Source organism: Cupressus sempervirens, chromosome 8 (assembly GCF_028749045.1).
Source record: "Cupressus sempervirens isolate cs-2001-9-10 chromosome 8, ASM2874904v1, whole genome shotgun sequence".
In the NCBI taxonomy this organism is placed as follows: domain Eukaryota; kingdom Viridiplantae; phylum Streptophyta; class Pinopsida; order Cupressales; family Cupressaceae; genus Cupressus; species Cupressus sempervirens.
The window spans coordinates 601733262-601877440 of record NC_143125.1 but is presented as its reverse complement, the minus strand read 5'-3'; the positions used below and the strand labels follow the sequence as shown (position 1 = coordinate 601877440).

The window sequence follows — 144179 nt, the reverse complement described above, 5'->3', positions numbered from 1 at the left end:
AGGTGATGGAGAGAGAAATGAGGCTCGATGGCTTCTTGAAAAGAAAAAGAAATTGAGACGAGCAGAGACACGGAGTGGCAAAGAGAAGGGGCTGAATTAGCTGAAACTCGCACTACGGGAGAATAATAAAGGGAGAATTAGAGGCACAAAAGGAAGCAAGCTTAAGACTTCAGGGAAGGTGGAGGATAAAGGAGCAGAGTGCTATAAAAAGGAATCTAGGATAGGGAGAAGGATGAGGGGATTATAAGGCTAATGCAATAGGATTTCAAAGAGTCAGATTGCCAGAAGATGGGTTTCGGAGATCCCTAGGACTAGGATTATGGATCTTGAAAAGATGAGGCTTGGTGGATTGATTGGATTGGTGGATCCCTAAGACTAGGATTGTGGATCCCTAAAGCTAAGAGTGAAGATTGATTCAAAGAGATACTGATGCATAAGCTGGGGTAGGAGAGACAGATGCTAGATATGGATGAGAGATAATGGAGATGAAGGAAATCCATTGAAGCTTATTAAGTAGGGGGATACTTCAAAGAGAAGTACCACCATGTAGTTGAGCACTAGATTTGCTATAGGACTATTGATTAATTGCCAAGGTTACCAAGAACATCAAGGCCTTTTCACCAACTATCTAGAGTACTAAAAAACTAACTCAAAACAAACATGCAAGGATTGCCCCAGCATCACACATGAGTCCCAGAGGAAGCAGCGTGGAACTAACACTGGGTAACCCACAAGCAAAAAAGAAAAAGAAACAAAAAACTTGATCAAGACCTTACGCTCAGATTGCTCCATTTGCAGTATACCATGATATGGAAGATCATGGAAATCTTGAGGAGGGAACAAAAAGATTTCTTGGAAAAGATATTTCAAGACCCAAAAGGGAAGATTCCAAATCAAAAGAAAGTGAAAATCCAAAAGAGAACCATTTGCTAATGAGATGGGTAGGACGAGGTACTAACAGAACAAGATCAGACATGAGGAAAGCTATATCCTACAAGGATCTATCAAAGAGCACCTAAGCTGGTGGATCTAGATGAGTGATGCATCTAGCAAGTTGAACTAAGAAGGATAACACTTTGGTGATAGGAGATCTAGCTAAAGTATGCATTGGAATAGCTAACCAAGGGTGGTGCGATGTGTGCAAGATACTGATCAAGGAGGAACTGACGCAAAAGCTGGATAGATACAATGGTACTAAGCTAAAGAGAATGTACAAGCTGACGGACCAAGATATGTTACAAATGTACAAGGTTGTTCATGTTTTGGTTTTGTGAGATGGAAATGTTTGTGAAGGGTGGGACATCTGCAATAGTTGATAGGCAGATAAGTAGATGGTTTGCGAAAAGCTTTAAGGAAAATGGGATTCTTTGTGTGCATGTGATAGGATACAAGATTATTTACAAGCTAGAATATGGTACAAGCTTTGGACAAGATTTGGATATACAAGCTATGATACAAGGGATGATACAAGATTTACAAGGTGGGGTACAAGATTTACAAGCTGAGGTACAAGATTTACAAGCTGTATAGGAGGTATTTACAAGCTTCATTAGATTTTGGATATTTGGTTGGAACACCAAGGGAACAAGCAGGTGTTTTATGGCATGGTGGATGGATGGATGAGGGATAGGATAGTGATAGATAAAGGATTAGTCTTAGTACACAAGGTGCCTGAATTACCAGGTTTTCACCAAGGTACCTACCCAAGGTGCTTGAATTGCCAAGTTTTCACCGTTGGACGCTTATTTCTCTTTACTATTGCTTTTGTATTTTTCAAAAGCTAGGTATACCAAGGATCTTCAAGCATAGAACTTCTTGAGATGAATGATGTTAGTAAGATCATTCAAGAGTTCTCCTTCTAGTGTAGATAGCTGATAGGCTCTAGAGCCAAAGGATGCAGTGACAACACAAGGACCAAGCCAGGTAGGTTCAAACTTGCCTTTCTTTTTGCGATCTGCTTGGACTTTTATGTTTTCTTTGAGGACCATGTCACTCAGCTAAAAGTGTTGTGGAAGTACCTTCTTGTTAAAATTCATTTTGAGACAAGTTTGATAGACTATGAGATGATCATAGGCTTGTTGTCGCTTCTTGTCTGAGAGATCTAGCTGGGTGAGTCTAGCTACTCTGTATTCTTCATCTGATATTTTCCCTTGCAAAGATATGCTCAAGGAGGGGAGTTCAACCTCTATGGGTAGTACTACTTCAGCACCATAGACTAGGGAGTATGGAGTTGTGCTTGTGGATGTATAGAAGGAAGTTCGATAAGCCCATAGGGCTGGATTTATTTGTAGATGCCAATCGCGGCCGAAATCATTGACAACTTTCTTTAGGATTTTGAGGAGGGTTTTGTTAGTTATCTCTACCTAGCCATTACCTTGTGGAAAATTTGGGCTAGAAAAGTGGTGATGGATGTGGAGGGGAGTGCATAATTCTTCCATGTTGAGATTTTCAAAGTTACCTTCATGGTCGATGAAGATGGTGGACGGGATGCTGAAGTGGCAAACAATGTGGTACAAGATGAACTTGGAGACTTGAACTCCTATAGCTAAGACTAGGGGGACTACTTCCACCCACTTAGTGAAATAGTTTGTAGTTGTTATTATCCATTTATGTCCATCAGATGAGAGAGGTGTGATAGTTACAACTACATCAAGGCCCCAACAAGTGAAAGGCCAAGGTGGTGCAATAGGCTGTAGATCTTGTGCTGGAGCGTGCACAAGATTGGCATGCTACTGACATGGTAGACACTTTCTGACAAAGTCACAAGAGTCTTCTTTAATGGTAGGCCAATAGTAGCCTACTCTAAGGATTTGTCATGCTAGGAAAATACCACTCGTGTGGGCATCGGAAAGTCCAAAGTGTACTTCTTTTAACACCATCACGACCTCATTTTGGTCTAAACACCTAGAGAGAGTATTGTGATAACCCCAACGATATAGGGTATTGGCTATGATCATATAGTGGGATGATTTTTGGATGAGGTTTTGGCATTGGGTAAGTGTGAGGTGAGGGGATATGATACCATTTTTAAGGTAAGCGTGAATCTCATGGTACCAAGGGGATTGGGGACCAACCAAGACACAAACACGATTTGAATCCTCATTCACATAGGCGAGCGTGAGGAGCTACTCTACTAAGAACTCATACTATGTAGCTGATTGGGGAATTTCTAAGAGCAAGCTAATGGTAGCCATAGCATCTGCTTCTTTGTTCTGTATTCAAGGCCCTTACGTAAACTAAATCTTTGTAAAATGCTGGGTTAGTTGATCAACTAGCTCTTTGTAGGGTAATAGCTTTTCATCTTTGGTTTGATATTCATTTAGGGCTTACTTGATGATGAGCTAAGAATTGCCAAAGATTCATAATGATGTTCCATTCTATGGCTATCTTTAATCCTGCTATGAGAGCCTCATATTCAGCTATATTGTTGGTGCTAGGAAATTGTAGCTTGAAGGCTTTTGGAATAAAATCTCCTTGAGGTGTGACCAACAATATTCCTGCCCCTGATCCATGAGATGTGTATGAATCATCAAAATAAAGCTTCCATGGGGGCTATTCTTCAATTAGATAGATATGCTCATCTGGAAATTCTATGATCAAAGGATATGCATCTATTAGAGGTACATTAGCTAGGTGATCTGCTATAGCTTGCCCTTTGATTTCTTTTCTATCCACATACTGGATGTCAAATTTGCTAAGGAGCATAACCCATTTGGCCAAACGACCTGTAAGTGTTGTTTTGGAGAGCATATACTTGAGAGGGTTTATCTTGAGGACTAGTTGGATGGTATGACTTAGCATGTAGTGGCGAAGCTTTTGAGTTGAGAAAACAACTGCCAAACAAGCTTTTTCCATAGGAGTGTAATTGAGTTCATAACAAACTAGGGTTTGACTGATGTAGTAGATGGCTCTTTCTCTGTCGTATTCATCAAGTTGTGCTAGAAGTACCCCTAGAGCAATAGGCATTTCTGATATGTACAAGATCAAGGGTTGACCAGGAACTGGTGGAACCAAGATAGGGGGATTGGCGAGACACTACTTGAGCTGATTGAAGCCGCATTGACATAAAGGATCCCACTTGAAGTTTTCATCCTTCTTTAGTAAATGTGTAAATGGCGTACACTTATCTGCAAGCTGGGAGACGAAGCACCGAATAGATTGGAGCTTTCCCTAAAGAGAGTGAAGCTGTCACAGTGTCTGGGGAGGAGGCATGTCTAAGATAGCCTTGACCTTCTTGGGGTCGATCTCTATACCTTGTTTAGAGACTATAAAGCCTAGAAGCTTGCCAGATGTGACCCCAAAAACACATTTCTTGGTATTCAGCATGAGATGATATTTGGCTAACCTATCAAAGACTTTCTCCAGGTCAGCAAGATGATCCATGAAGGTATGAGATTTGACCAAGATATCATCCACATAATCCTCCAAAATGCTATGGATGAGATCATGAAAAATGGTTGTCATAGCTCTTTGATAGGTAGCACCTACATTCTTTAGGCCAAAAGGCATCATGTTGTAGCAAAAGGTTCCCGAAGGGGTAGTAAATGTTGTCTTATGCTAATCCTCTTCTACAATCTTGATTTCATTATACCTAGAAAATCCATCCATGAGGGACAAAATTTCACATCCAGCTATAAGATCTACAATCATATCTATGTTGGGCAAGGGAAAATCATCTTTTGGACAAGCTTTGTTAAGATCTTTGAAATTAGTACAGATTCTAATGTCACCGAAAGGATTAGTGATGGGGACCATGTTGGAGATCCACTCTAAGTAGTCAATAGGTCAAATAACCTTAGCAGGTAACATTCTTTCTAATTCAGCTTTGACTAGTAATGCCACCTTGGGGTGCATTTTTCTAAGCTTTTGTCTGACAGGCTTGATCTTTGGATCGACTGCAAGATGATGAACTACAAGCTTTGGATCTAGCCCTAGCATGTCCTGATATGACCATGCAAATTGGCCAATGTTCTCTCTTAAGACCTCAAAGAGGAGATCAGCTTGGTCTTTTGATAGGGATGCAACAATGTGAACAAGTCTAGGGATCTTTAAAGAACCGATGTTGACTTCTCTAGTATCCTCAATTAGAATAGAAGACACCTCTAGTCGATTATCTTGAGGAGGAAATGCTAAATCTTCATGTTCTACTTGTGACTCTGGATTTTCTTACTGAGGGGTTCTTTTTGTTGCCTTAGCTAGTCCCAAATTCACCTTAGTTCCAGTTTTGGGTGTATCAGAACTAGGTTGGGGATTTTCTCCAAAATACCCCTTGGGATCTAGCTTATAGATATATGTAGAATTTGGCTTTTTTTGCTTGTGAGGTATTTCAGCTCCCATGAATCTTAGAAGTGCTTCCTTTGATGTGAACTCATCAATGTGTATGACGCTTGGTTGGTCCCAATCTATGAGTTGTGGATGGGCGAGTGGTAGGTCAATGAAATGGATGGATAGTTCTTGGAGAACGGAGTCTCTGAGGGAGATTTGGTCTTGGATATCGTTGTGGGCTCTCTTTTCAAATTCCTTAGGAATGTCTTCAATTTTGACAAGGTCGCGATGAATGTTCAAAAAAGCATGACCATTCTCATTGGTGCTCCTAGTTGTGGGTATGCCAAAGCTAAGACATGACTTTGTTTCCCACTTGTGTGCTTCGATGGGGCACTGCATGCCTCCTTCTTCTGGTCCTAGACCACCACCTTGATAGTTCCATTTTTCAGTGATGAGCTTATGTTCTTGGGGATACTTTTGGCTGAAGTGATCAAGGCATGCTTGATTTCTTAGAGGTGTATCCTTATGTAACCAATTATTGATATCTAGAGTGAGCTCCTCATGAAGAGGGATCTTTGAGGATAAAAAGTTTGTTGGACCAAACTATTTGTATCGAGGAGGTGGAATCTCCTTAGCTTTGTGATATGTCAATCATCCATGGGTGTGTGGATCAAGTGGGAGTGCCCTGACAGCAAATGCATCCGACAGACTATACTCTCCACAACCTTTTTTATTGATCTTCACAGTAGATAGGGTGGAGGTGAGGATGGTTTCTAGGTCATTAAAAGTGTGGGATGAACTATTTATGGCTATGCCAATATCAATTCTAGGGAAATGGTTTGTATATGAAGCTTCAATCACATTACAGTAAGCAAAGGGTTCTGGATCAGCATGGATGGTTACCTCAGTGCCTTGATGCAAAAATTTGATGCACTGATGGTAAGTGGATGGAATGACTTTCATGGCATGAATCCATGGGCAACCAAGGAGGATTTGAAATGGTAGGTTTAGATCAATAACATGGCAGAGTGTTTCTTGGATGACTAGCCCAACCTTGATTGGCAGCAAAATAGTTCCTTCTGTAGTTCTTTCCAAGTTGTCATAAGATTTGATGGTGATAACCTCACTGATGATATCTGCCTCAGTATACCCAGCTTGTTGTATGAATTTTAGGGTGCAAATATTCAAGGCTGATCCATTATCTATCATTACTCTTTTCACAGAAAAATTGGATACCATGATGGCTATGTGAAGTAGGAGGGTGTGATCTGGCTCGACCACGGGTATGTCAGTGGGTTTGAATGATAGGGCACATGAGGAGGAAAGTTGTCCAACGAGATTACAAAAATAAGTAGCATTTTTATTTGAAGGGACATGGGATTCTATGAGAGCAATGTCAAGGATGTTCTTGTACACAGGACTAGTGCGGAGAAGGTCTAAAATAGAAATTTGGACTAGCATGTTCCCAAGGTGTTCCAAGATATTGTAATGGCTTTTTGATTGAGCTGATGGTGCTAGTGAAATGGGTGGGCCTGGGATGTTAAACCGTGCTCTTTGAGTGGTGACTACACACTCATTGTTTAGGCCTTGGATATTGACAACATTGACAGAAGGCTCTTTCTCAGATATACAACTGATGAGGCTACCATAGTCTATGTAGGATGAAGTGTGGTCATTGTTCTTCCCATGTTGTTGGTTTGGCTGGCAATTGTTGGTGTTGTTGTTGTTGTTTTGGATAGGTGCTTTTCTAGGATTTTGGTTGTTGTGAGGAGGAAAAGCATTTTGATAGATCTGTAAGCCTACATTGGGAGAGGTTTGGGCACCAATGGTGATTTCTTTCTGATCAATAAGGTCTTGCACATAATCTTTTAGTTTCATGCATCTGAGGGTGGTGTGACCTTTTACCCTATGAAATTTGCAGTACTCATTGTCTTTGTACCATATAGCTTTGGATTGGCTTGGGTCAATTTGTTGGGTAGGAGGAAATTTGATGAGGTTTTCCTTGACTAATTTTTCAAAAATGACATCCAATGGCTCACCAAGGGGTGTATAGTTTCTAGGTGTAGGTTGGAATCTAAGCTTTTGCCTTGCAGCTACCTTGATGGCATTAGCTTGATTGCTAGATCCTTGGAAGTTGGGTCATGGATTGTGACTTTGATAGCTTTGGTGATTTTTTTGTTGGTAGTTGATAGCTTGTTGATTTTTTGGTTGATACGGTGGGTTGGGCTAGTTTTGAGAAGGACCAACAATATTCACATGTCTGGTATCAGTAACCCCATCTGTTGCAATGTGCTTGTTTTTGTTCCAATACCTAGACTTTTAATTGGAATGTGATTGATTTTGGTTGGCTTCCTTGTAAATCTTGACCACACCATCTTTAATGAGTCCTTGTTCAAGGATCATTCCTTTCTCTTTGATATATTTGTAGGTCTGCAAATAGTTCATGGTCATGTGGTGAGCCAAGCTAGGATGAGCATTATCAATAAACATTTTCACCAAATGGCACTGTGGGAAGGTGCAAGATATGTAGGTGGTAAGGTTTTGCCATCTTTGCAGATATTCAAGAAGGCTTTCTCCACCTTTTTTCTTAGTGTGGACAAGATCAACTACTGATAGCTCTGTTTCAACAAGATGGGCATATTGGGCTACAAATGCCTTAGACAATTCAGCAAAGTTTCTAATTGTGCCATATGGGATTCTATAAAACCATTCAAGAGCTGGTCTGACAAAGCTTTTGGGAAAAAGGTGCAAGAGGAAGACATCATTGTATGCCACTTCTTGGAAGTGCATGTAAAATTTTTTGATATGTGTGACAGGGTCTCCTTTTCCTCTGAATTTGTCAAAATTGGGTACCTCAAAGTGCTTGGGAAAGAGTGTCATGGTAATGGCTCTGTCAAATGGGTAAGGACACACATTCTCAAACTTGAAGGTTTTTGGATCATTTCCCTCCTGGATGTTCTTCAAAGCTATCTTCATGGCTTTCCATTCTGAATTAATGGGTGATGGCTGGGGTGCCCCCAATGTAGGAGTGCCCTTAGGTAGGTATGTGCTAGATGGGGAAATGGAATATGAATGGCTTTGAGGTATGGGGTGGTAGGGATTGTACATGGCTTGGGCAGCTGAATGGTGTATGATGGGTTGTTGAGGTGGAGGTGGCACATATTGCTGCATATGTTGTGAGGCTTGTTGCTGGTATTGGATTTGAGGTTGGGATTGAGGAACATAAGCTAGCTGTGGGATAAATGGCTTACTTTGTGGAGGTAAGGTATAAGATGGTTGTGAAGCTTGGGGAAAGGATTAGGGAGCTTGTGGAACTTGAATTTGGATTTGAGGAGTTTGACCAATATATGTGGGTTGTGCCCCCATTTGGGAAGGTATCTGCGTGGCAAAAGAGGCCAAGTAATTGGTGGTTGGTGGTGGTGGATTTTCTCCTAGAAGTGGCATAGAAAAATAGTTGCTGATAGGAGGTAATGGATTAGTTGGTGGTGGAGGTGGTGGTAATTAAAAGCTTGGGAATGGAACTGAGGGGGTTTGATAGTTTGGTGGCTAGATTTGAAAGCTTGGTAGAGTGGTGGCAGGAGCTTGCATCACTTGAGAGCTTGGCATAACATTGGTAGTAGCTTGTGGGGTTTGATAGCTTTGTGGAGTGAGGGTAGTAGCTTGTGGATTTGTGGCTGACGGCACTGAGCTCCAAGGACCTAGTGGAAGTGATGGAATTGTGTTCATAGCTGAGGTAAACAAGCTGGGGGTGATGAAGGGTTGATTACTTAGCCCCATGGGTGGCATCACTGTTGTATATTGTTGAGGTTGGCCAAAGATGCTAGCACTGATTTGGGAGATGGGTGGATTTGGAAGGCTGGGTTGGAGAGCAGCAGCAACAATAGTGAAGGGAGTGAATGATGAAGTGTTTTGGGCAAAGGGAGTTTGGGATGGAGTGGTATGGACCAATGGTGGAGTGGTGGTGGCTAGATTGGCTTATGGAAGGGAGATCTCAACTTGAGTGGAGGCTGGTATGTTTGGGTCTATTGGATCATATGAAGTGGGTTGAGGCTCTTCTTTTGGCATATATTGAGGATAATTTGAATCATAAGAGCCTATGGGTGGTGGGAGTTGCTCAAACAAGGGGTGAGATAGATTTGATAAGGGAGGAGGTCTTCGAAAGTCGAAGGCTCCAATGTTGTCCCTTCGAAAGTTAGCCATGATTGTTTCTTTATTTTTTTCTATAATGGCATTCACCAATACTGCATTTCCTAGTTGGTTCATGAAAGCTTCGATGTTAGTAGGTGATGGTATAGTGTTCTCTGGGCTGAAGGATGGTTGACTGCTCAAGGGGAGCGAAGCTGTTTGATCCAAATGATAGGGCTCCATTTTTTCCCTCTTCTTCTTGGCTAAGCAAGTGATGGGTGGCATGAAAATGCAAAATGTTTCCTAGGGATGAGATGCAACAATACTGATGGATGCAAAAAGGGGAAAAATTTTCTATGCAAATGGTTTTCTAGGTTGAGGCAAAGCTATATGAAAATACCTAAGGAGGATTGGGTTGAGGATTCTAACTTCAAAGATATGTTGCCAAAGCACGAAAGGTCTAGTTTCCTATGTGAAAGCTTGGTGGTGATTGTGTCAACTTAAGGATAGACTAATGATCCTTTAGGAAGAACATGAGATTGACCACTTGTTGATCCCAACCTTTAGTTCAAGGTGATGAGGGATAACAAGTGACAAAGCTAGATTACCCTAGACAAAGCTTTGTCAAAGGGATAACCTAGGTGAGATTGGTGGATTTGGAAGATGTTAGGAATGGAAAACTTTTGGCAAGGTGACAACAATTTTGAAAGCTTGGATGCAAAGTTTTTGGATTGCTAGCTAGATGGTTTGGTTCTAAATGATATGGATGAGCTAAAATGCTTAAGGGGAAGACTAAAGATGGTTGGCTTTCCTACAAAGATGACTCTAAAGTAAAGCTTTTGCAAGAAGATGTGGGGAAACAAGGGGTTCTAATCATAGAAGTCATGCCTAGTTGGTAAGGCATAAGCATTCTTAACTCCTGGATGTTGATTAAGTTGAATAGTGTGATCTAACCAAGCATCTTGAAAGGCTTCATCGGCAGCTTTGTCCTCTACTTTTTGGAGTTTTGCAATTCGAGGGCTTGGTGTTAGTTCCTTTCTCTTGGCTGAAAGTTCTTGGTATGCCTAAGATGGCTTGAGTTTAACTTTGTGAAACTTCTGTTTGGGTTTGGGTTGTTCTGACATAAATTCCTGAATCTTCTTGGCTTTGAGAGATCTCAATTATTTTGCTTCAACTCGTTCAACTTTTGGGATAGGCAGTGACTGCGCTAAGTATGGCCTAAGCTAGGATTGACCAAGTTTGGCAAATATTCATTCAACAAATAAAAACATCAAGCAATAGAGAGGAACAACCAGATAGAAGTTTGTGATTCTCAGAATATGATACTTGCACCAAGGAGCGTGTATGTTTTACAAATGTTTCAATCAGTCACTACAAACACATTAACACCCTAGATGGTTGTCTGCAAGGTTGACAATTGGTTTAGCTAGGGAGTCCTCAATATACCCAAGGTACCTGAGGCCCAAGTCTGTAGATGAAACTAAAAAGATGTCACACAGCCGAGAGGAGCGGTAACCCACTTCTCCTCTTTCACTTCTCAAGGGTATAAAGTTCCTTGAGGCTTAGCCCGAGTGACAAAATCTTGATTCCAAGAGAGGTGTCTTTGGATTCACCTTTCGATCTTTATAATCCATCGAAATGCTGGAGTTGAGGTCATCCCAAGGGGTGATGAAATCCCCAAGATGGCCTCGAAAGATAACAAGGGGAGAGAAGACTTGGATGACCTTGGGCTAAAAAACACGCTTGTTCTTTTACCAACTGACTCTTATGTGTGTTGATCTAGACTTTGCAAGAACGCATGCTTAAGAGACAATGTTCAATTCCAATTTGAAGTGTTTAACAAAAGTAAAATCGATCAAAGAATGAATACAAGAAGAAGAGTTAGGGTCAACAAAATAGTAAACCCGCTCGCTCGGAGGCCCTCCACGTCAAGTATTGATTTATTTTTCTTTAAGGCATTCAAGATTGAGTGTTTGTTTGTTTTAAGCCCAAAACAAAAGTGTGTGAAATTTGATTTCAAACGCATGCCCGGAGGCCCTCCACGTCAAGAGTTGTTCAATTTTAGTGCCCAAATGAAGTGTTAGAGAACCTAATGTGCATTCAAAGAATTTTCTAAGTTAGAAAAACTAATAAAAACACAAGTAAGTGAAGTTTGATCTTTTTGGAGCACTTAACACCATTTTAGGTGGACCCATCCCCATAGATGGCACTAGGATTGCAACCAATGGTTAAATTGATGGGTGATTAAAGAGGGTGAGTCCAACTACAAACTCACTTAAAGCGTCTTTATTTGGTTTTTATAATTTAGGAAGTTTCTAGAATGTAGATTTTTTTTTTGCCCAAAAATTGAAGTGTGAGATATTGCAATCGTTAATTGATCTTTTGCATTCAAGATTGAGTTGTTTGTTTTAAGCATGCATTCCAAAGAAAATTGATTTTAATCCATGGCATTCAAGAGTGTGATTTTAGCAACATTCATTCAATGGAAAATGTGTTTAAACATGAAAGTTCATTCCAAGAAAAAACTTTAAAAACATGATTAAGTTTGTTGCTCCAACCTGCAATGAGACAAAAAAGCAATTTGATTAGTCACCAAAAATCTTCCAAAATGAAAGCTTAACTATGGGGAAAAAATTTTAACTTTTTTTGCTATTTTTTCTAGATGTAAAAATTCTTAGAAAAATCTCTACTCTATGGAACCACCAAAAGTTAAAATTTGATTTATACTCTTTTTTTTTTAAAATAAAAAGTGCAAGAACTAAGATGCTAAAACAAAAATGCAACAATAACAGGCAGAGATGACAGTTCATTAGGCAGAGACACCAAATTGCAGAGACACTGAACTATGGAGATGCAAGTCTACAGAGACGATAGAGAAAAAAAGCAAAGATGACAGGTCAATTTTGCGATGCAAAAAATAGGAGACAAGCAGAGATGCTGATTTGCGGAGATGACAAGTTGGGTTGGCAGCAGCAGAGATGACAGAACAAGAGAGGTGATAGTGGAGACGATAGATAAGAAAAAGTAATGGTGAAGATGATGAAAAGCTAGGTGGAAATGCTGAACTATAGAGATGATAGATAAGAGTGTAGAGATGATAGTTTAGTGGCAGCCCCGACAACAGAAGACCAGGCGAAGATGCCAAACTATGGAGACATCAGTTTAGTTGTAGAGACGACAGAGTAAGAAGCGGAGACGATAGTTGGCAGGCGCAGACAATAATCTTCAGAGATGACACTACGTGAAAAGAACTAAAATGCGCAATTTTTTTTCAAATTTTTCTAATTTTTAAATTATTTTCAGATCTTAGAGGGTATTTATTCTTCCCAAGTGCATCCTTCAACCTGCAAAAATAAGTGAAACACCCTACAACTCACTCAAACAACAAAAAACGTTAGATTATTAGAAAAAATAACATATAGATAGAAATTGATGATTAAATGACCCATAGTGGGGTCCCACCAGGCATGCCAGAATGTATATGAGAAATATGTTAGTAAGTAATACTAATCTATCAAGAGAACAAAGAATTAACTAACAAAGATTAACATAACATATAAGAGAGACTAAAAGAGGAAACAACTCAAATGAGAATATGATCCATGGAAGGAGCTCTCTTAATGAGATTGTTCTCTTGATTTGGGGATGAGTCTATTTGATATGATTTGGGATGTATGCTCAAGCTTCTCAAACTAGCTTGAATGGTGATGGAAACTAGCAAATTGGTGTGGATGTATGTAAAAGCATGAATTTAGTCTTCTCAAAAGGGCATTATAACTTTAGCTCAAGGATTGTGATGAAATGGCTTGGGAGGGGATTCAATTTATAGGCTAAGGGCTTGAGGGATGGAGGGCTAAGATGGAAGGAGAGGAAAAAGCTTATGGAGGGCCTAGATTCACTCAAAGGGGAGTACATGGATTGTGCTTGTTTAGCACCAACCAGGGAGTGACACATGTCATAGGGTAAGTGGATGGAGGATAGGGCAAGGATGAGTCAAAAAAGGAGGCTCAAGGGACAATATCTTCATAAAGGCCCTTCATAAATGGCTTGTAAGAGCAATGAATGGGCTTGTAAGAGTCTTTATGGCTTTGTAAGAGCATTGAAGGCTTAGTGCTTAGGATATTTTGGAGGGAGTTGAGATTGTTGACTTTTCTTGGCTTAGGAAAGTCTTAAGCTTACTTAGGGAATGTGACAAGGTTGGGGGGGGATTAGATATGGTTTAGGATTAGATTAAGCTTGTTAGAGATTTTCAAGTGGATGGCATTTAATGAGGGTGGGTGAGTTAGTGACTAAGCTTGGTTAGTATGGGTGGATGGGGTGGATTAGGCTAAATGAAGGGTTAGGGATAGGTTAAGGGTTATTATATTTGAGGGATAGATTTTTTAAATAGATTTATTTAATAAATAGGGATTTGGAATTAGATAGGAGAATAGGATTTAATTGATAAATAATAGGTTATTTGATTTATCAATTAGGACTATACATGATTAATTAAATTAAATAGCTAGGTGATGGCAAAGGATTTAATTAAATAAGAATTTAATTAATGATGCCTTTAAAGATAGCTAAATAGGATTACCAAAGCGATGTAATCAAATTTAGGTGTATCTAGAATAACCACTGTATCTAGAATGAACTCAACTCGCTTCTTAGAGCTTGTGTGAGTGATTTGATAAATAGTTAGGAGATTAGTTGACAAAGATGGAACACAAAGAACATTATGAAATTTCCCTTTTCTTATGTCAACAGACCCTCTTCTGTGCACTTTAGAAGGAGTGGCATCACCCAAAAGAATGGATGGCATAGAACATGACTCTAATGAGGAAAAATACTCTTTTAATGAAGCCATGTGGTGTGATGCACCCAAACCAATAATCCAGGGATTTGGTTGTGAGGCAACAATTATCAGGGCCTTACCTTTTCCTTTTCCTTTACTTAATTCCTTTGAAGATTCTTGGGATGAATTTGTCTTGACTAAATTAGGTACTTTGATATTGTTCCTCTCAAGAAGATGAGACAATTGATCAATTTGTTTCTTTAGACATTTATGTTCATCATGACTAAATTCCTTACAATAGGAACATGTTGTTATCTCCTTCTTGGGCTTTTTTTTTTTTTGAAGATGCATCATTTACTACTTTTGGAGTAGAAAACTTATTTTCTTGAGTCTTTTCTACTTGGTACTTCTATTTCTTTTCTTACTTAGGAGGTCCTCTTTGGTCTCGTCTACCATGATTTGAAGTCAAGGCATGAGACTTAGATGGCTTGATTGTGCCTATAAGGATCAACTTATCCTACTCTTTTGTGAGTTCATTTGCAAACTAATCAAGAGAAGGCATTGTGTAGTTGTTTGCTAAGGCACTTTAAATAGCATAGAAGGTAGAAACAAACATAGAATATGTAGGACCAAGCTTGGAAAGAATACTTAGGATTAATTGTGAATATTTCTTCTCAATTTTACATTATTTTAATTGCAGTCTTAAAACATTCAACTTAGTGAAGAAGTCTTAAATAGTATCAAAGTTGTGTGGATTCAATCCTATCAATTCATTCTCTAATTGAAACCTACTCAATTCATCTTGCTTTCCAAATAATCCTCCTAATTTTTTCCATACATTATTAGGAGTTGTAGATGATTCCACATAAAAGAGAAGCTCTAGAGATATAGCCATGCACAAGGCACCATAAGCTTCATCACATTTGTTGTTCCATTTAGGCTTTTCTACAAGCAATTTTGGTTCAAATTCAAGACCCAAGTTACTCTATACAACTCTAACTTCTTAAGATAGATTGTTATTTTAGACATCCACTCATAGTAATCAATCTACTAATGAACATCATAAGAAGAATTGTTCTCAAGCTAAAGCTCATAATTATGCTATTCAAAAATCATTTAACTTATTTGGAAACAACTATACATGATATTTTAGAAGAATTTTTTGCTAATAATGATGTTAAGTTGCATGATTCTAATGATTCTATTTCTATCTTAGATCCTATATTGATTAATTTTGATGATGAAGATACTCTTGATGATTTTGATGATGTCAATGATGAATATGAAACTATTGACATTGACATTGATTTACCCAATATGCTTTCCTCACAATTGATACTTACACCTAGTATTGAACATTGTGATTCTCAAAAGGATCCTTGTTTGGAACTGGCTATCATTCCTACTATGTTGGATATAGTCCCTCTTGTGAGTTACCCACCTTCCCTAAATGATATACAACAAGATGGGAAGAGTAGGAAACACACTTGATTGGCTTGTTCTTCATGGTAGCTTTTGTTGTGTGTTTGTCTGTAGTATTGTATTTCTCTCATAATATGTATTTTTTAAATGTTGTTAGATTATTTTATATGATCTTTGTTTCTCTATTACTGCAAGGTGACAACAGAATTAAACCTATTGTACTATTCCTCTATATGTAATTCTATTCTTCCATATGTTGTTGCATGTTATATTGTACCTGTGCTATTGTTCGTACATGTTTCCTTTTGTAATTTTCTTGGATGCACAACTTGGTAGCACCGATTCTTTTTTGTCTCTAGGTCATGGTCGAAAAAGATTGTTGAGATACCCACTTGTGGTTTTCTTATTGATTCTACCTACTTAGTCAATGTTATTACACAAGAAAGTTTTTTTTATTAAAAGTTTAGAACATGATTTTTATGATAAATTGGATATGTGGATTTGAACTTGTAATCATTTTCTTTATCCATCATTTGGTTCTATTGATTCTTTGGAAAAGTTGTGAACACTACATTTGTTGTTGTTCCTACTTCTGATCAGTCTCAATTTAAGCTTTGTTTACCATGTTTAATTTCCATGCATGTTGTTGCTTCACCTATTCATAAATTTCTTAAGTTTTTTTTTTAAAAATGAAGAGAAGACAGTTAATCATAGTTTATATCATACCTCTAGGCCTAGGGATTCTTCTACCATTGACTTCTTTTCACTTTCATTAGCTAATTCATGTCCCTTTCAACCTGATCATGTTTTTTGCTCATATCAAGTCTATAAGCATCATAAGATTCTTGAGTTAAGTTTACCTCATATGGATCTTAACTGTGGTCTTTTGCCTAAACATTTTGTACCTCCTTTATCTATAGCTTCTACATCTATTAATTAAGCTCCTCATGTTTCTTATTATTCTATTGATAGTCCTCTTAATCCTCCTATAGAACCTATAAAGGATCCTATTATAGGATCCCATAGTTGTTTCTCCTAGTTCTCAACACATTTCAACCAAGAAAAAAATTAATTGATCTACTAATGAATGTCATAAGAAGAATTTTGATGAAGCTAAAGCTCATAATTATGCTATTCAAAAATCATTAACTTCTTTGGAAACAACTATACATGATATGTTAGACAAAGTTTTTGCTGATAATGATGTTAAGTTGCATGATTCTAATGATTCTATTTCTATCTTAGATCCTATTTTGATTAATCTTGATGATAAAGATACTCTTGATGATGTTGATGATGTCAATGATGAATATGAAACTATTGACATGTACATTGATTTACCCAATATGCTTTCCTCGCAATTGATACTTACACCTAGTATTGAACATTGTGATTCTCAAGAGGATCCTTGTTTGGAACTACCTATCATTCCTATTGTGTTTGATATAGTCCCTCTTGTGAGTTACCCACCTTCCCTAAATATATACAACAAGATGGGGAGAGTAGGAACATACTTGATTGGCTTGTTCTTCATGGTAGCTTTTGTTGTGTGTTTGTCTATTGTATTGTATTTCTCCTGTAATATGTATTTGCCAAATGGTTTTAGATTCTTTTATATGATCTTTGTTTCTCTATTAGTGCAAGGTGATAAAAGAATCAAGACTATTGTAATATTCCTCTATATGTAATTCTATTCTTCCATATGTTGCTGCATGTTATATTGTACATGTGCTATTGTTCGTACACGTTTCCTTGTGTAATCTACTTGGATCCACAACTTGGTAGCACCGATTCTTTTTTGTTTCTAGGTCATCATCTAAAAAGATTTTTGAGATATTCACTTTTGGTTGTCTTGTTGATTCTAACTCCTTAGTCAATGTTATTATAGAAGAATTTTTTTTATGAAAATTTTGCAATGTGATTTTTTTGATAAATTGATTGTATGGATTCAAACTTGTAATCATTTTCTTTATCCATCATTTGGTTCTATTGATTCTTTGTGGAAAAATTTTGAACACTACATTTGTTGTTGTTTCTACTTCTGATCAGTCTCAAGTTAAGCTTTATTTACCATGGTTAAATTCCATGCATGTTGGTGCTTCACCTATTCATAAATTTCTTAAGTTTTTTAATGAATATGAAGTGAAGATAGTTAATCATAGTTTATATCATACCTCTAGGCCCAAGGATTCTTCTACCATTGACTTCTTTTTTCCTTCATTACCTAATTCATGTCCTTTCCAACCTAATCATGTTTTTTGCTCATATCAAGTCTATAAGCATCATAAGATTCTTGAGTTAAGTTTACCTCCTAAGGATCTTAAATATGGTCTTTTACATAAACATTCAATACCTCCTTTATCTATAGCTTCTACATCTATTAATTAAGCTCCTCATGTTTCTTGTTAGTCTGTTGATAGTCCTATTAATCCTCCTATAGAACCTATGAAGGATCCCTTAGTTGTTCCTCCTAGTTCTCAACACATTTCAAGCAAGCATAAAATAATTGATCTACTAATGAATTTCATAAGAAGAATTGTGCTCAAGCTAAAGCTCATAATTATGTTATTAAAAAAATCATTAACTTCTTTGGAAACAACTATACATGATATGTTAGAAGAATTATTGCTAATAATGATGTTAAGTTGCATGATTGTAATGATTCTATTTGTATCTTAGATCCTATTTTGATTAATCTTGATGATGAAGATACTCTTGATGATGTTGATGATGTCAATGCTGAATATGAAACTATTGACATTGATATTGATTTACCTAATATGATTTCCTCACAATTTATACTTACACCTAATATTGAACATTGCAATTCTCAAGAGGATCCTTGTTTGGAACTGGCTATTATTCCTACTATGTTGGATATAGTCTCTCTTGCAAGTTACCCACCTTCCCTAAATGATATAGAACAAGATGGGGAGAGTAGGAAACACACTTGATTGGCTTGTTCTTCATGGTAGCTTTTGTTGTGTGTTTGTCTGTAGTATTGTATTTCTCCCGTAATATGTATTTGCCAAATGTTTTTAGATTCTTTTATATGATCTTTTTTTCTCTATTAGTACAAGGTGATAAAAGAATCAAACCTATTGTACTATTCCTCTATATTTAATTCTATTCTTCCATATTTTTTTTCCTATTATATTGTACCTATGCTATTGTTTTTACACATTTCCATGTGTAATCTACTTGGATCCACAACTTGCTAGCACCGATTCTTTTTGGTCTCTAGGTCATGGTTTGAAAAGATTGTTGAGATACCCACTCATGGTTGTCTTGTTGATTCTACCTCCTTAGTCAATGTTATTAAAAAAGAAAGATTTTTAATGAAAAGTTAGCAATGTGATTTTTATGATAAATTGGATGTATGGATTCAAACTTGTAATGGTTTTTTTTATCCATAATTTGGTTCTATTGATTCTTTGTGGAAAAATTTTGAACACTAGATTTTTTGTTGTTCCTACTTCTGATCAGTCTCAAGTTAAGCTTTTTTTACCATGTTTAAATGCCATGCATGTTGTTGCTTCACCTATTCATAAATTTCTTAAGTTTTTTTATGAAGATGAAGTGAAGAAAATTAATCGTAGTTTATATCATACCTCTAGGCCTAGGGATTCTTATACCATTGACTTCTTTTTTCCTTTATTACCTAATTCATGTCCTTTTCAACTTGATCATGTTTTTTGGTCATATCAAGTCTATAAGCATTGTAAGAATCTTGAGTTAATTTTACCTCCTATGGATCTTAATTGTGGTCTTTTTCCCACACATTCCATACCTCCTTTATCTATAGCTTCTACATCTATTAATTAAGCTATTGATGTTGCGTGTTAGTCTATTGATAGTCCTCTTCATCCTCCTATAGAACCTATGAAGGATCTCATAGTTATTCCTCCTAGTTCTCAACACATTTCAAGCAAGAAAAAAAGTAATCAATCTACTAAAGATCCACAACTTGGTAGCATCAATTCTTTTTGGTCTCTAAGTCATGGTTTGAAAAGATTCTTCTTCGAATCTCTGATGTGATCTTTCCTCCTTTATGATTTTAGTTCTACTTTCTTTGGGGAATTATGTCAATTCATCTACAATAATATCATATATATTATCTTATGATCATATTGACTCTACAGTAGGTAGATCGCTTCTATGTTCTTTATATATTTATGTATTATTTCCCTTGATTTATTTTCATCTGGAAGCATCTCATAGTGGAAATGTAATTAGTAGAGTTGCTTATGTTTTTGTCAAAGTCATTTCTCTATTAAAGTGTTAGCAATGACTTTAACATAGGGGCATATGCTCTACTCACCTATTGCACACATGCACTTTTTGATACATACATATATTATTTTTCAAGATACCTTTTCTCCCTTTTTGGATTAGTGACTAATCCTTAAAGAATGGATTTATATTTTAAGATCTCTTGATCCCTCTAGTTTCAAATATATTTTTGATCCCTTAAGGTCGAAGGTGTCCTTAAGATTGGATCTATTTTTACTTTTTGGTTTTACTCTTGTAGAATAGAATATTCTTAAGTGTAAATCCTTGATGGGTTGACTAGTGAGTAGCCAAATTCACTAGGTGGTTCAATTCTATCCTTCCAATTTTGCAATTTCCTTGTGTGGTTCACAATGGGACATAAATTCTCATTGGGCAAGATAATCACACTCTTTTTCCTTTTCTCTTTTTCTAGAGATGTCTTTCTTATTGTGATCTTATAGTTGACAAAGACTTAGGTCTCTAGGGGCTTAAGGATCTCTTTGCCTCTTTGATTTTAATAAGATTATCTTTTCATTATGATCTACTTTACCAAGAGTTTACATTGAGTCCATACTCTTGCTAAAGTTGGGGCTAAATTTATCATATTAAAATGGAAGAACTTCTATGTTAAGAGTGTTTAGCCCTCTGAGTAAGTGGTTTGGGGTCATGTCAAGTACCTTGAATGGGTCTTTTCATGGATCTAGTTGTTTTCCCCATATTCTACTTCTCTCTCTCTATTTCCAGCCTATTTCTGAAAACTTGCTTTGTGAAACTAAGGACTTTGACTTCTACATCAAGGAAAACCTTTTAGGTCAAGGTCAAACTTGATCCTAATCTAGGTCAAGGATGACCTCAACCTTGACCTAGGGTAGGGTAGACGTCATCCATAACCCCAGGTTCATTTTTCAATTTCTATTAGTTTTAAAATCTCGAGCTTCATAAGGTTTCCTTTCCTACTTCTGTGTTAGCTATTTTGGATTTCAAAATGGTAGACTATTAAATTAAATTTAATCTAGGTCCACTTCTAGTGGTTAGGGTTAAATGGAATTTAATTCTCTTATGTCGACCTTCTCTAGGAGTTAGTGCCCTAGATCTCTATATAAGGAAGGCTTCTTCCCTCATTTTGATATCTACTTTTTATACACTAGGATCTACCCTTTATGAAGTGAATTAATTATTCTATGAAGTGAATACATACTATCTACTAGCATTCAAGTGTTCAAGCATCCAATTCATCAAGGAGATCTGTTGTTAGCCATTGAAGGATTCAATCTCTATGGAGCCCTCTTTTTGAAGATTTCTCCATCCATATTCATCCAATCCTTTTCTTGTGTAAAGATACATCCAAGATTGGTGTTGAAGATCTAATTTCATTGATTTGAGACATCCTACATACATTTCTACATTCATTTAGAGCATCTGTGTTTGTGGATTCAAGGATTCAAATCCTCTAAAAGGATTTCAACATAAGCAAGGTGAATAGTTCCATTTACTTTATTTATACATATTATAATCTCAATTCAATTTCAAGGTTAATTCCAAACTAGGGTTTGACTAAGGCAAAACCCCTATCCAAAAAAAAGCTATTTTTCTTGCAAATATAGGTGTGGAACAACAAATTGGAGAGTAAATTTGGATACCCTTTTCATCGAACTTGTGAGATTTGTGAACAAAAATTTTGTCGAGGTAGTGCAGGACAAGGTCAACCTTTTTTGGTACAATTATGCCCCATGGTAATATTGTGCCCCACTATCAAGGTCAAGGTTGACGTCTCTTCAAAAGGACAAAATATTTTTGGGTTTTCTCTATCTAGACATTTCCAAATTGAAAAGGTTGCAAAATTCCCTGAAACTATGCATAGACACTAGAAATCAGATTTTTCTATATTCAAGGTTAGCATTGTTCTTTTATCTATTTCAATATTTAAGCACATACTCCTCAAAATAGAAAGACCATAGAACCTCTTTTCTCACTATTCTCCATTACATGATTCATTTTTACATTGATCACTTTCTTGTGCTTAATCAATTTGGATAATTCCTTTTGGAAATAAGGGTTAAGAAAGGAAAATCTCATTTTCTTTCTATTTAGTATGTATATATACATATACATATGTATATATATGCATACATACATACATATATACATATATACATACATGCATATATACATATATACATACATATACACATACATACATACATACATTTGTATCTCCATCTACCACATCAACAAAACTCCCATTTCATATTGATTACTTATTTGGACTATCCTTCTCCCAGTGATGAGTTTTGATAGTGGTAGAGAACTAATTATCTTAGTTGTTGATGAGAACCAATAGACATTATTGTCTGGCTTAGGGACATAATGAGAAGATATGGATACAATGAAGGAAATGTCACAATTTGTGTTTCATTATGCCTCTTCATTTTGATTTTTTCAAGGGAAGCTTGTCAATGCTAATTGGAAACAATAACACACTTTCTAAGAGTGTAAAATTGTTCAAAAAAATTAATGTTTGACAAGAAAATGCACTTGAAGAATTGTTAGCTTAGAAACAAGAACATGGTGTTGAAATAGTACAGAAAGTGCTTGAAAACTTGAATGCTGAAATGAAAGCTATCGAGGATCAAATGCCTATGCCAAAGTTACAACACAATGTGAAGTTTATTTTAGATATGATAGAGGAAGATATTCAAAAGTTTGATCAAAATTTAAGGCACAAGAGAGAGTCTGTGGCAATATACCAGATGGAGGAGAGACTTTAGAAAGAGATTACATGAAAGAAACAACAACTAAAAAACATAGAGGATATTATTGGAGCACTGAAAAAAATCCAAGAAATTTTTATGGTAGGTACTATGACATTGGAATCACTTGCAAGTGTCTTTGAGAATTTACAGCCCAAATATCGAGAGGACTACAAGTTGTGCAATTTGTCATGTATTGCATCTACATTTTCTTTTCCATTTCTTATAAGAGTCTTTCATGGTTGGGAATGGGTTCAACATCCTTTGCATGGTTTATAGGTAATGTCATTATGGTAGAGGATTCTACAAGGGAATGAGCCTCATAATTATGTCATTTACATAGAAGTAGAGCTTGCTTCTTCAACCCTTACACTGCACTATTCACTAAAGTTATTCTTCTAGCAGTGAGAATAGATGCTACAAATTCTTGGGAGCTGAGGGACCCTAAACCTATGCTACATTTTCTAGAGACATGGGAGAAGTTATTACTAGCTTTAGTACTTCATAACATTTTGGATCATATACTGATGCCCAAATTAACAATAGAAGTGGATACTTGGGATCCTCATAGAGAGACTATGCCAATACATGCATGATTACATCCTTGGATTCCATCATTGGGCCAATGTATGGAGCCTTTATATCCAACCATTCATTATAATTTTGGGAATGTGCTTCATGCTTGGCATGAAAGTGATGCATCTACATATGCAATTTTATCATCTTGGAAAACTATATTTGATCCTACTAGTTGGGAATAGCTGATTGTTCATTTTATTGTAGCTTATCTAATGATAGTTCTAAAGGAATTTTTAATCATCCCAACTAATTAGCAACTAGACCAATTTAACTGGGTTATGGCTTTTTTCTTTCTAAAAATATCTGCTATGATATGTTTTTGTAAAATTTCTTGCAAACTCTACCCATTTTTCCTAGTTTGCATTATTTTTGTGCAGGATCTAGAGTTAAGTCAATTAGCATGGGTTGAGTGAGTTTTATTGTTTTATTATTTTGATTATGGAATATGCATGTACTTGGATCAATTTTTCTATTGTGATAAGATGTATATATACATGAGATCTCTTTGTATATATACATACATGCATACATACATAGACACACACATATGTGTGTATGTATATATACAAATACATATACATACACATACATATACATCAAGAGAAGCTTCTATAATCAGTTGTTCGTGAAATATAAAGAGACACATCTTTAGAAGGAAAATTAAAGAATGTTTACATAGGTACTTCTTCCCCCTTTGAAGAAAATCATAGAGTAAGGGTACGAAGATCACAACAGCATGACATGACAACAAAAGCATAGACCAGGGACATGACAATGAAATAAAGAGATCAAAAGGGCACAACAAGGAAATTCAGTGATCAAGAGGGAAAACAAAATCCTAGATCTCCACTTATCTCCACCAAGGGCAGGACAACAAAATGCAAAGATCACAAGGGCATGACAATGAAATGCAGCAATCACAAGGGCACAAAAATGAAATCCTAGATCTCCACTAATATCCACCAACATTTTGAGCTCTCCACCATCATTTGGAGCTCTCCACCCTCTTTTGTGCACAACTCTCCACCCTCATTTGGATCTCTCCACCCTCTTTCATGTGCATCTCTCCACAATCGATCAAAATAAATGGGGAATTATTAATGTCATTTTTTTCTTCTTCTTTTATTTATAATCATGTCAATGTCACAATTATGATACCAACGTCAATAATGATGGCCTCGGGCACACTTGCAAAAAAAAAAAATCATAATGTCATTGCAAATTACCATCACAATTTGACCCCAAATGTTGTAGTGCTAAAATTTATCTGGATCAAACTTTAAATTTAAAACTTGAATAATATAGTGAGAATATTCATAAGATACTTGTGGATACCTATTCATACATGTCTATAATCATAGGTTGGTATGTTTATCTACAAGTATCCACCTAGATCTAAAACCTTGTATGTCTTAGCTACATTATGACGCTTCTCTCTACAAACATGTAACATTTCTATTGAACCTTCTCTTGTTTTATCAAATCAATGGTGACTAGGTTATGACACTTAGTGTTCCACATCTTCCTTCTTCTTTTTTCATGACTGGTATGCCATTCTACTAATGGTTTCACTTGCAATGCTTCATCACATGTTGTTGACCAGTTGTCAATCAATGACAACACTTCCTACTTTACTCAATACTTGAGTTCTATTCTCACCTTTTTCCTAGTCAATATAGCTTAATCCAACAATCTCCCCCTTTGGCATTGATAGAAAAACCTTTGTACTTTCATTTAAATTTTCTTAGGTTAAGAAGACTTATAATGTTTTATATTTTTCGGCTAACCTATCTCCTTTTTTCATGTTTGTGGCCTTAGACTTTACAAGTCTACTCCCACTCTTTTTATTGATGTGAGGCCTCAACTTGACCCATCATAGCTCAGTTTATTTTGACACATTATGATTCAATATTTTGAGACAATACATTCGATGGACTGGACATTTATGAGTATTATTTATGCCATGTGATGGTTACATTGGTAGGCTCAATTTTATTATTTTGAATTTTTATGTATATGCATGCATTATGATAGTTATTTCAGTAATTTGATTCAAATTGATTAATATTTTATGATATTTATATTATGCAAATAAGTTATGTTTAACCATGTGTAGAAATGTAAAAGTTTATTAAAATGAGATTTAGAATGTTCCAGTCAATTAATTATGCAATCTGGTTATTATATACATGTGATTTTATCAAACTATTGATATTCAAATTGAGTGTGCAAAGAGTTACAATGGAAATTTCTCAAAGAAAAAATAGCCATCTATATGTGCAAATTGTAAAACCAAGGTTGAATCTAATGAAGAGATTCAAACTTTATTGTAAAGTGATTTAATTTGTAACTATAACCAGAATGTATGTGTTAGGTTATTTCATTATGTATTTAGTGACATGTCAGATGTTATGTAATGTGATTTTTATAGTGTCACTTGACACTTGTCATGTTTATGTGTAAATGGCATGTTTACTAGGGCTGGCAATGAAACCCTTAACCTAACTAACTATTAGGAGCCTAATTAAATTCCCCTTGATTAGAGGTAACTTTTAAATTCCCACCAATTGGCTTATTTGAATTTAAATTTTTCTAGTCACTTCTAGAGAACAAAAAGTGGTTTGGAGGCCAGATTTAGTAAAATCTAAGTGCTTTAGTGTTAGGGGTATGGGATGGGGACCTTTTTAACACTACTAGAACCTCCTAGTGGCTTTGGTGACCCTCTAAAAATTCCACTTTCCTCATGTTTCGAAAATTGATTGAACTCTTGACCTTTCCCAAACCCACACTCCTTCTCAATCTTGCATTTATGATACGGGACATGATGATTTCCAAAGGACTTAGGGTCAATTCCAAATTTATTGCTTTGAGGTGGGTGGGATTTGAAGGCCTTTTTAGAAGCCATTGGATAATTTAGTGGGTTTTCACCCAATCTCTATCGTTAGAGAAATTAGGTTTTGGAATTGGAGATACAAGGGAAAAAGGGCTCTTCTCAAACATCATTTTACAATAACACATTATGAAGGTTGGTGATCCCCATTGCCATGGATACATATTCTTGTTTTTCAATAGATTAGTATGTTCTTGTAAATCTCTTGTGTACGTGTATTGCATATTTTGTGGTATTGTAATGTGTGTGATGGGATTTTGGGTTTGATTTCAATCTTATTATTGCTTATTTGTTGATTTTATTGAGGGATTTGTGAAAGGAGTGATGGAATTACTCTCCCTTGGATAGGGAAGAAGTGCCTATTTTTGGGGGAAGGGGTTAGTTGGACTCCATGGATGTGTAGAGTCTCTTCTCACAATGAGAAGAGGAATGTAGACAAGGTGTATGAGCCCTTTCTTGCCAATGCATAATGATCATGCTTGGGGGAGATAATGAGGAATTAGACTCAAAGTTGTATGTGGAATTTGGACTTAAAAGAGGCTTGTTTTTTTATGTTCTTCATTGGAATCTCCTACAAGGATGTTCCACCTTCACCCCTTATCATGGGTTTAAGGTCAAACCCATTTGTGAATACATTGAATGGGTTTTGTTCTTGTGTTTTTGTAATTGTGGATTAGATTTTACTATCACCCAATTGGCTATTATTTTTCCTATATTGGAGGGTGGCCTCCTTAAGGCCTAGGTTGGGAGGTGAGCTCTCAATGGTATATCTCATGTGTATTTGAAAATTTGCGATAGATTCAAAAGATGGAGAAAACTTGGATTGCTTGATGGTGTTCTTAAGTGACCTTGTTTTGGAGGTTTTTCCATTGTCACACCTTCTTTTTTGTATCATTGTATTTATGTGTTAAAGGAAAGAATACATAACTCGATGGTGATCCATTGAAATGTATTCAATTTTGTTGATTTCATTTTTAATAAGAAGAAAATAGATTATTTTATGTACAAGGTGTATAGTATTGTGATATGATTCAAATTTATTTCACTTCAATTCTTGCTTCTAAATGCATTTGAATAAGCATGGTATCAAAAGTTAGTTCATGCCATAATTTATCCTCTCATAATATTGGATTTCAATCATGAATAAAAAGAGATTTGATTATTGAAAAGTTATGGTATTGAATGAAGAAATGAGAATGAAACATGTATAGATTTTCTTAAGTTCTTGATTTAAGTTCAATGTGCAAATGGATATATTATTCTATAGTTACACCTAAATCTCACCAAGTACAGTAAATGATAAATCAATATATTAAATCCCATATTGAAATTCATGTAAACTAACTATACTCACCCCCTAACTTATTGCAAATAAACCTATTAACAACACTATTTAAATTGGAAAATACCCAAGTCAACTTTGTATTCATTAGGAAACTTCACTAAAATTCCCTCCCAAAGAAAACCTATAGGTCTTTGGAAATTGTATGGGAGGAAATCAAATCCCTCCTATACTAATTTTCATTTTTCCACAATCAATAAAATATCGGCATATAATACCAACTTGAAATATACCCTTTATTAAAACTCTTTATTAGTGGATTAGTGGGTCTCACACTACCCATCATCCTCAACTTCCCAAGGATCTGTGTTGATTTCTTTTATTGGAATGAAAAAATAATCGAATATATATAATATAAACCTACATTCCTAAGCTCCTAAACTACCCAATCATGTACCTCCACCTAACCCATCCCAACTATTGTACCTTCCTCCTAATGTTACCTCACCTCTTCCATGTGTAGTTCACTACATCTAGTACCCTACCATGTATGCATGGGCATTCCACTTGGATGTTGACTAAGGTTGGGGAATAGTTAGTGACCAAAGGACATCACTTATATCTTTTAAGTGTTTCCTTTCCACCTTTATTGCCAAGTCTCCCCATGCATACTCCTTGGTCAGTACACATTTCCCCACATGCAAGGATGTTTCAAACCATGGTTAAATGTGTCATATGCTCTGTAAATGCACATGGGAATTTGTGGAGGAACCTAGGCCAAGTGGCCAAGTGGACCTGGAAGAAGGCATAGGGGAAGGTTAGGGAGATGTTTAGGAAAGAATTTTCTAGTATTAGCATGGATAAATTCAGATTAGTGTTTTGTAATCATGATTAGGTTTCATGAGTTGTTATCATGTTTGAATATTTAGAATTTTTAAATTAGTAATTGGGTGGGTAGTGTTTGTTTTGTATTCATTAGAAATTTTATAATAGTTAGTAATTAGTAAGGTTGGGAATAGTTTAAGTTAGTATTTACTATTAGTGTTCTTATATTAGTGGATAATATATGTAATGTAGGTTGTAATAAGGATTTTTACTTTTAGTTTCTTTTGAATTTTAAATTTAACAAAGTTTAGTAAGGGATTATGTGGTTATTAATTATTTTGTTAAGGGATGAGATAGGGATAAATAATGTTACAAGGTTGAAGAGTAAATATGTCTTGAACTATGTTAGTGTTGAAAAATGGTTTATAGAATGAATTATATTGTTTTATTTTATCAAGATAATGTCCCTTAAATAATAATAATTAAGTATAAAGGACTTTAGTTGATACTTGTGGTCAATAGATGTTAGAGTGTGTTATAAGAAGGGTTGTCTAGATAGCTTAATAGTGGATTAGGCTTAATGTTAGAAGATGATTTTCATAGTATAATTAATATTTTTTTGGATTATAATTGGAATTAAGTATTATTAAATTGATAGGCTAACTTGTAGTGTAGAATTAGTTCCTCTAGCAAATTGATCTAGCATTGCAATAAGTATTTTTGGTACGTAACTTAATATAGTTAAGTAAGATCATTTAAATTATTAATAACGATCAAACCCATTCATGTGCTTTAACCATGCTTTACCACCCTTAACCTAATTGATGTTTAATCTAAAACCCTAAAACTCTAGTAAACTTTTTGTATGTATTAAACTTAATTGTTATTAAATTTAAAAAAATGTTGGTGTGTTTTTTTTCCTAATTTTGGGCATGAAATTTTGGTATTAAATAATAATTTCAACACTAAGAACCTAAAAACATTATGTTTCAACTAATTTAAACTCAAACTGTTGTTTGTCACACAAGCTAGCCATCAAGATAGAGGTGGTGAAGCTGCCTATGTTGGGGAAGAAGAGGAGGATGGACCACCTCCACAATAGACCCCTAACCAAGATATTCTAGATGCCCTATAGAATGTTATTGGGGTGGCCCAACAAACATTTTGACCTATAGTTTAGTTAGAGTAGCATATTTTAGGAGGTGATAGAGTGTAGGTTCTAGGAGGAGGCAGAGAAAATGTTACAGAAAAGAGTAGGATTCCTCTACCTAGAGAGGTTGAGGTATAGGGTGATCATGAGAGTGAGTTAGTGCATCAGATAGAGTCACCACCTGGTAGATTTTGTAGATATGGTGGTGATGAGATAATGGATTTTTTACAACTCTAGCCACCATTTTTTTGGGTTCTACAAATGTTACAGTAGTAGAGGCTTGGTTACAAAGTATGTAGTGATACTTTAGATTACACCCTCATGGGATTACTCTAAATGCATGACTTTCCATTAACCTTTTATGAGATAGTGCCTCTACATGGTGGCAATAAGAGGAGTCTATAGGAGGAGTGACAATTGACACACTCACATGAGAGTCATTTTTGGCCAAATTCCAAGATAGGTATCTTTATGAGAACTTTAGATAGAGGAAAATAGAGGAGTTTCATTATCTATAGCAAAGAGGCCTCATAGTAGCCCGATATAAGAGCCAATTTCTCAAGGTCCTTCCATATGTTGACTAAATGAAGGATGAGAAAATATGGAGCCATTGTTTCAACATGGGTCTTAATTTCTCTCTTTAGAGTATAGTCTCCTTGGCATTCCCTCCTACCTTCAAATAGGTAGTTGAGATAGCATTAGTTACTAAGGATACTCATAGTAGTTAGGAGTCTATGGATAGATCTCAGAATTAAAACTCTACCCAACAATTAGGACAATAGAGAGCCCCTTGGAAGAGGAATTAGAGTCACTCAAAAAGGTCCTTTAAGGGCCAATAGTCTCAGTAGTAGAGAACACAACAAGATTCTCTACATAAAATGTCATAGGGTTATCAAGGCTCTAAGCCCAAGCAATGATATTCATAAGTTTCTAGACAAGATCAAGGAGCATAGACCCCATAAGTACATCTAGCTAGGACTTAATAATCCTCTAGGGGTGGTTACAATGGGTCTAGTAGGATTGGACATTCGCAACAGTCTAGATTATAAGGTCTACAGATTCATACCCATTGAATGTGCTACACTTGTGGTGGCATGGGTCACCTAGCTAGAGAGTGTCTTTAAGGATAGTCGTCCAATGGTCAAAGAGTAGATACCTCAAACCTTTTAGTTGGTGATATGGGTAGATCCCATAGAGTATTTGTAGTGGTTGATAATTTCCAAGCTAAGCATCAAGCTGCTATAGTTATCGACGCTACATGTATGATTTGAGGTAGTATGGTTACTGTTTTATTTGATTATAGAGCTACTAACTCCTTTATATCTCTATTTGTAGTTGAGTGTTGTAGGCTAGTGGTATTTAGACATGATGTCAGTTAGGAGGTAGAGTTAGCCTTAGGGGCCAAGGTGTTAGTTAGTTCCATGGTTTGGAGTTGTCAGATCCAGATTGGGCACATGTCCATAATTTATGATCTACACATTATCCCTCTAGGTTCATATGATGTTGTTATTGACATGGATTGAATTTATGCCCATAGAGCCAAGATGGATTTTCAACAAAAGAGGGTAGAGAGTATGGATGAGTGTGGTACTCCTATGGTGATCTCAAGGGTCTAGAGACCCATATCTTTTCTTATGATTTCTGGTATGCAACTTAGGAAGTGCATACAAAAGAGATGTTAGCTATTTTCTATCACCATTAGTGACAAAGAGGAGGATACAAAGAGAGAGACTCGTCCCACTATGATTTCCCTATTTTTCAATAGTTTACAGATGTATTTCCTTTAGAGATCACTATTATGCCTCCACCTAGAGAAGTAGTTTTTCACATAGACCTTGTGCCAAGAGTTGAGCTAGTATCAAGAGAATCATATAGGATTACTACCCATGAGCTTAGTGAGATCAAGATTTAGTTGCATGAGCTCTTGGAAAAAGGGCATATTTGACCTAGTCTATCACCTTGGGGTGCACTAGTGATTTTCATGAAAAAGAAGGATAGATCCCTTACGTTTTGCATTGATTATTGATAGTTGAACAAAATCACCATTAAGAATGGATATAAACTTCCTAGGATTGATGATCTCTTTGATCATTTGCAAGGTTCCCAAGTCTTCTTGAAGATAGATTTGAATTTGGGTTATCATTTATTGAGCATTGTGGAGAGTGATATCCACAAGACTACATTTCATGTGACATATGGCCACTATGAGTTAACTTTGGTATCATTCAGCCACATGAATGGATTATTCTGTACCTTCTTCAATAATTTTTTAGTTGTTTTCCTAGATGATATTTTGATATATTCTCATGGTGAGAAGGAGAATAAGAAGTACTTAAGATAAATTTTGCAAAGGTTGAGAGAGAACCAATTGTTTTGCAGCTTGTCAAAGTGTGCATTCTTTGGACCTAAGGTACATTATTTGGGACATGTTATATCAAGTGATGGGATCTTAGTAGACCCATTGAAGATTCGAGCCATTATAGATTGACCATCACCAACCAATGTCATTAAGGTGAGGAGTTTAATGGGGTTAGTAGGATATTATTGATGCTTTATTTTTTTATTCTCTAGATTGGCACATCCTATCACATCCCTTCAGAGAAAGAGGAAGTAGTATAAGTGGACATAGAAGTTTGAAAGAGATTTTTAGAAGCTCAAGAGAGTCCTCACGGGTGCACCAATCCTTACAGTGCCAAATCCTTAACCATATTTTGTAGTGTGCACAAGTGCATCATTTAATGGTATAGGAGAAATCCTTATGTAGGATGGAACACCTATCTCATATGAGTCTAAGAAGTTGAAGACTCAAGAAATTAATTACCCTACTCATGACCTAGAGCTGGCAACAATGGTACATGTTTTAGTAAGGTGGTAACACTTCCTTTTAGGCCATATATTTGAGCTTCATTTCAACCATCAAAGCTTACAATACATATTCACACAGTCAAACATTAATTCTAGGAAAATAAGGTGGATGGAGTTCTTTTGTGAGTATAATTTTGATGTTCATTACATCAAGCGGAAGGATATTTTGGCTGCAGGTGCCTTGTGTAAGAGGCACCATGAGATTTCATCTATGACTACTTGTACCAATTTTAGAGAGGGTATCCTACATCATTTGCAGAGGATGAGCTATATGTTGAGGTTTGTCAGTTAGTTCATTCTTAGGGTTTGTCAGTTAGTTCATTCTTAGAGAACCTTAGAGGGGAAGTATTCTGAGTATTCATTGGAGTTTGATGTGTGATGCCCAAGATTATAGGGCAAAAACAACACTATATATATATAAAGATAACTTAAAAATTCATATAAGGAACTATATATTATCAATTTAGTTATGGAATGATTAGAAGTTTGGGATATCTAATAGTTATGCTTATAGAATTGCACATGCTTTCAATTCCCTATTCAAAGTTATCCTTACTAGGTCGGTTGAATGTCCATCTCTAATTGGCATCGGACATCAGGGTGGTAGTTTTTTTGTTACAACATCATAGGTAGCTAAGAATGGAACTAACTCTTTTAAATTCTCAATGCTAGTATACATTAGGATTTATGAGTTGTCATGTCATGGCATTCAATTGGGCATGAACTTGAACTTTTCCTTTATGGTAGGGATTACAAAAAAGGGTACACCTATTAAAAATGTAAATGTATGTATGTTATGTACTTTGATTAGGTTCATGGTTAGATAATTGAACATATTGAACATTAGCTAGCTACCTCACATAATACACATCATTACAATTCAATACCTGAATTATGAGTTATTCACCACTAACAATGTAGACAATTCACCTCTTAGTCCTTAATACCATTTTCATTAAAATATTACATCTTGTTTCTAGTATTCACAAATAACAACCTTGTTTCATTTCTTTTCATATGAGTTTCATATTTCATATAAAAAGTGATTTAATAATTGAATTTGTACATCTTTAAATGTACCTCTTAGAAAATGGATAAGATAACAAACATATATAGCACACTAAGTAATATTCCATATGCATATGTAAATGTTACTAACATACATAGGTGCCATACTAAATTAGACTCATTTGAAATATGTATACAGATGCACCCTTCTAAAGTTTACTTGACAATATAAATACAACCAGATATGATAGGATTTCATTTTAACTAAATTATTTTATTTAAATTCTTATACCTCATCTTATCAAAAAGAAAACTCTAATTATATATAGAAATACATATATAAAATTACATACTAATTTACTACTACCCATGATTACACCTCTAATATATATTTCCTAAACTACCTTTAAGTTGAACCCTCATCTCTAATTTCCCCAACCAAACCTATATCCAATCCATACATACCACCTAACTTCCACTTCATCATTACAAATATACACATAACCTAATTTTAAAATTTAATAGACACTTTTTCTAACACATACCTCTACATAATTAAATTCCCACTAACAGTTACTCCTTACACTCCTAAAGGCACATGGCTCTATATGCCACCCAAGTTGGCCTTACATTTTAAGCTTCTACCTATCCCTTTCCCCTTAGTTGACCCACCCTCTCTCTCCTAGGTAGGCAACATGTGTCAGAACACATATGGAAGCAGTCAACTATACCCTAATTCTCCTATGCACATTTTCATGCACTAATCCTCACATTACTAATGCAAGAAGAACTATGTGTGCACCCTTTTTTTAGTACGTGTGTCTATTGTGGGTGGGGTCATTAATGAACTTGGCAACCTTTGGGGCATCTAGGAAAGGGTGATGAGGGGAGGGAGTGAATCACACCATTTACCACTTCTCTTCCAAACTAAGTTTCACAAGTTCCTATGTTATAAGGATGATGATGATTGGTGCGACTTACTAGGCATATCAGTCATGACAATATGTTCCATGGGCACCATTTTATATATTTATGAAAGAATATTGCCCACCATGTCTAGCAATATAAGGTGGGTTGTTAAATTTTTAGTTGTTTTCTTTATATAATTATTATTTTGAGATAACGACATGCCCTTAGTACACATAGTTATAATCTTCTTCTTTTTGTAAGTAGGACACATATGTCCTCTCAAAGGTCATGCGAACCATCTAGGAGAAGGTAATTGGTGTAGGACTTGCATTCATATTATTTTCTCCTTTAAGATTGTTATAAACTATATATACTAACTTCATTTAGGAGTTAAGATACTAGGGAATATTTGAGCTAGGATTATTTTACTGAACTGCAATGGGGAATGGGATATTTTCTCAATTCCCATACAATTTCCAGAGAGTAAAATGTGCATCTACAACCTATATTTTCTTATAGAACTTATACTCTATGCTCTACTTCATCTTTTTCCTCTACACAGCTTTGGTATTGTTGATCTGATAAATTTTATTAGTATGGTGATACTTGATATTCAAGTAGGTATCAAATTTGGTGAGGCTATTTTATACCAATTGAATAGTTCACTTAATACAACCAAGTCATGGAACAAGATAAATGAACTAATGGAATTCTTATCCCCTATCGATAATGAACTTAATAATGCTTCTCATTAAATTTGTGCATAGGGAAATTGCATCACTTGATTAATCTTTTGAAATACATATTGATTCCATAAACTAATTGTAACAACATGTATATTCCTTTAAGTGTAGATATCCATAGCTATTAATTGAATCTATCTCATTCCCCACTATGACTATTTTGATACCAAAAGAAATCTTTCTTCTTCATTTCACCTATTGCATACTATCGAACTTGCAATGCAATAATACTCCTTCCATGAATCCACTCTTTTCAATACTGTAATATAAAAATGGAGATCTTCTTTTGCAACACATTCTATCAAAACAACAATGGAACTTTTCTTAACAAATATATTACATCAAAGACATGAAGGAAGATTCCATCCTCTCAAAAGAATCACATAAAGACATATCCTTCTTTCTTCAACAATAGAAGGGATTAACCTTAGTTTTTTCTTGGTTCCAAGAGCACAAAACCTACAAAAACATCACAACAAAACATCAAGGCCTATGGGTACTCTCTACCCTATCATAGGCCTCTAAAGAGACCACCCCCAAGTTCAGGGAATGAGGCTCAAAATATGGTTTCATTCCAATCTTACAATGCATATACATCACATTACAACACTTGAACAATTCCACCCCAAGGATATTTCACAATCATTCAGTGATGGAACCATGAACATGGGGTGAAGGTGTGCTTTTCAAATGGAGACTCACCATATTAAACAATATCTATAATAAAAAAATTTCATACCCTTTTGGGGATTTCATAATTAGAAAATTTCATGCCCTTTTAGGGCTTTCACAATCATCCTCCAAACACACTACCATCAGCTATAGCTTCCTTGGAGCCCATACTCCATAAACTTCCCTTCTACACCATACTTCCCTTATCACCCCCAACAAGATATGAATGATTATGGCATACAATGGAGCGCATACTCCAAGGCTCTCAAATACATTTTCAAGCCCAACTAACCCCTTCACCTTGGACTTTTGTTCCCTTCCCAAAGGGTGAGTGAAGCCCTTACACCCATAAACAACATACATAGAAAAATGGAGAAACAAAGAGAAAATCAAATGCAACAACACATTTCATGTCAACCCAATAATATCACAATCTTCCCACAACATGAATCACCATTCAAACATTTACATGGATACTACATCATAATACAATACCATGAAATCTACTTATAATATGAAATCACACTCCTTCATGCTCATGAATGCAATGTCATTATGCAAGTTTGAATAAAAATACTACATGGGAAAGAAGAAACCAATCTTGAATCCTTTCGCAAAATGGTAATGAATGGTTGCAGAAGAGCTCCCTCCCAAGCTTCCAAATTCTAAGAGTCTCTAAAATTAGAGAGTGGGTAGACAACCCACTAATTTCATCCCAAGTCCTCTAAAAAGGATGCCAAAACAATCACTATCTAAAAATAGTCATAACATGAGCTTTCTTTTCTAACACCATTGTCTCCTTCTAAAAAAATTTAGCCTTGACCAACTAAGAGAGTGTGGAAGAACTCATGTGACACTCCAATTTCAAATTTCTTTGAAGGTGACTTGTTTGAAGGGTTTCCAAGGTCACCTAGGCCTACAAAAGGTTAAATTTAGACCCCTAAACCATACGACTATCATGTGGACACTTATTTTTCACCAAAATAACCCCCTTGGACCACTTTTTGATTCCTCAAAGTAATTGGGAAGTTGGAATTCGAATTTCCCTTGATGGATACTTCTCTTAACATTCTACCATGAGTGATTACCCTAGGTATTACATTGGGTTAGGCTTAGGTTAGGTTACTCTTGCCCAAAACCCTAAATGCCAATTCATCTCCACATGGACAACACAAGTGTCAAGTGACACACACAAAAAATAACACATTACATTTATATTGACTTGTCTCTAATCATACATGAATTTAAACTATTGCACACATACAATTCACATATATGAAACAAAATACATTACAATGAGATTTGAATCTTTTCCATTGATTTAACCTTGGCTATGTCATGTTCACATGGGCTTGACCCTTGGTTCCCTGTTAAATCCCATGGTTAAGTTCTTGCACACTACACTTAAGCATTAGTAGTCCAAGAAAATCATGTAATAAATATGTAAATATGTGTAATAATTCATTATCAAATTCAACATTAAGCTTTCATATTTCATCATTTCCAATTAACTTTCAATTTTCTAATCATTTTCATATAAAACATTCAAAACATTAAAATATCAATCCCTACATATCAACACTGATCTTTACCTAACATGATCTAAATAACATTCTAAACAACCTTATAATCTATTTTCTATCATAGTGATGAAATATTGAATCCATGACTATTAAGTCACTAGGCATGTGAATTAGATCCTATTACATATCACAATCTATCCTTTACCACTAATTTTCACTTAAACATTATAATTTGAAATTTCAAGCATTTCTATAGTTAAGTTTCTATCAAAACAATTGCAATAGATTAGAACATGAATGAAATCATTAAATGTATCATTTAGGTCCTAATGTGTAGACATAAGTGTGGATCATCCAAATGTATATATTAAAATGACATAACCTTGTAGTCTTAAACATGCATCAAAACATAGATTTAGAAGTATCATAATGAAAATATGTCATCTATGCTAGGGAAGATCGGGTGAGGCCTCACACAATGGACTATTGTGTTAGAGAGGACATATTTATGTACCTTCCATTATAGATTTGTGTGAGTTCATTATACTTGAGGCTTAAAGAATATTGGAATTCTTTAGAATAACTAAGAGGGGGTGTGAATTAGTTATCCAAGGTTTAGATGTATAAATAAAACTTTTCACAACTTAGTGAACCCATAAAAAATTTATCATCATGCATTCATCCATAAGATTATGCATTCATTTAAAACTTGTAGGTTACTATCAAATCAATTTGTAGAAATATAAACATGAAACATAACGGATTCAACAACACATTTGACACAATGATTTATTTGGAAACCCAATTTGGGAAAAACCATCAGTAACATGCTACTCTTTTTCACTCTTCTGAAGTGATGTCCTGTGAAAGGCCAACCCTATTAAAGGTTACAATACACACTGTAAAATGTGACCCTATTAAAGGATTTCAATCACCTTATTGGGAGTGAGCCTTGTTAGAGGGCTTTAGACCTTTCATTTGGAATGTACTTGGTTAAAAGATTTACAAACGACTTTTAGGTCAACCTTAATCCAAAGGATTTACCCTAGACTAATACAATTATTAAAGAGTAACAATAAGGATTTGATTTGATAACAACTTACAACTCTATTTTCAGATTATATATCTTTGTTTTAGTCCTCCATTCTACTTAGCTTTCATACATTTCAGCTCTAATAGCTTCTTCACCCTTCAAGCATTCATACCCTTAAGCCTTCTTTATTAACATGCCAATGTAGACTCCTCACTTAGGTCACTTGATGAAGCAATACCCTTGACCCCTTGTCTTTCTTAGGTTCCCACACATGATAACCCTTGCTTCTAACCAACCATCCCTATAAATAGAGAATTAAGATCTTTTTCCATTCATTCTCCATTATCCAATTTAGGGTTAGGATAGATTAGGTAAGATTCAATGAATCTACCCCTTAGTCCATATCACTTCTAGAAACTTCTCCTTCAATCCTCTTTGAATTTGCCTCAAAATAATTTACCATGAATTCTGTGCCACCGGCTCATCAATCTGATCTTCCACCTGGTTCATGCAATCCAAGAAAACAAACTTTTTAGCTCAGATCCATCAAATTCATTATCTTTCTAATAATGTTGGCACTTGAAATTAAATTTTTTCTAATGCTCGGCACATACTGCATTGTTCGACATCTTCTAAAAAATCACTCAGCATGAACTAAAGTTTATTATTTCTTGGCATCAACTAAAATTTACTCAACATCCACTGTTTTGCTTGACATACACTAAAATGAACTTTTACTCATCTCCAACTAAGTTTCTACTCTGCTTGCACTAACTTTTCTTAGCACCTACTATCCATTCAGTTATTCTTGGCAGACAAACTTTATTTAACTTGTTCTTCTGAACTTTCTTAGTGTAACCAACCTTTGTAACGTTAAGTAGATTATCAATGCACTATGATTTCACTGTCTTAGCTAATTTTTGTACTCCTTTTTATATCATAACTCAACCTTTCCTATAGGTTCTTTTGTTACATCTTTTTTATCAAATCCTCCTCATCAATCAAACAAGTGATAGTACTTAAATTATATAAGCAATTGTCTTACCAACAAAAAGAAGGTTTGACATCAGTGACAAAAAAATGATTGAAACATATTTATCATACTTGTATCAATCTGTATTCAACAATCCCCTTCTTCAACAAAAGAGAACCTTATGTAGCACTTCAGTGTTAATAAGTTACATGAAGATTTGGGACAACTATACCATTGGCTAGACATGAGGTTGCAGATTGCTACTATTATTGTGAGATGTCTTGAGTGCCAGAGGGTGAAGGTGAAGCACTAGCATCCTAGTGAGATTCTAAGACCACATGAGATTGCTAAGTGGAAGTTAGATACTATCTCTATGGAATTTATTGTCAGTCTTCCTATGTCTTCTTGCTGCCATGATGCTATTTTGGTGATGGTCGACACGTTGACCAAGGTCACTCACTTCTCACCAATTTGTACTACCTTTACAACATCATTCATTACACATGTTCTCTTGCAAGATATTGTCAGACTTCATGGCATTCTCTATAAGATAATCTCTAATAGAGACTCATTCTTCACATCATCCTTTTGGAGAGAGTTACATGTAGCATTAGGCACTACACTCAATTTTAGTATGTCATACCATCCTTAGATAGATGATCAGACCAAGAGGGAGAATCAAGTATTGGAGGAAATACTACACATGTACATGATGGACCATCAGTTCAAGTGGGAGGAATACTTATTACATCTTGTTGAGTTTTCCTATAGCAATGGGAACTATTCATATATAGGTATGCCACCTTATTAGGCTTTTTATGGAAGATCATGTAGGACACCTTTGAGTTAGGACAAGATACAGGATAGAGTATCATTGATCCTCAAGTAGTCAAGGAGATAGATAAATAGGTGATTTTGATCAAACAATGTCTTAGAAAAACATAGGATAGATAAAAGAAATATGCAAATGTGAAGAGGATTGATTGAGAGTATAGGGTTGAGATAGAGTCTTCTTAAGAGTGCATCCAGAAAAGACTCTCACATTATAAATTGGGATGTCTTATAGGTGGATTCAATTGGGAAGCTAGCATTGGAGCCCATTTGTATTTTTTGGTAAATAGATTTGTTCTTTCAAATTATCACTCTTTAATGCCCAATTCAAAACAATATCTAATCACAAATAGTTGAAAATCTCTTTGTGAATGTACTAGCTTTCCTCTGAATTGGTAGGTATAGCTTCCTGAAATAAATTTGCAATGAATTTTGTTTTCTTCCTAAGCTACTTCGGGGTATGTTCTTGACAAGAGAAACATAGAGGGATACCCAAGCTAGACCTAAATAAAATTCAACTCAGGCAGATAAAAAATCTCAACACTGGAATAGATTCATGTACCCACACATCTTATGAGTCTGTAAATCTCATCCACATAATCAATTGATGCTGAACTAAGCAAATTTAAAACTAAGCTATAGCTAATAAATCAAAAATACTAATAGAATCTCTTCGTTGAATGAAACTGTAACAATACTTATAACACTCATCTGTTGCCTCAAAATAAGGGTGGAAGCTTTGTTCTTCCTTTATTCCTAGTAAAACAAAAAGAGAAACATGAACTAAATGCAATACCTACTAGAAGAGGAAACAATTGACATAAAATACATATAGAGTTCTTTTGAGATGACCATTACAATAGAAGTTTAATTAGTTCATCTTTTGAGGGTGACAAATGGCAAGATGCCAATTTGTCATATTACAAAATTACAAAGAAAACAAAAAGAGGGCATCATATGAATCATTTAGGCTTCTTCCCCTTTTCTATTTTTGCTCTATGTGACTTCGCAGCAACCATTACTATGATCAGTTCCTCATGATTGGGTAGATGTATATTGGTGAATCTCAAAAGCCATTTTTTTTGTTCCCTTGCCAACTCTTTTACACTATTCAACTGATCTGGAAACTCCATCACAGCCACATGTATCTATCCACTGAGCACCTGGAGTTTTTTAGTTTTATTCTGGCTACTAGATACCATTGTGGAAAAATTATCCAAATAGGTTGAGAAGTTTCTTTTCATTACTTCCACTCTAATAAGTTCTTTTCCTTAACCATTGGTTTTAGATTTATTGTATAGCCCTCTCATCAATTCAAATCCTATATCTTGGGTCTTTTTTATCTTATCTTCTATCTCTTTGAGCCCTTTCTCAGCTTCTTGAATCATTTCAAGCTTAAACTTCATACTTTGGAACCATTCAAACAAAGGTTCATTACCTTTTTGTAGAATCTTCGGTTCGACTACTTCCTTAGCTTTCATTTAAATGATCATTTTTAAGAGGGAGAGACATTCATCACACCTGACTCTTTATCTGGCTAGAGTGTTACTATTAGATAATATGTTGTCTTTTTCTATTTCCAATCTGAGGATAAAATTTTCAATTTGATCTATGAAAGAAAATCCCTCTGACTTGAGTTTATCAATCCACTCTCTTCTAATTTGGCCATAGTGCCTATATTCCTAGAGCTAGGAAATGAGAGCTTGCACTTTGGCTGCACTAGGAGTCTGAGTCATAGACATTCTAGAAATAGTTGCTAGTGGAGTGACTAACTTCCTAATGAACTTATTCAACTCTTCTATTTTTTCCCTCATCTTGATCTTGGAAAATTTGAGACTCTCTAATTGTCCTTCTATCACTTCATTACTCGGTCTCAAAAATCGAACCTATGTATCATGTCTAGCTTCCCCAAGGTCTATTGAATGCAAAGTAAAATCCTCAGCAGTCATATCCTCAATTCTCCCCCCTTTGCTCAGCTTTGCTATCTCCATTGTCAGGAGCCCTATTTCTAGATCTTGTCCAAGTATGGACAAAGTCTTCTGCTTCTTAACCTTTGTCAATGCATTCCCAGAATGACCATGAGGGACATAGTATCTTTTGCAAAAACACCCTCATCTTTTCTCTTTCTTTTCCTCTCCAAAGTATCTTCTAGCCAAGAGTTAGTTCCTATCACCTTAGAAGTTGTTTTGAGTAATTTGATGCTAAACATTTTCTTCTTCACTGGAGTCATGGCCATAGTAGTTGAAGAGAAAGGATTCTTTGAATCCTTGGAGATGATTCTGGAAGAAGCTTGGCCTTTCTTCACCTCCAAAGTTTTCCTCATCTCTTCATCTATTTTTTGTTGACTCACTAGTGCTACTTTTTTCATCTCCTAGGTCCACTATCTATATAGGGAAACCACCTAGTCTCAAAAAGAGAGCACTTCTTAATGGCAAGGGGCTATGATTAGGGGATGTGATTGGAATGGTACACAAAGAATGAATAGGGGTAGTGTGAGGAGATGGAACAGGAGTAGTATGTGGGGAAGGTACTAGCAAAGGAGCACTGCCCTTTGGTTCTTCTACTTTCTTCTCTTTAGTGCCAGTCTAGTTTCCTATAACTGGCAATGATCCATCATGACATGTTGGGGCTATAGGAACATTCTTTTCTGAGGTTGATCACCTCCACCCACAAGTTGAGCTCGTCCTTGGGGGGAAGTTACAGTTACACCTATTGTAACACTCTGAGATGAAGTAGGTATTGTAGCTGCTAGAGAGGCTTGAGTGGCTACACCCTTACTCTAATTCTTTCTGGCTGTCCACTTAACCCACTTCCCAATTCTTTTTAATATCCTTGCCATCATAATATCGAGACTCTACTCCACATTCACATATGGCTTAGAGCTGATAGGAATTCATCTTAATTTAGTAAGATATGTATTGCTATACATATTTTGACCATCATCCTCTAATCCCTCTACATTGAGATCAACACCATATCTCTTTATTTGTTCCACTATGAGTCTAGAAAATGCATAATCACAGCTCTCCAACTCATCTCTGCAATCTGCCCAATAATCTTCCAGAGTGGTGACATGTTTGATCACACTCCCAATCTGAAGCACCTCCCTTGCATATCCATTTGGGTTAGACATGGGCCTCATAACTTCATATTCCTCCAATTTGTACTTACTCTTGAATTCTTTAAGCATGCTTTTAGCCTCAGACTGGGAATCACAACTATAAGCCCCAACCTTCATGGGGAACTCATATCCCTTCTTCCTTAGACTGGTGCTTAGCATATTCACTTGGATAACTTGTCTTATGATCTCTATGAGCACGATCATGTCACTTGGGTATCAAGGCAGCTTCAGAGGAAATCCGTTGAAAGATGCAAGATGCAAATATGAAAAGGATGAGAATTGAGTGAAATAGCTATAGACACCAAAAATCGTCCCAAATGACTATATTAATCTAATTAATACTAGTCACATTCCTCTACTTATTTAATTAAATTATTTTAATTAAATAGGTTCATTTTTGCCTAAGTATTTAAATTTAATTTAAATACTCCTAGCTCTAATGTGTTAATTTAAATTAACACATGATTCTCCACATATTCCTTTTTTAAATAAATTTTATTTATTTAAAATCCTCCATATTCCCATTAATTCTGTTAGACCTTGATTAAATTAAATTTCATTTAATTTAATCTTTATCCAAACTACCTAGAAGTATGTGCATTCATATGAGTTGTCATCACATGGGTCCATATATCTTTTAAGCACATGTTGTCTACACCATAGGAACCTTCTACACACACATGCCCCCTCATCAGTCTTATCCATCTATCTAGAATGTGAGATAAGGTGCTTAGTTGTCAATACTTATCCTTATCTCCTAGTGGCTTCTAAGCACATTCTAGATGCTTCCTCCATCTACTTTAAATAGACGGCTTGTCTCAAGCTTTTTTCCCAGAGGGGAAGGGGGTTAGGAGTCATTAGAAGTCATTATCATCCATTAGGTACCATTAGAATCTCTTATCATTGCATCATCATTCTGTCATTTTGATTTCTCATATCATCTAGTCTAGGTACATATTCCATGACTCACACTTGCATTCACACATCCAAGAGATTCATCCATTGTTGTGTTCCTAAGAGCATACCAAACATACTCTCCATCTAAGATACACCAACAAGGCTTCTTATGGATGCCTTTGTTGACTTGTAGAGGTGGAATGGTCTTTGTTTGTCATTTTCTTATTCATTTGTTCATAGTTTCACTAACCTATTTCCTCAAAGTTTCTCTATTATTGGGTTGATTGGCTCCATCTTCAACCTCCTTTAGAAATCTTGCATGTCAAAGAAGTGAAGTGAAGTATCTATAACATTTTGTACTGTTGACTTAATCCCACCCAATCCATCAAAACTAGTAAATCTTGTTGCCATCTTAATTGAGATGGAGACGGGCTGCAAATTTTAAAATTGAAAATAGTATATAGAGTAGGACCTTGTAACTATGAGAATTCTAAAATCACTTTACAATTTGATAGCATAACAATTCAAATAAGAAAGTCATAGTTTAAAAATTAGTTATGTTCATCTCTATATAGGAATTTCAATCCACTTGTTAATCTTCAAGATCCTCGCCACATGAGTGAATTAAAGGATAAATCCATTAGATCACTAATTGAAGGGGTTTCTAACAAATTTTTGCATGTCATTTCACTAGTCTCATTGGCCCAATGGTTACTTTCCTCTATTACAAACTTACTTTCCCATTTTTTTACCAAGTTGTGAAGAATTAAGAATGGAGTACTCCGTGGGGAAAAATTTGCCCAGCCAGATTTTACTCAAGATTCCTTCCTAAATATGATCAACTAGCTTCAATTATCTTTCTTAACCATCCTATGATTGATCTATGAGCTCAACATGTTTGCAGAAATGATTTTTCAATGGATGCAAAAAATCATTTCAAGGGGTTGAAAACCTGCCGCAGAGGAGGCAACTTCTATTTTTTTGCCCTTGTTCTTATTTTCACTTAGCTTTTTAAGTTAATATGTCTCTAGACTTTGTAAAGTCTCAAAACAGCTATGAAAATAAAAAAAGAAGACCACTTACTTGCTTTTCTCTCTTACAAACACCTTTGTCAGAAAATTGACTTTTCAGGTTGAAAACCCACAGTAGATAGGCTACTTTAGAAATTTCTGCTAGATGTTATTCTGATCATTCTAGTGATTTTTGAGTAACTCCTGAGGTAGAATACTACAATTTAAAAACACTCCATCCATAAAATGACTCATTTCCTCCTTTTTCTAGCTTGTATTCCTCGTTTGTTGGCCCCTGTGGAAAATCACCTACGTAGTGCAAAAATCCGCCAAGGAGAAGCTGATGCTAGGTTTTTCGTAGACTTCATTTTCTTTATGTGTAAACTATAATGAGTCATGAGGAAGCTCTTTCTTGGAAATGAATTTGTGAATATCATCATAAAAACTAAGATTCTCCATAAAAAAGGATCTTAGACTACCCACAAAACTCATGAAAAGAAGGGAAACCCACCTGGTTATGTAATGCGGGAGAAGGAAGAAGGTGAAAATCTGATGGAGAGACTTTTCACTTGGAAAAAGAAATCGACTCATACCATTTTTCACTTTCCATAATGGGTATAGGATGAAAAGTCGGGCAATAGCTAGCTCTGACTGGGGACTTTGGTTGATCATACCCAAGCAAGGAACTGAAAATCTCTTGTTTCACAAAGAAGGTAAAAAAATATGGCAACACAACAAAGCACAATGAAACAAAAAATAGGAAAACAAAAGCAAAGGGAAAGGATTAACTAGGAAACATAAGGGGATACTAAGCCTACCTATAATACAAATACAGGGGTTACCTATTTTCAGTTAGCATTTGATAAATCTTCATATCCTAACCATTAAAGGTCAGTGGTAGTACTTAACCATCTTCATATGCCAATTTGAAATAATTGTTTTCAATTCCTAATGAATCTTCAATGGGCCTTTCCATAAAGCATCAAACCTCTTATGCATTCCTTTCAAAGCACTTTGCTTATCCCAGAGCAACACACTATCTCCTACCATGAACTTCCATGGTCTTGTTCTCTTATCAAAGAGATCAGCCACTCGCATCTGGTGTTGTGTGATGTGGTCTACGATTTCCTCTCTTTCTTCTTCAAGTTTACTCAAGTACAGTATCCTCTTTTCTAAACCATCCTTGAAAACATCATCTTCAATCATTGTTCTTAGTTTATTCATGGCTAATTCCAAAGGTAAGGGAAGATTAGCTTTGGTTTCATAAACCAATTCGAAGGGAGATATGTTGATTGCCCTTTTAGGTGTCACTCTATCTACCCAAAATGCCTCTTGAATCTTTTTTTGCCAATGTTTTTGATTATCTGAAACCAATTTCTTAACAATATTCATCAAATTCTTATTACTTGACTTAGCTTGGCCATTTCCTTGGGGAATATAGTCAGGTGAATGACCCACAGTGATCCCATACTCAAAGGAAAAGTCAGTAATTTCAATCAAAGAAAAATAAGATGCATTATCCATCACCAATTTAATAGGAACACCAAATCTAACCAATATGCTCTCCTTTATGAATTCACACACCACTTCAAAAGTAGTTTTCTTAGTAGCTTTAGCTTCAACCCACTTGGTGAAATACTCAATTGTAGTTATCATATATTGGTGATCGGAACTAGATGTAGGACTAATCAAACCAATAAAATTGAGACCCCATTGCTAAAAAGGTCCTTCAATGATAATAGGTCTCAACGAAAAGCGACTAATTGAGGATGTCCAAAGAACATCTTGTCCTTCTCACATTTTTCTACCTAGGCATATGCATCTTTAAACATCCCAGGCTAGTAATAACACTACCTTAGTATCTTGAAAGTTGTGACTGAAGATGAGAAATGACCTCCACAAGCCTCATCATGAAATGTTTTCAAAAGTTTTTCTTGCTATTGTCTGTCTACACACCTAAGGAAACTGCCATCAATGGCTTTTTTGAATAACTTACCATCCCAAATCACATACTTAGCTACTTTCAATTTGAGATCTTGCCTTTGTTTTTCACTTAAACCTTTTGGGCATTCACCATATGTCAATAGATAAGAAATATTTTCAAACCATGAATCATAGAGGCCTATGGCCAACACCAACTACTTCTCCCCCAATTCTTCTGATTCTTTAGTTATCTTGCTTTTTGCAATTACTTTGCACAAAGCATATCCCTTTATTAGCCTAGTAGGTTTTATTTCTATATCATACTCATATATCTTTGCCACCCATGCTCCTCTAACATTACAACCCACATCTTGTTGTGTCAATACCCTCTTCACTGCTACATATGGGACAAAGATCACATAATGTGAATGCAAGATATAAAATCAAGAATTTTTAAGGGCTTTAACTACTAAAAAGGTGTGCTTTTCAATCTGTGAATATTTCAATTCATGATTCTTCAAAGGTATGCTCATTAAAGCTATTGGGGCTTGTACACCCTCATCATTTTCTTGCATAAGTATTGTCGACAGGGTGTGTTTGAAAGCATAACAATAGATGATGAAATCTCATTTATAATTCGAATGACATAACACTAGGGCATTAGCAATAGAAATCTTTATATCTTCAAAGGCTCACTTTCCTACCTCATTCCATTTGAAACTTGAACTGCCTTTCATCATATCAACTATGTGTTTTGTTGTTCCCACGAAATCAGGTACAAACCTTCTAAGGAAATATACTTATCCAAAGAAAGATTTAACTCCTATTTTATTTGAAGGAAAGCTCAATATTTGAATAGCCTCTACCCATTCAGGGTCAATCCTAATGCCTTCCTAGGACACTATATTCCCTAGGAGTTTCCCCTCCATTACACAAAAAATTGACTTCTTGGGATTGAGAGAAATTCCATGCTCTCTTCATCTTTGCAAAATTTTCCTCAAGTCTTCCATATGATCTTTCCTTTTTCTAAAGAACATGGTGAGGTCATAAAGGTATATGACTATGATTCGGTCTTTCAAATCAGTGAATGTCTTACTCATGCACTTTTGGAATGTAGTACTAGCATTGATAAGTCCAAAAGGCATTCTGTGATACCCAAATGTACCTCAAGGGGTTGTGAATGTAGTCTTATGCTAGTCTTTCTCCTCTAATTTGACCTAATTATAACCTGAGAAGCCATCAAGCATAGACAACATTTTAGATCCTGCCACTATTTGCAATAAATAATCCATATTAGGAACAACAAAGTTATCTTTCAAGGACACTTGATTTAGATTGTGAAAAACAACACAAATTCTTATTTCTCCCTTCTTCTTTCGGATGGGTACTATATTGGCTATTTAGGTGGAATGATGAATGGGATAAATGATGCTCACATTTAACATCTTATCTACTTCTCAAAAAATGGCATCAGTTACTTTAGGATTGTAGTTGCTTTCTTTCTGCCAGAAAGGAACTACATCAGGCTTCAATAGAATTTGGTGTTTTACCTTCCCATCTCTATAACTTTTCAAATCTTCATAGCTCCAAGCAAAAACATCTCTATATTCCATAAATAGATTCTTTGTAGCTTCTTTCTCTTTAGGTGAACAAAACTTCCTAATGTTAATTAGTTTGGCATTATGAATATCTCCAATGTTAACTCCTTCATAGTCACCCATTGTTGGCCCCTTTTCTGCTCTCTTCTACTTTATGTAAGCATTGTGTCTATTAAATCGTTTCTCTAAAGCCATGAAATATGGGGAAGTAATGTTACCTTTCAAATGAACCTCTCCATTTTGATTCTCTTCCCCATCCACACAAGAATTTTCATGATACTTCTGTTGGATTCATGCTCGAAACTAGATTTATCATTCTCAAGGAACATCTACAAAATCCTATCATCATTAAAGACTTGCCATGATTCTATGTTATTTGGAATGGTATATTGATACACAATTTCAATTTGGTACTTCTTGTCTTTGAAATCTAGGTGAGGAAGTATTAGGGAGATAGAGACTGCTACGGAATTAGCTTTGGTATTCATCTCTCTTGGGGCCACTTTAATAAAGAAGGCATCCAAACTTTCAATCTCATCCTAGACTCTATTTTTGTAATTCTTTAGCTTGTGATTTTTAATAGAATACTATCCTTTTACCTATTTTACAACAAGCTCTACATCACCCTGAGCTTTTAAAACTTTTATCCCTCTTTCTTTTGCTACTATTATTCCCAGTAATAAGGCCTCATATTCAGTAGTGTTATTTATGTTCCCAAATTCTAATTTGAAAGCCATAGGCTTAGGTTCTCCTTTTGGAGATATCAATACTACACCTACTCTAGATCCAGAGGTGGCACAACTTCCATCAAATTCAAGTGTCCATGTACCTGATGCATCTTTATTTCCTTTTAAAACTTCCTTACTTTGAATCTCATCTACTTTTCCATCCCAGGCCTCTTCAATAAATAACATATAGTTGCCAAATTCTAGATCTTGATAGAGAATATGAGCTTTGGGGTCATCTAATTTCAAGAGTATGAACTTTGCCTTCTCCTCAGGTTCTAATTTGACCTTTTTATTTCCAATAGGTATCACCGCTTGAGACCAGTCTAGCTTCATTTCTCCCCCCAAGTCCCAGGAAAAACTTCTACTTAAAAGGAGTCCATAACTAGCTGGAATATCAGCTACTAGAATAGTCAATAGGAGCTTCTTTTCTAGGTGAGAAGCTAAAGCTACCTGAGTGACTTTAATCTGCCTGAGTAGGGGAACTTTTTTAGCATCCATCGAGTAGCATCTTCCATGTACTTTAGTGAGATTGAGACCTAAGGTTTTGGCTATTGAACAAGGCATAACATTATCTGATGCACCTGAATCTATTATACAATTACTAAGTTTACATCTATTAATATACAATGACATATAAAAAGGCTCAGGTTTTTGCCCTAGGGAGATTGCTAGAACTGTAGATTCTTCTTAGTTAAACAAACCAGATGTCAAGGTTTCATCCTTGTTCTCAACCATCACATTGCAATTTGCATCTGATGTAATTCCTCTACATCAATCTACCAATCTTTTTAACTCAAAAGGATGTGACTTTAAACAAGGAGACGTAGTGTTTAATTTGTTAGTGGATAACAACTGCAACATGTGGGCTATCTCTGGGTAGCTCTCACTATCATGATCTATGGTCAAATGAAAGATGCAAATATTTCCTTTTTTCAGCACTGTCTCAATTTGCAACCTGGGTTGTGAACTTGTAAACTACAAAAATCTACTTTCATTGCTTCTTCTTGGAGAATTTTGGTAATTCCACTGATAAGAGCTATTGAATCTAGGTAATTGCTTCTTCATTGCTACTAGCTCATTAGACAACTTCTAAACCATCTCCTCTGATGATGTGGTATTACTAGAACTCCCTTTAGTTTGAAGTTCTCATTTCCATTTTCTTATAGAAATCAAATCATCCTCACATTCAATTGACTTCTTTTGTGCATCAGCTAGATCCATGGGATGTGCCCTCCTTAAATTGTAATTGACATCTAGAGGCATTGCACGAATAAAGAAAGTTTTCAGATTACTAGGTGTGGGTCTATCAACAACTAGAATTCTGCTAATAATCTTATTGAATTTGGCAACAAAATCCCTCATTCTCATAGTTGGTTGCTTCTTAATTGAAGTCAATTGTGTTAGTAGGGCATGTTCATCTTTTGTGATCTTAAATCTTATCTCAAAGGCTATCCTCAATGTATCCTAATCAGTTATTCAAATGTCGGCTAGATGGTAGCACCAGTCCATTACATTTTCTATGAGGGTCTCTATGAAAAACCTTACAGCCACATCTTTATGTTCCACCCCTATGATGTGAGTGGCTGTGAAGAAAGCTTTAATGTGTTTTTCTATAGTGACTTTCCCATCACCTGAGAATTTAGGGAAATTCTTCCTTGAATTGGCCAGAAGTGGATGATAAGTGTTTAATGCTAAGGGTCCTATTGCTAGAGCCCATGGAGCAACCATGATTGTCCTGGCAGTATATGGTAGGAAATTATCAATTTGAGTGGTAGTAACTCCCACTAGTACAAAAATAACAATATGTGACTAAAATAACTACTAAAATTGTAGATATGTGACTAAAAGTAGTTATAGTAGTTAATATCTAGTCATTTATAATGCTACTAAATATACTACTAAATGACTTTAGTCACTTATTTGATCACTTATTTTGATCATCAATTTAATCACATATTTAGTCATATATTTGATAGTTGATTTAACCACATATTTAGTGGTATATTAAGTAGCATATTTAATCACATATTTAGTATATTTACTCACATATTTGGTAGTGTATTTAGTAGCATATTTAATAGTATATTTGTTCTCATATTTAGTAGCATATTCAATAGCATATTTAGTCACATATTTGTCACATAATTGATAGTGTATTTAGTAGCATATTTAATAGTATATTTGGTCACATATTTAGTAGAATATTCAATAGTATATTTAGTCACATATTTGGTAGTGTACTTGGTTATAATAGGGCACGATGGAATCAAACCACCATCCTCCTGCTTGTAAAGAAGGTGCTCTTCCATTGAGCTAGCACCCTTTAAAGAATATAAAATAAATTATTATTTGTTTCATTTCATTCTCAATATAGCACCCAAAAAGGTTATATAAAAAATAGTCAAAGCTAAGAACGTCACATTTCATGCACTAAGAAGTTAAGAATAATCAAATTAAATCTTACACCTCAGCAACTATTTGGGGCCATAAAGACATTATAGCAACTATCATTGAATAGAACAAAAAATCATATCCAAAATTCACCTTCAACTGATCAAGAGTGACAAACATTAAAACTGAACCACCTTGATCCAGAACACCCCTATAATCTACCTCATCACCCTGTACATGTGAAATGAATTCAATTAATGATAAGCATGAAAATCATCTATAGAAAGAGATATAGAAACAAAATGTAATTTTCTTTAAAAAGTGTTGACATCAAGACCAACTCAATTTTACAATTTGAGCCTCCTAGATCAAGTGTCAAGATCTTAAATACTACAAATAAGAATGATAAAATTTAATGAATTGATTAAGAAGTTCAAATAGCACAATATTGAATTCCTTCAGTTGAGACATTGATTGAGTAGAAGTTCAAAAAATAATAGTCAAACAAAACTTTATTGTGGAAAAATAAACATAGATATAATTTGAAATGGAGAATATCAAACAAATGGGAAAAGAAAAGTATAAAGATTCTAGAAAAAAGAAATCCTACAAGAAATAAAGTGTAACACACCTCCTTATGAATGGGAAGTTTGGCTATTTCTCCTTTGGAAATAAAAGTAGTGGTGGTTCTTCTCCTCAAAGGGAGCCTATCAAAAGAATAGCTTCTAAAATATCAATACCAAATTCAAAAGTAAAATGATTATTCAAAATAACATCAACACCATACATGTACAAAGAAGCTAGTTGCAATCTTAATTACTACTCCTTTCTCTAGGTTGGTAGCTTGCATTCCAAAATTTCCAAGTCTTCTACATGGATCTATCTACTCTTCTAGAGATTCCATTAGGGAAACAAAAATTGTATCACCCAAACCATCCTATAAGTTTCAGCATATATCATGATAAGTTACAAAAAAAATTGTGATATCTTGAAAAAAATGAGGAAGAGAATAATTAGAAGAAACTTGTAAAAGTGTTCCAATTCTAGTTATAGATTTTATTCACCCATCTTCACCTTCACCAGCTTTAGTAACTCCTAAATAAAATGTATAATCCCATCCTAGGACATTCATCTCTAAAACAAGAAAATGGTATGCCTAGACCATTATTACTAGGTTGCTTTCTTTCATTAAGAAGACAAAGTTGTGGGAAATCCAGCTTTTGACAAATGTATGCATATTCAAATGTTAATCCCACTTGTTTTAATACAATGGACATTACTATGTTACAAAAAATATAACTAACATTACTTATGAACATGAAACAATTTTATAGTAGAGTAAAATAAAATTTACTTAACACACAATCTATATACCCAACTTAATAGAAATATAAATAATAGATGAACTTAATACTATGTATACTCTTTTTCTCTTTATTAAGAATATATATATCATATATCATATATTCTCTGATAGATATTGCCACCATAATATTCTATCCCACTTAATATAATCACCTTATAACTTTATTTTCTTGTTTTATTAAAAGCTCCCTATATCACATGCATATACCAACACCCCACATAATTATTCCCTATGTGTGGGTGGAAAGCTACCTACTTATTTCTTGAAAGCTTAGTTTATTTCTTATATCTCCCTCATATTTCTTATATGTAATCCCTTTATTTCTTATGTATTGGTGTTGTTTACATCACCCTAACCTTCCTCCTATTCATTCCCTTATACCACCATCTTTCATCTAATCATCTAATGTGAAAGTCCTAAATATGATAGAAAGGGATGGTGTCATCACCGCTAGTGGAAGATAAAAGATTTTGTGTAGTTGAAATAGTGACACTATGAGAATTGTTAATATCCTTGACCTATTGCATGAGAGGAATACTAATGTCTCTTAGTCACTATCACTCTAGAAGATGGAGACAATCTATGTTATCAGTTTCCATAGTGGTTTACTGATAGACTAACTTTATTTGTTACTAAGTCTTCCACTTTATTCTAAGGCACTTCAACTCTCTTCCCTTACATTATTGGAATGGGTGTGACCTCCTTTTTTAATAATTTTTTGTGCCTAATATAATATCTATTATATGTGTATCATGATATTTGTTTCTTATTTTGTTGATTCTTCACTCAACAACCACCAGCAGTATCCACCCCTTAAGATGGATGATTTTTGTATTTGTTAAGTTGGGACTATTCTCTTAATATGAACTCACTTCAATCCATGTGCCCAAGTCCCTCTCTTAATAACTTGTATTTGTCTTTGTAGATTATTTTCATGAATCCAGAGTTGTCCTTTTATTCTAGTTCGATATATTCAATTTATTAAGGAGAGTCTAAAGCCAAAAGAAGGGAGAGTAGCTAGCTCAAATTTTGGAGGAATCAATATTTGCCATTTGGGTGGGAGTGAATATTTATTTTTATTGCTAAGTAATGGACAAGAATTTAGTAAGAGGAGAAGAAATGAAACAAAATTGTCATGACATTTTTGTCAAAAAAAATTGTTTAAGCATAAACTTCCCCTTTGCTCATGGAAAATACCACAAGTAATCTTCCAATGGGTCCTAGAAAGCCTCCTATTCTTTGAATAATGAAAGTACAACTCATGAGGAGCATAAACCTTTGCTAATGGAGGAGAAATATTTTGAAGCCTAAGTGGGGTACACAAGACTTTGGTTTCCTAGAAGAAGCTTGAAAATCAAAGAAAATTATTTCTTGAATGCTTAGATCTAGTAGAAAGAAGGAAAATGTCTCTCTGAGAAAAAGTTAAACTTAAATATCTAGAATCATGTATTATCCAGTATCAATTCAAGACTAGGAATCCCAATACAACCACACTACCTTGTCAATTATTATTGCACTCACAAAATTTTCATATTCTTCACAAAGCCTTGTAAAGAACTTGTATCCCTGTCACACAAGTTGTAGATGAAATGTAAATTTTCTATCAATTCTATCCACATTTTCCTTGATGGTAACTCCTAAACTATCCTAGGATGAAAATGAAATTAGACCTAAGGTACTCAAATATAATAAAATAACATACTTTCTATAGCAAGTCAAATTATGACATTGTTATCAGGATTCAACTGTGTAGTTTTGAGTCAAACTACATGATAGCAATATCACATTGTTTACTATGTTTAACAGACTACATGGTTTTATTTTCCATCCTGTCAGAAAAAAACCAAGAAGGATGCATTCCACTTGAAGCTACAACTGCCATGTTTTTCACAGCATTTATAAATCATCTTTGAAGCATCAATTTATTGTGTTCCAATACGCAGCTGAAAAAATAAAACTCTAACATTAAACTCTAAGGTGGTAACATGATCTTGATAAGTTGATCCTAAATTAGAAGCTAGATATGCATGTAGAAAATGGAACATAAAAGAAGCTTTTGCCTACAAAGAATAGCCAACCATTTTTTTTAAACTTGTTATTGTCACATCCTTCCCTTCTTTCTCAAACTACAAAAAAATGATAACTAGATAAGACATTGATGCCAAAAAATTGAACTTGTATAAGAGATTAAACAACACATATATACCAAGTGGAAGATAGAAGCTAGAATCAAGAGCTTCTATTGAGACTAGAAAAGAATCACCATACTTATCATGATACAAATTACTGTAAATGACTCCATCTTTGACCCTTTTAAGATCACATACCATCAAGAAAAGTCAATAAAATATTGTATGCAAAAATTGAAAGCATTCTTTTTATGCTTACATCAATTAATTTTCAAGAAATATAATAGGATCTTGGTCATGAATGGTGGTTTTCATAAATCCATGAGCATCTTTTGATGAATAGGGAACCAAACTTTTAGTCCTAGGTAGAACCCATACCATGTAACATAACACTGAAAAATAGATAGACACCCAATAAAATGAAATCATCTTGAGTATATTCTTCTTCTTCTTCTTTTTCTCATAACACATAGGCATGGACACAAAATGATGAATATCAAACCTAAGAGTGTTGAGGACCAACTTTGTCAGCTACTCTATTTGGCCCTTGGAAAGTAATGGGCAAAGAGATTTGGCCTGAAGACATATAATTTCACTTGGCTGCAAAATTTATGATGTGATCAATAGCCTATGAACAATGAAACACTACATTTGGTAACACAAAAGAACTTTCATAAATGATTGACAATGCAAATTAAAATTTGAGGTGTACAAAAATATATATGTTGTGATCATTACTGAAGAATTACAAAATATCAGCGATATCAACGTAGATGAAGATGAAATATTTAATTTCATGGATTCATGTCTTTATCAATGTCTTTATCATCTAGTATAAGTTAAAAATATGTGGTTGTGATTTTTACCATTTAAGATTAAACAATGTTATTTGTAACTGGAAACTTCCTCACATATTGACATCTAAGGTGATTGTCCCCCACTTTGATAATATCTTCTACAAACATTTACTAATTCAAACCATTTACCTTAGGATTCTCTATCTCCTCACAATAATAAATGGCATTTATCACTTAACAATATTATAATTAAACCCTTAACACCTTCATCAATCTTCATAAAAAAATTAAATTGAAGTTCACTAACCCATTTGCTGTCCTACTATGACAGTTACCCATATCCTATGAAAATGTCCCTAAAAACACATAATCCATGTGTGCCCTTGCATCCAATACACTTAGAGACTCTTAATACATATGTATGCACAAATATCATTCGTCATTCCCCTTTTGAACACTTTTGATTTCATAACTTCATTTCTTTTAAAGACACATTATTTTCTTACTACCTACAACAATATTTTTAGACCTTTCCTACATGCAAATCAATGCATGAAAACCTAAACACTTGGAGAAGTAAAATAAATGTTGTTACCCACCTTCCATTTGAATTTGGGTCCTTCATACACATTCCATAAGAAGATATTACATCAAAAGATCTTTCTATATGTATTTTTTATTTATATTTCTAATTTTAAAATAATTAATATGCCTACAGTCCTTTGTTTTCTCATGACTTTAATGAACTCTAAGGCCTTGGTAAATTCACAAGATAATAAAAAAAAGTGAGTAACTATGGCCATATGTAAGCTCATGAGAATTTCATCTCTTGGCCATGGTTGGGCCACATAAGGCACTTGCAAACAAATTATTCCAAATCTTGTCATTGTTATGTAGACAAGCAATCTTGCATAATTAGAAATTATATAACAAACATGGCTGAGAAGATTTTGTGTTAAGAGTAGACAAGTCATGGAAGTGAAGTGATCATTCAAGCTAATTATGGAAGAAATAGAAAACTCCTGTCTATGCTCATAGTTACAATAACTTTATAGAATACTTGTAGACAAGTTGTTACATAATTCCACTAGCTTGTTTAAGCTAGCATAGTCAACTCATTATGACACTAGGCAATATCTTTTGTTCTAGTGCTTCCAGATCGTCATCATGGGCCACATGATTTCTTGACTACATTTTATTTGTGTAGGCTTTTCATAAAATAATTAGAATGCATAAAATCCCCATAAATATTTGATTGGGATTTTAAAACACCTACAGATTTGGAAGTTGAAAACATAATGGTGTTGCATGATCAATATCTCAAAGTTCGGGTAGGGGAAAGAAGCAACAATTATTCAACCTTAGAAGTTCTAAATGGCTTGAATATTTTGAATTAATGACTATATAACATGCTTAGTAAATATTACTTGTTATTCCCCCACTTGTGAAAATAATCATGATTATGTTGTTGGCCACGAGAATCACAAAAGCACAAACTGGCCCGAAACTTATTTCATAATCTAATGTTGGAAGGATGGAATCAATGGAATAAACCCAATAACCAGCACCAATGTATTAGTATCTCCAAAGAATGGTAGTGTAGTTGCAACAAATGCACATATTATTATGTACCAAGATCCCTAAACTAACCTCAACAATAGATATTGTGATGAAATTGCACCCATCATCACATCTAATTTATTTTCTAAGATTTTATAGGTCACATGATAGTGCACCTTATTTTCCATCAAGAATAGAGGGGGTTTATCACTATTACACAATTTCTTATAACTTTAATCATAGAAAAGAGAAAAATTAGTCAATCACAGCAGTGCTAAACAACTTGAATAGTTTTGCATCAACTACTATTTGGCGAACTGAGGAAATAGTACCCATGATTCCTACACCTCTAAAAATGGTCATGATTAAGCTATTGACTGAGAAAATAATAGAATTTTGATCTAGCCTAAAACATTTATTATAAATAAGCTTAGTTACTGATTCTTTGCTGAAATGGCCATATGCTAATTTTGATGCATCTGGATAGTTGGGTGCGTTAGGATGCTACATAGATTATCTCTAAAAGAACATCCTAGGACTATGGGTTCTTGGTGGATGCACTACAATGCATCCAACAAGAATCCACAAGTCCAGGATGTGCTTCTTAGGAGAATTTGAGAAGCATCTAGGCCCATCTAGAAAGCACCCATAGCCAAAATGCCTCTTAAATGTCAATTTTAGCATTATTAATTGATGATGATGAGAATGTGGATTATTTTGAGAATCCTTATGATTTTGAATGACTAAATTTGATTAGTGAATTTGAAGTTGAACTATCAATGGTGAAGCATCATGCTATGAAATGGTTTATTTTTGCATATTTCTTGCATTTCTTTGCATATATAAATTTTAGTATATATATATTATTATTATTTTATACACACACACACACACATATGAACACACCAAAACACATTCACACATCAGCACCCTGCACCTACATCAACATTAGAATCAGCATCAGTAACTTAGTAGATAAGTATTGGAAGGATGAAATCCACTATAATAAACCCCATAGCCCCCACCAATGCATTGATGTATCCAAAGAAAAGTAGCATAGATGCAACAAATGCACATACTATTATGTACAGAGATCTCAGAAATAGCCTAGGAAGTAGGTTTCATAGTGAGAAGATCCCCATACTCACATCTACTAATTTCTTCTCTAAGATTTCATAAGCCACTTGATAGTACACCTTATTCTCCATCAAAAATTAGTGGAGAATTATCATGATTAAATAGAATCAAGTTAAAGCAATAGGGATACATCAACTTACTAGCGCTTTGGCAAAAATCTGAGTATAAAAATCACAACAATAACAAGCAACCAAACAGGTACCACATCTATACCCTCATCATCTGGCATGATATTTTCCAATATGTTATCATGAACATTATTTCCAAATGCCCAGTAGCCTGATAATGCAATGTTGTAATATGTTTCCATTATTACTCCATAGCACATGCATAGCCCTTTAAACATCTTCCCTACAATTGGAGGGGCATGTTTTGCCTATATAATATAGGGAACAAAATACACGTTCTCTAGGAACAAAAATGCCAGTGTCATAATTTATTAAATAAAATCTTCAATCAAGAAAATCTTATAAAGCCAAAATACCCATAAAAGTAATAATAAACAAGTGATATATTTTATAGGACCTACATGCCCACTTTATCCCAATAGGCATTTAGGTCTCATCACATCGCAATAGTAGCTTCTTTACATATCCAATTATGAAAGAAAAGAAGGTGGCATGTAGTAAGAAATTACATGATAAAAAACATAAATTTAGGGATGACAATGTCATAACCTACTAAATGAAATCTTCAATCAAGACAATCTAACAAAAGCCAAAACACTCACAGAAATAATCATAAATAGGCAAATATATTTGATAGTACCTACATGCCACTTTAGACCAATGGATATTTAAGTCATCTTATTACATCACAATAGCAACCTCTTTAGATATTAAATTATGAAAGTAATGCAAGTGGCTATTAATTAGAAATTAAATGATAAAGAGAATAAAATTTAGGGCTTAACCTATATTTCAGGGAGAATACCATTGCCAAAAATAGTCCCCATAATGGGCATAACTTTGAATCCACTGAATATATGGATAATTTTGGACCTAGTAATAGAATAATATTTTGAATGACTTTGACTTAATAGCCTATTCAGAATAGTATATGTTTTTATTTTGATTTAGTTTTTCTTTTCTTGCTTTTGATTGACCAAAACTATGTTAAATGAAGCTTATAGAAATAGGAATACTAACTTGAAAATTATATTATATCTAAACTAATTTACCCAATTATAATGCAAGAGCTATACACCTAGCTTAGGAGGGATGCAATACCAGTTATTTTTTGAGATATTGATTGATCAATTTGGCATTCAATAGAATTCATAAAACCAAGAATCTGAGAGAGTAAAATTGTACCTACAATGATACATGCGATCACAATGAAAAAGATGTGTCTCAAAATTAGAAATAGGGATGCAGAGTTCATATATCTCAGAGAATGGAATGAATGTAACTAAGACAAAAAAATCATAACCACAACCATCATGATTATGAAATGGTACAAGTTAATATTATTTCTAGCCACACCGTAACTTTCACATTAATTGTTAACTTCAACATGCTCCTAAATTTCCACTCACAGTTTCCTCAAGCTTAATCTAGTTGTTGATGTCTCCACAAAAACCTTAATAGCCACTCAATGGAGCATTCCTTAGTGGCACATGAACCAACCAATGTAGTAGCGTATATTATGATGAATCTGTTACTAGTGTCAGCTACCAAGGAAATCTCAATCCCCAAAGGAAGAAAAAACATTATTTGCAGATCACAAACAATAGGTTATCATAGTACAAAAAATATGTTGTCCCAGTATAATTTAACATTTTACAAAAGCAATACGATTGCAAATGATGCCTTCCACACTCATGATTTAGAATATATCAAAGAGAATTTCCAAGAGTATGGTCTTCCTTGCTGAAAGAAAAAGTTGAACTTGGATACTCCTATAATCTCAACTCCATCAACAAAAGCTCCTTCCATACAAGAAAAGAAATGAAACAAAACCATCATGATGATGTTGTCAACAGAAAAATTTTAAGCATATAAATGATGTATGAATAGAACAAAATAATCTCTTGAATCTAGAAGTAAAATCTTATTTGTCATTTTAAGAAACTTGCTCAAATAGTTCTAAAACTAAATGATTGACAAATTTATAAACTCCAATAATGATTCATTTAATATATCAGAAATCCTTATCTATTTCCAATAATTTATATAACATATATGTATGATTTAAAATGTATTGCAACCCAATAATCTCAAAAAAATGAGATAAAATATGCAACATTGCAACTAGAATTATACAACAAAGTTAATAAGAACATTCCAAACCATGTGGGATATATATGTCATTCAAGGACTCTCATAATTATTTTGAATTTTGAATTTCAATATTTATGAAATGAGTCCTCATCAAATCAGTAGATAGGAAAAGTTACACCATTTTGATGGTATGAGTTGCAGCAATACAGTGTTTCAAGTTTCCACTAAAATCATTTTATTGTTTTTCTAAGCACAAGTCTTATTTTTTAAAATTGTATTTTTCTTCATCCTATGTGCAAGGGTCATTCTTATTATCCTTTCTTATCCTAGGATTAAGGAAGAGAGTTCTAAAAACCAATATATTAAGAAAAGAAAGGTATTTTTTGTAAATGAAATTTTCTTAGGCATAGAATCAAGTGTGCAATTATAAGTGGAAAAGCAGAGTTGGACACAAAAAATAAATTTTATTAATGTAAAAATTATATACCTTTCCTTCAAGGAGTGGCCCCATTTTTCAAATGAATGGTAGCTCAACAAAATCTTAAACACTTAGCTGAAACTACACAACTTAGATAGAAGCAACCTTGTTAATGTGGGTGAATGGTAGCTCAGCAACATCTTATTGTGTGGAAGTCTCACTCATAGCTAATAATTAAGCATGAAAATGTAGCTTTATGTGATGTCCCAAGACATAGCAATGGAACAAAAATACAATAGAAAAAGAAGAGAAATACCTATTGAATTGCCTTTGAAAAGAAAAAGTTATATTTGACATGTAAGGTAGCATCACCAATGAAGATAAAATGTCTTTGCATTCTATTTCAATGTAGAGAAAAAGATGATTAATTCTCCAAAGTCAAAGCTCCACTAAAGGAGGTGGGAAGAGTGGGAACCTTGGATGAGGAAAATTTGTTTACATGATTCCACACTTTAATGTTAACCCTTAGCCCCTAGCTATGTGTGCATATGAAATCTCAACATATCTGCATAATGGTAGCAAATATATTTGGGTTATGAACTCATAGTTTTTCTAATTTCTGAAAGTGTAAAGTTATAACAAGAACATACCTCAAGACCCAAAATATGGATGTAGCATGTGGTATTGACCCCCAAATTGACATATCCACCCTTGGATAGTTCCTATTTTTATATAATTCAATAGTAGAGTCACAGTCAAGAGAAATGACATTTTTCATGACATTGGCTGCCCTAGGGCCAATTTGTTCCTCATACTCAAAAAATTTCAACTCCAACTCACCTGAATCATGTACACAACTCTCAAAAATACTCTTTCCCCACCTTTTTTAATTCTACAACAGTCCAATTAGAATTCACAATAAGTTTTCAACAACAACTTTTGTTATGGAGGGCTTTCTGAGAGTTTTTAGAAATGAACTTCAAATTAAAGTAGCAAGAATCAGAATGGGATTGGAATCGGCAAGGCCAAATTGAATTAGGAATCAACAAAGCCAAATCAAATCATGAATCAACCATGAATGAAAATCAAATTGACAAATTTAGTAACTTATTTTATAAACCCTTTATCGCTAATTCGAGATTCACAAAAAATCATTTGGCTTGAGTTGAATCACATGAATCATCATGATTCTTGGAACTATGCTTCAAACATTCTCTACAAATCACTAAAAGGGCTCAAATTTATTTCCAATAAACATATTATATTGTCTCTACCTTCCAACCATATATCATTCTCTGTGTGGTGATTGAATGAAAAAACATCCTAAGAGAAAAAAATAAAGACAAATACATCCTAAGTGAAAAAATAACAAAGTTTCATTAACCCAGAAAATTTAGACATATATTCACTAAAATAAATTAGTGCAACTTCCTCAAATCAACATGAAAATGTACCAAACATGAAGAATTGGAAAATAGAGTCAATTAACTTTCAAATGATGTGATGTTCATACCACTAAACTTCCATACCAATCCATAAAATCCTATGTACAATAGGAAAGCTAATAAATTCACATCAAATTTAAAATTCTTTATTTGAAATCTCTTAAAAACATATAAGAAAAAGCATGCCCTAGAAATGGTTAAATAATATACCATTGATTCTTAAAATTATTTGCATGGTTATTCTCTAATTTTTGCAATGAGTCTAAAATCAAAAAGCACTACATATTTGTGACACATTCCAAGAGGTAACATCAAAAATCCATTGAGAATACACAAAATTTAGTGCTTGACAAAGTTCTATAAGTGGTCCAAAGTATCTTGGTTATCAAATTCAAAAGATTACACCAATCTTTAACTTACAAGTAAAAATCATTTTTCTCAAAACATCATGTATCTTCAAGAGTCATTACAAAAACTAATGATGTTTTGTTCCAAGATTGAGATTGAAAGGACAACCCACAAAATATTATTTCTTATGTTATTGAAGAAGCTTTTTTGTCTACTACTCCATTGAAGAAGTTTGAGTATGTAGGAAGCAACAATATATCCTATTTTTTAGGTATAAGTGATTCTACTATAGAAGAGAGGTAGGAGACTCTTTTGACTGATTGTCAATCAGATGCTTCAATAAAAATCTTTGAGATCATTAAGCACAAGAATGAATTGTGGACTCTAATGAAGAATATAGAATTCACAACCAGCACTACTATATCTCATTTGTTAGATATGGATAACTGTGAAATTGAAGAGAGTGTTGAACTTACTAAATTAGATAATCAAGAGGAGATGCCTAAGATCACAAAGGGCCAACTATCTCCACACTTGAATTTATTGTTTGAAGAAGATACTTAATCAAAGAAGAGTGAGCTTACAAGTAGCACTAATATAACCCCTTCTTTAGTCATGGATGGCTCTACCACATAATGGAGCTAGGAAGATTGTATGGAAGGGGATTGCAATCTCTGAGTTCCTAAAACAAATGGCCCATCAAAGACACTTGTGATTGAAAAGAGCCACAACAAATACCTATTCTTGGATACATTTCTTGGAGAGGGTAGTCCAAACAAATGTGAGATAATACATTCTAATGTGGTCCCTCATTCAGGTATGGATGATTTTTTCACAAAAAAAAGTGAAGTGAGGCCATCAACAATGACTAGCAAGATTGAACTTTCAGAATATGATTGTATAGAGGACTAATTATTCTCATTCTCTCCATGCTTGAATATCTTTGACACTCAGTTGAAGAACCCCATGCTTCAAAGAATTACTATCATTCCCATTTCTTTAGGGGTGAATGATTTTTATATAGAATATAATCAGGGATCACACTATATAGAGGCTTGTACGTAAGAGGAGTGTGAGCTAGGAGTTCTTGAAATAGATAGCCCATCAAAGATGCTTGTGCTTGAAAAAGGCCATGATGAATGCTTGTTCTTGGATATATTGTTTGGAGAGGGTACTCCAACAAGGAAATGTGAGCTAATAAATGCAAATATAGTCCCTCATTCAACTATAGATGACTCTACCATAGAATAAAGTGAAATGATTCCTAAGATAGGGGCTTGCAAGATGGAACTTTATGAATTAAATGCTCCATCAAAGATATATAATGGTTCAAAGGATGATGATTTCTCATTTTTTCCTTGCTTGAATATCTTTGACACCCCATTAAAGGACCCTATGCTTCAATGCATTACTAACATGTCCATTATTTCAATAGGGGGTGATTCTGACATAGAAAAGGGCAGGAAGATCCTTACAAAGAAGGCTTCTAAGCTTAATAATCATGACCTTCAAGCTTCTCCAGATGTTCCTAAGTGGATAAATGATCAAGATATTTCTCCTTGATTGAACATCTTGTCTATGAAGGGCATTGGTAGCTCATTAAAGAATAGCAAGGCTGAGACAACTAGAGACATTTCTATTTGCTTAGGTGTAGTTTAGTCTTCTAAGGATGAACTTTCTCAAATAGATGATTCTTATGTAGAAAATAGTGGTGATAGGTCTCCTTTCCTAAATATTTTATTTGTAGACAATATTGTTTCTACATTGAAGAATTCTAAAGTTGAACACACACATAGTGTTGGCATTTCACCTTATGGTATAGATGATTCAAATGTCCTTCTAGTAGAGGAATGTAAATTGGGAATTTCTAAGCTTTCAATAGATGATGATACATTTTCTTTCCTCAAGGAGTTATCTATAGAGATAACTAATATTTCATTGAAAAAATCTATGTTTACGAGAGGTATAGATGAATTTTTCCAGAGATGAGAGTGGGGATGTTGATAGGATAACAATTTTTGACAGAGATTACAAGCCTCTAGAGTATTCATGTTAAGAGCTTAGCTCATAATTATAGAGCTCACGAAAACAATGGGAAAAGATACAATATTTCCTAATAGAAGGTTTCCATATGTATTATATACAATGATAGAACCATGATAGATTTTATAGTCACACAAGGTAAGAATCTAATTGTTATTAGCAGACCATGATGAAAGAAAATTCAAGCACTTAAAAAACTTGAACAATATGTTCTACCAACCCTCTTTAGTAGGCCCACCCTCCACTATAGAAACCAAAGGCTTTGGTTGCTTTGGCATGGTTGAAGCACTCTTGAAATGGGAAATATTTCTATTGTGATGGAAAAAGCTTCATTGATTCTTTCTAGTAGCCTCAACTCAATTCTACAAGAAATTCCAATGAAAGCCAACTGAGGGAATTCTGAACTAGTGCAAGGGAAAGTGAGTCTGATGATTTTGCTTTGTTAATAACCTCTTTTGAATCCTCACTAAAGTTATCCTAGATGTATATTTTGACAAATAACTTTGTTATCTCTTCCCCATAGGTGAGTATGAAGATATTGGCAATGAAGGTGGATGAGATACTGGTATTCACTCAGTGTTGAGCTATACCCTTGATGAAGTGAGTACCTAGAGCATCTTGAATTACTTTCAAGATGTCTTTACGACTCGATAAGACATGTCTTGAAGATCGCTAACCTAAATAAGTGGCTCCATGAGTTTTTGAGACTGTAGAGTTATTTGGAAATATCCAAGTTGAGAGGATTGTTGTAGTGATATTGGTTAATATCAATATAAGGAATAATCTTGAATGTATGCATTGAGAAAGGTACCTTGCTAGCTTGAAGACATTGACAATCTTTGAGGTAGAGATCCTTGTCTTTAATCCTCTACATGATTTAATTGTAATGTTATCTAGTCCAAATATTCCTTCACAATTATCCCATCTCTCTTGAGGGCTTGACCAACTATTAATATTTTTTATATTTACTGTGACATTATTATTATGTATGTATTGGTTTTATGGAAAACCACCAATCATATTTTCTTCAAATCGATATCAATGATGCATGGTGAGGGAAGAGAGATTATCAAAAAGGTTCTAAGCTTTGTTTAATATGTTATTGTTTATCCTTAAGTTAGTCAAATGCCTCTTTTCTTGATGCAAAGAACAATTGTCATCAATTAACCCTCTATTAATATTTTTTGAATATTTAAAACTATATCCCATAGTACAAAAACATATCCTAATGTGTTTGGTTGTGACAATATGAACCTATCTTGGTTCACAAGTGAACTGACTTGAGGGATTTAACTCATAAAATCATATATTTAAACAGCTTATAGATTATCCAAATTAATTTAACCAATACCCACACCTAAAATCATATATTTAAATAGCTTATAGATTATCCACATATAAGAAATTAATGCAGTCAACTTAATGAACCGACCTTTAAATAATAGAAAACATTATTAAATGCTCACCTAACAATAGTGATTATACACCATTGAGAACAATAGATACAACAAGAAATGGAGCAAGTTCTATTACAACATATGCCACTTCCTTCCATAGGAGATGCAAATACGAAAAGGTTAACCCCAAAAAGGATGTGAAGGAAAACAATGCATGGTTTTTGTAAAATAGCGCGTCAATTAGCTATCTAGAGATTGAAAGCTTATTCTCTCTCCAATTAACAAAGTAAAGATAAATAAATAAAGAATTGAGTTCTAGTAACACAAGAATGGAGGGTACCAAACATGGTAAAGGAGCAAAAAAAGTGAAGAATATAAAAGTGAACAAAGTAAGATGGTGCTGGAACCATTGAACTAGCAATTGAAGGATAGAAACCAAAACAATAATGGTGAATAGTTTTTTGGAAGTGCTATTGCACTAAAAACTTTTTAACAATGAATTAAGAGTGCAAAAGAAGTTGGCATTTCATGGCAATAGAAAATGCTAATTGGTTTATTTTTGTACTAAATGGGAAAAGGGTCACTGTTGATTTATCTCAAATCCACCTAGAACATAATCTACTTTCATATATCTAGTATCATACTCAGTACAAAGAAACCAAACTTGGCTATGGAGAAGGTACACCTTATCATACACAAGATCCAATTAAAATTGTATTCTTTAACAAGTTTCCAGATCTGAGCCATGAGCAATTGAAGGGTATAAATCAAAATAGTAATGGTGAATGGTTACATGATTTTATTAGCTAGAGACAAAAGGTAGCCATAATTGCAGTTAAAGACTAGGTAAGAATAAAAAGTATGAGAAAAGAAGATGAAAGAAAATTGGAGAAGAAAGTCCACAAGGGAGACACTATTGTGCCTACTGGTAATAGCGAAAAATCTCTCCAAGCCCAGAAGCACCTTGCTGAAGGTAATATTCATTATTTTGAGTGCATGTCAGACTGTAGATTGTAGATTATATCTATAGAATTAGTTGTTTACTTTGCAGAATCCGTTATAAACTTCTAATGTAAATAAAGTGAAGGTGTATAAGGATGGTTTACTGTATGATAAATTAGATAGAATGTGAACCAAGTAAGCTTTTCTTTCTGTCATCTTCCCTATGGAATTCACTAAAATAAATCATCTAATCATCTTTGAATTTTTTGATACACACAAATGTTTTGAACAAGTATTTAGAAAACTTAGTCACCAAATTTTATTATATAATACTTACACCTTGGACAAGAAAATTAAGCCTACCCCAGCTTTGATAACTCTACCAATGTTAAATCATTTCCAAAATGTTTTAGAAGTTGTGAATTAGTAGTTTTATTACTCATAGCATAGGAAGGAAATGGTAGAGCAAGTTCATGACATATTTACCACTTTAGACCCCATGGTCATCTAGATTGGAGGGTATTCACTAGATGGAAGACTATATATCATAAACAAAAATTTGAATTTTTATTAATTGTTGCAATGAAATTTACAGATTTCAATTGGGATGGACTATATAGTATTTATATTCATTTTGGGAGGGACTGCATAGTAATTATATTCATTTTTAGCTATCTTGGTGGATACACGCATACTGCTATGTTGCAAAAATTACCATGCAATATAGGATGTAATATAGTCTAGCTAGCTTGGAGTGTAGTGCATGGATACCTAGTGAGGTTTTCCAAATGTTTCCATTGCAACTGCCATAGTAGACATGTATGCAAAACAATGAAGCATAGGCAACACACATGAACTATTTTCCAGAATCATTCAAAGAGATGTTATCTAATAGAATTTGATAGTATGCAATCTAATGCAAACTACATTCATGAAAAGGATTTAGAAACTTGCAAGCTAATGCAATCTTTGGGTGTAAAGCCAAATTCCACAACCATTCCCAACATCCTGTTCACTATGCCAATATGGGAGCTCTAGAATAAGCCATGGCCATCAATCAAAAGCATGAAGGATAAAAATGCCCTGGTAGACATGCATGCAACAAGTAGAAGCATGGATAAGGCATGTGAACTATTTGGTAAGATGCCTTAATAAAATGTGGTCTCATGAAATGTCATCATTGCAGAATATGTCCAAGATGGATTTGTTAAAGGGGTCTTCAAATTTTTTTAACAAATTGAATTGGCATGTGTAAAATACTAAAAAGCCAGACTCATCAACCTATCCTATCAACCTATCTATTAATTGGAGCTTTGGAAGAGAGAGTGGACATCATCAAAGCAGGATTGAAAGTGGATTACAAAAATTGTCTTTGAATTTACCCCTAAAATATAGGGGTGGTGTAGGGGTAGGCCCTAAAAAGCACAAGACAAATAAGCATAATCTGAAAATTGGTTGTAAATATACAAGCAAATTAGAAATGGACATAAACAAAACTTCAGGCCACAAATTCAACCTAAACTCTCACATTTTGTTGTCAGAAATTGAAAATACAAAATCCTCATCATGCAGGCCAACTTTAAATCCAACATTTTTCAACAATCAAAGCTCAAATAAAAAAAATTATGTATACCAAATTTTATTTTTCAAAGAACCTAGGAGAAATATGAGGTACCAAGGAAAACTTGTTGCTTTGTTGAATGTGTGCAAGGTAAGATTGATATTCTGCAAAGCACTACAAACTTCTGAACCATTGCAATTCTTGTAAAAAAACACTCCACATTAGAAAGATGCAAACAAGCATAAATCCACACAAAAAAAACTATCAAAAACTACAACCACTACAAAACTAGTGCTCCACAAACCTATTCTGATCAGTCTCATAATGTTTGTGATTTTACTACAACCATTATAGAAAATGAATTTATACTATCATAACAATAGCAACTAAAACTATGTTCACCAAAGCTACATTACTCTTGTTGCCTCAGTGGTGGTATCATGTCTCGCATGGCTAAATGCAGTAAAAAACCCTATCATCATCATGATAGTAGTAACAATACAAACAACTCTATGGCCTCTGTTGGCTAGAACATAGAGAAAAACATATCACCATAATGACAATAGTGAGAATAGAAATAGCTCTGTGACATCTGGTGGCTAGTTCAAGATTATATCTAATTAGACAAAATTTTCAAATCAGCTAAACTGATGTATGTTTGAATGTTTCAACCACTACCTAAATTGTATTAAGTGAAGATCCATTAGATTCCTATGATATAACATAATCCTATCTAGGGGATAATTCCACTATATAATCTCCTTCTCCTCTTTGTTCTGTATAGTATATGAATATAATACCTACCAAAAGATTGAGTAATGACAATTTTCCAAACAAAATTGATACAAGGAAGATAATTGTTACCATAATAATTGTTGTTATCTTTAATACCATTTTAAAAATCTATAGAAAGAAATGAAAGAGTACCCCTAGAAAATCAAGAGTACTACATTCTCTCCTTGGAATCCAACACTCTCCAATGCTTTCATGTATAGTGGCCAATGGCTTTTAAAGGCAACCATACATGATCGAGTTGGAGGGAAAAGAAGAAACTATATGTGTGTGTGTGTGTGTGTGTGTGTATACACATATACGTATGTGTATATACACATATACATATGTGTATATACACATATACTTATGTATATATACACATATACATATGTATACATATATATACATATATATATATAAAAATCAGCCAATATCTGTATTGATATCGATTTCAAGAGTTTTGATTGATGTACCAATTGAAGTGATGAAATAAGTACAAGAATTCTACTAACTGATTAGCACTTGGAACCATGGTTTTTCCATCCAAGGGAAGCAAGCAACAGTAGTTGTAGTGGAATTGTAAATGCTAGGCATAGATCATAGAGAAAGGCTAATCAAATCATTTTGAGGATCAAAATTCCTTGACTTGCAAATTTCTAATTTCTTTGGCTCTAGATTTTACATGCATCAAATATATTTGGGGAATTTAGCAACTCCCACATGCAATTTTGATGTAACAGGGTTTCTTGAGATGTTGGTATATCCAAGAGAAATTTTGTAAAAATAGAGTAGAATAAAAGATTTTATCTGGATCATGTGAAATACCAAATTCTTGGAAGGTAATAGAAAATTTAAAAACATAGTAGCATAAAATAATGTTATTTGGAGCATGCAAAGTCCCAAATTCTTGGAAGGTACTAAACTCCAAATGTCCTAATCCAAAATCCCATAGCCCAATTGAGAAATCACAAAATACCTATGAGTATCAAGGATGCCATAGGAAGGAGCATAACCATTACAGTTGGACATACATGTGGATTTTACGAGAGTGTCCTCCACATTTAGAAGTGTTTAATTATTGGACCAACATGTGGACTGTACGAAAGTGTCCTCCACATTTAGAAGTGCCCGAATTGCAATAAAAAAAGATGAAGCTTTCTTGAGTTTCTTAACCACTGTTTGTGACCTATGAAATGCATAGGCCAACCCCTCATTTTGACAAACTAGACAACTCATGAATTTTTTTGTTAAGAGCTCATTTGATTGTTACAGTACATTTTTCCCTCCCTAGAAGTTTCATTGGAACCCCATCTTGTCGTGTTTCATTTTCTTGTTCCCAAACTAACAAAAAAATGGATGAAATTTTTGGGGATATATTTCCCACAAAATATTAGAGTACATGTTTTAATTTTTGCATTAAGTTTGTTTCACAAAATACATGTTTTAATTTTTGCATTAAGTTTGTTTCACATTATATTACCATTTTATTGTCTTATTTTCGTATTTAAACTTTGAAATTCTATGTGAGAAAGTATGCTTGCCTTAAAATTTAACTAAAGTTTTGTATTTTATTTTTATTTTTAATTATTATATAGACTATATTATTTTTTATTTAAAATTTTGAGTTTTTAAAAGAATAAATAATGTGTGTTTAAACTTTTTTGTTTGATGTATAAGTTGTATATCTTATTTTTATCAACATTTATTTCATGGTCCTAGTAGCTATTTGTAAGGTATACATTGACTAAGACCATCTTCCATTATGATAAATAAAAAATGAGATAGTGTGCCTCCTTGCATAGCACTAAAAATTCAATTGGGGTACCATTAATGAGAATGGAAAAACAAGCCCCAAATAGACAAGAAAAGATCCACTTACATAATTTATCTTAAAAGAAAAAAAAAAATTAAAAACCTTGATAGCAAATAATGACTTAATGTCATGCCCAGACTTTTCAAGGCAAATCCTCACAACTTTTTTTTTCTTCGTTGTCTCTATTTCTTAACATTAAAACTGTTAAATGTTAAGTTAAAATTGCTAAAATTGTCAATAATGTTTAATCGGTTATAAGATAAAATGTCCACCCCAATTTATACCTTCAATATAAATTTATAATGACACACTTTTCAATCTGTCAAATATACAAATACTGAAATGACTTACAATTAAAATAAATATATTCCCTTTTCAAGTTGCCTCTTAATCCCTGTTCTAAATAAAATCAAAATAAGCTAAACCTAAATATGCAAACTTAGGAATCTAATATTATTTTTTCAAGAAACTTTCGATTTATTAATTCTAACTCTCAAATCTTTCTCACTAACTTACATCTATCATATTCAACATTTCTAATACTACTTACTCATCCTTCGAACTGCACTTAATTTTCTTAGCCTACATCAACTTGAAATGATAATGTGAAAGAACATATATATTAGACTTAAATTAATCTTAGTTTTTCTCTTATTTATTTCCACCATTACTAACTCAACTCAAAATTCTAATAATATTTTCAATATCAATTTCTCAATACTAAGCATTACAACTATACTACCCTACCCATAGAAGTTTTGTTTTTTATCAACCATGTCATGATAGATTCATCCATTATTAACAAAACTCATTTATTAAATTATTATATGTATGCATTTATTTATTTTCTTATTACTCTAATAATAATTAACAATTGATAAGTATAAATGTCTTTGCCTTTACAACATAAATACATGTGCTATAGCAACTATTCTAAAATCTACATAGTCTTAACCTAAGCATCTATCTCGTCAACTCCCCAAGCACTAATCCCACTCAACACTAAAAATTATTCTTGCCTCTAATAAATCACCTAAGCATCTCTCCAGATCTCCAAGATGCCTATGTGGTTTTTTCCAAGTAAGGGAGGGGGTGTTGGTACCAAACTTGAAACTCCCAAAGACCATAAACTAGGCATGGATGCTTCTTCCAAGGCATGAGGTGATGTAATCTTTTTGACAAAATGAACCTATGGAGTATCTTTGCTATTATCTCTTTCCTTGCCTTGGCATGCACTCCAAACAATGTCCTTTCTCCAAAATGTGATATGCCTTATTGCAAAAGTGGGTGGTTGACTTGGACTGACAAAGTCATTTCTTGCATTAAATTATTTTCCCTTTTCTCCAGTGCCAACTCTCCCTTCCTAGAACTCATGGAGTATGTCACTGTCAAAAAGGAAAAAGGGGTTCAAGACATAGTTAGCAGCATTAATGTTCTCTAAGTACTCCTATTTCATATCCCTAAATGATGGTGCCTGGGATTGATTACAACTCAGCATGGAATATACTTATTCTATTATATTTTTAGGCTTTTTTTAGTCCTATAAAAAATGGTGCCTTGGGTTTTCAAAGGGCTGTTGTAAAAGTCAAGAATGGCATTTACTTTAGCACTATTACATATATCTTTTTAAATTTGTTTCTTTATTGATAGTGATTAGACATTTATGTCTTATAGTCCATTGTTTGTTTTGAATTTTGCTTCTAGCTAGGAGTTGTCAATTCTTTTAGAGTCTTAGGTAGGTTCTTATTCAATAAAATATTACTCTTTAATTGAAGGAGGGTATTTATTTACCTTTCCATATAAATTCCAGAGAGATAAAATGAGCACCTACAGCTAGTTATTTCTTATGTTCCATACACTTCATATATATTGTTTTTATTTCTTCTCCTTTAATAGAGGTCACCAACCATAGATTATTACAATGATATATTATGAGTTATTAGACTTGTTCTTACCATTTAACTTAATGAACTTATTAGGTCATATGGACCAAGAACTCAATATAAAAATATATATAGAAAACCATGCTAGAAGTCTTAGATAAATCAAACTAATTAATTCTAATCTACAATTAATGAAATTGGGTAAATCACTTGCTCATGAGCTAATATTATGTTCACCTATAAGGATCCAATTCTAATATGCATGTAAATTAATTATTTGAGAGAATTGAAATAACCTTTTCATTCCAATATCATTACATGATCTAATACTTCTAGTTAGATCTATTCTTCCATGATAATTAGAGTCGTTCTTGCAATCTAAATAGATAAAAAGAAGCACATTAACTTAAAGTACCAAGACAACTTATCTCCTCACACACATTACATGTTTCTATCGATGATTCTTCCAATACATAAAAGGTGGTGAGATTTCTTTATTCTAATAATACAAGGGAAATGCTACTCGCTAAACTTAGATGTTCTTCCAAATCTTCTTGACAATGGACAGCAATAAAACTACTCTTGAAATACATTTAAACGCACACAAGGAAATGGAGTTTTACTCATAGCTTCAACTCAAAATACAACAAGAATGTGTTTCAACTCCTATGCACATGAAGGACATTGAGAACTCCAGGGTTTCAAGAATCATCAAATAAGGACCTGCAGATAAGAGATAAAAATAATGAACCATGGAGGCTCACCTCCCAACCTAGGCCTCAAGGAGACCAACCCCACACTAGGGGAAACAAGGCTCAATTGGGTTTCATCCAAACATCATCACAACACATAGACTAACACAACCACATATTTTGCAACACATTTACAACCCCAACCAAGGTTTTCACAATGATTCACACATGGAATCATAAACATTGGGTGAAGGTGGGCTCACAATTAGGAGATTTTCCATATCCTATAAAATGTGTAACAACAATTTCCATGCCCTTTCGGGGCTTCATTGATCAATGATTTCTATGCCTTTTGAGCTTTCACAAAACAATAAGTTCATGCCCTTTCGGGGCTATTCACAAACATCCTCCAATCATACTATCATCAACCAAAGCATCACTGAATATCCATACTTCATCAACCTTCTTCCATACCATCACTCTCCATACTATCCATAACAAATTATAAAGGCATATGGCATACAATGGAGACCATTCTCCAAGGTTCTCAACTATATCTCAAGCCCAACTAACCCCTTCACCCAAGGCTTGCTCTTCCCTCCCAAGGGTGAGTGAAGCCTTCACACCCGTAAACAAATTTCAACATCCAAAAAAAATAGGAAAATTTAAAAGAAACCCAAAGAAAATTACATGCACAATACACACCCTCACAATACAACACAACACAAGAATTCCAAGAACCATACATGATGCCATATCACTCACACAAAAGCACTCTTACAATTTCCAATTTCAGCTATATGATATACAGAAAGCATGGCATGAATCACTAACCTACTTACAAGCTATGGCAATGGCATGAAGACCTCTTCCTGCCTGGCTTTCAAATTTCCCCTTTCCAATCCCTGTTTGTCTCTAAAATTATAGAGTGGGTGAATGATCACCAAGATTGGCACAAGCTCCCTATAAAGACCTTCCACTTTCATCCTCACCTACCCCTCCTACTTTCTTTTATGCTCCACCAATGAGAACTTAACCAAGTGGTGTAATGAGGGAAGAAGTCATGTAAGAATATGATTTTCGAATTGGTTTGGAAATGACTTTTTTTGAGGGTCCCCTAGGTCCCCTAGACCCACTTATTATTATATTTAGACCCCCAACCCATACTATTACCATGTGGGTAACTTATTTTCACAAAATTAACACTTGAGAATCACTTTAGGCTCTCTAAAGTTCTTATCAGCTTATAACTTGAATTCCATCAAGAAGATGGCTCTTCCTAACACTCTCCAAGGTGGGTTAATTGATTTCATAATGAGTATTAGGCTTAGGTTAAGTGACTTCATGCTAAGGAATCCTATTTGACATGTCATTTACACATAGACAATACAAGTGTCAAATCACACACACACACATTAAAACACTTTACACATCTCGATGACATGTTTCTAATTAATCATGCTCTCTGACTATAACACTCATGTGCAATCACATTACGAAAGAAACACAATACAATGATGTTTTGAATCTTCCAAAGATTCACCTTGGCTTCACCGTGTTCACATAAGATTGAACCTTGTTTCCCCCAATTATCTCCATGGTTCAACTTTCCTGCACACTCAACCTAAGCATCAGTAGCCCAATAAAATAATATAGGATACATACAAACAAGTATAGTATAGATCCAATATTTCATACTTCTGATTAGCGTATACAATTAATTATCATCTAATCATTTTTGGTTTAAGTGCTATCAATAAAACATTGCAATGTCATATTCCATTTAACTTTCATCTAAGTCCATATATAATTAACTTCCATTTGATTCATAGTCAAAAAATTGCAATATCAACATATGGGTTTCAACATTTATCATAATAAACTTTCCATTCTAAACTCTATTATCATACTGATAATCATGAAACACTAAAGTCATATCCTTTGGCGCTAATTTCCATTTGAACATTACAATTTGACATTCAAGTATTGATGCAATGTAGTTCCTATTAAAGCAATTGAATTTAATTTAGAACATGAAATGAGACCATTAAATATATCAAATAGGTCCTAATAATTGCAAATCACTAAAATGCTGATATTAAAATGACATAACCCTATAGTCTCAAAACTATATCAGAACATCAAATTAAAAGTACCACAATGCAATTGTCATCTATACTCCAGTGGATTGGGTGAGGCCTCACACTTAACTCTATTAGAAGTATTTATTTAATAGTTTTGGTGACCAATTATTAGTGACTAATTATTTGGTAGATTTTATTCAGGGAACTAAATATTAGTGACTAAAAATTATTTAGTAGTCTATTTGGTCACTTAGTCACTTAACCTTGTGATTTTACTAGATGATCAACTAAGTCACCTATTTAGTTACCTATAACTATAAATTACAAAGAAATAGTAGAATTTGATCACTTTTAGTCACTTGACTAAATATTTTAGTGGTGTGACTAAAAGTTTTAGTGACGTAGTCACATATTTGCCCAAATGTACTAGTGTCTATGAAGTGCTAACACTTGACACATGGAATGTGAAGTGCTAGCATCTTGATTTCTAATAGGGGAAGGGGGTATGCTCTGACTTTTACCTTCACCTTTCCACTTTGGGACATCTAAAATAGGAAAATTGAGCTCTGTGAGTTCATCAAAGATAGGATCTTGCACACCCCATTCCTTGATACTTCTGAGGAATCTAAATTGTTTCAAAATGCCTTGTCTAGTTTATCTCTAAGCTACTTTTCTCAATTGTCTTTCTACTCTCCAGATATCTCTCCTTTGAACAACTCTCTCCAAGGCTTGAGCTCTTCTTTCTTCTTCCTCTAATACCAAACTAGCATTCCTGTAATGTTAAGTATTCCTTCTATGTCTCCAAATGAATGTGTTAAGGGATGAAATTATATCCACTTGGTCATCTTGAAAATCAAGGTTAGGTTGGAGCACTGGAATTATATTTTCATGAGGTAGTACCATTTTTCCTCAGGAAATAGGCTTTTTTTTCAAGCGACTATTCATTCTTCCCTAGTAGAGTTGCCAAAAATCTATTGGTAAACAGATTTGTTCTTTTAGATTATCACTTGTTAATGCCCAATTTGGAACAATATCTTATCACAAATAGTTGGAAAGCTCTTTGTGGATGTACTAGCTTTCCTCTAAATTGGTAGGTACAACTCCCTAAAATAAATTTTCAATCAATTTTTTTTTCTTCCTAAACTACTTTGGCGTATGTTCTTAACCCAAGAACAATAGAGGGATAACCGAGCTAGACCTAAATAAAATCCAACTCAAGAAAATAAAAACTTCTCAACACTAGAATAGATTCATCTACCCACACATCTTATGAGTCTATAAATCTCTTCCACATAATCAATTGATGTTGAACTAAGAAAATTTAAACCTAAGCTATAACTAATAAATCGAAAATACTAATAGAATCTCTTCATCAAATGAAACTATAACAATACTTATCACACTCATCTATTGCCTTAAAACAGGGGTGGAAGCTCTGTTCTTCCTTCATTCCCAATAAAATAGAAAGAGAAACATGAACTAAATGCAATACCTACTGGAATAGAAAATAATTAACATAAATACCATTCAATCATCTCTGCAACAAAAATTACTTCACACCAAAAATTTCTTGACCCTTTATTAATCTTTTTGATTCATACATATAGAGTTTTTTTGAGATGATTGTTACACTGGCAGTTTATTTGGTTCATCTTCTAAGGGTGAAAAATAACAAGACACTAGTTTGTCATATTACAAAATTATGAAAGAAAACAAAAAGAGGGCATCATATGAATTATTTAGGCTTCTTCCCCTTTTCTATTTTCACTCTATGTGACTTGGCAACAACCATTATTGGGATCAATTGCTCATGATTAGGCTTGTGTGTATTGGTGAATCTCAAAAGTCATTTTGAATGTTCCCTTGCCAACTCTTTTATGCTATTCAACAAATTTGGCAACTCCATTGCAGCCACATGTATCCATCTACAAAGCACCTACAGTTCTTCAATTCTGTTCTAGCTACTGGATTCCACTATGGACAAATTATCCAAATAGGTTGAGAAGTTTCTTTTCATTACTTCCACTCTAATGAGGTCTTTTTCTTGACCACTAGTTTGAGAGTCAATGTGTAGCGCTCTCATCAATTAAAATCCTCTATCTTGGGTTTTTTTTTAATCTTATCTTCTATCTCTTTGAGCCATTTCTCAGCTTCTTGAATCATTCCAAGCTTAAACTTCATACTTTGGAACCATTCAAACAAAGGTTCATTACCGTTTTTTAAAACCTTGGCTTTGACTGCTTCCTTGTCTTTCATCTGCATGATCATCTTTAAGAGGGAGAGACATTCATCATACCTGACTCTTTCTCTAGCTAGAGTGTTACTGTTAGATAATATGTTATCTTTTTCTATTTCCAATCTGAGGATAACATTTTCAATTTGATCTATGAGAGAAATTCCCTTTGACTTGAGTTTCTCAATCCAGTCTCTTCCAATTCGGCCATAGTGCCTATCTTCCTGGAGCTAGGAAATGAGAGCTTGCACTTTGGCTACACTAGGAATATGATTCACAGACATTCCAAAAATAGTTGCCAGTGGAGTGACTAGCTACCTAATGAACTTATTCAACTCTTCTAATATTAGACAATTTGAGACTCTCTAATTTTCCTTCTATCACTTCATTGCTCAATCTCCACAAGCCAAGCTTTGTATCAAGTCTGGCTTCCCAAGGTCTATTGAATGCAAAGTAAAATCCTCAGTAGTCATATCCTCAATTCTCCCTCCTTTGTTTGACTTTGCTATCTCCATTGTTAGGTGCCCTATTTCTAGATCTTGTCCAAGTATGGACAAAGTCTTCTGCTTCTTAACCTTTTTCAATGAAGTCCCAGAATGACCGTGAGGGACACAGTGTCTTTTGTAGAAACACCCTCATCTTTTCTCTTTCTTCTTCTCTCCAAAGTATCTTCTAGCCAAGATTTAGTTCCTATAATTTTGGAAGCTGTTCCAAGTGATTCGATGCTAAACATTTTCTTCTTCACTGGAGTCATGGCCATAGTAGTTGAAGAGAAAGGATTCTTTGAATCCTTGGAGATGAGTCTGGAAGAAGTATGGCCTTTCTCCATCTCTGAAGTCTTCCTCCTCTCTTCATTTGATTCCATTGACTCATTGGTGCTACTTTTTCCATCCCCTAAGTCCACTATCTGTATGGGGTAACCACCTAGTCTCAAAAGGGGAGCACTTGCTAATGGCAAGGGGCTATGATGAGGGGATGGTATTGGAGTGGTACACAAAGAAGGAATAGGGGTAGTGTGAGGAGATGGAATAGGAGTAGTATGTAGGGAAAGTACTGGAAAAGGAGTACTACCCTTTGGTTCTTCTGCTTTCTTCTCTTCAGTTCCAGTCTAGGTTCCTATAACTAGCAAGGATCCATCATGACATGTTGGGGCTAAAGGAACATGCTTGTCTGGTGGTTGATCAACTTTTCCCACAAGTTGAGCTCATCATTGGGTGGAAGCTATAGTTACACCTGTTGTATCACTCTAAGATCAAGTAGGTGTTGCAGCTGCTGGAGAGGCTTGATTGGCGAAACCCTTACTCTGACTCTTTTTGGCTGTCCACTCAACCCACTTCCCAATTCTTTTGATTATCATTGCCATCATAATATCGAGACTCTCCTCCACATCCACATATGGCTCAGAGATGATAGGAATTCCTCTTAATTTAGTAAGATATGTATTGCTATACATATTTTTACCATCATCCTCTAATCCCTCTTCATTGAGATCAACACCATATGTCTTTATTTGTTCCACCATGAGTCTGGAAAATACACGATCACAATTCTCCAACTCATCTCTACAATCTGCCCAATAATCTTCCAGAGTGACAACAATTTGATAGCATAATAGTTCAAATAAGAAAGCGGAAGTTTAAAAATTAGTTATTTTCATCTCTATATAGAAATCTCAATCCACCCATTAATCTTCAAGATCCATGCCACACGAGTGAATTAAAGGATAAATCTATTAGATCACTAATTACAGGGGTTTCTAACATATTTTTGCATGTCATTTCACTATTCCCATTGGCCCAATGGTTACTTTCCTTTATTACAAACTTACTTTCCCATTTTTTTACCAAGTTGCAAAAAATTATGAATGGAGTACTCCGTGGAGAAAAATCTGCCCAGCCAGATTTTACTCAAGATTCCTTCCTAAATGTGATCAACTAGCTTCCATTATTTTTCTTAAGCATCTTGTGATTGATCTATGAGCTCAACACGTTTGCAGAAGTGATTTTTCAATGGATACAAAAAATCATTTCAAGGGGTTGAAAACCTATCACAGAGAAGGCAACTTCTATTTTTTTGCCCTTGTTCTTATTTTCACTTAGCCTTTTAAGTTAATATGTCTCTAGACTTTGGAAACTATCAAAAGAGCTATGAAAATAAAAAAAGAAGACCACTTACTTACTTTTCTCTCTTACAAACACCTTTGTCAAAAAGCTAACTTTCTGGGTCAAAAACCCGCAGTAGAGAGGCTACTTTAGAAATTTTTGCTAGATGCTATTATGATCATTCTAATGATTTCTGAGTAACTCCTAAGGTAGAATACTACAATGTAAGAACAATCCATCCTTAAAATGACTCATTTCCTCCTTGTTCTATCTTGTTTTCCTTGTTTGTTGGCCCCTATGGAAAATCACCTACGCAATGCAAAAATCTATTGAGGAGAAGTTGATGCTAGGCTTTTTGCAGACTTCATTTTCTTTATGTGTAAACTATAATGAGTCATGAGTCATTTTCTTTGTATTCCTTGTTTATTTGTGAAGGTATTTTAGAATTTTGGAGCACTCAAAGCTCTGGGAAAATGTTCACTAACCTCATATTCCCAATCAACATAATGTGTGTCTAAACAGATGATTTGCACTAAAAAGAAATATTGTTCTACAAAATTGAGTGCTTCTACCTCACCTTTCAATCGATCTAAAAGAAAAAGGATGTCCAAAATTTTGGGCTTAAGATCAGTTCCTTAAAGACTCTTAGGAACCTTACTCTTAGGTCCTCATGGTTTTTGGAACCAAGACCTCATGATTTCCTTCTGCCACATCATCTTCTTCAAGGAAAAATCTAACATGGCTCCTCCCATTATCAATTCAGAAAATTCTTCCCATTCTAGAATTCAAAGGCAATTGAATATAGTTTTCCAATCAATTGAGATTAAAACTATATGATCTGGCAACAAAATTTGTTTAGTATTTAGATTGTAATGGTTAATGCATTCAATGATCAGCACAGGGGCTTGAATTTCTACTAGAAACCTGGCTGCTTCCACTAACTTGCTTCCTTGGAGTTTCTCTATTATTGGGTGGATTGGCTCCATCTTCAACCTCCTTTGGAAATCTTGCATGTCGAAGAAGCAAAGTGAAGTATCTATAACATTTTGCAATGTTGACTTAATCCCACCAAGTCTATCAAAACTAGTGAATCTTGTTGCCATCTTAACTGAGACAAAGATGGACTACCAAATTTAAAATTGAAAATAGTATAGAGAGTTGGGCCTTGTAACTATGAGAATTCTAAAATCACTTTATAATTCGATAGCATAATAGTTCAAATAAGAAAGTGGTAGTTTAAAAATTAGTTATGTTCATCTCTATATAGAAATTGCAATCCACCAGTTAATCTTCAAGATTCGAGCCACATGAGTGAATTAAAGGATAAATCCATTAGATCATTAATTATAGGGGTTTCTAACGGATTTTTGCATGTCATTTCACTATTCCCATTGGCCCAACAGTTACTTTCCTTTATTACAGACTTATTTTCCCATTTTTTTACTAAGTTGTGGAGAATTAACAACGGAGTACTCTGTGAGAAAAAATCCAACCAGTCATATTTTATGCAAGATTCCCTCCTAAATGTGATCAACTAGCTTCCATTATCTTTCTTAAGGATCATGTGATTGATCTATGATCTCAACATGTTTGCAGAAGTGATTTTTCAAAGGATGCAAAAAATCATTTCAAGGGGTTGAAAACCAACCGTGGAGAAGGCAAGTTTTGTTTTTTCGACCTTGTTCTTATTTTCACTTAGCCTTTTAAGTTAATATGTCTCTAGACTTTGGAAAGTCTCAAAAGGGCTATGAAAATAAAAAAATGAGACCACTTACTTGCTTTTCTCTCTTACAAACACCTTTGTCAGAAAATTGACTTCTCGGGTCAAAAATTTGCAATAGAGAGGCTACTTTAGAAATTCTTGCTAGATGCTATTCTAATCATTCTAATGATTTATGAGTAATTATCGAGGTAGAATCATCCAATGTAAGAACAATCCATCCATAAAATGACTCATTTCCTCCTTGTTCTAGCTTATATTCCTCATTTGTTTGCCCCAATGGAAAATCACCTACGCAGTGCAAAAATTTGCAAAGGAGAAGCTGATGCTAGGTTTTCCATAGACTTCATTTTATTTATGTGTTAACTATAATGATTCATGAGCAAGCTCTTTCTTGGAAATGAATTTGTGAAGATCATCATACAATCTAAGAATCTTCATCAAAAAGGATCTTAGACTACCCACAAAACTCATGACAACAAGGGAAACCCACCGGATTATGTAATGTGGGAGAAGGAAGAAGGTGAAAATCTGATGGAGAGACTTTTCACTTGGGAAAAGAAATTGACTAAGACATACCTAAACCTAATTGAGACACAAGACCATTTTTTATTTTGCATAATGGGTACAGGATGAAAAGTGGAGCAACAGCTATCTCTAACTAGGGACTTGGGTTGATCATACCCAAGCAAGGAACTCAAAATCATTGGTTTTGCAAAGAAGGTAAAAAAAGGTTGGCAACACAAAAAAATGCAATGAAACAAAGAACAGTTAAAAAAAAGCAAAGGGAAAGGATCAACTAGGAAACATAAGGAGATACTAAGCCAAACTATAATACAAATACAAGGGTTACCTATTTTCAGTTAGCAATTTGATAAAGCTTCAAATCTTGACCATTATAGGTCAGGGGTAGTACTTTGCCATCTTCATATGACAATTTGAAAGAATTATTTTCAAATGCCTGATGAATCTTCAATGGCCTTTCCATAAAGCATCAAACTTCTTATGCATTCCTTTCAAAGAACTTTACTTATCCCAGAGCAACACACTATCTCCCACCATGAACTTTTGTGGTCTTGTTCTCTTATCAAAGAGATCCTTCACTTGCATCTGGTGTTATGTGATGTGGTCTATTATTTCCTCTCTTTCTTCTTCAACTTTACTCAAGTAGAGGATCCTCTTTTCTAAACCATCCTTGAAAAAATCATCTTCAATCACCGTTCTTAGTTTATTCATGGCTAGTTCCAAAGGTAAGGGAAGATTATCTTTAGTTCTGTAAACCAATTTGAAGGGACATATGTTGATTTCCCTTTTAGGTGTCACTCTATATATCCACAATGTCTCATGAATCTTTTTGTGCCAATTCTTTTCATTATCTGAAACCAATTTCTTAACAATATTCATCAGATTCTTATTACTTGACTCAGCTTAGCCATTTACATTGGGAAAATAGTCAGATTAATGACCCACAGTGATCCCATACTCAAAGTAGAAGTTGGTAATTTCAATGAAAGGAAAATAAGATACATTATCCATCACCAATTTAATAGGAACCCTGAACCTGACCAATATGCTCTCCTTTATGAATTCACACACCACTTCGGAAGTAGTTTTCTTAGTAGCTTTAGCTTCCACCCACTTGGTGAAATAGTTAGTCAGACTTATCATATATGTGTGACTGGCACTAGATGTAGGAGTATATTTGACCAATAAAATTGAGACCCCATTTCTGAAAAGGTCCTTCAATGATAAGAGGTCTCAATGGTAGAGCGGCTAATTTAGGACATCCAGAGAACATCTTGCACTTCTCGCATTTCATTACCTAGGTGTATGCATCTTTAAACATCCCAAGCTAGTAATAATACTCCCTTTATATCTTAAAAGCTATGACTAAAGAAAAGAAATGACCTCCACAAGCCTCATCATGAAATATTTTCAACAATTTTTCTTGCTATTGTCTATCTACACACCTAAGGAAAGTGCCATCAATGGCTTTTTTGAATAGCTTACCATCCCAAATCACATACTTAGCTACTTTCCATTTGAGATCTCACCTTTTTTTTGCATTTAAACATTCTGGGCATTCACCATATGTCAACAGATAAGAAATATTTTCAAACCATGAATCATAGAGGCCTACGGCCAACACCAACTGCTTTTCCCCCAATTCTTCTGATTCTTCAGTTATCTTGTTTTTTGCAATTGCTTTGAACAAAACATTTCCCCTTATTAGCCTGGTAGGTTTTATTTTTATATCATACTCCTGTATCTTTCCCACCCATGCTCCCCTAACATTATAGCCCACATCCTGCTATGTCAATACACTCTTCACTACTACATTTGAGACATAGATCACAAAATGTGAATGCAAGATATAAAATCAAAAAATTTTAAGGGCTTTAACTACTACAAAGGTGTTCTTTTCAATCTACAAATATTTCAATTCATGATTCTTCAAAGGTATGCTCATGAAAGCTATTTGGGCTTGTACACCCTCATCATTTTCTTGCATAAGTATGGCCAATAGGATGTGTTCACAAGCATAACAATAGATGATGAAATATTTTTTATAATTCAAATGACATAACACTATGGAATTAGCAATAGCAATCTTTATATCTTGAAAGGCTCGGTTTCTTGCCTCATTCCATTTGAAACTTTAACTCCCTTTCATCATATCCACTATGTGTTTTGTTGTTTCTGCAAAATTAGGTACAAACCTTCTGAGAAAATTTACCTATCCAAAGAAAGATATAACTCCTATTTTAATCAAAGGCAAGCTCAATCTTTGAATAGCCTCTACCCATTTAGGGTCGATCCTAATGCCTTCTTGGGACACTATATGACCTAGGAGTTTCCCCTTTGTTACACAAAAAATTGACTTTTTGGGATTGAGAGAAATTCAATGCTCTCTACATCTTTGTAATACTTTCCTCAAGTCTTCCGTATGATATTTCCTTTTTCTTGAGAACATGGTGAGGTCATCTAGGTATATGACTATGATTCGATCTTTCAAATCAGCGAATGTCTTACTCATGCACCTTTGGAATGCAGCACCAGCGTTGATAAGTCTAAAAGGCATCCTGCAATATGAAAATGTACCCCAAGGGGTAGTGAACACTATCTTATGCTGGTCTTTCTCCTCTACTTTGACCTTATTATAACCTACAAAGCAATCAAGCATAGACATCATTCTAGATCCTGCCACAATTTGTAATAAATAATCCATATTAGGAAGAGCAAAGTTATCTTTCAGGGACATTTGATTTAGGTTGTGAAAATCAACACAAATTCTTATTTCTCCATTCTTCTTTTGGACGGGTACTATATTGGCTATCCAAGTGGAATGATGAATGAGATAAATGATTCTTCCTTTTAACATCTTATCTACTTCTTGAAAAATGGCATCAGCAACTTGAGGATTGTAGTTCCTTTGTTTCTACCAGAAAGGAACTACATCAAGCTTCAGTGGGATTTGGTGTTTTACCTTCCCATCTCTATAACTTTTCAAATCCTCATAGCTCCAAGTGAAAACATCTCTATATTCCGTAAATAGGTTCTTTGTAGCTTCTTTCTCTTCAGGTGAACAACACTTCCCGATGTTAATTAGTTTGGGATTATGTTAACTCCTTCATATTCACCCATTTTTGGCCCCTATTCTACTCTCTTCTATTTTATGTAAGCATCATGTCTATTAAACAGTTTCTCTAACGCTACAAAATATGGGGAAATAATGTTACCTTTCAAAAAAACCTCTCCATTTTGATTCTCTTCCCCATCCGCACAAGAATTTTCATGATTACTTCCATTGGATTCATCCTTGAAACTAGACTTATCATTCTCAAGGAACATCTCCAGACTCCTATCATCATTAAAGACTTGCCATGATTTTGTGTTATTTGAAATGGTAGATTGATACACAATTTTGATCTGGTACTTCGTGTCTTTGAAATTTGGGTGAGGAATTAATAGGGAGGTGGAGACTGCTAAGGAATCATCTTTGGTATTTGTCTCTCTTGGGACCACTTCAATAGAGAAGGCATCCAAACCTTCAATCTCATCCAAGACTCTATTTCTATAATTCTTTAGCTTGTGATTTTTAATAGAATATTGTCCTTTTACCTATTTTACAACAAGCTCTACATCACCCTGAGCTTTTAAAACCTTTATCTCTCTTTCTTTTGCTATTATTATTCCTAGTAATAAGCTGTCATATTCGGTGGTGTTATTTGTGTTCCTGAATTCTATTTTGAAAGCCATAGGCTCAAGTTCTCCTTCTAAAGATATCAATACCACACCTACTCTAGATCTAGAGGTGGCACAACTTCCATCAAATTCAAGTGTCCATTTACCCAATGAATCTCTATTTCCTTTTAAAACATCCTTTCTTTGAATCTCATCTACTTGTCCATCTAGGCCCTCTTAAGTAAATAGCATATAGTTCCCAAATTCTAGCTCTTGATAGAGAATCTGAGCATTGGGGTCATCTGATTTCAATACTGTGAACTTTGCCTTCTCCTTAGGTTCTAATTTGACCTTTTTATTTCCAATAACTATCACCACCTGAGACGAGTCTAGCTTTATTTCTCCACCCAAGTCCCAACAAAAACTTCTACTTAAAAGGAGTCCATAACTGGCTAGAATATTAGCTACCAAAATAGTCAATAGGAGCTTCTTTTTTGGGTGAGAAGCTAAAGCTACCTAAGAATCTTTAATCTTCCCGAGCAGGGGAACTTGTTTAGCATCCATTGAGTAGAATCTTCCATGTACTTTAGTGAGATTGACACCCAAGGCTTTGGCCACTGAATAAGGCATAACATTATCTGATGCACCTGAATCTATTATAGAATTACTAAGTTTACATCCATTAATATACAATGAGATATAAAAAGGCTCGGGTTTTTTCCCTAGGGATGTCACTAGAACTATAGAGTCTTCTTGGTTAAACAAACCATATGTCAAGGTTTCATCCTTGTTCTCAACCATCACATTGCAATTTGCATCTGATGTACTTCCTCTACATCAGTCTACCAATTTTTTTAACTCAAAAGGATGTGACTTTAAATAATCAATAGTGGAAATTTGAATTGTTGGCTCTTCACAAAATTGAATGAAATCAAATGATGTCTTATCCTTACCAGTTTGTGTAGTAGTTATTCATTGAGCATCATGTGTATTACTTATCAAAGGACTAGAATCATTTTTGTGAATATGACTAAAGGATTGATCCTTCAACCTTTGTCCACAAGTAAGCACTATGTATGAAGTTCCATCGATGGTTGCATAACACTCACCTTTTGATTCAGAATCAGATTCATATTCCAAGAATAAATTTCCAAAGTCGCCACTTGGATAGGAATCTGGTTCTAAACAAGGAGACGCAGTGTTTAATTCATTAGTGGATAACAATTACAACATGTGGGCTATCTCCAGGTAGCTCTCAATATCAAGATCTATGGTCAAATGAAAGATGCAAATATTTCCCTTTTTTAGTGTTGCCTCAATTTGCAACCTGGGTTGTGAACTTGTAAGCTACGAAAATATACTTTCATTTCTTCTTCTTGGTGAATTTTTGTAATTCTTCTTATAAGAGTTATTGAATCTGGGTAACTGCTTCCTCATTACTACTAGCTCATTAGAAAACTTTTAAATCATCTCCTCTGATGACATGGTATTACTAGAACTCCCTTTAGTTTGAAGTTCTCATTTCCATTTTCCTATAAAACTAAAATCATGTTCACATTCAATCACCTTCTTTTGTGCATCAGCTAGATCCATGGGATGTGCCCTCCTTAAATCATAATTGACAACTGGAGGCATTGCACTAATAAAGAAAGTTGTCAAATTACCAAGTGTGGGTCTGTCAGCAACTAGAATTCTATTGATAATCTTATTGAATTTGGCGACAAAATCCCTCATGCTCATAGTTGGTTACTTCTTAATTGAAGTCAACTATGTTAGTAGGGCATGTTCATCTTTTGTGATCTTAAATCTTGTCTCAAAGGGTATCCTCAATGTATCCCAATCAGTTATTGGGACGTTGGCTAGATGGTAACACCAATCTATTGCATTTTCTATGAGCATCTCTATGAACAACCTTATAGCCACATCTGTATGTCCCACCCCTAAGATATGAGTGGCTGTGAAGAAAGCTTTAATGTGTTCATGTGTAGTGACTTTCACATCACCTAAAAATTTAGGGAAATTCTTCCTCAAACTGACCAGAAGTGGATGATAAGATTTTAATGTTAAGGGTCCAGTTGCTGTAGCCCATGGAGCAGCCATGTTTGTCCTGGTAGTATATGGTAGGAAATTAACAACTAGAGGGGTAGTAACTCCGTGAAGTGCTAATACCTAACACATGGAATGTGAAGTTCTACCATCTTGATTTCTAATAGGGGAAGGTGGTCTACTTTGACTTTTACCTTCACCTTTCTACTTTGGGACATCTAAAATAAGAAAATCGAGCTCTGTGAGTTTATCAAAGATAGGATCTTGCACACCCCATTCCTTGGTACTTTTGAGGAATCTAAATTGTTCTAGAATGCTTGGTATATTTTATCTCTAAGCTACTTGTCTCAATTGTCTTTCTACTCTCTACATATCTCTCCTTTGAATAGCTCTCTCCAAGGTTTTAGCTCAATTATCTTTCTACTCTCTACATATCTCTCCTTTGAATAGCTCTCTAAGGGTAGTGTGAGGAGATGGAATAGGAGTATTATGTGGGGAAGGAGCACCAACTTTTGGTTCTTCTATTTTCTTCTCTTCAATGCCATTATGGGTTCCTATAACTAGCAAGGATCCATCATGACATCTTTTGGCTATAAGAATATTCTTGTCTGGGGGTTGATCACCTCTACCCATAGGTTGAGCTAGTCCTTAGGTGGAAGCTATGGTCACACCCATTGTAACACTCTTAGATGAAGTAGGTGTTGTAGCTGCTGGAGAGGCTTGAGTGGTTGCACCTTTACTCTGGCTCTTTTTGGCTGTTTGCTCAACCCACTTCTTAGTTCTTTTGATTATCCTTGCCATTATAATATTGAGACTCTCCTCCACATCCACATATGGCTCAAAATTGATAGGAATTCCTCTTAATTTAGTAAGATATGTATTGTTGTACATATTTTTACCATCATCCTCTAATCCCTCTACGTTGAGATCAACACCGTATGTCTTTATTTGTTCCTCCATGAGTCTAGAAAATGCACGATCATAGTTCTCTAACTCATCTCTCCAATCTACCCAATAATCTTCTAGAGTGATGACATGTTTGATCACACTCCCAATCTGAAGCACCTCCCTTACATATCCATTTGGGTCAAACATGGGCCTCATAACTTCATATTCCTCTAATTTGTACTTACTCTCAAATTCTTTGAGCATGCTTTTAGCCTTAGACCGAGAATCACAACTGTAAGCCCTAACCTTCATGGGGAACTTGTATCCCTTCTTCATTAGACTAGTGCTCAACACATTCACTTGGATAGCTTGTCTTATGATCTCTATGAGCACGATCATGTCGCTTGGGTATCTAGGCAACTTTAGAAGAAATCCATTGAAAGCTACAATACACAAATATGAAAAGGACGAGAATTGAATGAAAGAGCTACCAAACTGGCTGATGGCTACCATCACTTCTAGGCTAAACCTCCTCTTTGGGCATCCTTGTAGCTCCCTACAAATTCTCATTGTAAAAGAGTCATTAACCTTGGTGTATTCTACATAACTATTCTGTAACTACAAGCACACATAAAATTCATAACTTTTTACATCATTAGGAAAATCATCTATTCTAGGGAGGCCTTGCCACAATTGTAAAGAAGAAAAAATATAAATTAGGAAAGATGACATGTAGAAGGTATTGTAGAATTTTGCAGCACTCAAAGCTCTAGATAGATGTTCACTAACCTCATACACCCAATCAACATAATGTGTGACTAAACAGATGATTAGCACTAAAAAAAAATATTGTTCTACAAAATTGAGTGCTTCCACCTCACCTTTCAACTAATGTAAAAGAACACAGATGTCCAAAATTTTGGGCTTAAGATCAGTGTCAAAAAGAGTCTTAGGAACATTACTCTTAGGTCCTCGTGGTTTTTGGAATCAAGACCTCACGATTTCCTTCTACCACACCATCTTCTTCAAGGAAAACTCAAACAATGGCTCCTCCCATAGTCGATTCAGAAAATTCTTCCCATTCTAGAATTTGGAGGCAATTGACTACAATTTTCCAGTTAATTGAGATTAAAATTGTATGATCTGACAACAGAATTTGTTTAGTATCTAGATTGTAATGGTTAATTGTTTCAATGATCAGCTCAGGGGCTTGAATTGTTACTGGAAACTTGACTACTTCCACTAACATGCTTCCTTAGAGTTTCTCTGTTATTGGGTGGATTGGCTTTGTCTTCAACCTCCTTTGGAAATCTTGCATATTGAAGAAGTGGAGTGAAGTATCTGTAACATTTTGCAATGTTGACTTAATCCTACCCAGTCCATCAAAACTAGTGGATCTTGTTGCCATCTTAAGTAAGACACAGACGGACTACAAATTTTAAAATTTAAAATAGTACACAAAGTAGGGTCTTGTAACTATGAGAATTCTAAAATCACTTTACAATTTGATAGCATAACAGTTCAAATAAGAAAGTGGTAGTTTAAAAATAAGTTATGTTCATCTCTATATAGAAATCTCAATCCGCTTGTTAATCTTCAAGATCTACGCCACACGAGTGAATTAAAGGACAAATCTATTACATCATTAATTATGGGGGTTTCTAATGGATTTTTTGCATGTCATTTCACTATTCCTATTGGCCCAATAGTTACTTTCCTTTATTATAGACCTACTTTCCCTTTTTTTACCAAGTTGCGAAGAATTAAGAATAGAGTACTTTGTGGGGGGAAATCTGCCCAGCCAGATTTTACTCAAGATTCCTTCCTAAATGTGATCAACTAGCTTCCATTATCTTTTTTAAGCATTATGTGATTAATATATGAGTTCAACATGTTTGCAGAAATGATTTTTCAATGGATGTAGAAAATTGTTTAAACCTGCCACAGAGAAGGCAACTTCTGTTTTTCTGCCCTTGTTCTTATTTTCACTTAGCCTTTTAAGTTAATATGTCTCTAGACTTCAAAAAGTCTCAAAGAGCTATGAAAATTTAAAAAATGAGACCATTTACTTTCTTTTCTCTCTTACAAACACCTTTGTCAGAAAACTGACTTCCTAGGTTGAAAAACTTGCAATAGAGAGGCAGCTTTAGAATTTTCTGCCAGATGTTATTCTGATCATTCTAATGATTTCTGAGTAACTCCCAAGGTAGAATACTACAATGTAAGAACAATCCATCCATAAAATGACTCATTTCCTCCTTTTTCTTTCTTGTATTCCTCTTTTGTTGGCCCCTACGAAAAATCACCTAAACAGTGCAAAAATCTGCCAAGGAGAAGCTAATGCTAGGTTTTTTGTAGACTTCATTTTCTGTATGTGTAAACTATAATGAGTCATGAGCAAGCTCTTTCTTAGAAATGAATTTGTGAAGATCATCATACAAATTAAGAATATTTATCAAAAAGGATCTTAGACTACCCACAAAACTCATGACAATAAGGGAAACCCACCCGATTATGTAATGCAGGAGAAGGAAGAAGGTGAAAATTTGATGGAGAGACTTTTCACTTGGGAAAAGAAACTAACTCGGACATACCTAAACCTAATTAAGAGACAAGACCATTTTTAACTTTGCATAAAGGGTACAGGAAGAAAAGTGGGGTAACAGTATTATAGCTTGACAGACCGATGCACTACAAGGCAAAGAGATAGATTAGGATAAGGTCCAGTGAGATTGTTATGATGAAGTCACAACTTCATGGGAGGATGTAGTAGAAATCAGATCTTAGTGTCCATATATTTTTAAGGAACTTTAGGAAGGAATTCGTGTCTTGTGGGGGAGGATGTGAGGCCTCACCCTAACCCATCATAGCTTAGTTGATACATTTATTTTGACACATTATGATTTGATATTTTGACACATTATAATCGATGGGCTAGAAATTTATTAGTATTATTTATGACATGTGATGGTTACTTTGGTAGGCTTAATTATGATTATTTTGATATTTTATGAAAATGCATGCAATTTTATGATGGTTATTTTAGTAATTTGATTCAAATTGATCAATATTTAATGGGATTTATATTATTCAAATCAGTTATGTTAACCGTGTCTAGAATTTAAAAAGTTTATTAAAATGAGATTCAAAATGCTTCAACCAATTTATTATGCAATTTTTTTATTAAATACATGTGATTTTATCAAAAAACTGATATTCAAATTGAGAGTGCAGGGAAGTTAACATGGAAATTTATCAGAGAAACAATAGCCAACCCTATGTACAAACTGTAAAATCAATGTTGAATCTAATGAAGAGATTAAAACCTCATTGACAAGTGATTTAATTCCTAACTTTAATTTGAATGTAGGTTATTTCATTATGTATTTAGTGTCATGTTAGCTATTATGTAGTGTAATTTTTATAGTGTCACTTGACAATTGTCATGTGTATGTGTAAATGAAATGTATACTAGGTTTGACAATGTAACCCTTAACCTACATGACTATTAGGAGCCTAATTAAGTTCCCCTTGATTAGAGGTTACTTGTAAAGTCCCACCAATTAACTTTTTTTTTTTTTTTAAATTCCAGTCACTTCTAGAGGCCAAAAAGTGGTCCTTGAGGCCAAATTTAGTGAAATCTAAGTGATTAAGTGTTAGAGGTATGGGTTGGAGAACTTTTTGACACTACTAGAACCTCCTAGTGGCTTTGGAGACCCTCTAAAAATCCCACTTTCCTCATGTTGCGAAAATTAAATGAAGTCTTGATCTTTCCCAAATGCACACTCCTTCCCAATCTTGCATTTATGATAGGGGACATGATGATGACCAAAGAACTTGGGGTCAATTCTAAATTTATTACTATTAGGTGGGTGAGATTTCGAGGCCTTTTTAGAGGCCCTTGGATAAGTTAGCAGGTGTTCACCCAATCTCTATCTTTAGAAAAATTAAGTTTTGGAATTGGAGCAACAAGGAAAAAAGGGCTCTTCTCAAACATCATTTTACAATAACACATTATGAAGGTTGGTGATCTCCATTACCATGGATACGTGTTTTTTTTTTCAATAGATTAGTATGTACTTGTAAATCTCTTGCATACATACATTGTATATTTTGTGGTATTTTAATGTGTGGGATGGGATTTGGGTTTGATTTCAATCTTTTTCTTGTATATTTCTTAATTTTATTGAGGGATTTGTGAAGGGAGTGATGACATTACTCACCCTTGGATAGGGAAGAATTCATCATGTGTGGGGGGAAGAGGTTACTTGGACTCCATGGATTTGTAGAGTCTCTTCGCATGGTAAGAAGAGGAATAAAAGAAAGGTATATGGGCCCTTACTTGCCAATCCATAATGATATTTTTTGGGGGGAGATAAGGAGGAATGAGAATGGAAGTTGTATGTGAAATTTGGCCTTGGAATAGGTTTATTTTTGTGTGTTCTTCATTGCGATATCCTACATGGATGTTCCACCTTCACCCCTTGTCATAGATTCAAGGTGAAACCCATTTGTGAATACTTTGGATGGTTTTTTTTTATGTAATTGTGGATTGGATTTGATTGTCACCCATTTGTCTATTGTTTCTCCCATCTTAGTGGGTGGCATCCTTTAGGCCTAGGTTGGGAGGTGAGCTTTCCATGGTATTTCTTATGTGTATTTGGAGATTTGGGATGGATTTGAAGGATGGAGAAAAGTTAGATTTTGTGATGGTGTTATTGAGTCACCCTATGTTGGAGGCTTCTCCATTGTCACACCTTTCTTGTTGTATCATTGTATTTATGTGTTGAAGGAAAGAATTCATAACTCCATGGTGATCTATTTTAATATATTCAATGTTGTAGATTTCATTTTCAATAAGAAGAAAATAAATTATTTTATGAACAATTTGTATAGTATTGGGATAATATTTAAACTTATTTCACTTCAATTCTTTCTTCTAAATGCATTTGAATAAGAATAGAATCAAAACTTAATTCATACCATTTTCCTCTTGTAATCTTGGATTTTAATAATGAATAAAAAGAGATTCATTATTGAAAAGTCATGGTATTGCATGAAGAAATCAAAATAAAATGTGTATAGATTTCCTTAAGTTCAATGTGAAAATGGATATATTATTCTATATTTGCACCTAAATTTCACCAAGTAAAATAAATGATAAATAAATAGATTAAATCTCATATTGAAATGCATGTAAACTACATATAATCGCCCCAAACTTATTGGATATAAACATATTAATAATATAATGAAAATTGGAAAATACCCAAGTGAACTTTTTATTTATTAGGAAACTTCACTAAAATTCCCTCCCAAGGAAATTGTATGAAAGGAAATTAAATCCCTCCCATACCAATTTTCATTTTTCATAGTCAATAAAATATGGGCATATGATACCCACTTGACATATACCCTTCATTATAACTTTATATTCAATTAAATGCCTTTATGGCTTCTAAACCCAATACATGAAAGAATGATGTTTTTGAGGGAATGAGTGGGTCCCATACTGCCGATCACCCTCAACTTCCCAAGGATCCACTATGGTTTCTTTTATGGGCATGAAAAAGTAAACAAAAATAACAATAATATAAACCTACATTCCTAAGCTCCTAAACTACCCAACCCCCTACCTCCAATTAACCAATACCCACTATCCTATCTTCCTCCTAACATCACCTCACCTCTTCCATGTGTTGGTTGCTACATCTAGTACCCTACCATGTGTTCCTGGAAATTCCACTTAGATGTTGACCTAGGCTAGGGAATAGTTAGTGATCAAAGGACATCATTTATATCTTTTAAAAATTTCCCTTCCACCTTTATTTCCAAGTCTCCATTGTGTAATCCTTAATTAGTATGCACTACTCCATCCAAAAGAATGTGTTAGACCATGGGAAAGTGCACCCTATGCTTGGGAAACATGCATGGGGATTTGGGGAGGACCCTAGGTCAAGTGGCCAAGTGGACATGGAAGAAGGCATAGGGGAAGGTTAGGGAGATGATTAGCAAGGAATGTTAGAGTATTAGCATGTATAAATGCATATTAGTGTTTTATAATCATGATTAGGTATCATGTATTGTTATCATGATTAAAATTTTAGAATTTTTAATTTAATAAGTGGGTGGGTAGTGTTTTTCTAGATTTGTTTGAAATTTTATATTAGTTTGAAATTAGTAAGGTTAGGAATAGGTTAAGTTAGTATTTAGTATTAATGTTCTTATATTAGTAGATAATATATGTAATTTATATTATAATAAGGATTTTTGCTTTTATTTTCTTTTGAATTTTAAATTTAATAAAGTTTAGTAAGGGGCTAGTTATTTTGTTAAGAGATGAGTTAGGGATAAATAGTGTTAGGAGGTTGAAGAGTAAATATGTCTTCAACTAAGTTAGTGTTGAAATAAGGTTTGTATCATGAATTATAATATTTAATTTTATTAGGAAAATTCCCTTTAAATAATAATAATTAATTATTAAGGGCTTTAGTTAGTACTTGTCATTAGTAGATGTTAGAGTGTGTTATAAGAAGGGTTGTCTAGATAACTTAATAGTTGATTAGGGCTTAATGTTAGAAGATCATTTTCATATCATAATAAATTATATGATTAGTATTTTTTTTTTGGCTTATAGCTGGATTTAAGCATTATTAAATTGATAGTAGTGCATAATTAGTTCTTCTAGGAGATTGATAGAGCATTGCAATAAGTTTTTTTGTATCATATAAAACCTAATGCATTCATGATTATTATTCTATCAAATGGTATGTAACTTAATATAGTTAAGTAAGGTCATTTAAACTATTAATAAGGGTCAAACTCATTCATGTTCTTTAACCACACTTCACTAGCCCTTTAAAAAAAAATGGTTAGTGTGTTTTCCCCCTAATTTTGAGCATGACAATTGCTTCATTTATATATATGATGATGAGCTTTTTTTTTGAAAGGGCCTTTTATCATAGGTTTATATTTTTATTCCTTGCTCATTTATACTTACCATAATATAATATATATTAGGAGGGGATATTAGAGGAATATTCTTTGTGGTAAATTCTTTGATGTTGATTTAATTGGCAACTTCATACATTTTCTTGAGAGTCAATATACTCTCCTAGAAAAATATGGGTTTCCTAATTTTCGTCCTCATTATTGTTAACTCAACGATGTATTGATTTCTATTATTATCAATTTGGTCATGCATGGATTTCATTTTTATGAAACTAAGTAAGCTATGCAATTGTATTAGGTGAATTAATTTAAAACAAATGGCTTATATAGTGAACCATTCAACCAAATTAGAATGAAACTATGAAATACATGTATCAAATTGAGTACTAAAATAATCAAGAACTTAGAAATCCTATTTACATTTGAACTTAATTTCATCATGAAATTCCATGAACATTCTAAAATAAAAACTTTCATTATTCATTATTGAAACAAGTTATAAAGAGATGAAATATGATGTAAATCAACATTTAGCAACTATGTCTTTTAATTACATTTAAAGTCAAGAATTACAATGAAATCACTAGTGGAATGTTATAAAAATAACATATACCTTTTCTCATATAGCAGACTTATATTTCTATTAAATATGCAATTATAGTTTTTAATCCATTCTGTATATCACAATGAAACCTAATAATATTTCCTTCAATACATGAGTGAAATAATGCAACAAGAAAGGATATGAAAAATGGAAAAGTCTCCAACATCATATGACCTAGGAATGTCATCAATGGGATCAATTCTAATCTTTCTACATCCTTTGAATCCATCACAAATATGAAAATCCAAATGAGATACGACGAAGAGCTCACCTCCAAACCTCCCAACCTAGGTCTCAAGGGGGCCACCCATTGAGCTAGGAGAAATTATATCAAATTGAGTTACATTAAAATTAAAACAACAATCACATGAACACTACATGAAATACTCAACCAAGGTTTTCATAGTGGGTTGCACCTATGAACCCATGACAAAGGGTGAAGGTGGAACATCCATGTAGGACATGCAAATGAAAACATAAAATAACATGCCTCTCCAAGGATAAATTTTACCTACATCCTCCATATTCTTCTCATCTCTCCAAACCAAGATCAACATACATTGGAAGAAAAGGTCACATACACCTTGTCTTTTCCATCTTCTCCATGAGAAGAGACTATACACTTCCATAGAGTCGCAACTAACTCTTTCACCCACACATGGCCACTTCTTCCTATCCAAGGGTGAGTAATTCATCACTCCCACTAACAATTCTCTAAAGAAATTTAAAAAAAAATAGCAAGATAAAGATTGAAAACTAATACCAAAATCTCATCCCTCACAACACAATGTCATAATACATGAAATTCAAAAATGCAATAAATATTTTAAATACATACTAATCTATTGTAAGCATGAACAACATCCAGAATAGTCCTGTCCCTTTGTTGCTCCAATTCCATAACCTAATTTCTATAAATATATAGAGTGGGTGAACACCCACTAACTTCTCCAAGGGCCTCTAAAAATGCCTCCAAATCCAACCCACATAATAGAAATAACTTATGAATTAACCCTAAGTCCTTTGGCCATCAACATGTCCCCTATCATTAATTCAAATCTTGGACAAGAGTGTGAGTTTGGGAAACATCATAAGGTCACTCCATATTAGAAACATATGAAAAATGGAATATTTAGAGGGTCACTAAAGATACTTGGGGTTTCTATTAGTGTTAAAAATGTCTCCAACCCATACCCCTATGATTTAGGCACTTAGATTCCACTAAATTTGGCCCCTAAAAGTGACTTGAGAATTTTAAATTCAAAATCCTTATTGGTGGAACTTTCTAAGTTATCTCTATCCAATGGGGATTTAATTAGGCTCCTAATTATTTTAGTCTTAGGTTAAGGGTTACATTTCCAACCCTAATTGACATGGCATTTTACACATACACATGACAAGTGCCAAGTGACAATATAAAATTCACATTACATTAACATTTGACATGTCACTAAATAAAATTTGAAATAACCTAATACATAAATTCAGATTATAATATGAATTAAATCACTTGACAAATGTTCAAATCTCTTCCTTAGATTCAACCCTGGTTTTATAGTCTGCACATAGAGTTGGTTATTATTTCTCTGATTAATTCCATGGTAAATTTCATGCACACTCAATTTGAATATCAATAGTTCAATAAAATCACATTTATATATAAACTAAATTTGCATAATCAAATTGATCAAACCATTCTAAATCTCATTTTAATAAACCATTTCTACACATTGCTTAAATATAATTGATTTGCATAATTAAAATATTGACATATTCACCAATTCAAAATACTTATTAAAATAAACCATCATAGTGCATACGTATATAAAACATCAAAAATTATCATAATTAAGCATACTAAGGTAATCATCACATGGAATAAATAATATGTTAGAATCTAAAAAGATTAATAACCTAGAAAACTAGTGCAAAGAATAATTATGTAAACTATGAATGCAAATGATACAAAATCAAAATAGCAACAAAAAGTTAGTCTCCAAGAGAGTAATGAAAATGCTAGAAGCAAAATAGCATTAAGAGGATGCAAAAACAAGAGATGAAAATACAAGCTAGGTAGTGTTGGTCTGATTTTTCACACTTTAAAAAAAAAAAAAATTGAAAATTATGGCGAGAAATCATTTGAGTTTTTTAGGATTGCCCTAGTCTTTCCCTGTTTCATGTGTTATTAGAGTCTATTGATTTCTCTAGATTGGTCTTTTAAAACAGCCATGAAATTGTCCCAAGTCTGAAATTGATGGCATCCCTTTTGAATTTCTCAGAAGGAGTTGTAAAATGTTTTAAGTTAGTCCTTTACGTTCTTACGATGTGAGGTTTCACGTAACAACGGAATGCCTTTTGCTTTTGGTTTTTGTGGCCATGCTTTCTGATACAGCGAAGAGGCGTAAAGGATTTATCACACTTTGAAAAGCTCTTTCTATGGACTTACGACTAAATACCTTGAGCAAAGGAGCGGGGAAGCCTGCAATGTGATCTACGTGTATACGCCTCAATGGGTAACGTAAAGGCATAAAGCATGATCTGAAGGACACACGAGGGTATTACGATGTTACGAGTAAAGGTTTTTTCCATAAGCACAAAGGCAAGGTTTCATGGTGTTTACGTGTCTACGATTCTTGGGTTTGCGGACAACCGTAAAGATTTGTTCTTAGTGGTAAAGGAATCATGTGGGACCTGTTGAAGTGTCAGAAGGGCCTAGTTGCAGCAAATTAGATGGAGACACAATATTTATATCAGATGTGCCCATCCCTCGTGGCATATGACTTAAGCTTTTGATATTATGCCCTTATGCTTGTAGGTTAAGTGTATGAACGAAGAGCTATTTTTTCTTTTTTTCATGGTTACGGATCCAGTCTCAGCATGTAAGCGTAAAGAGGTGAGAAGGAAGATCAGTAAAAGGGGTTTATGCTCATACGATAAAAGGAAGATGTGAGACTGCAATAGCAGTTGAGAGGGCTCTCCGATGATACAAAATAAAGCTAAGTCACAAGAGCAGGAGATAAGTTTTGAAGCCTTACGCTACCCCGAGAAATGAAATAAGTGAAACAACGTAGAGGGAATTTCCAAGGTCTCCGCAGATACATGCACGTAGGAGTGTAAAGGCTACAAGGACAGCTTGAATAAGGTTTTTACGCTCACACGAGGAATGTTGAATTGTAAGAACGGAGATGTTAGTAAAAAGGTTTTCGATGTTTCAGTGTAAAGGGTTACATATAAGCGTAAAAGGTAATAAGACAGAGTTAAGGATCTTTACGCTTATACGAAAGAAGCTTAAATCATAAAGGCAAAAACACACAGTAGAAGGGCTTGAGATCCTATGGGGTAAAAGGTTTCGTAGGAATGTAAAAGCGATTTGCAAAACAGTGTAAGAGAATCATTACGTTCCTATGATTAGGGCATTTTGAAGCTTCTCTGAGTGAGCGTAGAGATCCATCGAAAGCATTTTTGGCATCACGAAGATTGAAGATTTGACTCATCGTAAAAATGGAAGATAGTGATATAAGAAAGAACCTTTGATGCTTCACAAAAAATAAGCAAAAAAGGACAAAATTACTGTAGCCAAGCAAAGTAAGGCTTTGAAAAGTACAATCAAAATCCAATTTTGCGGCTGATATACCCTGATGGTGACCTGTGATCATAAGTTTTAAAGCTCATGCATGCTAAATTTATTAAAAAGGTTGGCAGATATATAATTAAAAACATCAAGGATTTATTTGAATTACTAGCCTCAAGAAGCTTGTTCCTGTGCTATTCTAAAGTTTTGAAAGCTACAGAGCTCTGTGTATCCTGTGAAATTGTAGAAGAATTCAAACTAAAAAAAAATGGCCAACCAAGAAGTTGAAGAGGTGCAGGCAGAAGAATTTGAAGTAAAAGACGAGGGTGATGATGTGGTAGAAGTCACACTAGAAGGAAAAAGGAAGAAATCTACTATCAAAACAGAAAAGAAGACAAGGGTCAGAAAACCAAACAAGCATGCAGAAGACTAGTTAAAACTCCTTCCAGGGTCGTCAAATGCAATTTCTGCAAATGATCATATATTCAGAGACCCTTATGCTTTTGTTCGAGATGCTGAATGCCCTAGAATTACTAGCTATGATCTTTTTATGTACTTTTATCATAACAGAATAGAGAATGTGCCAGTATGTAACCCTTGGAATAGAACTATGGCAAAATTAATTTTTCCAGAAGTGTTCGTTGATGTTGACCTATTGAAGGCACTAATAAATTCATATAATCCAGTAACCAGGACTTTTCACAAGAATAATGGGATCATATTATGTACATTGGACAAAACTTCTTTTATTGAGGCTTTTGGATTGATGGGACAAATGGATGTACCTATTGACATTGCAAACTTACAAGGAAAATTCGCTAGGAATAAAACCTACTTTGTAAACAATTTCATGCTACCACACATTCCTTACAAAGTTAAGAAGGTAGGGTTAATCCCAAAAAAGGTGGGAGAATTTTTACCTTTGAGTAGGTTCAAAAATTATTTCAAAAACATAGTGTATGGGTTGCACAAAGTATTGGGAAGTGATGGTGCAGAGGATTGTCTATATGGTTCTCTTTTTCTGATGGCATGCGACATACAGGATCCTTTTCATCATAAGGAGTATGATTATGTGGCCTTTATCATTGACAGTATGCACATGAAGATTTGTGATGCTAAGAAAGGAGAACTGAAAGACTTCAAGTTCCACCATTATTCATTATTGATTCCCCTTATCCTATATAGCAACATTGGGTACATCAGTGGAGACTTCATTGATCAAACTTCTGATGAATTTGGTGAGTTACCTGTGCAACTCTGGACTCGTATTTGGCATAAAGATTTCTTCTATTCAAATGCTCTAGTTTTTTTCAATTTGTTCAGTTCTATTATTATGAGGCAGCTAGATCATACTTTCTTTAGGGCACCCAATGTTTTGAAGACTCTACTTAGGCCCTCTTTCTTAGATGAAAAAATAAAATTAGATCATAACTGAGGAAGCATATTTTTTTTTAAAGAATGTACTTTAATCAAAGTCTTTGCATGCCCACAGCCTCCTCATCTATTGCCTAAATATCTATCCCCTAGATTGGCCATTATTGAATTCTTTTGGCAATTCTTATTGATGAATAAAGAAATGATCCCTCCCTCTCTGCATAAGCCTACTTTTGTATGTAGAACCCTTAAGGTAGGAGACTTTGAAATAGGCAAGAATGCTTTTGAGGAATTGAGTGACTATTTAGGTCAATATAAATTTCCTACTGGGCCCTATAGGATGTATGATCCTGACAATTATATTGCAAATGAGGTTAAGACCATTAGGGGTTTTGTTCTACCTCCAAGTAAGCCTATCCCTGTAGAGGACCTAATTGCCAACATAGTAGCAACAGGGGAGGCAGATGAGTTATTGAGGAAGTATGAAGAAATAAGGAAAGTGGAAAATGCTTTGAAGAGGACCAACCCTGATTTTAAGGGGTTTTATACAAAAGTTCCATATCCAAATAATTTGAGGAAAATGATTTAGAATTTTGATCATATTATGTTACAAATGCCTCATGAGCCAAAGGGAGAAGAAGCCATTGTAAATAGAGAATCCCCTGAACTAGATACACAATTAGAAATTGATTTGGAAGAAGAGCAGCCATCAACATCAACCTGGATGCCACAAGGAAATAAAAGACAAAAGACAATGCACATCCCTGAAAAGGTGGTAAGCAGAGCTGTACAAGTCATGTCTGGAAGTAGTGAGTATTTTGCTGATATTAGGAAAAATTATTTTCATCAAAGGGCTACTGAAGCAGGAAAAGCTTCTACTGACATGCAAATTGCAGCATCAAGGTTGGATGACAGGCTCATTCAATCTGAAAAATTCATGGAAGATGATGATTTTATTAAATCATTTGAATTTAAAAGTTTTCTCTATAAAATCAAACAAAATGAACTCACATTGAGTCTCATGCCAGGAGAAGATCCAGAGAAAAATAAAGAGTTAGTTGAAAAACTATTGGCTTATGACCCTGAAAGTGAAACAATGACGGCCGCAGAAGCTAGGGAATTAGTACATAGGAGTGGCATGATTCTAATACCACATTGGGACATTGAGAAAGCTTTTGCATTGGACCAAATGAGAAGACAAGATAAGGCCATCAGTTATGAAGCCACTAGCAGTGAAGGTTTTAAAAGAGGGTCAAGTTTTAATGTGGACACTAAAACCCTAGCAGTATGGAGTGTGGCCCCTAACACCAAGAAGCCTAAGATGATGGATATAGAAGAAATTGCTTAGGGAAATATGATTGTGTGGACATTGGAGAGCACTACTGGGAAGGAAATCTCCAGTTTGGTAAAACATTTTGCTCTTATGAATGAGGAAAAGGTTGATGAAATTGAGGATAAGTTAGCTGCAATTTTTAATGAATGCCTTGATATCAGGAGAACATGTGAAGAAGAGCTCAAAATGAGCCATGTACAAAAACAAAGAATAAAGGAGTTGGAGGAAAAAATTAAGATTCTAGAAACAAAAATAAAATCCCTCAAAGAATAGCTCAAGATAGCAACAGAGGCAGAGCATGCACCAAGGCAAGAGGAAGAAAGAAGGCACAAAGTAAAAGCAAAGGCTCAAATAGAAGAAATGCTTATGGGAACAACAGTGTCAGCGCTTGTGATTAATGTGGAAACAGAAGTTTCCCAGGTCGACAATAATACCAAGAAAAATGTTTTGATGAATGTATTAAATCATAGAATCAGCATTCTGAAAAGAATATCTCAGGATACTTATAATACATTCATCAGTCTACAATCTGCAGAATAGGTATGCATGGGTGCAGTTAGATGGCTTGAGCCTATTTTTCAATAGTGGGGACCCTATATGCAATTTTTTGACAGGTCGATACCCTTGTTAGCCAAGAAGCCAGATCTCCCAGATAAAGTTATTACTGTGAAGGAAGGTATGGACAAAGTGAAAGAATTATTGCAAATCTTCACAGAGAAGCTGGCAGTAATTCAATGTAAATTAAAGATGCTAACAAATGGTTTCTATTCTTTGATTCCTTCTGTTATCGATTCTAATGATAAGTTAAAAGATTTTGATGAGTGGTCTAATTCTTTTGATCACATTATAGACTTGCCACAAGTGGTGTCCGTCTTCCAAGATGGTATTGATGAATGTCTTTTCAATGAACTAATTGATACCCTTTTCAAGATTAAAACTGAAGTGAATAGGTTTATCATAGAAGGAAGGGTGATTACTGATGCCAGGTGGTAGAAAACGGTGGATGAATTAACAACAGTTAAAGAATGTGATTGGCCCACTAAAAGAGAAATATTTGTCTGGGAAGCAATTGCAGAAATCAAAGCACTACAAATCAGGAGCAGTTAGAGAAAAGGACAAAATTGAAGATTTTATGCTCCAACTGTCATTTGCCTTCTATTTTATTTGTTTTTTTTTGTTTGTTTGATTTTCTTCTAAAAAGGGGTAATTTACCCAATTTTTGAAAAAGGACACGTGTCACTTTCTTTAGCCCGAAGCTTGTTGCATCTCACACTATTTAAGTGAAATCCCAAGGCTAAAGAAGGGTCCAATTTCTATTTCTTCTAAGTAGTATGCTTAGTCTGGTTTTTGGTCCAAATTTTGAAAGCAAGTTTGTAATGTATTTTGTTCTCAAATTCTCTGAGAATACATGAATATAGAATGACCTGTGTTTCTTTCTGAAGGCCATTCCGAGTCTATTGTAAAGGAAATACCATTTTCAAAGGAAATGAATACAAATTATGAACTGTTCCCATATCAGTTCTTTCTGAATTTTGTCTCCTTTTAAATACTTAGCTACCTTGATGTTGTATGAGTAAAAGATTGTGCAATTGAATGCAATCAAATTAGGTTGTATATCCATTTATCATTACTATTAATTCAATGGATTAAATAAAGGCTTTGATGAATGTGATAAGATTCCTTAAGTATTGAAAAGGATTTTTGAATGATAAGTTCTGATAAGAATTGTTGATAGAATTTGTTGTAAGGCAAAAAATTAGATCTAAGAATTTGCTATAGACTCTGAACCCCAATGGATTAGGCATTGATCAAGTTATTTCAGCTGAAGGAGAAATATCTTACAAATGGTTTTTTAAATACATCATCAAATCAAATTTTACTTTTATTCCCTGTAGATCTTCAAAGTTGGCCAGCACTTGTCTGCATGGAATGTTTTAGCTTCAGTTAGCCATTGTTGTTGAAAAAATCTACAGATCTATAGAAGAATTCTTGGCCATATCTGTTTATGGGATGTGTTTTATCAAGTTAGTAAGAATTATGTATATGTTCAAGGATCTTGAAATGAGAATCAAAATGAAACTAAGAACAATCCTCTTACATTTGTTTCAATTTTGAACCATCCCTGGGTACACCCACCCTGGTTTTGCAGAGCCAAAAGAGTAGAAAACCATCTGTGGTTTTGTTGAAGTTGGGTCCAAATACCTTACATATGAAATTGTTAATAAGAATAGGCTAGTCTTTAGATTGTGTATGTACTATCATTTTGGTATTAAGCATTTTTTCGCTTAGTAGTTTTAGCACTTTTTAAAACACCAACAGGTAGCATGCTTATATAGGCTAGGAAGAGGGAGGAGGTGGCAAAACCGACCAATGAAGAGCAACCATCTATCAGACTAAAGATAGCAAAGTATCTTCCCAAGATAGCTAATGGATTCTCACATGTAGGAAGGTGAAACCTCACAAATATTCACCTAATAAGACATGCTTTATTAACCTAAGCAAGATTATTAAAAGTGTAGGAAAAACCTAGCAAAATAGAACCTACTAGGAAATTAAAAACTACACTAACACCCCCCCACCCCCCCTCATAAGCGAAGCTTAGGTGGATGTAGAAATGGATCTCGACAAGTCAAGCCTGATGAGGTACCCATGTACATAAGATTCCCCCAAAAGAGAGAGAAAAGAGACCCCCAGAAAAAAAGTCAAGACTCCGAGTGAGAGGAAGAGGCCCCCCCAAAAGATGAAGCATCCCAGCCCCTAGTAAAGCTCACAAATAAAGGAACTTTCTCTTAGTGAAGGGTTTGGTGAAGGTATCAACAACCTGCTCAAAAGTTAGACAATAGAAAAGGTCAATGACATGACCATGGATGAGCTCCCAAATGTAGTCCATGTGGACCTCTATGTGTTTGGTCTGTTGATGATGAACCAAATTTCATGAGATTTGAATGGCACTCTAGTTGTCAAAAAAATATGATTGATAGCTATCTAATCTGGATACCAAACTCAGTGAGAAGATGTTGAAGCCAAATGGCCTTAGTGGCAGCATTTACAGCCCCCCCAATACTCAGCCTTAGTAGAGGATAGAGCAATAGCAGATTGCTTTTTGCTTGACCAACAAATAGAACCTAAACCAAGTGAGAAGTTGTACCCTGAAATAGATTTATGATCTTGAGAATCACCTGCCCAATCTAAATCTATGTAGCCCACCAAGTCAAGCTCAATACCTATTGCATAGTGAATTCCACAACTATGAGAACCCTGAATGTAGTGAAGGATCTACTTAACTGCTTTCCAATGTAGCTCATGGGGCTTCTACATGAATCAAGAGACCATGCCTATAGCATATGAGATGTCAGGTCTCATATGAATTAGATAAATGAGACTCCCAACAAGTAGGCGGTACAAAGTTCCATCAACAAGTGGAGAAGAACATTGAGCCTCAAGTTTGACTCTACAAAGGAAGGGAATTGAAGCGGGCTTACAGTTAGCCATATGAAACCTCGAGAGTAAATCTAGAGCATACTTGGACTATGTGATGGTGATCCCGAAAGGAGACTGAAAGATCTCAATCCCAAGAAAGTAATGCAACAAGCCCAAGTCAGTCATCAAAAAACTATCCTGAAGGGCCACTTTGACAACCTTAATGGTGGGTGAAGAACTTCCTATGATCAGCAATTCATCAACATACAAAATAAAAAATAGAAGTGCATCACCCTATTTCAAAATGTAGACATTAGGATCAAAATGACACCGAGTAAACCCAACTGATAGAAGGAAGGAGTCCATCTTGGCATACCAGGCCTGAGGAGCCTATTTGAGGCCATAGAGAGACTTTTGAAGACAACACACAAGTGAAGAATCCTAAAGGAATCCCTATGGCTGCTCCATGTAGATCTCTTCATGAAGTTCACCATGAAGAAAAGCACTCTTCACATCCATCTGATGTACTTCCCAACAATTAGATGTAGCAATGGCAAGAACTAGTTGAATGGAATTCATTCAGTTAACTGGCACAAAAGGCTCAAAGTAGTCAATCCTAGGAACCTGGGAGAATCCTTTGGCAACCAAGTGAGCCTTGTGTTTGTCAACTGACCCATCTACTATAAATTTTGTTTGATAGATCCACTTACATTGAACAAGTTTTCTTCCCTTAGGAAGAGGGACAAGATCCCAAGTGTGGTTCCTCATCAAGGAAGTATACTCGTCTTGCATAGTTGTATCCCACTCAAGAATACTAGAAGCCTCATGAAAGGACTATGGATCTAAGGCAGTAGCAATTAAGACATGTGGAGCATCCTGGAATTGTGAATGAGTCCACCTGGTGTCTGATGGATTCCAACCCAATCACTTGTGGACTGCAAGGTCTATCTAGCCCAAAGTGGACTAGAAGATGGAGAATCTGGAGGGGAATCATTAACCTCTAAATGATGACTAGTAGAGGAAGGAGGTGAGTTCTCTAAATCACTCTCTACATTGGAAGTGGAGATAGAAGACTATACAGGTGAATTTGACTCATTAGAAGATCTATCATGTATTCCAAGTGACTCCAATGTCAAAGTAGGAGTTGGAGAAGTGATAGAAAGTGAGTTTGAGGATCCCTCATTAAACTAAACACTCCTCTCAATGAATAACTCATGTGTATTAGGGTGGAGCAATAGATAACCCTTCACACCATCAAGATATCCTACAAATATGCAAGGTTTGCTTTGTGGATCCAAGGCCTTACATTTCTCTACAAAAATGTGGACCCGTGCAGGAGAGCCAAAAACTCAAAAGTGCTTAACTAATGGTTTCCAACCACTCCAAGCTTCAAAAGGATTAACTCCCTTCATGTATTGGTGAGGAACATGGTTCTAGATATAACAAGCATAGTTAATGGCCTCTACCCAATGCTGTGGTGCAAGAGATCTACAATGAATCATACAGTTTGCCATTTCCTTCAAGGATCTATTCTTTCATTTTGCAACACCGTTCGGCTAAGGATTGTATGGAACTAAATGTTGTAAATCAATCCCCTTTGAAGTGCAAAATCTTTCAAACTAATGGTTGACATACTCACCACCATTGTTTGTGTGCAAAACTTTGATGGCTTTCCTAGATTTCTTTTCTACAAAATTTTTGAAGTCCTAAAAATGATCAAATACCTCTAACTTATGTTTGAGAAAGTACACCCAACTATATCGAGAAAGGTCATCAATGAATGTGAGGACATATCAAGCCCTACTGAAAGAAGGATGTTGAAATGGACCAGCCAAATCACTATGAACTAACTCTAGTATCTGTGAAGCTCTCCATGCCTTACTTTTATCAAACTTTTCCTTAGGATACTATCCAAGAATGCAACCTTGGCAAACACCACCTAAGAACTAAATTGAAGGTAACCCTATGACCATGCTCTGTTGGTTGAGATTATGCAAATAGTGGAAGTTAAGATGACCAAACCGCTCATGCCATAATTTACTCACATCATTAGAGTGAGTGAGCAAAATAGATGAAGGAGGATCAAGAACAAAGTGAGAAAATAGATAGAGTCATGACTGATGATCTGCTCTCCCAACTGCAACTATAGAATCACTGTGCAACTCACATATCTCTATAGAATCAGGAGTGAACTCAACTCACTTGCCTAAACCTATGTGATTGATCTGGTATACTAATAGGAGATTGGTTGATAATGAGGTTACACAAAGAACATCATGGAATGTTCCATCCCCCACATCAACATACCCTCTCCCATACACCTCAACAGGAGTGTCATCACCCATCAAAATAGAAGGCATAGTACACAGCTCCAAGGATGAAGTTCTTCCTAAGATGAATCCATGTGGTGCAAAGCACCTAAATCAAGAACCCAAGTGCATGGTGAGGAAGCAACTGCAACAAGAACCTTGCGCTTTCCTTTCTCCTTATTGTTTTCTTTTTCCTTGTTAGACCCTTCATTGGAACTTTGTTTGATAGACTCAAGAACACTAATATTATTCTTCTCAAGAATGTATGTCAAGTGATCAATTTGTTTCTTAAAATATTTATGTTCATCATGACCAGGTCTTTTACAATAGGCACATTTGACCTTTTCTTTCTTAGGCTTATTGCCCTTGGAGGATGGGGTATCAATAGTTGCTTTTGAAGCAACCAGTATCTGATCCTTCTTTTCCTCACTATTATTTTGTTTCTCATCCTTACTATTGTTGTTACTACTTTGTCCTTTTTGTTCTTTTATGCCTTGGTTGGCAGCCAAGGCATGTAACTTAGAGGACTTAAGAGTGCCCATCTAGATTAGCTTGTCTTGTTCTCAAGTGAGATTGACAGCAAAATTATCTAAAGATGGCATGGTGAATTGAGTACCAAGTGCACCCTTAGTAGCATAGAAGGAAGAGACAAACACAAAATATTCTAAACTTATCTTAGAGAGAATACTAAGAATCATTTGTTCATCTTTCTTTTCAATTCCACATTATTTTAACTGAAACCTTAGTGATTTCAATTTGGTGAAGAAATCCTGGATTGTGTTGATATTGCCTGGACTTAAACTAATTAGTTTATTTTCCAATATATGACCCCTCATTGAATCTTGTGTGCCAAATAATGTTTCTAGCTTTTTCCATATTTCATTTGGTCTATCCAAAGACTCAATATGAAATAGCAAGTAAGGAGAAATAGACAAACACAATGTTCCATATGCCTCATCACATTTGTTAAACCACTTAGGGTTATCTTCATCTTTATCAGGCTCAGTTTCAAGTCTCATAGTTATCCTATGTGAGGCCTCATCTGATCCATCATAGTACCAATGAGATAATTGCATTATAGTGATTTAAATTCTATGTATTGATACAATTCTGAGACTATTGGGTTATGTTATTTTGATATCTACATTTTAATCCGCAATTACTTCTACATATTATATGACCTAATTAATGCAATTAATGATTCTATTCATGTTTTAAGCTATTGACATTTCTTTAATAGAAATTGAATGGTAGAAATGTTTGTAATGTAAGAATGAAATGTTTAAAGTGGAAATCAGAGTTAAAAGATAAATTTGGTTATGCATTGAGACCTAACCCGCAGACCTAGGGATTCAATAGTTGTGGATTCAACATCTTGTCACAATGGTAAAAATAGACTATGAAGCTATTCAAAATATTAAATTGACCATGTTATGATAAGTAAAGTTTGATGTTATAGTATTTTGAGCATTTTACATGGAAATTATTAGAAAAAGTAATTTAATTAAAAAGAATGAAGTATGGAACTCAAACATCGAATGTGATATGTAAGTTTTGATATTTTAATATTTTGAAGGTTATATTTGAAATGATTAAGAAAGGGAAAGTTAATTTGAGATGATGAAACATATGCAAGTCTAATGTTGAATGAGATAATGATTATTTCACTTATGTACTTATTGTTTACATGATTTTCTTGGACTACTGATGCTTGAGTTTAGTATGCAGGAATTTGACCATGGGATTAAAGGGGAATTAAGGCTCAAACTACTACAAACATGACTTAGCCAAGGTTGAATCAGTGGAAAAGATTCAAACCTCATTGTAATGTGTTCTATTTCGTATATGTGAATTGTATGCGTGTATAGTAGCCTAGTTCATGTATTATTGTAAAACAAGTCATTTTTAATGTAATGTGTTGTTTTGTGTGTCACTTGACACTTGTGTTGTCCATGTGGAGGTGCCATGTCATTCAGGGTTTGTCAAAAAGTAACCTTACCTAAACCTAACCTTGATGAAGAACCCAAGTTAACCTCACATAGAAAAAATGCCATGATGAGTCTCAATCAAAGGAAATTCGAATTTGGACTTGGCTAGGGTTTTTAGGGGTCATTAGGTGGTCCCAGAGTGTCTTTTATGAGAGAATAAGCTACCCATATGATAGTATAGCAAGTTAGGGGCCTAATTTTGATCATGTGAGTACCTAGACAGCCTAGAGGGCCCTTTTATCCATGCATTCTTCCTCCAATTCGAAAATGGACTTGTCACATGTGTTCTCTTTCATGTTTCCACTAAATCAAATATAGCAAAATCAGGGGAGACAAGTTTGTAAGAGAAAATGGCTTAGTGTTTTTGCTAAAAATAGTTAGTGTGAAGGCCTTATTAGAGGGTCTTGGGCAAACTAGTGGGGTGTTCACCCACTCTCTAATTTTAGAGACAGTTAAGTTTTGGAGGAAGATGAAGGGAGCCCTACTACAACTATCCTTACCCTAGCTTGGGCCAAGGTTAGTGTTCCAAACCATGCTTCATTCTCATTCTTGAGTATTGCAAAGTAGATTTGCAAGTATGAGGAGTGTGTCAATGGAATATGGATTATAGTGGAAGTCTTGCATCTTGGATGGATATTGTGTGGTTGTGAGAATATGTAGTGTTCTTGTTGCATTATGATCTTTGTCATTGTGTTGTGGAGAAGTGAATGTGTCTTGTGCTCATGAAGATCTTTTCTTGGTTTTGTTTTGTTGTTCTTCATTTGTTTTGTTGTTGTTCTTGTTGAATGTGATTGTTGATTTTGATTATGGGCGTGAAGGCTTCACTCACCCTTGGGAGGGCAGAGAAGCCTTGGGTTAAGGGCACAAGTTGGGCTTGACATTGCAGGTGAGAAAAGAAAATTTTGTTTTTACCTCATGATGAGGTTGTTATTATCATGGAGCATGGGCTCCATCATGGCCATGAATCTTGTTGTTTGGGAGGTAAAAGGAGGTTTGGTGGATGAGGAGAAGATGGTTATTTTTGAAGGCCTTGAGAGGCAATGTAGTGGAAATATGTTGTTTATGTTGTGGTGGCCTTGAGAGGCAAAATGTATTGGCAATATGATATTTATGATGTTAGAATTTCTCCTCATTGAAGAGCCCACCTTCACCCAACGTTTTATGATTCCAATGGTGAATCATTGTGCAAGCCATGGAAGGGTGTTGATTGTGTTTTGTGTTGTGTTTTCATGCAAAATTTTGTGAGGTATGTGTGTAACCTGGCTCGAGCCTTGTTCCCCTAGCGTGGGGGTGGTCTCTATTGAGGCCTATGGTTGGGTGGAAAGCACCCATGGTCCTTGTTGTTTATTTGAGATGCATTTACAGATTTTGTGCTCAAGGGAGCAATGGAACAAGCTTGGAATGATCATCTTATGGACGTTGCATGAAGATAAAACTTGTCATTTTTCTTTGTAACTATAAAGGTGAACTCTCCATATTGTGCATATAGTTGAAATGAATGATTGCATAGTAGAGAAGAAGGGATATGTCTTTTGTTTGGAAGGAGATATTGTTCTCACAGCATCAAATGTTGTATTTTTAAAAGTATAGTTCCTACTCTTTTTTCTTTGTGTGTTGAGCTATAAAAGAAAATCTCCATTTGTATATACCACTATGATGTATGGGTTCATGGGCAGAGAAAAGAATTTGGAGGTTCTCTTGTTCAATACATTGTAAGACTTTATCTTTATGTGCTTTACTGGAATAAAGGAATTCGATTATCTTCTATGTCATATATGAGATGGTTTCATGTTAAGAAATAGTCATAATTATATTTCAGAATAAAAAATTTAAGAGGCATTTGATTGTGATTGCTCATGGAAGAAGCTAGTTGATATGAATTTTCATTAAGGTTTCATTATAATGAATGCATTTGGATGTAATGAGGTTGCAAGCTAAAATCTTTAATATGGATATTACTGGAGATCTACTTGAAATTATTTTAGGAAGCTAATCAATAGTAGTTGTGAATTATGTTTTAGAACTTTCTCTCAATGGATTTATGGAATGAGAAAACTAGTGTACCCCTATCATGGTTGAGAATATAGATGTTTCCAATAAAGTAATTTGTTCAACATTGATGGTTGGTTTGTAAAAGTATATATAAGAAGTTGATGTATCTTGATAGATCAAAATTATGAAAGATAGAGCATTCATTTATCAAGATTTAATAAATCCCTAGGTTGATAACACTATCACATCTTTGACATACTCAATACCATGGTAGGAATGAAGGAATATAGCTCGAGAATGAATGTCTAGTAACAATGAGACAAGTTTGTAGGTGCTTATTAAGCTCTGGAAAATGTATGAGGAGAGGAATAAATTGATTTCCCAATATTACAGACAATAAAATATTCAAGATATCAACTCTGGCCCCCATGTCCCATGAACTAAATAGGTACATCAAATATTTTAAAAAATAGAATATACAAGTTATGATAGAATGTTATGACAATGCTAGCCATCTAACTTGACTGCATGTCACAATCTATAATCAAAACAATAATACTTGAAACAAGATGAATTAATAATAATTATATTAGTACATGCTAGCTAAACATATAGATATAGATATAACAATAATGATAATATACTCCCTAATCTAGTTGGAAAGTACCCACATATCCTATCATGTAAAATATATATAAATATAAATAAACAAAAGAATAATCAAAGTGTCTATACTCTTGCAAACCTATCCCGAGGGTGATATGACCTTGGTATTAACTCGTGATGTCCCATATCCCACATGGGAGGTAGCCCCACTAAAATTACCTAAGGCACTCTCATTAGCATTAGGACGCATATAAGGCAAAGGTCACTAATATGACTGAATGCATTAGTTGATGAAAAAGGCTGATGTGACCTTGACTTTGGTTAATGCACCAACTCCTCCCAAACGCATAACAACTTCCTCTCTTAAAATGTGTCACCTTGGGAATCTTTCCTAGGCGATATAAGCCAATAGTTTAAAACTTTATTCAAATTCGACTTAATTCTGACAAAGTCAGAAAGCCCTTACTTGTCATTGGGCAATTCCCTAAAAGTGTAACATGGCACATCTACCCACCTAAACCTACTGCCCATGTCTACTTCCATCAAATAAAGCGCTTGGGAGTTGTATCACTAGGCGGCCCATGTTGGAGATTGTTATAAAAATAAAACAAAACTTGTGCCTAGCGCTAGACAAGACACCTCGCACAGTTCAATGGGATGTACCTCTGACTCCATGTTAGATATCCCATTCCTTGAGCGCCTCACCTTTGTAATTTGGGAGGAAATGCCTAGATTTATGGAAGCTTTTTTTAAAAGAACCTAGGTTGTTAGTATTGATCTTTTATTATTAAATCATGTTAGTTAAAGTTTAGTGCTTAACTTAATTGTTATTAAATCGCTTGCTAACAAACTTAGTGTTAATTTATTTACTAATAGATCATTGGGTTTTCAAGAAAATAATAATTTAGTAGTGGTTGAATTATTGGTTATTAAGTCATGTTTTTTTACACTTTTGAGGAATTATAAGTTTTAGGTATTGTGTGGAGGTAATATTGTTCTTTTAAAGATAACATAAGTTATATTAAGATTTTGAAATTTACATTATCATTAAAATAAATAAATAAATTATATATATATATATATATATATATATATATATATATATATATATATATATATATAGATATATATATATATATATATATATATATATATATATATATATATATATATATATATATATATATATATATATATATATATATATATATATATATATATATATATATATATATATATATATATATATATATATATATATATATATATATATATATATATATATATATATATATATATATATATATATATATATATATATATATATATATATATATAAAATAAGTATAAGTCTACATTATTATTTTTAATAGCAATATTCTAATAAATCAATACACTAAACCAATTAACAATAATGAAGCTTTAGTAAACCCGATTAAAAGACTACCTTGCCAAGTAAGTTGAACACTAGCTTCTGGTGGTGATAAGACATACTTAAATTGTCAATGGTAAGCTCTATGTCATAGGGACACATGTAAAAAAAAAAAAATGGCAATAAAGTTAGCAAGTAAACAATAGAAAATTAAATAATTATAGATAACTAAATCATGAGTTAACCTAGTAGTCTCGCACTATAGAGATAAAGTTGAATGCATTATTAGATGTAATGCTAATAATAGAAGCATACTTAAGAGAAAATAATAATAAATTATAAAAATAATAATAAATTAATTCAAAAAAAAAGTAGTTGTATTTTTTTTACCTTGCTAGTTTAGGGCATGACATCCTATTTAATCCAGCTTTTCTTAAGTGAATTGTCATGTGTGATTTCCACTCCAAGTAATTGTATGGAGTTAGAATGGGCATATTTGTTTGATCCATGATGAAGAAATTGAGAGAAGAAATGCTAAAAAGAAGAGAACCCAGCCACAACAATGCCCTCCCCTTTTTACTCAATCAAAGAACCACCCCTCCAAAAGAAATATAATTTGGCACTTTATTTTAGTGCATTTACAACTACCACTAGAAAGAAATACTTAGTGGTCTTGATTTAAATGCATTTTAAACCCTCATGAAGAGAATATGTAGGAAGAAAATAGCACCACTATGATTTACTCAAAAAATCATGCACTTTCAAAAAAAGAATCACCTCGATACGAAGTCGTATGAGAAAGTTATGATCCTTCAAAGTTTCCAAAACAAGAACTGTGCACAGTCATGGTTGAGAATCTAAAATTTCTAAAAAAATTATACATGAAAATCAAAAAATGACTCCACTAGTGGATAGAGCACAAAAAAAAAAGCCAAGTTCATAACAAAAATCATCAAAATTGGAGTCTGTATGAGCAAGAATGAGGCATTTGAAAACTATGTTCAAATCTGCGACTACCAATGGAGAGGGGTATGGCTATAGCTTTTTGCACTTGATTCTACAAAATATATAGATTTCATGAAAAAACTAAAAGATACCCAGATGGTTTTTCAGGCTACGAACAAAACCTAGAAAGCATTTTTCTTTCTAATATATAGAAGATGTATCTGTAGTGTAAATCAAACACCTTTAACAATAAAAAATGGCCCCAACAACCAAAATACTTCATGAAAAGATTGAATCAGCTACCTAAGTCAATAAATGGCATGTTGGAACCTGCAACATTGATTGAAAACACCAAATATGCAAGTTGGTTGTCAAATTTGAGATTGAAACCCCAATTTTGCAACTTGTATGATGATCTCTGATCTCAGTGAAATGAAAGCCAACTCTGGCTTTCTCAAGTCTTCTGGACACATTGGAACAACCAAAAATGTTTCCAGTATAACCAGAAATCATGCAATCACTTAGAGATTAAAAATGTTTTTGTCAAACTTTCATGATTCTCAAGATCATCCGAAGATGTGAGAGAAGAGCATACTGGGTTTTCCAAAAACTTACAATAAGATTTATGAGCCCTCCCTAAATCCCTCAAATAAGGAAACTAAAATCTACTCCTACACGTAGAAAAGCTCTGATACCATGTTAGAATCATAAAAGATTAATAACCCAGAAAACTAGTGCAAAGAATAAATATCTAAACTATGAATGCAAATGATACAAAATCAAAATAGCAACACAACGTTAGTCTCCAAGAGAGTAATACAAATGTTAGAAGCAAAATAGCATTAAGAGGATGGAAATACAAGCCAGGTAGCATGCTTATATAGGCTACGAAGAGGGAGGAGGTGGCAACATTGACCAATGAGGAGCAACCATCTATCAGACTAAAGATAGCAAAGTATCTTCCCAAGATAGATAATGGATTCTCACATGTAGGAAGGTGATACCTCACAACTATTCACCTAATAAGACATGCTTTATTAACCTAAGCAAGATTATTAAAATTTAGGAAAAACCTAGCAAAATAGAACCTACTAGGAAATAAAAAACTACACTAACATAATACTGGTAAATGCCTAGTCCATCAAATAATCTCTCAAAAATATCAAATCATAATGTATCAACTGAGGTATGATGGATCAAGGTGAGATCTCACATCCTTCCCCACTAGGCATGAACTTCCTCCTAGAGTTCATCAAAGAGGTACGGGTACTAAGATATCATATACATTGCATCCTCCCATGAAGTTGTGACCTTATCATAATAGTCCCACTAGACCCTAACTTGGTCCAACTCTCTGCCTCAAAGTGTAAAGGTTTGTTGAGCTATAATACAATTTTGATCCAAGCTAGCTACTTGTTTGAATCCACCTACAAGGCATCCCAATCTATAATGCAAGACTCGTCGTATATATATCCTCAACTAAGGTACCAAATTAGAGCCCTTTACAAATCAAATTGAACTATTGTATGGTTGCACTCTCAAGAAGGCTCTATCTCCAACCCTATACTATTGATCAATCCTCTTCATATCTACATAGTTCTTCTTTCTATCTTGTCCTTCTCTAAGATGATGACTAATAAAAACCACTTTTTGCTTCATCTCCATGACTAACTAAGGACCAATAGATACTCTATCCTTGATCCTATCCCAAATCAAGGGTGTTCTAGAGGGTCTACCATATTAAGCCTAGTAAGGTGGCATACCAATATGAATGGTTCCTATTTTTATAGGAAAACTTGGCAAGATGTAGATATTCCTCCCACTTGACTTGATGGTCTATCACATACATGTACAACATATCCTCCAATACTTAAGTAAATCTCTTAGTATGAATTTTTTTATTAGTATTGTATGTCATACTAAAATTGAGCCTAGTGTCTAATGTTGCCTACAAATCTCTCCAAAAAGATGATGTGAACAAAGAGTCTCTAGTAGAGATGATCTTATGGGGAATTCCATGAAGTTTGATAATATCCCACAAGAAAACTTGTGCAATGGTTAGTTTTGTGAATATAGTATGCATGGGTGAGAAGTGGGAAACATTGGTCAATGTGCCAACTATCACTAATATGGCATCATGGTGGTGAGAAGACATGGGAATACCAACACTAAATTCCATAAAAATAGTATGCCACTTCCACTCAACAATCTCATGTGACTATAGAAGCCCACTAAGATAACAGTGCTCTACCTTCACCCTTTGGCACTCAACAACTCACAAGAAACTAGTAATTTGTGATCTCATGCTTGGCCAATGGTATAGTTGTCTTAAATCTGCATTTAACTTCTTAACACTAGGGTGTACTGCATAAGGTGCTCAATCAGCCTCAAGTACAATGAACTCATGAAAATCCCCAATAGAAGGTACATAGATATGTCCCCTATGACATAGTAATCCATCAAAATCTAGTGAATACTTTGAATACTTCCCCTCTAAGGGTCTCTAAGAATGCACTAACTAACAAACCTCTTCATATAACACATCCTTTGGAAAATGATGTAGGATATTTTGTCACCAATCGATACAAGTAGTTAGTACAAGTAGTCATAGATGAAAGCTTATAGTACCTCCTACTCAAGGCATCTACAACCATGTTCTCCTTCCCCTTGATGTAATGAACATAAAAATTGTACTCACAAAGGAACTTCATCCACCTTATCTTCCTAGCATTAAGGTTTGGTTATTTAAATATGTACTATAAGCTTTGATGGTTTGAATGAAGCTTGAATCATTGACCTAGAAGGAAGTGTTGTCATCTCACTAAAGCATGTACCAATGCTACAAGTTCTAGTTTGTTAGTAGGGTAGTTAAGCTCATGATTCTTCAACTTCCTAGACTCATAGGAAATAGGCCATCTTTCTTGCATAAGGACTGCTCCTATAGCAATCAATGATGTATTTGGTCACACTTCAAAATTTGTTGAAAGATTAGTTAATGTAAGGACTAGTGCACTCATAAGGGATCTCTTGAGCTCCTAAAAATCTCTCTCATACCTTTTTGTCCACTCATACTACTTTCCCTTTCTCTTAAGGGATGTGATAGGATGTGCCAATCTATAGAATCCCACAATAAATTTTCAGTAATATCCTACTGACCTCATAAAACTCCTCACCTAAGTAACAATGGTGGGTGCTATCTAGTCCATAATGACTCTAATCTTCAACGAGTCTACTAGGATCCCATCAGCTAATATAACATGATCTAGATAATGTACCTAAGGTTAGAAGAACACACACTTAGACAAGCTGCCAAATAGTTGGTTCTCTCTCAATCTCCACAAAACTTGTCTTAGGTGCTCCTCGTACCCCTTCTCATCACAAGAATATGTAAATATATCATCTAGGAACACAACCACAACCCTTAATTGATGATAACCCAACTTCGAGTCTATCTTTAAGAATACTTGGGCATTAATAAAAAAAATCACCGATCCTAGGAAGTGGGTATCAATTCTTAATGGTTACTTTGTCTTAGTGTTGATATTCAATGCAAAACCTAAGTGATCCATCCTTCTTCTTCATGAAGATTAGTGGTGCACCCTAAGTTAATACACTAGGTTGAATATGCCCTTTCTCCAAGAGATCATCTAACTTAATCTTGAGCTCACTAAGCTCATGAGTGGTCATCCTATAAGGTACCCTTGATACCAACTCAACTCATGGCACAAGATCTATGAGAAAATCCATTTCTCTTTTCAAAGACATACTAGGGAGCTTTAAGGGAAATACATCTACAAAATCCTATAGGATAGGGAAATCATCAAGGGATGGCTCCCTCTCAAAATTCTCCTTTTTGTCACTAATGGTGATAGAAAAAAGCCAACATCCCTTTTGCATGCACCACCTAAGATGTATAGAGGAAATCATACAAAGAGATATGGGCCTTTCTACCCCTGATATCACCCTAGGTGTACCATACTCATCCATACACTCTAACCTCTTCTGTCAATAATCGATATTGGCACTATAGGAATGAAGCCAATTCGTGCCAAGGAAAACATCATATGAAGCTAGAGAGATAATGCGTAGATCAAACATCATGAAAATGTCCCCAATTTGAATTTGGAAATTTCAAACCATGGAACTAGCTAACACCGTAGCTCTTGAGGCTAACTCTACCTCCCAATGGATATCCTCTCTAACTACCATTAGCCTATAATGATCCACTATAAGTAGAAATATAAAGGAGTCAGTAGCTCTAGAATCAAGTAAAATAGTAACCATACTATCTCATATCGTACATGTGGCCTCAATAACTATAGCTTGATGCTCAAACATGTAGCTGTCAACTATTGCAAACACTCTATGGGACCTACCCATATCTCCAACTGTAGCCTCTAAAGTAGCCCCTCTCTAACCACCAATTGATTGTCCCTAAGGACACACTCTCTCTCTCTCTATGTGAGTCATCCCACCACAAGTGTAGCATGGCCCACACATCTAAAATTGTAAAATCTATGACTAAGACTATTGTGGACCTCCAATCCTACTAGATCCATTGTATTCACCCCTAGAGGATTTTTGAGTCCTAGATGGATGTTCTTGTGGGGTATGTGTCCTTTAATCTTTTTTAGGACCTTGAGACTACCAATCTTGGGCTTTGAGCCTTGACACCTCTATGATTCTTTTTCTCTAGAATCCTTTTGTGGCCTCTACTGCTAAATTGTTAGCCCTTAAAGGACCCTACTAGATGACACTAATTCCATTTCCAAGGGGGTCTTTGTTGTCTTGACTAAAGGCTAGAAGATTTCTAGTTCTGAGATCGATCTCAAGACTCCTATGTAGTAAAAAAAAATCTTCAACCACTAGGATTGTCTTATTTGTCTCTCTGAAAGTGGTTGAAAAAGATAGGCATACTATACCCTAAAGAGATATATTAAGTACATTAATGAAATGATGGACCCATAGTTTTTCATCCTTCATGTAATAAACATATGGAAGGAGCTTGAGAAACTCACTCTCATACTAGGTCTCTATGAGACCTCTTTGCTAGAGATCATGGAACTCCTCTATTTGTCTCTACTTGAAATGCTCAAAGAGGTATATCTCTTAGAAATGGGCAACAAAAGACTCCCAAGTGATTATATTAATCCTCACTCTACCTATGGACTCCTCCTTCTACCACCAAGTATAGGCATTCTCTTGTAGAAGATGCAGTGCAAGTCATGTGTTCAAATTACTCTCATGAGAGCATAATCAAAAGCATCACTATAAACTCTATAACTAGGCCTTTGATATTAAACCATCTATGATCCCAAAAATAAGGGTGGATGGAGTCATAACAACTCCCTAATCTCATCTCCCATGTCTCTAGGAGGTCTACTGAGTGGTGGCTCTAACTGATAAACTGACTCACCCTCGTGATTATCTTGTCCCTCAACATGTCTAGGTGGAGGACTCCTACTCCTCTCTTTACCATTCACTCTATCAGTTCTCCTAGAATTTACTACTTAGGCTGAACTATAGGTGGTAATATCTACTAGTATACCCCAATTAGGTTCTAGATCAGGGCATCTAGAATATCTTGGTTAGGTTCCATGGTGGTGGTGGAAATGGTCCATCCCCCTATTCTAGCCCAACATGTGTAGCTCCACGACCTTTGTATCATTGGCCATCTTGTGTGACAATAGGCATCCTATACAATAGTTTAAGTTTAAATGAGTTGAAACATAATGGGTTTAGGTTCCTAACATTGAAACTATGCTTTGATACCAGAATGTCATGCCTAAAAATTAGGGCAAAAATACACCAATTTTTTTTTATAAAGATCATAATAACTAAGTTTATTACATACTAACATCGAATGTGATGTAGAAAGATAATGGCATGGTAAAGTTGAGTTTAAGTCTTGAGGTTTCTTGGTTATTTTACTAGTGTTCTAGGGTTTTTTTAGAATTAAATCATCGATTAAGGTAATAGTAATCAAGTGTAGTTAAGGTATGCGTAGCAAGTTTTGTCCTCACTTATAGGTTTAGGCATACTAATGAAATTTGATTAACATTTCATTATGAGGTAGAGTCAGTATTGAAAAAATACTTTACTAGCTCAAAACCATAATGTTGTCATGCTATAAGAACGCTTACCATGGGTTGACAAGGTTTGATTCATTAACTATTAGGTCATGAAATAAAGGTACATCATTAAGCCAAAGAGGTAATTAGGGTTTCAATTCCTAATATCATGTTCAATCTAGTTAGGTTGATATATAAGTTCATGAGTGTAGGACCACATAATTTACATACACTTTTCTAACATCAAAATGAAACATTATTGTACTAGTTAGGTTTATATTTAAGTTCATGAGTACATGAGCACATAATTTACATACATTTTTCTAACATCAAAATGAAACACTATTGTACTAGAGACATGTAACAATTACTATATAATTTAAACATATTCCCATTTCATAACTTACTAAATGATTATAGTAACTACTAAATATCGATAAAACAAAAGATTTAAAGACATTTCCTAATTACTTGTAATCCACCTATACTATCAAGGTATAAAATTTAACACTAAAAAGATACTAAATACTAATGAAAACATAAAAAAAATCAATATAAATCTAATAACAACTAACTCTACAAATACTAGTTAAACATATGAATCCTTAGGTACAAGACCACTAGCGAAAACCATCAACAAAAGTCTAACATTATCCTTGACTAATAACCCTCACAAAGATATACTTCCTATTAAAAATTATAATTAGTGAAATACAAATACATTTCCAAAATATATTAATGTCTAAAACATAACAAAACAATTATATTTTGTCCTTAAATTATTATCAAACTAACTTTATTACTAATATAGTAATATCCATTTATTTAACCATTGATTTACTATTTCCTAGGTTATCAACAAAATTTAAATCATATAAAAAAAATGTATACTTAGGGTCCTAATTAATAACTAATATATAATTATCATCATAAAAATCCTACACACTAACTAACTAATATAAAATACTAACAAAACCTACTAAGTAACTTCATCCACAAACAAGTTTTAAGTACCTGATACAAGCCCACATGTGCCTAAAACCTGTTCGGCTAAGAGCCAAGGACTAAGGAGCATCCACACTACCAAATTCACCTAGGACACAATCTTGACCTCATCCCTTATGATGTCTTTAGGCCTTGTACTCAATAAGACTTGATCCCTGGTGGGCTCTTTGTGAGCCATTCAACTTCACCAGTAGAAAAAGGGCCCATTGACAAGTAACTTTATTTGTTTTAAATCACTAAATATAAAACATGTTCAAATTACCTAATACTAATCATACTAAACTTGTTAATTACTAATTTACAACCACTAACCAACCTCTAATCCCTATCTCATACTCTATCCCTAACCCCTATGTCTCCATCCCCCTACATCCTCTTGCCCACTAGTCTCCTTATTCCCCAAGTGGGCACTTCACAAGTTGGAGTGCACTTTTCAAGGACTGTCCTATCCTTCCTTGACTTAGGAAATGCTCCTCTATTTGTGGTACACATGGGATTGATTGAAGAGTAAAAAGGGGGTTGTGGGTAGATTAGGTGGGGGTAAATTGAAATTAATAGACATGGGTTAAGCCAAATTTGAAATGTTTTCTATTTATTTCTTTTTTTGCTTCATTTGAAATTCATAGGTCAATATTACTTTTGGGTAAGAAAAGGGATGAGTGGGGTTTGGGACCCACTCCTCACACTTGCCCATTAAATTTTCTTTTATCATTTATATATACAACGATGAGCTTTTTTTTCTAAAAGGGTTTTTTATTATAAGTTTATATTTTGTTCCTTTCTCATTTATACCCACCACAATATAATATATTAGCAAGGGATCTTAGAATAATATGCTCAGTGGTAAATTTTTGGATGGCGATTTAATTGGCAACTCCATACATCTTCTAGAGAGTTAATATACTCTCCCAAAAAAATATGGGATGCCTAATTTTCATTCTCATTACTATCAACTAAAAAATGTATTGATTTCTATTCTTCTCAATTTGGTCATGCATGGATTTTTTTAAATGAAACTAGGCATGCAATTGTATTATGTGAATTAATTTAAAATTAATGGCTTATCCAATGAATCCATTCAACCAAATTAGAATGAAAATATGAATTTGTATGAATGTATCAAATTGAGTATTGAAATAATCATGAACTTAGAAATCCTATTTACATTTAAACTTAATTTCATCATGAAACTCCATGAACATACTAAAATCAAATATTTCATTCTCAATTATTGAAACAAGTTAAAAATAGATGAAATATGATGTAAATCAACATTTAGCAACTATGTCTTTTAATTCTATTTGAAGGCAAAGATTACAATGAAATCACTAATGGAATGTTAAAACAATGGCATGCACATTTTCTCATACAATAGACTTCCATTTCTATTATTGATTATGAAATCACAACTTTCAATCCATTCCATATATCACAATAAAATTTAATAATGTTTCCTTTAATGTACATGAGTGTAATAATGCAACAAGAAAGGGTATGACGAATGGAGAAGTCTCCAACATCATATGACCTGAGAATGCCATCAATGGGATCAATTCCAAGCTTGATCGATCTTTTGAATACATCATAAATCTTCTAATACAAATGATATACCATGGAGAGCTTACCTCCCAACCTAGGCCTCAAGGAGGCCACCCACCAAGCTAGGAGAAAAATATCAAACTAGGTTACATTCAAATTCAAACAATAATCACATGAAAACTACATGAAACACCCAACCAAGGTTTTAACAATGGGTTACACCTATGAACACATGACAGGGAGTGAAGGTGGAACATCCATGTAGGAGATTTCGATGAACACATACAATAACATGCCTCTTCAAGGCTAAATTTCACATACATCCTCCATACTCATATTCTCCTTATCTCCACCAAACAAGATCAAAATGCATTGGAAATCAAAGGCTCATATACCTTTCCTTTTTCCCTCTTCTCCATGAGAAGATATTATACACTTCCATGGAGTCACAACTAACCCCCTCACCCACACATGGCCACTTATTCCCTATAAAAGGGTGAGTAATGCCATCACTTCCATTAATAATTTCATCAAGAAAATACAAAGAAAAGAACAAGATCAAGATTAAAGCCAATTCCAAAATCCCATCCCTCATAACACAATACCATAATACATGAAATGCACAAATGAAAGAAAGCTTTGAAACACATACTAATCTATTGTAAGCATGAAAAAACATACATGGCAATGAAGCACATGAACTTGCACAAAGTCTTATGGGAAATTAATTTTGAGAAGATCTCTATTCCTTATTGGAAATATTTAGGATATGATAGGTTACTGAGAGGGGAAGGGTGAATCAGTAACCTTAAAACTTTTATTAATTTACCATATATCCATCTATACTACTGCATGCATAAGTTCTGAAACATAAAACAATCATTACACAAGAGAACAAAATATTTTGGTGACCTAGAAACCTTCCAAAGAGAAAGTAAAACTAGGGTGGGGATGATACCCATAAAACTTCAATACTGTAGTATAAAGTTGGCCTATTAAGGCTTACATTGACCACTTCTGGTCATCTGCCCTGTTAGGAGCACAAAGGACTGCTAGGTCCACCTTGTTAGAGGATTTGCAAACATACAATGAAGTATGCACTCTGTTAGGAGATTTGTATAAAGACTGTTAAGTCTACCTTGTTAGAGGATTTGAAAAATCTGATTCACATATTAGGATGAAGCAGTGGATCTACTTGCAACTAATTGCTGATAAGATCCCTTATGCACTAATCACCTCATGTGATGGATATAACTTTTTAGTCTCTGAATTGACCTTGATGTGTACCTTGAACTATTTTTGATGATCTTTCACATATACTTCACATTATTTTTCAATTCCTTCTCATTCCATGCATCATAAATACATTCACACATGATACCTTACAATATATCTTACATATATACCTTTCAATCTTACAAAATTACAAGGTCGGCCAAAATACAAGTAAACAAATACATTATAGAGTTGGCCCAATAGTAAATAACTCAGGTTCACTGAACTGACTTGGTGACCTTCTGATACTCAGTGTCCACTACATTACTCGGCATCATCATGCACTTGGTAGAAGTGAAGGCTCGGTCCATACTAATCAGTCGCTGTAGTTATGAACTTGATAACCACTTGGTGACTTGGTAAATGTAGTGTCACTCGATAGATACTGTACACTGAGTTTACCTTGCTTCACTTAATAAACACTAAATCTTTCATTGCTTAGTTTTCACTGAATCTTCGTGACACAAATTATCCACTTGGTAGACACTATGAAGCATGGTAGATACTAAGAAGCTCAGTAGAAACTATTGGACTTCACATTGTCTGAATTTTCTTGGTAGCCACTATCTGCTCGGTGTAAACTATTGAATCGTTAAGTTTACAAGGTAACCATTTGATGCTCAATAAGCATACAAAATTCAGTAATTTTTGTCACTAATGACAAAATAATCATAATGCCAACAATCTCCCCCTTTGGCATTAGTGACAAAAACACTTATGAACCAAAACTTATGTTAACTGACATTCTGATTTACTCTGCTATTTACATATCTTACATGTCTCATATATCTCACATATCTCCCCCATATGGCATGCATATCTTTTATCTGTATAGTGTCTCTCTTATTCCTTATTCATCTCATATTGCGAATGTAAAAAAAATTATCTCGCCCTACCAACAATCTCATCTGCCCCTTTTTGACAATAATGCCAAAGAATGTATACTATAAATTTAAATTGAGATAGCAAAATGTGAGAGAAAATTTGAGTGTACCTTGAGAATAAGAGACAATGTCTTATCCCAATTGTCTTGCAAAATTTTGCAAGTGGAGAGAGCTACTTGAACTTCTATAGAAAGTTCAATCATATGATCTGCTATTGAAAAATTGTTGTCATGAAATAATGTTTTTGAGTAGGCAATGTGTTTTTGTAGTTGATCTATGACTAGAAGAATCATATTTTGAATGTCAATTAGTGTAGACAAGATTTTGGTTTCTTCTCTAAGTAACTCTTCCTACATTTCGAACAAAAATTTCACCTTCATGTGATGAGATGAGCTTGAACTATGGTCAAGCTGCAACTTTTGAGTGCTATCCTTCATTTGCACATCTAACTTATTTAATTTTTCTTTGACTTCCTTGGAGAACTCAATGAAATCATAGAGCTTTCCAAAGATTGATGTTACATTTGTGAAGGCTTGCTCAAGATTGCTCAAAATTGAAGATTATTCAACTTGTTTTATTGCAATGTGTTGAACAATGTGCTCAAGCACTTTATTGTCAAATTTCTTTTCTACCTTTTCAATGAGTTTCTCTTGCCTAGAGGTGTCCTCATTGAACTTATTTATAGCCTCTTCTAATTGCAACAAAATGTGTTGAGATGAATCAACATCAACACCAATAGCTTCAATAATTATGTTTTTAGCATTCTCTATTATGGTGTATTCTCTGTCTCTTTCTTCTATGAGTTGCTTCTGTCTCACCTTCTACTCTAGAAGCTGACTAACCATTCTCATTTCTCTGGCTGAGGCAATGTCCAAATCTATCTTGGGAATAATGATTTTTGTATCCAAATCTATGTCTTCATCAATTGGCTTCCCAGTAAGTAGAATTTTTAGATGATTCTTGGGTTTTACTTCAGTGCTTACTTCCTTGGGTTTAGAAATAGAAACGATAGTTGACATAGATGGACTAGCAGAAAAAAATTGAATTGGTGCAATTGGAGGAAAGCTGAGAGAAGTATCGACTGAATCCAAAATTGGTGTGCTTCCCAAAATTGATATACAAATAGGAATATTCACAATTGGAGTAGACAAAATTGAACTTGTTGTACATTGAATAGAAGAGGTAGACATAGTTGATGTTGTTGTGACTAATTGCTCGGGTGCTAATGGAGAAGGTTGCAACTTGATAGATGAAGTAATTGATACTTCTATAGAAGATGCTCGGAGCTTTGGGGAAGTAGGAGTAGATGGTGTTCTTGATGTGGTCAATCCTAGTGAAGCTATCTCCAACCTTGATGATGTTGCAGTCTTAGGTGGAGAGTGAGGAAGGGAGGCAATGACTTGTGCTGCAATCTTCACTAGGTATCTTCTTCATCCTCTTCCTCCTTGTCTTCCTCTTCAGCTTCTTCCCTTTTTCTTCATCATCATACCTTAGTTCCTAATCATCACTAGCACTTGGAGTGCTGTCATCTCCTTCATCACTACTAGTGCCATCATCATCCTTGATTACCACTAGATCATTACTAGCAGATGATAGATGTTCTTCCACATGTTTTTTTCATCTCTGACAACATGCTCAATGTCCTTGATTAAAATCAAAAGTGTGAAATCTGATCATCATTTTACCTTCATTGTTCTTCATTTCTGCCTTTATTTCTACATCAGTAAGACTCGATAGAAGATTCTTCAAGGATTGCTCATATATGTCCTTGGCTATTTGGATGGTTGATTCCCACTTTGGTTGCAATCTTACCAATAGCTCTTTGGAAATTTGAAGGGCAATTTGGTCTGGGGAATACTTCCATTTTCCCATCTTGGTAAGTACCAATTCCTCAATCTACATCTTCTCTACATCAGTTCTAGTTTCAAATTTTAAAGCTTTGAAATTTGTGATGCCAACTCCTTCTTCCATCTATTTCAACCTTTCTTGGAAGGTAATTTGGGGCTTGTTAAATACTACTTCGTCTTTGTTCTTACCTTTTCCTCGCCTTGAGAAAAGAGTTGTGTAGGCCTTTGGGGGTTTTGTGATGATGACCCTACCTTTCTTCTTGGCTGGCTCTACCTCCTTTTTTTATTCTTCCTCTTTATCTTCTGGTTCTTGCTTCTCTTCTTCATCCTCTCCTTTTCCCTCAGTAATCATTAAAATCTCGGTAGCAGTTTTCAACTTAGCAAACTTTCTTTTACCTTTGTTGATTTCTTGGGGAAGTTTGATTTCTAATTCTATTCTAGCTTTAACCTCATCATACATTCCAAAAATTGGTTGCTTGGGGTCTATTGGCTCATTCACCAGTGCTTCAATGATATCCCTGGTTTCATCAATGTTTACCTCATAAGGTAGAGGTTTTACGCATGCAACTCGGGGCCTGACTACCTAAATATATACACTGTCACAGCCAACCATAAAACAAACATCGTCTTTGTAATCCTCAACAAGTTTAGGAGGAATCCTGAACCTGTTGTTCATCATGTCCTTGAAGTCTTCAAAATAGTTGTCCATTATACTATCAAAACTAACACCCATTTCTACTATAAACTCATTAATCTGATGTAGAATGGGGACATCCTTTCTCCATACCATAGAACCTTTGGAGGGAAAGAATTTTTGTACATAGAAGAATAAACATCTCAACAAGGAACCAAATTTATAGGGGTTATTCTTGGATGATTTGATATTGTCCATGTTTTTGTTTAGTTGTCTTAACATTAGGTTAGACAAGTCATACTCCAAATTCTTCTTCACAACCTTAAATGCCAGGTCTACAGCCTCACACGGTACACTGTTCAAGTGACAAGAACTATAAATCTTGTGAGCAATTACATGAATTCCAAATATCAATTCTATGTTGGTAACTATGCTAACCTTTAAGCCTCTGTTGTCCCACTCAGCTAAGGTTTTTTTCTGAAGATCATCCTGACCTAGGGTTTTTGTAGATTTGGCTTTGTTGAGTATGGGAAGGCCTGTAATCTTGTGAATCATCTTCTTAGTGATTAATACAAGCTATTCCAACCATAGCTGACCATTGTGAACATGGAAAAGGATGTACTTGATCCATTTTATTTGGAAGCTTCTTGGCATATGGGAGATATGGGTCAACCCTTTTGTTTCCAAATGTTTATGTTCATGTTTTAGTGAGCCATCAACACACATTTCTTCTAACACACTATCCATTTATAGGGTTCCTATTTCTTGAATAGAACATTTGAAATGAGTTCAGATATCATTGATTAAAAGTACCTTTGGTGGTATCTACGATTGTGCACCATTAGGGTCTAGTGCCTCTGCAACTGCGAGAGCCAACTTGAAGTTCAATGCTTTCCATTCTGTACCCCTGACCAACATTTCCGATCCACGTTTCGCTTTGCTAGTGCTTGTGCTTGCAAAAGCCATTGTTGCTTGGTAAGTGATGGAAATCTTCAAAAAAACTTCTTTATTTGTAAATTCACTCGAAATCACTTTGAAATCACTTGAATGCAGTTGGAAATCTTTTAGCTCTAAGAATACGATGAAAATGAAGTTGAATTTCACACATTTTGATAAATAATTCACCATTAATGCTAGGTACCATGTTGTCATAGTGTGTGACAGACTATCATCCACTAACCTAACTCGATATGAATAACAACTCGGTAGATGAACAAAATTCTCTTTTACTCCTGACCTCGCTCAATAAAATCATTAACTACTTTTCTCAGTAGAGTCTGATGCATTTGGTGAAAGATAATTTTGTCGTGATCCTGGTGTATCTGCAATATTGATTGGATCATTTTTCTTTCCTTACATTTCTTGGAACTACTTATGATTTCCTTGGTGAGTACAGCTCTAACACAGTCTTAGGAATTTATTTTGATGGGATGGAGTCACTCGCTTCTTGAGTGAATTCACTTCCATGATTTGAGCTTGCATCTTCAGTGGATTTAGGAATCCATTGTTGCTTCATTTGTTTTCTTATGTTGTCAGCCCTTACTTTCTTTTCATCTTCAATTCTACCTATATTCATGTAGTTTTTAGCTATATGACCGAGTTTAGTGCATGTATAAAACCTTATAGTAGTGTCCTTCTTCCTTAGGTGATGCCTTGCACAATTTATTCCAATGTGTCCATATTCTCCACAATAATGACATCTGCACCAAGTATTGTAGTCCCATCCAAATATTGCCTTTACAAGTTTTTCAATTGGATTGAATGTTTTAGATCTACATTGAGATGCCTTGTGACCATGCTTTTTGCATTTGTGACAATTACCTTCAAATTTTGGTTTCTCCTTGCATTCATTGGCTTTGTGATCATGCTAATTGCAGTTATAGCACTTTCCATTGAATTTTCCTTTTCCATTGCTCCAGTATTTGTTTGATGTATTACCAATTTTCTCACAATAATTGCATGAGTGTTTTAGATTCCTTTTTGCACCTTGGTTGGAAGATTCACCTTTCTCTTCATTGTAGCCAAGTCCTATTTACCTTTTTGCTTATGAAGATTCTACTCATTTTGCTGAATTAGTTGATTCATGTCGTCTTGTGACTTCATCATTCTTTCATTGATTTTCTTTTCACTATTTAGGTCACTCTTTAATTTTTCAACAATTTTCTTTTCACATCTTAGTTCTCTCAATATTCTTTCATTAATTTCCCTTTCACTATTTAGATCACTTCTTATTCTTTCATTTTGTGCTTTGAGAATCCTGATTTCTTCATTTGCTCCAAAGATTTTATCAATGAGGTCTTCATGCTGATTGGATTGATTATTTCTTGCCTCCAAGTCTTCATTTGCCTTGTTTCTTTGTTCCAAAACTTCACATAGCCTGATTGATTGGATTTCTTGTTCTCTATTAATTTTTTTTACTTCTTCTTGTAGAGAGCAATTCTTTGCTAGGAGTTCCTTAATTTCCTCATTAGCTTCATCTAAGCTACTTGATGGTAAAAGGTCTTCAATATACTGATGGTCATTCATTTGCCTTGCAAGTTCCTTCCTTCTTTTCAAGGATTGGGAAAGATGCTCCTTTGCTTCTTTGAGTTGAGCCATGGCCATTTCTAGATCTAGCTTTTCATTTTCAATTACCTTGTCAAGTTTGAATATCTCCATCTGTCCTTTAGATCTTTGCTCAAGCTACTAAACTTTTATCCTGAGAACCATAAAGCTCTGATACCAATTGTTGGAAATATTCAGGATATGACAAGTTACTAAGAGGGGAGGGGTGAATCAGTAACCTTACAAATTTTATTAATTTACCATGCATCCATCTATACAACTGCATACATAAGTTCTAAAACATAAAACAATCATTACACAAGAGAACAAAATATTTTGGTGACCTAGAAACCTTCCAAATAGAAAGTAAAACTGGGGTGGGGATAATACCCACAAAACTTCAATATTACAGTATAAAGTTGGCCTGTTAAGGCTTACATTGACCACTTTTGGTAATCTTCCCTATTAGGAGCACAAAGGACTACTAGGTCCACCTTGTTAGAGGATTTGCAAACATACAATGAAGTATGCACTCTATTAGGAGATTTGTACAAAGACTGTTAAGTCTACCTTGTTAGAGGATTTGAAAAATCTGATTCACCTGTTAGGATGAAGCAGTGGATCTGCTTGCAACTGATTGTCGATAAGATCCCTTATGCACTGATCACCTCATGTGATGGATATAACTTTTCAATATCTGAATTGACCTTTCTATGTACCTTGAACTGTTGCTGATGATCTTTCACATATACTTCACATTATTTTGCAATTCCTTCTCATTCCATGCATCATACATACATTCACACATGATATCTTACAATACATCTTACATATATACCTTTCAATCTTACAAAATTACAAGGTCGGCCAAAATACAAGTAAACAAATACATTACAAAGTTGGTCCAATAGTAAATAACTCAAGCTCACTGAACTGACTCGGTGACCTTCTGATACTCAGCATTCACTGCATTACTCAACATTGTCATGTACTTGGTAGAAGTGAAGGCTCGGTCCATACTAATCACTCGCTGCAGTTCTCAACTCGGTAACCACTTGGTGACTCGATAGATGTAGTGTCACTTGGTAGATACTGTACACTGAGCTTACCATGCTTCACTCGGTAAACATTGAATCTTTCATCACTCGATTTGCACTGAATCTTCATGACACAAATTATTTTCTCGGTAGACATTGTGAAGCATGGTAGATACTGAGAAGCTCGGTAGACACTGCTAGACTTCATATTGTCTGAATTTTCTCGATAGCCACTGTCTGCTCAGTGTAAACTGCTAAGTTTACAAGGTAACCATTTGATGCTTGTTAAGCATATAGAATTGAGTAAGTTTTGTCACTAATGACAAAATAATCATAATGTCAACATTCCTTTGTTGCTCCAATTCAAAAACCTAATTTATCTAAAGATAGAGAGTGGGTGAACACCCACTAACTTCTCCAAGGACCTCTAAAAAGGCCTCCAAATCCCATCCTCCTAATAGAAATAACTTATGAATTGACCCTAAGTCCTTTGTCCATCAACATGTCCCCTACGATTAATGCAAGTCTTGGACAAGAGTGTGGGTTTGGGCAATGTCATAAGGTCACTCCATTTTCGCAACATATAGAAAATAAAATATTTAGAGGGTCACTAGAACTATTTGGGGCTTCTATTAGTGTTAAAAAGGTCCCCAACCCATACCCCAACCACTTAGTCACTTAGATTCTACTAAATTTGGCTCCTAGGACCACTTTTTAGCCCCTAAAATGTGACTTGAAATTTTTGAACTCAAAATCCTTATCGGTGGGACTTTACAAGTTATCTCTAACCAAGGGGCATTTAATTAGGCTCGTAATCAAGTCATTCTTGGGTTAAGGGTTACATTGCCAACCCTAATTGACATGTAATTTTGTACATACACATGATAATTTCCAAGTGACACTATAAAATCACCTTACATAAATATTTGATATGTCACAAAATAAATGATGAAATAACCTAATGCATACATTCAAATTACAATTAGGAAATAAATCACTTGAAAATGGGGTTCAAATCTCTTTATTATATTCAACCTTGGTTTTACATTCTACACATAGGGTTGGTTATTGTTTCTTTGATTAATTCCATGGTAACTTTCCTACACACATAATTAAAATGTCAGTAGTTCAATAAAATCACATTTATATATAAAACAAATTTACATAATCAAATCGACCAAACCATTCTAAATCTCATTTTAATTAACTTTTCCCATTTCTACACATTACTTAAATATAATTGATTTGCATAATTCAAATATTGACATATTCATCAATTTGAATTACTTATTTGAATAAACCATCATAATGAATGCATAATATAAAACATTAGAAATCATCATAATTAAGCATATTAAGGTAATCATCAAATGACATAAATAATACTGGTAAATATCTAGTCCATCAAATAATGTCTCAAAAATATTGAATCATAATGTATCAAAATAAATGTATTGGCTGAGGTATGATGGTTCGAGGTGAGGCCTCACAAATATAATATGAATTTGAGGATGTGAATTTGTGTTAGGTCCAATTTTCCCAAGCTAGATTATAGAAACATAAGACCTAGGAGGAAGCTTAACTCATTTTCTCAAAAAGATCACTAGTTACTTTGAGGGGTCTTATTAAACCACATTTTCTAACACTAAAAAAGAAGAAGCATCTTATTCTATGATATTGTAATTCTTCTCATTTATGTCTTAGAGACTTTTTTGTCTAGGAATTCATTCTGATGCCCTATAAGAATTTTTGATAGGCAAATGGATCTATGTGTTCATAGGGATTGATTTATGGTTATTTTCCCCAAGGAAGGAATGGATTGATGAAAGGTTCTGTTGATTAACATTTGGATTTTGATATGTGATTATTTTAGAACCAAAGGTATGCAATTCTTGATCCATCTTTCAACTAATTCAAAAGATAATGTAGAAGTAATCTAAGATAAACACAAAGGATGGACTTTTCTAACTACCTCTATCTTCTATTTAGGAAAGGTAATTCTAATAAATAAACTTGAATTTTCTTGATCTTAAAATGATGATGATGGGATATGATGTGACTATTTTCTTAAAAGGGGCATCAATTCATTATATATTTTTTATGACAAAATATGATGCAAAGATCAAGACTTTTTCTAATCTAACCTTTCAAATTATCTAGTCAAAACTAAAAGGGCAGATGTCGATTGGTTTAGTTTGAGCTTCACTTGGTTTCAAGAATACTTTAATATTTTGAACTTAACAAGAAAAACCATGTGAAGGTGGAAGCTTATTTTCTCCCACCACCCCCCCCCCCCCCCCCCCCCCCCCCCACCTAATCACTCTAAATTCCCCATTAAAATCTAATTACACATTCCATTATTCATCCATTTATGAACTATAATAATCAATCATTATAATCACATAAAATACATTAACATGACATAAATTTCATTAATACCAAACACTCTACATTAATTCATTAACATGTCAAATATTATAATCACAACATTCATTAACATGACCTAAAATTCATTAATACACAACATTCATCAATAATTCATGAACAAATTCATTAAGAAAATGTTCTTGCATTATCAAACAAGGTTTATAAATCAAGAATTTCTTTTTTGATTTTTATTTGATTATTTAAGATGTAGTGCCTACCCTAGTTTGCATTTTGCTATCATTGTCAAACTCTTTTAGGACAGTTTTATGTATGATGATTATTACAATGTTTTTGGTTATTGATGATGATTACTTAGATGATTTATTATCATATGTGTTTTCTTATGGATACTTACCCCATACTTGCATGTGTATGGTGTGCATGTTTGTTTTCTTTCTGTATGGCATTTTTGATGTGGTTAAGGAAGGGAGTCGTAGTTACCTACTAGTCGAGATCTAAATGATGCACCACTTCCTACCATTGTCTGTTTAGCTTAGTATATATTGTGCTTGTACATGTGTGTATTTTATGCAAGTTTCAGGCACCGGGTATTGACTTCCCTAAATTGCCAGGATGAGTGTACCCTATCGCATTATCTCAATGGTATTAGAGGGGAGATAAAATTCTCAAGTCCAAATCCCAACCCTTTAAGCCACTTGTCCTAATTGAAAATTAGGACAAGTATCTGAGTTGAGTACCCTTTGAATACGTCGGATGATGTAATTCGTGATATTAACCCTTTTGGTTTGATTTTGTATGTGTTTTGCTATGATGGGTTTTTGTTTTTTACTTTATGAGTCTTTAGTGTATTTTCTATTAATTAAGCCTAATTAAAAGATTTAATTAATGGTTTAATTTAATGGAAAATTAATATGATATTTATTTTATTTTATTAATTGGGAAATTAATTAAACTAAATAATTAAATTTGAAGATAAAAGTTATAAGTTTAAATTTAGAACGTGATAATAGTTATTAATTTAATAATAATATATTTAGAGCTCATTTTTATTTTATCAATTAAGTTTCAAAAATAAATTTAAAAGTGGAAAAGATATTAAAATTATTAAAAGATTCTAGATCACATGATACGTGCATGTGATTAAAATATATTAAGATAAAACAAGTGGATTCAATAAAGTGAGTGCATGGGATTTAAAATTAATAAATTAATTTAAAAAGGAGTCAAATGAATATTAAATAAAGAAATGTAATAAATTAAATTGTATTATTTTAATATTTATTCACATAGGCGTATGTGAACTCTTGTAAGTTGTCATGTTGACAACACAGGAGTTTGCACTCTAATTATGCACGTGTTGTCTACACTTAGGAGTTAGCATATTATTTGAGCACATGTTGTCTACAACATTCTAGAGACCTCATAATGTCTATCTTCTTATTGTGGAAGTTACGTGCTTAGTTGTCATGCTTATCTCCTAGTTCTTTCTAGACACATTCTAGATGCATCTTAGAGGCCTTTATATAGAGGCTCTCCTAGTGTGTTTGGACAAGCTTACATGCATTTGAGAAGCTCGTATGCTTCTACAAGAACTTCTAGTCACTTGGGGGTTTCGGTTGGTTTGATTCTTAGAGGAATGGTGAATGTTGGAGAAGGAAGGGATTTTTCTATGGACTTCTGAGGCATAGAAAATTAGCATTAGTATCCAGGTGCACTCGTGATTTTCTCATGTTCTATTTGCACTCTTTCTCTTTTTGTCTTCATCATGTCTATTATATGTGTCTCAATATACTCCATGAACGAATCTTCAATCTTGAAATTGGAATCTAGATATGTATGTTAATTTTTATTTGGTTGCAAAGAAAACATTAGGAAACCCTAGTTTTATTTATGAAGGAAATTCATCACAAATTGCCCTATTGTTGTCCCTTAAATAGACCCGAACTCAAACATTCTTAACTTGTTACCTTGACCAAATTTATTCGATCGCTCCAATAAAATTTGGCACAACTTGGCCCTCTCCAACATATTTCAAATTTGTCCCAATCCAACAATTCATTAGGGAAATACGGCCTCCATACTGGGACTATTTTATTCAATGACAGTCATTCCTCCATTTTCCATAACTAGGAGTTATTTGTGCTTCAACTTCAAAAAAATAATCTATCAAAGCATGGAATGAATTAAAAACTAAACCAAAATAGATCTAAGATATTTATACTCAAGATTTTATCCAAATGAGAAGTCTTTTCAATACAAAAAGCAGACTATTCCCTTATGGCAGCAAGCTAGGACTTTGCAGAGAATTTAATTTGGTATTGTATGAACTTTGTTACATTGCATCATTTCGACCACAGACACCCTAAAAACTCCCTATCATTCCTCCCCTCCTAAAACTCATGCTCATCAATGCTAATAATACATTTCAAACCCGTTGCAACTTCCTCAAACTAGTTACAGTCAATTATGATTGTTTACATTTAGTTGAATGTTTTGTTGTGTAGTTGACAACATGATTGTCAACTTTGATAGCCTTACATCATTATACATTTTATTAATATTCCAAAGTATTTTAAAGAGTTTTATCCCAACTTTAAATCCTCAAACCACTCTTAAATCCCATAAACCCTCTACGAGCCTTCTAGGCTTCATTTTGCCATTTTTTGGCAATTTACATTTTTAGGCACTTCAAGGGAATTTGACACCATATAATGGCTCTACTTTCCATATTAAAATAAATTGGACCTTTGAAGGTCTTTAAATAACTCCTACCTTAGAATCTCAAAGTGAACCCTAGGTACACTAACTCCCAAAATGCCATTAAGGCTACATCGTTGATCCTTTTACAAAGTGATCAATCAAAACATTTAAAACATAAACAAAACATTTTTAAGTGACCATTGTGGACTTATTACAATCAAATGACCCTTCAAGGTCATGTTCATCCTTTGATCCCCCTAGGATCTATTTAGTGACCCTAGTTCCTCTAGGTCTTTTGTCCTTGGCCCTGGTGCTCCTGCACCAGTTAATAGTAGAAGTGTAATTAATTATTAGTCAATTTAAGTAAATGGATTTTTAAATGAGGGAAAATTAAAAGAAAAGAGATATTAATAAGTGGAATTAAATAATTGAATTATTAATGAAATTGATTTTACTTAAAATCAATGAGAATTATTTTAAATAAATGATTATCCTTGAAGTGTTTAAAGGAAATTGTAAACTAATTATTTGAAAGTTGATAAGTATTATTCTAATGTTTTGAATAATGTGAATGATTTTATCTAAAATTCAATGGGAACTAGTTCAATGATTTAAATAAGAAAATAATTATCTTATGATTATTTTAGAGAATTGTTTTAAAATAATGGAGGGATAATTCTATGTTTTATTCAAAAAAATAAATGGGTTGAGTTGTAGATTAAATGAAGAATCTTATACACTTGAAATGTACTTGAAAAGGAAAAATTGAAACCTAATATTTGGCTTAACCATCTGATTGCAAAAGAAAACTAAAATATGTGTTTGTATCTTGTTCTTTATGCTATCCATGTTTGGGGTTTGGGTGGTCCTAGAGTGTTGACCAGTTAGGATGTCTACCAGAGGCTTGGGAGTTATGCGAATGTGATGGCATTTTGATGTTATTTTCTCTCGATTCTTTTAAATCCCAACCATGGTAATGTGATGGCATGCTCTATGAGATGTTTGTATTTACTAATTGTTATTGCTTTCTAGTCTTCATGTGTGAAGCTGAGGTGACTTAACCATTTTTGAGTCATCGGTCAATTATCCTTGGACTACTTTCCAGTTGCCATGATGGGAGTGAAGTGTTGATTTATTTCTTGATGTTGTAATGTTATGACATGTTTTGACTCGACCATTTTGGCATCTTCGATCAGTATGATTTATTTTGAGATTCCTTACAGTTGCTTGTTGAGAACCGATGAATGTTGTGATTTATCATTGATATGGATATTGAGATTTATTTTGGAATACTATACGATTGCTCGATGAGGATAGATGGATATTGTGATTATCATTAATACCTTCCATTGCCAATAGAGAACTGTTGTGGTCATGATTATCAATGGATGCTTTTCAGTTGCTCATGGAGATTTGATGTTCTTATTGTGGTTTATCTTTTGGTATTTTTCCAGTCGCTTGTTTAGGAATGGGGTGATTTTATGTGATTATGGATTTGTGCTTTTATTGAGCCTAGGGTAGGTTATCTACTTGTAGTGTTGGGAAGTGGCTTGCAATGGGGGTTGGGGCCCTAATTGGCTACCAGGGTAACTCATTGTAAGTTTTTTTAATAAGTGAAAACATTTACACTAAATGGGGATTAAAATGAACCTAATAAGATAATTGTATGTTCTCACCCATGCCTTGCGTGCTAGTATAGACTAGAATGGGAGTAGAGAGAACACTTGGTTGCGACCTTGCATTCCATAGTATGCCTCGTCAATATGAGAGGATACTAGTGGTCGCATAGGGATCACTAGTGGTTTGGGGTCTATTGAGAGACTACCAGGGTAACTCTAGCATGATTCGTGCAATGACACTTTCTCGCTTACATAGTAGGTTTTCTACATGTTTTGTGTGCCTCTAGGTATATATGTCGGTTTGTGATTGGAACCTTTGAGTTAGTAAACTTTTAGGATTTCCTAAACTTAGAGAGTATTTGTGCTATGTGATTTGATAGCCTATTTGGGACTTGAGATTATCTCCTCAGTGCGGTGGGAGTGGGCCATTTAGGTCCCACGCAGTCGGGTGGTAGTGCTTTTTCACTCTTACCATTTGAGATCCGTCTGAGACACCATGGCTGATGCATTCTTTATTGGCATCTATCTTCATTTTGTTCTTAGTTTATGATGATGGCATGTATCCTTATATTGATGATTAGAAAATGATAGATGATGTTGTTTACTTATCTCATGTTTTACTTTGCATGATTAGATTTAGATTTCTTATGCATATGTTGTAGCATGATAGATTTCTTTCTGCATATAATATAGTATGTTTTAGGAGTGACATTCCTACTATGATAATACCACTGATCACTTCGGTAACTTGGGTTGTTATACATGGAGGGATGGCTAGGACCCACGATGGTCTAATGATGCTATTTATGATTGGGAGGAACCACACACTTTGATTAGTTGTGTTTTATGTTGGATGGATATCTTTTACGATGGTTTTTATATCATTATTGATGGATGGATGTATCATGCATGTTAATAGTTTCATTTACTTTATTGCACTTGTATCATAGATTCGATGAGGATGATGTATCTTTATTTCTACATATGTTTATTCTTTTTTGCCTTTCATACCCTATGACATGTATAGTGGATGATTGAGCATTCTAAATAGGCATTTGAAAACGAATGTATATTATGGACATTGGACTTCTTAAATTATTATTTCATGTGGATGTGATAGTGGTTAGACTTAGTATTAATTAGATTAAATGTGACTCAACATCTTGGGATCCTTAAGGAATGTAACCTATTATGTATGCTTATAGTTGATTGTATGTTATTACTTCCGCTACTATGTGTTTGATATGAATGGCTTATCTTTCGTGTTTTTTTAAAAAAAATTGTTTGGAAAATTTAGTAAAACTTTAGGTTAATTCTTTTGGATCCCTTGGCAGGGCGTTACATAAGAAAAGTGCTAATATTAGCATCAACATCTTCAGGATTCTCCTCCTCTTCTAGTTTTGATCTTGATATGATGCTTCCTCATCTTTTTTGTAGCACAAGGCTACTGTGCCAAAGGGGGGTCCAGTGCAATAACAAATAAATGGGTTAAATTCACAAAAATAATTGATATTACAAGTATTCCATTAATCAAAAGAGCATAACAATGATTCTTCTTTACTTGAAAGTGCCACATCATCTATAATCACATTTTGTTCAACCAAAACCTCAACATGTTGAACACTAAGATCATGCTCCACTCTGTCACCATGACGTTCTACATGCTCTAAAATATTCACAAAAAAAGTTACACAAATTATAATTTAAGATGTTAAATTGTATTAATAATTAAATAATTATTCTTTAATATAAAATGAATACCTCCATCACCATGATGTACACTATGGCCTTTGTCATGTGTGGCTTATGTGCCAGGATTAGAAGGCTGTAGTGAAATGTCATGCACATTTATCATTATTTTCTTTATAAAACAAAAATAGTCAATTTATGCTCAAAATTTACATCAAATAGATTATTTCTCAAGTATTAAATTTGAATTATTTTTCATTAGGCCTATTGACCTATTTGTGAACCAATGCACCAGAATCTTCACTTTGGCCATAGGGTTCTAGTCGGTGGTGTGCAACCATGACTTTATAACCTTGCTTGAAGGAAATTTCTTTGTCTTTTTTTGTAGATGCTACATTTAATTCAAACCCTTTCATTTTTGGCTTAATATCATCAATATTTCATATGTTGCTTGATTAAACAAAATTGTTTGTAATTATATATATATATATATATATATATAGCTAGAAAATTTCATTCACTACTACTTACAAGTCGTGCATGAAGTTTCATATATCCACCAAAGCCAAGATGGTCTTGGCCAACCTTATCTTTTCTGGCCTATGTAGCCTTTGATGTGTCATGTAGTCTATATATGAAATATTTGAAATATGTTAGATTATATAAATATAAAGATCACTAATCAATGCATAGTTATATTTATATTATCACATACCTATTTTGTCATCTAGTGGAAAAATTCCTTGATCTTTGAGTATTTTCTCTTTTGTATCTTCAATGATTTCATTCCACTCCCTCTCTAGAACCGTAGGAGGATGCATGTACTTTGGGCTGATCTTTAGAAACCTTTTTTAGTAGTCCCTCACACACTTTAGATGTTTGCAAGCTTTCTAAAAAAATTTCACTTTATCCAAAAGATTTTTTCCAAAGAGATCCTCTAAAGATTTTATGAGCTGATTTTTTGATTCAATATCTTGATCATTCCACCTTTTTAAGAAAAAACAAAACTGTTAGATAAAAAAAAATCAGAAGCTACATACCTTGAATATAGTAAAATAAATGGATGAAAGGAAAAATATTATACCAATGATATAAAGCTAATACCTTTTATGTAATGTCGACCTGAGTAGCTTCAATGTTATTTCATAAAGACTTCCATAAAAAAACATCATTTCTTGTAAAAACATCATAGGATCATTAGTCCAAAATGAGTTATGAATAAGTAATGTAGAATTACACAAAAAATAATAACAATTTTAAAGTACATGGAAGCTTAGGCACTTTTAAGGGAATCATATCTTTCTTGGCCAACAACAATGATGCCTCCAATGATTCAATACTATCAACATGGGATGCTCCAGAAACAATGGTAATTATCACTAGTACTAGTCTCTATTTTATCCTGAGGTTACCTATTAATGCACAAAGTTAAATAATGACTATGATCAAAATGTACCCAAGAAAGTACAAATAAAATCATAATTATCACACAACAAAATATAGAAAAATAAGGATATGCTAGCTCTAGTCAGAGAAAATGTGGATGTTTGCATGCTCTTTGTTGTTGACCCTATTGTTGAAAATCTCAGAGTGGTGGTCATCCTTGAAGGAGGCATTTTCACTTCATCATGACCAGAAAATAATCGTATATACAATGTCTTATATTTTTTAAATATATAGCTAATCAATTTACATAATGGATTATTGAATTTGATAAGAACTATTATAGTCAAACACAAAAACAATCATCCATAAAATGTCTATATTTTAAAAACATACAACTAATCATACTATTAGTCAATCTCAAAAGGGTTGACTAAGGAGAAAATTGAATTTGAGGGTGAATGTACCACTGAAGAGTAGAGATTATGGTTATCAAACAAAGTTCTTGAAAGAGATGTGGTTATAAAAATTCCTATCCGTGTCAACGATAAAAAAGGCATGAGTATATCCAAATATACTAGTATATCCATGATTATAATATCAGGTACAAGTGCTCATAATAATAATCAGCTTGAATCTATACTAACGAAAACTATCATCGAGAATAAATAGATCACAACATACACATAAATAATCACAACAAATATTATTGGGAGTAAGTAGTAGTACAATAACATTCAAGGAATAGACTATCTATTAGCATTAATATGAAAAGTATAAATTGATCAGGTATTGAAGCGAAAAATGATATAGATAAGTTGTAGTGATATCATGTAGTAACAAGAGCTCTGTTCGAGCCTGAGTCCCTACCTATGTAGCAAATAGAAGGAAGGAAATAGATTTTTAGAATGAACTTCCTTCTTCATCAAGATTTTTATAAAATCTTGACTACATTAACCGTTAGTTTTCTCTCCAACTTGCAAGCTAAATTGTAGCTCAACAAATTGTGAAGAAATTAGAAAAGATAATTAATTTAATTAGTAAAAGTGAATTAAAGAGTTCATATTTAAATTATAAAAATATAAAAAAACTAAATAATAGAAATATTTGTTTAAGAAAATATATTTATAGAGAAATATGTTAATTGATACTTGGAAAACTTAATCCACCTATCTATTATTAATAATAATTTTATTTTTATTTTTTTAAGTATGAAAATTATCGAAATATTTACAAACATATAATTAGGTTTCATAAAACAATACTTCCTAAATTAGAAACTAAGCTTAGAACATATTTATTACAATTACTACATAAAATTACATAATGTAACTAAATAATAATATTATTATTTTTAACTCAAATTTGAAATTTATAATTTTGATTTTTTTGGTAGAAATGTCTATATACTAAAGAGGAAATTTACTACTTGTTTGAGAGTTAATACTATAACCCCCAAAAAAATAGCTAAAAGACTTCTAAAGAAGACTGTATTTAATTTTATGATTTATATTAAATGTAATAATAAGCGTCACATAGTGACATGTACTTCACATTACTTGTCATGATAGTTAATAAATTAATAGATATAGTTAATAGAATACATATGTAGCATTAATTGTACATTAGTTCTAAAAGTTCTAGCAATAGATAATTAAATTGAAAATGTTATATAATTTATAGTTTATCAAATAATAATAATTTTTAAAATATTAGATTTAGGAATAGATATTGTTCTAGATTTTATTAAAA

The 144179-nt window shown here is 34.3% G+C and overlaps 1 pseudogene; it reads right to left on the bottom strand.

The window, feature by feature from the left end:
• Positions 1–57669: 57669 nt before the first annotated feature.
• Positions 57670–130033, bottom strand: LOC149543867 (putative GABA transporter 2; annotated as a pseudogene).
• Positions 130034–144179: the final 14146 nt, after the last annotated feature.